A 144,179-nucleotide genomic window follows, 5' to 3' on the forward strand; every position below is an offset into this window, starting at 1 on the left:
AATTCCATTGCAAAAAATGGGAAAAGAACAATGTGAAGAGTACAAAGGTTGAGGAGGTAGAGCTGGAATAGTTTGTGGTAGAAAATGTCCTAGGCTGGGGTTCCTGGGTGGCTCAGTCGGTTAAGTGCCTGCCTTCGGCTCAGGTCATGATCCCAGAGTCCTCGGATGGAGCCCAGTGGTGGGCTCTCTGCTCAGCAGGGAGTCTGCTTCTCCCTCTCCTCCCTGCTAGTGCTCTCTCTAATAAATAAATAAAATCTTAAAAAAAAAGAAAAGAAAAGAAAATGTCCTACGCTGACATGGAGTGAATGAGTGAATGGGAAGGGGGAGTATTTCCCAGGGTGGAAGGGATTTAAAGATGCTGATAGTCCTTGAGAACTTGGAAGGAAATTTGATTGTTGCTTCTTAATTTTCAAAAAGCTAATAAAGATGGCACAAAAAGAAAACCTTTATCTGACAGTGAACATGATGATAGCAAATGAGAGTCAACTGACAAATCAAGAGGCTTTGCCACAGTTATCAATGAGAATGATGTTTCCCATGAAATGGAAAGATTTAAGTGAGGCAGACTTAGCAATGGTAATCAAAACCATAATGTTCTCAGATTGTAATTGCTTTTTATGAAGAGAGACTAATTTGACATTTTTGCCTGGAAAATGAAGCTCAATATTGTTTGCATTGAGAGATCTAAATATATAAAGCCAATCTGGATATTGACATTTTTTTCCCCAGTGTGAAAGAATACCTACATTCTCATGAAAACTGAGTATGATGTATTCATTTTGAAGTAGTATTTGAGGGGAGTTGAGGTTTTTGTGTATCAACAGCACTAGTTACTTCAAACAAATAAAAGTGTTCTATAGTTGCTTCATTTATCACAGATAAAAGAATAATCAATACATTGGTCAACCTTGTTAGTAAATAAAATGCGAACGAAATTAAGTTATTTCATATCTAATGTTAGAAAAAATAATGCTCAACTCTGGAAAGCTTCTAGTGAAAGAGCTACATTTTAATTACTGAAGACAGTACAAATTGATGTAACTCTCATACAAAAAAATTTGGAAATATGTCAGGCCATGAAAATGTATATACCTTTTGACCCAGTAAATCCCACTACTGGAAATTTATACAAAGAAAATCAAAAACAAAAGAAAGAAGGAAAAAAGTCACTGTATATAAATATGTTGCAGGAATAAGCAACAAATTGGAAACAAACTAAATGTCCAATGAGGGGAATGGGGAAGTAAATTATACAACAATACAGAATAGAGGTTTTAAAGTTGACAAATAGACTTTATAGCAGCATTTTTTAAAAAAGGCAAGTTACAACACTGTATTTCTGCAATGATTAAAAATTTAGAGAAATGATGCATTTGGAAAAAGATGAAGTGGACATATAGTTGTTCACAGTGATAACATTAGATGTGAATTCTTTCACACTTTATGTCATGTTTTCATATATATCAAGAAATATATTCATACTATCAGATGCATAAATCTTAAATTCAGAATAATTTGATACAGATGTCCAAAAAAAGTGCTTTATGAAAAAGAACATGTTGGGAAAGGTTCTTATTTTGTGATTCCTTTTGTCTTTTTAAGCACACTACTTAGTTAACAACAGATGAGTGGTAAGTTTGTCAAAAATTTCTAGTCAACCAAATGCCCCATGTGCCCAAGTATCTCTATGCCAGACAAAGCCCAGGAAAGAATAATGATGCTTTTGGCCCAGGCTGAGCAGTTACTCTCTCCTATATACTAAGTATTCATCCACAGAATAGTAAAAAATATATATTATATATATTAGGTGCTAGAGCCTAATCCAAGACAAGAATTCAATCTAAAAACTTCTAGAAAGATAATTAAAATAGTTCTAGATTTAATTGTGTTATTCACAAAACTGATGACACTGGAATATTCTCCTCATGTGAAACAACAATCAGTACCAAATGTTATGCCTGAACAAATGTGTAATCATTTTTATGTCATTATTTGTAAGTGCTCCTATGTTTCAAAACTAATTAAATTTGCCTTCAGCATTTTGTTGCAGAGTTTTGGAACCAGCTCCTTTAGAATGCTCTAACAGCTTGATGGCCTTGTCAGAGTTTTCAATATTTCTAAGCAGAGTCTCTAATCTTCTCTTAATTTTCTTCTGATCTTCAAGAGCACAGCCAATTACTATGGACTGAAACTTCTGGTCAACAGGCCCAGGTGGCACCTCGGATGAACATGCACTGTACAGTGACATCAAGTGACTCTTGGCATTTCCCAAATCATCCAGAAACTTACTGACAACCTCATCAATAATCCTGGTGGCATGCTTTAGGGATTCTTGCTGCTGGGGGTTTCTAATTGTTTCTACTGAAACTTCAACGGTGAGCGTTCGTCCCATCAAACGGTTTGCCGTCAGATTTAATTCTTCTCTTTCACCTAAACGTAGAAAGTTTGAAATATCAATCAATATGAGACATAAACTTACCTATGTTGAGAACACTAAGGCATTCATTTGTGGCTAAAACTATTTTCTGTAAGCACCTTGGCTACGAAATTTTTAAAGGTAAAAGTCAAAACTATAGCACATAAGATTAACTGATGAACTGTATTATAATACAGAGAGAGGTTGCAGAATACCTTTCCCTGAAAGTCTTTATTTTTTATTTTTGAGAGAGAGAGAGAGGGAGGGAGAGTGCACACATGTGCACGCAGGTGGGGGAGGCGAAGGGGGAGAGGGAGAGAGAGAATCTCAAGCAGGCTTCACATTCAGCCTGTGAGCCCCACGTGGGGATTGATCTCACAACCCAGATATCATGACCTGAGCCAAAATCAAGAGTCGGGTGCTTGACCAACTGAGCCACCCAGGCACCCCTCCCTGAAAGTCTTTATGTATGGGATACCAGATGACTTCTCAAGTGGTCATGTTTGAAGATGTTTGGGCAGGTATGCATTTGTAACTGGGATGGAGATCAAGTCTTAACATAGAGTGAATAGTGTGCATAACCAGGGTTTTGTGCTGGGTAGAGCAAGAGATCAGACACAGTGGATCTCTTGATAAGGATGTGCATGTAGGGGAGGAAAAATAATTTTCCCTGTACCTCTCTGAGTTCTTGGTTGAGAAACCCTGTAATAAAAGACAGATTAACAAGAAAAAAAGCAGAAGCTTATGAACATGTATACTTCACATGTACATAGGAGGTTTTCAGGGACACTGAGATGGCCCACCTCCCTGAGATGGATGGTCCAAGCCACCATCTTAAAAACCATGTTCAGCTAAGGACTAAGACTTGGAGGGAGACCTTCCCCTCCTTAGTGAGGTTACCAGGAAAAGCAGGATAAACCAAGGTAAGGTTGTTTTGCAGATTTAGTAGAGGCCTTCTGCATAGATAAGAGTTTCTGTGATTTATAGTCATCCTTCTCTTCCTGGTACACAGAGGGAAGCACCCTTGCAAATGGAAATAGCCTTTATAAATTTAAACTTCCCTTACAAAAGAATGACTTCTACTCTGTTTTCAGAGCTTCTCCTGTGTCTGCAGCTTCTCAAAAATAATCGGCTTGAAATAATTCTTATGCCAAAGAGCCATACTTTGGGGTGGCATATTCTGCATGTGTCTCAGAATACAATGCCCCAGTTTTGGCTGAGCAAACTTAGCCATGATAGTGGAGAAAAAGCTGGCCTCAAAAGCAGGCACTGACTTCATCCTTGCCAGGGAAATTTAAGCAGGCCAGTGGTGTAAGTCTTGGCCAGCACAGGGAGGTAATGGTGGGAAAAGGATCCACATTTCATTATTTATATGAAAAAGTCAGCCAACTCCTCTTTGGCCTGTTCTGTAACTCTCTACCTATTCATCGATCTCTGGCGAGGATGGTGAAGAGACTGGCTGGATCTTGACCCCGCAGTGCGTGTCGAACAGTTTGGGGCCTGGAGTTAGACTGCACACTCCTGGCACCAGCTGCTGGCCCACTGGCTTGTCTCGGGGGCCCCGGAGCAACTGAAGTAGGAAGACAGCTGCCAGTGACAGAAAACCACGAGTGCCCTGTTCCTCCCTAGGCAGTCATGCTTTTCATATAGAAATGATAGCACGTTTTTACGTTAATGGGGTTTTACTGGGCCCATAATTTCTTTCCCCTGCATTTTCTCTCCTTCCTCTCCTTAAATTACACCTCAACCCCTCTCTTTTTGTCTTCTCTGCTTCTACAGCTTCTACAGTCCAGTAACATCTGAGGAACTGAAGTTAGGAGTGTGAACCTGAGGTCAAAGGCATCGCCCCTTACTGCTTGGAGCCACCTCTTCCGGAGCTTGGAGGCCTTTTCTACCATTTCCAGCCACGCCCTTGAGGTAGGGGGCAGGCCAGCAGGGTGACCCCTGGGTAAGAGGCTCCCGTAATAAACTGACAGCTGCAGCTGCAGTCCGCGCTCACGGGAAATGCCAAAGCCAAGTGTACGAATTCCTCAAGTCAAACGAAAATGGACCTAAACCCCATATCTTAAACCCCACAAAGGAGTGAAAAGATGAGCTCCCGTCTGTGGAAACGCTCTCACCGTCGCTGATCTGCCTCATGTCCTGGCTATTTTGGATGCTGTGGATCATTTCCAGGAGGATTTCTTTCTCTTGCTCAACGGCAGTTGCTGCTTCTCTCAAAGCTTCCACCCTATATAAATTGGGGAAACAAAAGTTACCACATGGAAGCTTACTTTTCTTCATCTCTCTCACTTGCTCCAACTCAAGTTTAAAGATCACTAGGAACACTTTTCAAAAATTCTTTATCCCTCTTAGGGGCGCCTGGGTGGCTCAGTTGGTTAAACAACTGCCTTCGACTCGGGTCATGGTCTTGGGGTCCTGGGGTCGAGCCCTGCATCGGGCTCCTTGCTCGGCGGGGAGCCTGCTTCTCCCTCTCCCTCTGCCTGCTACTCCGCCTGTTGGTGCTCTCTCTGTCAAATAAATAAATAAAAAATCTTAAAAAAAAATTCTTTATCCCTCTTTAACATTTAAAAAAAAATCTTCTGTTGTTTTAAATCCACCTACCCCACCCCCATTTTCCTCCCCACTCGTATGGCAATCATTCTATTTTGTATTTGTTCTTAACAAAATCTATATTTGTGTGTTCATCTATTTTCAATTTATATCTCACTGTTTCTTTTTTCACTCAGCATTATTTTGTTAGGAACCATCCAGCTTCCTACGTGAACATCTAATCAGTAGCTTACTGCGTAACGCTCCGTGTATATCCGCCTCCGCCTGATTTTACCTCCGCTCTCCCAGCGGAAATGGCTCACTTTGTCCCCTTACTTCTCATCACCACAAAAAAACAAAACAAAACAAAAACCACGCTTCATTGCATACATGTCCTCTATGGACTTGAATGGGAATCTCCTTAGGATGTATCTCAGGGCAGAACTGGGACACAGGGTATGCGCACCCTCAATTTAACTCAGTATTACCACTGTTTTCCAGAAGGGCCAGACTAGACCATTGTCAGGAAGCAAGCATTCTTACCCCCTCAAAGTCCCCTTAGCTAGACTAAGAATCAAATTGACATGGGACAAATTAACAGGAGAAAATCAAATTTAATAATAGGGTACTTAAGGGGAATCCACACAGACAGGGAAATTCCAGACAGTCAGGCAAAATGAGGTGTGTGTTATTTTGAATGAAGGAGAAGGGGGTAAGGGTCTGGGACTTCAGAGAAAAGGAATACACTTCATAGGGTGATAAGAAGAGCAGATGTTTGTTAATTAGATGTTTGCCCCGCCATACAGATGGGCCACTCAGATAAAATTTATCTCTGCTTATAACCCTTATTCTGGGAAAGACCCCTAATTTAGATTCTTCTGTGTGGTTAAGGGAGGGGCAAAAGTTTCTCATGAGCCTGCAGGCTCTCAAGTGCCTTCAGCTCAAAATAACCGACATGCCAAAGTGGCACATTCTGGAGGGGGCCCTGTCCTGAACCCCTTTGCAATATTCCCAGCAGCAAAGCATAGGAATCCTTGTGTCCCCACAGCCCTACCATTACTCAGCATTTTCCAACTTTCTATTTTTTGCCAGTCTACTAAGTATACAGTGATATGTTCGTACTTAGTTTGCATGTCTTTCATTACTAATAATTTTGGACATCTCTTTGTATTCTTGTTAGCCTGTTCATAGCCTTTGCCTATTTTAGTTTTCCTTTTTTTAATTTTTTAATTTTTTTAAAGATTTAATTTATTTATTTGACAGAGAGAGACACAGCGAGAGCGGGAACACAAGCAGGGGGAGCAGGGGAGGGAGAAGCAGGCTCCCCGCCGAGCAAGAAGCCCGATGTGGGGCTAGATCCCAGGACCCTGGGATCATGACCCGAGCAGAAGGCAGGCGCTTAATGACTGAGCCACCCAGGTGTCCCAGTTTTCCTTTTTTTTAAACAGGGTTATTGTTCTCTTGTTGATATGCATACTCAAGGAATTAATCCCACATTAGTTGCAGACATTATAATCATCTCCTTCCATCCTATCATATATGAATTCTGTCTGGGATATCCTTCACTGAATAGATATCCTTACTTTGAAGTGATCAAATTAATCTTTTCTTGGTTTTATTTTGCCTTATGGTTTATGCTTTTGAAATTTTACTTCAGGTCTTCCCATCCTAGGTCATACGGTATTTTCTTACCTTTCTTCCTATCAACTTTATTGCTTTACCTTTCTCATATTTATGTCTTAGTCCATCTAGAATCCACCTGTATGTGTTTAGGTAAGGATCTTATTTTTCTCCAAATAGTGAACTGTTTTTCCCCAACATTATATGCACCAAAAATCCATCTTTCCTCCAATGATTTATAGCTTGTCTACTCTGAAATCTCTATTCCATCCACTAGTATATTTGACTGTTCTTACACCAACACCTATTTTTAAAAAATAGCAGCAGCCGGTGGCGCCTGGGTGGCTCAGTCGTTAAGCGTCTGCCTTCGGCTCAGGTCATGATCCCGGAGTCCTGGGATCGAGCCCCGCATCGGGCTCCCTGCTCCGCGGGGAGCCTGCTTCTCCCTCTCCCACTCCCCCTGCTTGTGTTCCCTCTCTCGCTGTGTCTCTCTCTGTCAAATAAATAAATAAAATCTTTAAAAAAAAAAAAAAAAATAGCAGCAGCCTTGTAATATACCTTAATATTTGGGAGAACCAGCCCTCTGATCTTCTTTAAAGATAACTTAGCTATTTAGACTTTTAATTCTCCATATTAACTCCTGAGTAAGTTCGTTGGGTTTGTCAAAGAACTGGGGTAAATTTGGCATCTTTAGAATATTGTCATTCTATCCAAGGGCATGATAATGTCTCTCCATATATTCAGATCTTCTATATTCTTTATTATAGAGTTTTGAAGTATTCTTAATGGTAGTCTTTGTGGACTCTTTTGAGTGCTTTGATCCTTTGTGGATATTGTTATTGTGAATAATACATTTTATTTATTATTATTATTTTTAATGTTTTTTTTTAAAGTAATCTCTACACCCGGTGTGGGGCTCAAACTCATGACCCCAAGATCAAAAGTCACATGCTGGGACGCCTGGGTGGCTCAGTCAGTTAAGCGTCTGTCTTTGCTCGGGTCATGATCCCGGAGTCCTGGGATCGAGCCCTACGTAGGGCTCCATGCTCTGTGGGGAGCCAGCTTCTCCCTCTCCCTCTGCTGCTCCCCCTGCTTGTGCTCTCTCTGTGTCAGATAAATAAATAAAATCTTAAAAACAAAACAAAAAAACAAAAGTCATATGCTCTTCAGACTGTCAGCCAGGTGCCCCATGAATAATATATTTTAAATTATAATTTCTCGCTGGTTATTGCTGGTTAGAGAAATGCTGTTTTTGTAAGGTTCATCTTGTAATTGGTAATGGATTTATTTATTAATTTTAATGATTTGTCTTTTGATTCTACCGATTCTTCTAGATTTTTAAAAAGATTTTATTTATTTATTTGTCAGAGAGAGAGAGAGAGAGCACAAGCAGGGGGAGCGGCAGGCAGAGGGAGAAGCAGGCTTCCTGCTGAGCAGGGAGCCTGACGCGGGACTCGATCCCAGGACCCGGGGATCATGACCTGAGCTGAAGGCAGACGCTTAACCGACTGAGCCCCAGGCGTCCCTGATTCTTCTAGATTGACAATCATATCACCTGGACAAAATGAGAGTTTTAATCTCTTCCTTTTTAATCCTATTAGCTTCTATTTTTTTATAGTATTGATTAAAGTCCTCTTACTTTATTAAACTGTGGTGATGAGAGAGAGCATCTTCGTCTTTTCGTGAATTTAAAGGAAACGCCTATGTAGGTTTTTGGTATAAAGCCTGTATTAAACTATAGAAGCACGACTTTGCCTAACTCCCCCAAGTACAAACACACATACATGTACTACACATTCATATGAACACACCCAGTCACTAGAGAGCAAGGCTGTGGAATCGTGAGAGCAAGAGAAAAGAAAATCCTATATATTTAAAGTGCTTTGTTTTCAAGGCACTTCTTGTTATGCATTACTCCATATATAAGTTGCCAGTTTTTGCAAGATGAACAGTGACAGACTTATCCTCAGTATTCAGACGGCCTTAGAAACATGAGATCATGGAAGATCTAATCCTGATTGCTGCCGTAAGTGGGCACAGAAGGAACAACTTCACTAATGTTTGAGCACATGTCCATTCCATTTAAGGCCTCCCCTACCCACCCCAACTGCAACATGTTTCCTCAACAGCCATCCACCTGTTAGAAACCAAAATAGCACTGATAGATCAAAAAGTCACAGGGTCTCTTTGTTCCTCAAGGTACTAAAAATATGTTGAACTTTGTGTTTATAAGAGCCAGTAAAAGCAAAGAGCTGGTAAGAATCTTACATGACAAATGTGGCTGGAAAATACAATAAAAAAACAGTATTATATAAAATGGCAATAATACAACAGCAGGCCCACTTCCAGCACCATCCATTACATGCCTACACATTTTACATTAGCAAACTCTCAGACAGATAAACTAGGGCCCAGTAAATATGAGAGAGATTGAGTTGGCACTAATATGAAATATTTATGCTAAAAACACAAACCACGACTCCAGTGTTTAAATGACACAGATAAATCATGTGATTGGTAAATGAGAAGATGCTGAAAGAAGAGATGAATTTTTCAAGACTCACTGGAATTTGTACTCAAATGTACAATGATAGAGAACTGAATGTTATTCAAAAAAGGAAGGCTTCATTTACACACGTTACAACAGCAAGTTCAGGGAGTTGTTAACAAGAAAATGGTTTAAAAGGAGACACTCTAAAAAAAAAACCTAAGTCGATCATATAAGGAAGATATTTTGCCATTAAATGAGACCAAATACAGAACACATCAGATGGAAATTTTGAGTCTTGTGGTTTTTTGGTTTTTTTGTTTTCCCCCAATGCTAGAAATTGCCAGGGTGTTTTCCCTGTGAAAACCAGATGTCATCTTTTATTGGACTTCTCAAATACGTTTTTATGTATACCTTTTTCATTTCATAGCAAAGATAAAATGCCATTCTTCAGAATGTAAAGATTTCAAGGGTTTGTTTGTTTTTTTGGCACCATTGACATTTGCTGTTCCCTCTAGTTGAACCTAGATCTCTACTTAGTTTAAGTAATATTTGTACTGTTTCTCAGCCACTGAGATCTTTAAATTCATCTCAACATACAAATCTGTCTACAACCTTTCCATTTAGTTCTAGAAAATTGTTAGCCATCGTATCTTCAAATATTCCCTGTCTTCCATTCTTCTGGAACTCTGGTGAGACAAGTGTTGGATCACCTCACCTTATCCTTCATGTTTTTTAACACCTCATTTGACAACACTTCTCTTGGCGGAGAAGGGTGGTTCTGTTTTTACTAACAGATCCTAGAAGAGCTACATTTCCAAAATTGGTTAAGAACTTCTCCTCATACCAAGACTGACCTGAGCTGTACTCCTGGAAAACTCTCTGCATGAAACTGCGATGAAGCTGGCTTTGACAAAAAGAAATTTTAGTCAGAAAATTCTTCTGAGGGCAAAACTGAAGTGTACACATTCTTGGATAGTCTTTGGGTCTCCCACACCTCACAAATCTCTGCAGCCTAGCTATCAAAAGGACACATTGCTGAAAGACTTAGAGGCCCGAGATTTCAGTCACGATGTTCAAACCAGCTCTGCCACTTACTGGCTGTGTATCCTTTGAGTAGTTACTTTTTTTTTTTTTTTTTAAAGATTTTATTTATTTATTTGACAGAGAGAGACACAGCGAGAAAGGGAACACAAGCAGGGGGGAGTGGGAGAGGGAGAAGCAGGCTTCCCGCAGAGCAGGGAGCCCGATGCGGGGCTCGATCCCAGGACCCTGGGATCATGATCTGAGCCGAAGGCAGACGCTTAATGACTGAGCCACCCAGGCGCCCCCCTTGAGCAGTTACTTCTCTTTGCCTCAATTTCCTCACTTATGAAAAAGGGATAATGAGCGGGTGGTTGTGACTGAAGTAAAGCAGGTAAAGAGTTTAACACAATGACTGATAGCACTGACTAAAACAGTTATGAGTTAACACGTGTGGTGTGTCTAAGAATTGGTGCTGGCAAACATTAGCTTCATGGTATTTATGACACACTTACTATTATGAACTCAGGCTTATAAATAACAAGAATTGCTGTTTTCATAAAAAGGAAAGGAACAGGCAAATGCTCCTATCATGAATTTATTTGAAAAAAATAATTTTTCTTTTTTTCTTTTTTTTAAGTAAGCTCCTCACCCAGTGTGGAGCCCAACATGGGGCTTGAACTCATGACCCTGAGATCAACACCTAAGCAGAGATCAAGAGTCAGATGTTTAACCAACTGAGCCACCCAGGCACCCCCCAAAAAATAATTTCTAACACAAGTTTTTAAAATCATAATCCCATTTCGTATTTAATATTCTTGTATCCAAGAAACAAGAGTTGGCGAGGATGAGGAAAAAAAGGAACCCTCATGCTCTGTTGGTGCAAATGCAAACTGGTATAGCTACTGTGGAAAACAGTATGGAGCTTCCTCAAAAAATTAAAAATGGGGGCACGTGGTTGGCTCAGTTGGTGGAGTGTGCAACTCTTGATCTTGGGGTTGTGGGTTTGAGCCCCATGCTGGGTGTAGAGATTACTTAAAAATAAAATCTTTAAGAAAATTAAAAATTGAACTACCCTATGATCCAATAATCACACTACTGGGTAATACCCAAAGAATATGAAAACACAAATTAGAAAGGGTGTATGTACCTTTATGATTATTGCAGAATTATTTACAATAGCCTAGTTATGAAAGTAGCCCAAGTGTCTGTCAATACACAGAGCAGGGAGCCCGACGTGGGACTCGATCCCGGGACTCCAGGATCATGACCTGAGCCGAAGGCAGTCGCTTAACCAACTGAGCCACCCAGGCGCCCAAGAGTACACTTATCTTGATGAGCACTGAACAATGTATAGAATTGTTGAATCACTATATTGTACACCTGAAACTAATATAACACCGTATGTTAACTATATTGGAATTAAAATAAAAAATTGAAAAAAAAAAATACTCTCATGGGGTGCTTAGGTGGCTCAGTTCATTGAGTGCCTCACTCTAGATTTTGGCGCTCAGGTCATGATCTCAGGACCTGGGATCAAGACCCACATCAGGCTCTTGCGCTCAGAGGGGAGTTTGCTTCAGGATTCTCTCTCTCTCCCTCTGCCCCTCCCCCTACTCTTTCTCACTCATAAATAAATAAATCTTTAAAAAAATACTCTTGTATCTAAAGAATGCTACAATGATCACTTATACTCTAGGCAATGTAAGATTTTGAGTAAGTTTTCCTAATCATCACCCAAGTATTAAAATACACTGACCACTGAGACCCTTTAATATAAAAATGGAGCTGGTGTTTAATGGGACTGGTGTTAGGAGCTACTCATCAGTACTGTGGCCTTAGGCAGGCCACTCAATCCCTCTGGACCTCAGTTCCTTCATTTCTAAAAGAGATAACATACATGTGCCCTCCTCTACCTCAAAGGATTTTGTAAGGTTCAAATGACAACGTATATGAGAAATGCTCTTTTAAATTACAGGCTGTTGTTCAATATTAACTATGATGTTACTTGTTTTGTGACTCCTGGGACACTGGCACACCCTAAGAAACTTTAAGCAAACTTTTGGCCAAATGATCCATCTCACTCCCACCCCCAACCCTTCATTCCCTGGCTGCCGAAGAAGTCACTGCAGATGGCTGATAGCAGGGGGAAGGAGCTACAACATGACCAGTTTCGGGAAACTGGTGAACAATCAATCTCCCAGGCCTACCATGTTCCCCTCTGCCATCCTCCACAACCCATATCCCAAACATCTTCCTTACCATCCAGAGCCTTCTAGGAGCCACTCAGTACTTGGCACTCAGTAGGTGTTTGATATTTACTGAATTTGACAACCAACTTTTTTTTTTTTAATATTTTATTTATTTATGTGACAGAGAGAGACACAGCAAGAGAGGGAACACAAGCAGGGGGAATGGGAGAAGGAGAAGCAGGCTTCCCGCGGAGCAGGGAGCCCGATGCGGGGCTCGATCCCAGGACCCTCGGATCATGACCTGAGCCGAAGGCAGACGCCCAACGACTGAGCCACCCAGGCTCCCCTACCTATGTTTCTTTTACGAATAAATCGTCTAGGCATGATGCTAGTTCTTAACAATATGGTGCTCTGTGACACTGCCCATGTGCTTTCAAAGGAACTTTAATGGATCATCATTAGCATTTTTTAAAATTTTTACCATTTTCTAAAACACTTCCTTAGATCAGTATTACTTTTTTTTTTTAAGAAACAAAGCTTACAAAAGTCTAAAATTGCTAGAGAAGTCCTTAAAATCAGTAATTTGCACATTTTAACCAGTCTTTCCTCCTCAGCTCAAGGGCTAATTAAGCAAGTTATGATTTAATCACTCGTATACAGTAATCAATTCACTTCACATTAATCAAACATTAGAATATACAAATACTCAAAACCAGAGGCTTTCTTTTAAAAATGAGTACCTAACATGAGGTGTTAATTCAAGTTTGAGAATGACTCAGCTTGAAGAAGGGAGGGGCAACATCCTCCTATTTCCTTTCAGAAAAAATCTTTTCTGACTAGAGGAGAGAGAGCCCTGAAATGGTTAAGAACACACCCTCAAAGTTCTAAATACCCGGGGAGATATGTGAGTTACTTGGAATACTGCTACATGAAAAGACATATTATTCTCAGAGGGACACTACTGATCTTCAGTCTTGTTGCACTTTCTCTGGGGTGTAAACGCATCAAGCTCAACCATGGGGAAGCATTACTTTTCTCTTGCTCCATTTGTCTCATTCTGAGCAGAACCCCAGAATGTGGTTTTGGCTCAGGTTTCTCTGTCTGTTGTCATCCATGAAATCATTGTGGATGGAGAATTTCTCATTTTCTGACTCTTTTCTCAGGGTAATAATAATAATGAATGCCTCAACTGCTGAGATATACTGTGGTTATTAATGCACTTTCTTGACAAATAAACACCTCTTCTTGTTTTGGTATATAAATTGAGGGAGATAAAGACATACATGCACTGCTTCTTAAAATTTTTGGCTTACATGTTTCTTTGCTCACCCAGAACCTGGTGAAAACTGTGGGGGAGAAAAACTGTGTAGTTTCCAGGAGCTGGGGGGCCTTAATAAGATTTTCATTTAACTACACCTGCACACAATTTACACAGTAACTTTGGAGATATAAACGTTTACAGAAGTACATAAAAGTTTTCATACGCCGTTAAGAGAAACAAGGATTTCCAAAATTTACTATACATTATTTAGAAATTGCATACAAGCACAACACTGTATATTACTTAATAAAATCTTATTCAGTAAAGAGGGGGGAAAAAACCCTATCTTATGCTTTCAGGCCAATGACTGGCACTTTCAAGAAGGTATCTTCTATGGAAGGAGGTACACAATAAATACTGAGAAACTAACGGAATGGCTAAATACAGCATGCCGGGGCTTAGGGGGAAAATGAAAGCTGCAGGGTCTTACTCCACCAAGTACCCAGCCACTGTTCACCCCGCAGTCCCTCACCTGTCCTATTCCTCCCTAATCCTTGCTATCAGACACATTCCTGGATTTTTTCTTTTTTGCTCTGCTGTGTTTTGGAGGAAAGAAACTTACCACTCAACATCGGGGACCACTAAATTGCTGCCGCTCTTAAAAAATGCATAACAGGAAAAGAGTAAGTTAAAAACATTTGGGAAGACCACATACTGGCACTCAGAAAATTCTAGAAGTTCTGCAGACCCGGAGTGTCACAGTCTCTAACCTCAAATAACGTCACCATAACTTTTACCTTCTCTGATTTTTCTCCGTTCCCAAACGCTCAGGTCTGGTAATGAGAATGGGGCCACCAATAATGCGCTCACAGGTTTTTGCTTAAATCGAATGGGTTTTCTCTCGGAGAGGAAAATCCACCAAGCGCCGGACAAAACTGCACCATCTCCATGGAGAACAAATCTCAGGCAAGCAACTTCTCCGGCTGCAGCCCGCCCCGGGGCTGTGCCGGGCCGGCCCGCCGCGCACGGCCTCCGCCCGCGACCCGCTCACCTGAGCTCCAGCTGGTCCAGGCTCTCCAGCAGGCGGCTGGAGCGGTCGGCCATGGAGGAGGAGCGGCAGAAGCGCCCCTCGTTGGCTTTTGCGTTGATCTTCGCCTGAGCCATCCGAGCCTCCGAGGCGGGGCGGCCAAGAGGTCACCGGCCTCTCCGGCGGCGGCGAGTGGAGAGTCCGGCGGCCGCAGGCGTCGCCGTCACCGCGCGGGGCGCCCGCCTCCCTCTGACGCCCGCGGGGGGCGGCCCGGGAGGACGCGCCGACATCGCCGCCGCCGCCGCCGCCGCCGCGTGGCCAGACAAGGGCAGGCGCGCCGCCTGCCGGGCTCGGGGCTGCGGTGCCTGGCAGGGAGCGGCTGCGGCTGACGGAGGGAGCTCGCTGGTCACCGGGCGTCGAGGGTGGGCCGCCAGGGCCCCGGGGCCAGAGGAGCAAAGCCCGGCGGCCTCCGAGGCACGTGGAGGGGCGAACGCAGGAAGGGGAGGGCCTAACGTGATCGTGGATCTTTCTCTCCCAACTCTGGACCAACCCTAAGCCCAAGGGAGACCCCCTAGAACAGCCCCCCTACTCTTGTGCGCCCCCGACACTGCAGCCTGAATGTAGCCAACTGCCCACAAGGCTCTGGGTATTTCTCAGTGACGGCTTCGCTTAGTTTCTCCCAGCGCCCATAATTCACGGCAAAACCAAAACCATTAAAAATCCTTTGATAGGCGGAGAAAAGTTTCCTTTGTGGCACAGGTAGCATTTAAGCGCAGCTCCTTGGCAGTCCGTACTTGCCTGACCCTGTCTTGTTACCAGTCCCTTTGGGAATAAAGAAAGCCTGGACACCACTGAAGCTTACAGGGGGAAAAAAAGCTACCCCATCTTTGTCTTTCACACCCAATTTACTTAAATCTCCTGTTAATTAAAAAAGGTGCGGCAAGTCACTAGGGCAGAACTATAAAGGTCAGTAAAAGCGTAACAGGATTGGTGAGTACAGACTTATGTACTTAAAAACTTGTTCTTTGCTCTCATGTCATTATAGCCATATGCCTCGTATTGCAAGGATGAGAATGTACAGGGCACGTAAAATGATAATAGCAGTATAAGCTGAATCACAACCTTTAATCTGAGATCAAAGCCATTTAAATACTTGAACAGAGATGAGGGCCTTCAGTCTGGATTCCAGTTCTCTCTGAACTTAATCTACATACTAATAAACTATTTTTGTAGGGGATTATTTGACCTCATTAAATATATTTTGCCATTATCACAACATAGACTTGGAATCCAAAGACATGTTGTGAATGGTTTGAAAGTCTATCATGTAATTTTAGAATCATCCTGGACTCTTTTTTTCTCTCCTATCCTATAGATCCATGGAATCCATAAGTAAATCCCCTCAGCTCTCCTTTTAGAATATACTAGGATTCTTCTCCCCATTTCCACGGCTAACACTCTGGTCCCAGCCACCATCAATTTTCACCTGGACTACTGCAACATCTTCCTATCTGGTCTTCCTGCTTCTACTTTTGCCTCTGGTGTGTATATTCTCAATATAATAACTACAGGTAATCCTTCCAAAAAAGCCAGATCACACCACTCAGTCTCAGAAATATAATCTTTCCCTTCTCTATTTGCCTTCATTAGTTACCACCACTGGATATACTTGCTTATGATAATAATGGATAACACTCTATCCAACCCTCTCTCCCCATTATGTGCTCCATAAAGGAGTATGGGCTTTGCTTTGCTCACTGGTATATCCCCAGTGCTTAGAATAGTCACTGGCACATGGTAAGTACACAATACTTTGTGAGGGAGTGAATGAATGAATAAATGAATGAATGATGTAATGAAAAGATACACATCTTTATCAATGTTGGAAACATTTACTTTTGATAATAATCCATTTAACTTTCTGTGATATAATCCACTGATTACCTCTCCTCTTTGTGTCTAAATTAAGTTCAAATTATGAAGTAATCTTAAAATGATTTTTAATTGCTTAACAAATCAAAATACAATCAGTGACAATTATTAATAAAAACACTAAACAACCCATTTCTCTTTTTTTAAGGGTCATGATGAAATATCCCTTCACTGTCATATAAAAAAACTTCATTTACTCTCTACTATCCTACTATACACACCACAAAAGCTTAACAGAACATCAGTGTATATCACATATGTGTGTGGCACCTCTAGCAAAGAGGTGTAGATTTCTCTTCCCCCACATCTGTTTCACCACTCTTCGTTCTGGATCATCCTTTCTCTGCTCCTCACTATTGAGCAAGATTGTGGAGATGTCTTTAAGGTCCAGCTCATGACTACCTCCTAAAACCCTGCTTTGAAGATTTAACATACAAATTAAAAGTATAATGTGGTCATTTTGAAAAAATGGCAAATTCTCAACCTACATGTCTGTCTACTTAAAAAAAAAAATGCAAGCAGGTAGGACAGAACTGACATCGTAAGAAATAAAAACACATACTTGTTTCCAATGTGGACTGGAAAGATTATAGTAATAAAAAAAACAGTAATGCTATTTTACACTAAAATATCAAGTTGCAGAGAAAGAAGAAAATTCTAGCCATGATTTTTTTGTCTTAAAGACAAGTATATATTTATAGAAAATTTTAAGTTTGGTATGTAATTACTACTTAAAATCTTTAGGGAAGACATTTCTGGTCATGAAGCACACGCACAAAGATAGTATGACAAGCCCTTCTTAGTCTTCTAATTATGTAATGTTTTTTATTATTCACAATGGAGCCTGACCATTTAAAAATTAAATGTGTAATACCAAATGTAGGAAACTGACAATTTATTTAATGAATAATTAAAATGAAGACACTTCCAATGAAATAAAAATTTTAAAGGTTAAGGAAGATTACTCCTGAGTAAACCATCAACATTATTTTTTGGAAGAATATTATGTTTACACAAATATATATAAAAAAAGACTAATGTTATTAAAAATACATTTAATTCTATGCAAACATTTTGACATCATTCCCTTTAAACATTAGATAATACAAGTCACACGAAAGCCTAAGCAGGTAAAAGGAATGGAAAAGGTTTCTTTTTAATAATTTCAAAGAAATTAGGGTTTTTTTCCTTTGTTTTTTTTAATTCCAGCAATGTGCTGCTCCAATAAAGCAGGACTATACATCTGAGTGAAACCCACAAAGAACATTGCTGGTAAAAGTTTTTAATCTGTTTCCATGATCAGTTTCCATTACTCTCTTCTAATAATCATAAACAAAGATCTCAAAGGTATTCTATATTAGTGCCACATAAGAAATAGAATTTACAGAAAAACTGAGCTATGACTGCTTTATTTATATTCATTTTCACTCCTAAAAAAATAAACTAGAATCATCTGTACAGTACAAATAAAATTAAACAACTAATGCTATTTGGGAAACATATAAACAATAGTCAAGAGCTTCTCTATTTTTTAGTTTTTTAACCTAAATATATAAATTCAAAGTTAACTGGGAAACTGTGATAACTATATTAGAATACATGATTATATCTGCATGAACATGTATTCTATTCCTCTGTACATTTTTGCAAAATAGCACAAAAATACAAAGCAAATATCAGATGCAAAAGCAAAAAAAGCATGTTTCCAAATACATTTGTACTAACAGATTTCTGGTCTCCTTTAGAAAACAAACTCAAGAATTCATTATCCTGAGTCTCTTCAAGGCCACTTGATGTTGTGTGGTAATATCTTTACAATTACATTTCCTCAAGACTTCTTCTAATAGCTTCTTCTAATTCCACATCTGCATTAACAAAACAGAGAATTTTAATATTTAGGGCAGAAAACTAATAAATGTGCTTTATGTAAATCTCATCAACTACATCTGTCTGTTCAAGAAGGAAAGGAAATACGAAGTTGAGAAAACTAGGATGACTTGGCAGTTTCTTCATAAAACTTGAGTATTTCAAATAATGAATATCTGGATATAACCTCAGATTGAATTAACATATGAGCTTACTAAGGAACTTGCAAGTTATTTCCATTTAGGGACAAAAGTCAACAAACTTCTAGGGGTGCCTGGGTGGCTCAGTCGTTAAGTATTTGCCTTCAGCTCAGGTCATGATGACAGGGTCCTGGGATCGAGCCCCGCATCGGGCTCCCTGCTCAGCGGGAAGCCTGCTTCTCCCTCTCCCACTCCCCCTGCTTGTGTTCCCTCTCTCACTGTGTCTCTTTCTGTCAAATAAATAAATAAATAATAAAATAAAATCTTCAAAAAAAAAGTCAACAAACTTCTAGAATCACTGACAAATAATCAGTTGAGGCAATGCATATAAGACTTAAAATAGAAAGGCAAAACCATGAAATGCCAAAATCTCACAGGCATCAACAATTTCGTTTTAAGCTTTCTAGGATCGCAGGCAAAGAGTGAAACTCATGGCTATATAATGTCTTGAGAAGCATATATTATATATATGTACTCATTTAACAAATATTTATTGCATGCCCACTGTATACCAGGCATAGGAATACAATAGTGAACAAGAAAGACATTCTTGGGTTTACAAGTGTTTCTCCATTTCCTGGCCTTCACCAGCTTCTCACACCAGATTTATTTCATCCCATCCAGTCCAAAGTCTCTCAGAGGTCTCCTTGGTTCATAGGTACCAGTGATCCCTCTAAGATGCAGCTACACCTTCCTCTCAGCTGGAACACTGGTGTTATGTTTCTGTAATTTAAAATACTACAGGCTAGGGGTGCCTGGGTGGTGGAGTTGGGTTAAGCATCCAAATCTTGGTTTCAGCTCAGGTCATGATTTCAGGGCCGTGAGATGGAGCCCCATGTCGAGCTCTGTGCTCAGCATGGAGTCTGCCTGGGACTGTCTCTCCCTCTGTTCCCCGCCGCTCTCCTGGTCTCTCTCAAATAAATCAGTCTTAAAAAAAAAAAAAAAAAAGGCATCCAGACATAAAAGGGTACAGACCATGCTCATGTTGTCTTAATATGATGGGTACTGACTCTATGTGGCTATTTATTTTTATTTTTATTTTTTTATTTTTTTTTTTTTTTTAATTTATTTGAGAGAGAGAGCACATGAGAGGGGGGAGGGTCAGAGGGAGAAGCAGACTCCCTGCTGAGCAGGGAGCCCGATGCGGGACTCGATCCTGGGACTCCAGGATCATGACCTGAGCCGAAGGCAGTCGCTTAACCAACTGAGCCACCCAGGCGCCCCGGCTATTTATTTTTAAATCAATTAAAATTAAATAAGATTCAAGATTCAGTTCCTCAGGTAAGAACATTTCAAGTGCTTAACAGCTACACGTGACTATTAGCAACCATACAGCTTCAGATATAGAGTATTTTCATCATTACAGAAAATTCTACTGGACAGTGATGGTCTGTATGATGCAATTTAAATAAAGCTCAAAATCAAGCACTACTGAACTAGTATTTCAAGACATGATAGTGGCCACTAACATTTGGGAAGGAGTGCAGGGGAAGTAACTGGAAGAGGGAATGAGGGGGATACTTCTAAAGTACTGGTTGTTATGGTTGAATTATGTTCCTCCCAAAACATATGTCCAAATCCCTAGTACCTATGAATGTGACCTAATTTGAAAATAGGGTCTTTGCAAGTGTAATCAATTTAAGATGAGGTGACTAGGTTGAGCCCTAACCCAACACAACTGGTGTCCCTATAAGAAAGAAATGCCATGTAAAGACAGACACATGGGTAGAAGAAGATGGCCACATGATGATGGAGGCAGAGATTGGAGTGATGCATCTATAAACCAAGGAGTGCATATGATTGCCTGTTAATAACTAAAAGCGAGGAGAGGGAAAATGGCTCTACAGACAACTTGATTTTAGTTTTCTAACCTCTAAAACCATGAGACAGTAAATTTCTGTTGTTTTAACCCTTCTAGTTTGTAGTATGTAGTTATGGCAGCCCTAGCAAATTACTGTGCTGGTGATGTTTTATTTTTTTAACCTGACGCATGGTTACCAGCTTTGTGAGATGTTTTGTACAATTTTTGTGTGCATTATACAATACACATATACACACACAGAACTAAACACTGGAGAATACCAGCATATAAATTGGGGGGAAAGGATCAGAACTGAAGTGTTCTAGAGTCCTTTTATTGTTGCATAAAGGCAGACACTTTGTAGGTATACTTTAGTCTTTAAATTATATAAATAAAATGTGGCAAAATGCCAATATAACCACAAAAACTAGAAACTATATAATTTACAAACCAATTAAAAGAAAAAGAAAACTAAAAATAAAATAGCAGAAATGAATAAAAAATATTGTCTATAGTGAACTTTTATGAATTAAATCTGGCAGTTAAAAGATGATAAAAACAAAAACAATTAAATAGTTCCACTTCTAATAATAGTGGTGTAGCTTATGTTGGATTAACCCTCCCATAGACAACAATTATAAACTATTTTAAGGCACTGGAGAGCAACGAAAATTAGGTAGAAACAGGACAGAAGCTGATCACCAAAAGAAGCAAACTGCACAGGGTTCAACGTGCAGCTTCATGGTTTTGTTGTGTCGGGGCATTCATCAATCCTTTTGGGACAAGGTAACAGAACTTAACCCAGAAAGCCAAACTCTGTGGCTTAAGGCATCATAGACAGAGTCTGGGTCAGTCATAGAAGCTAGAAAGTGAAGCTGCAGGGAAGGGAGGTTTTGAAAGAAAGGTATCCCAGAAGAAACAACAAAGCAACAGAAGATAGGATCCTCCAAATCTACAGACTCTTAGTGGACTTCTGAACTGTGCACACAAAGGAGAGGATCTAAGATTCTCAGTGAAAAATAACAGGTGGGAAGTAAAAGAAGTAAGCAATTTTAGCTGTTGCTGATGTGGAGGAGGCAGAGTTTGTGGAGTATAGGTCTAGCAAGGTAACTGCTGGAAAAAAACAAAACAAAACAAAATAACATTCCTCAGATAAAAACAGCAGAATCAAAAGAATCTGTGATGTACATCCACAACATCCATAAACATCAAAAAAGGAAAAAGAAATGTAACTCAACAGTCAAGAGGAAGAGTAGCCAATTAAAACAAATCCCCAAGATAATCAAGCTGTTCGAATTAGCAGAAAAGAATTTTAGAAAAGTTCTATTTTCATGGACTTCAGGATGAATGGATAGGAAATCTCAACAGAGAAATGAATCAGTTTTTAAAAAACCAACTAAATGGAAATTCTAGAACTGAGAAATATAGTATTTGAAATGGAAAATTTACTCAGTGAGCTTACAATGGAGAAGGTAGGAAAAAAAGTATTAATAAACTTGAAGGTTGAACAACAGAAATTATCCAACAAAGGGTTGCCTGGGTGGTTCAGTCGGTTAAGTCTGACTTTCGCTCAAGTTCTGATCTCAGGGTCCTGCGATGGAGCCCTGCATCGGGCTCCATGTTCAGCGGGGAGTCTGCTTGTCCCTCTGCCCCTGCCCAATTTGTGCTCTCTCTCTCAAATAAATAAATCTTTAAAAAAAATAAAATCCAACAGAGAAAAAAGATCGCAAGAAAATGCACACACCTGTGGATAAATTAAAGCCACCTAACATATGTATAACTGGAGTCCAAAAGAAGCAAGACCAAGTGGGGCAGAAAATTATGAAGAAATAATGGGTGGAAATTTCAACCCATTATTTCTAAAATTGGGGGAAACAGGTGCCTGGCTGGCTGAGTCAGTGGAACACATGACTCTTGATTTTGGGGTTGTGAGTTCAAGCCTCACGCTGGGTGTAAAGATTACTTAAAAAAATCCTTAATATTGGGGGAAACATATAATTACTAAGAAAACTCGAAGTAGGATAAATACAAAGATAACCACATCTAGGGGCATTATCAAGAACTACTTAAATCCAAGGACAAAGTAGAAATACTGAAACAGCAACAGTAAAAAAAGGACACATTACATACAGGGAAACAAAAATACAAATTATGGTGACTTGTCATGAGAAATAATGGAGGCTGGAAGACAATAGAAGGACACCTTTAAAGTGCTGAAAGGAAAAAAAATATTTGTCAACTAGAATTCTAAAGCTAGAGAAAACATTCTTCAAAAATCAAGGAAAAATAAAGATATCTCATATAAGCAAAAAAGAATATTCATCACTAGCAAAATGAATATTATAAATTTAAAAAAAAAAATCCTTACGGCTGATGAAAGAAAAATGACACTAGAGGGAAACTCTACTGGAAAGAATGAAGGGTCACTAAAAATGGCAGCTGTGAATAAATGTAAAAGGATACATATTTTTTCTTTTCTTTCTTTAAAATTCACAGCACTGTTTAAAGCAAAAAAATAAGATTTTCTGGTAGAATTTATAATACATGTAGATGTAATACATATGGCAACTACAGCATAGAGACTTGGGGCAGGACATAAACTAACCTATAGTACTGGAAGGTTTCTACATTTTAGATAAAGTGGAGTACAGTAGCACTCAATACACTATAAAAAGCAAAAAATATACATTGTAAATCTTTACAGCAACCATAAAAATTAATACAAAGGGCTAAAAAGCCCATAGACCTATTAAAATAGTAAAAACTAGGGACGCCTGGGTGGCTCAGTCGGTTAAGCATCTGCCTTCAGCTCAGGTCATGATCCCAGGGGTCCTGGGATCAAGCCCCACGTCGGGCTCCTTGCTCAGCAGGGAGTCTGCTTTTCCCTCTCCCCTTGCTGCTCCCCCTGCTTGTGCTCTCTCTCACTCTCAAATAAATAAATAAATAAATAAAATAGTAAAAACTAAATACACACAATACAGTGAAATATAGTATTATAATAATCCAAAAGAAGGTATGAAAGGAGGAACTAAAAGATAAAAGAGGGGACAAAGAGAAAACAAAATGGCAGACAAGAATTCAACCATGTAAGAAATTAAATATTAACAGACTAAATAATCCATTCTTTAAAAGTAGAGACTGTTACAGTAAATCAAAAAGTAAGATTGAACTTCATGGTGTCTATAAGAGATGTACCTCTCCCTCTCCCAGTTCCCCTTACCTCCACCCATATGCTCACTCTCTCTCTCAAAAATAAAATCTTAAAAAAAAAAAAAAAAGATTTCATAATAAAAGGTATTACCAGAGATAAAGAACATTTCATAATGATAAATGGGTCAATTCATTAGGAAGACACATCAGAAATATAACAGAATTTTTCAATTAAAAACTTCAAAATACAAAAGAATGGACAGAACCAAAGAGAAAAATAATACACAATTACTGATGAAGAATTTATTATCCCTTCTGCAATACCTGATAGATCAACTAGATTAAAAAAAAATCAGTAAGGATAAAGATTTGATATCAATCACCTTGACCTAATTGACATTTATAAAGCATTCTACACAATAAACACAGAAAACACATTCTTTTCAAGTGCATATGGAATGTTTACTAAGACAGACCACATGCTGGGCCATAAAAATCTCAATAAATTTAAAAAGATTAAAGTTTTACAGAGTATACTCTCTTACCATAACAAAATTAAATTAGAAATGAATACTAAGGGCGCCTGGGTGGCTCAGTTGGTTAAGCGACTGCCTTCGGCTCAGGTCATGATCCTGGAGTCCCTGGATCGAGTCCCACATCGGGCTCCCTGCTCGGCAGGGAGTCTGCTTCTCCCTCTGACCCTCCCCCCTCTCATGTGCTTGCTCTCTCTCATTCTCTCTCTCTCAAAAAAAAAAAAAAAAAAAAAAAAATCTTTAAAAAAAAAAGAAAGAAATGAATACTAAGACATTCAAATATTTGGAAACTACACGATATACTCCTAAAGAGCCAACAGGTGAAAGAAGAAAATCCAAGGAAAATTAAAATATTTCAAATTGAAATATAGCAAAAATACAAGATATGAAAATTCGTGGAACATGGTAAAAGTAGAGGATTGACAAACTAGTCTGTGGGCCAAACCCAGTCCAAAGGCAATTTTTGTAAATAAAGTTTTATTGGACACATCCATATGCATTTGTTTATGTATTGTATATGGCTGAGTAATTGTAACAGAGACAACAGGAACTACAAAGTCTAAAATATTTACCACTTGGTGTTTTACAGGAAAAGCTTGTTGACCCTGGTTTAGAGGGAAATTTATACCTTTAAATGTTTCTATTAAAAAGAAACATTTTAACTCACTAAGAAGCTAAAAAGACAAGCAAACTGAACCCAAAGTAGAAAAATGGAATAAAGAGCAGAAATCAATGAAATTGAAAGCAGCCTCAAGAGAGAGAAATTATCAACTAAAAAAAGTTCATTCCTTGAAAAGATCAAATAAATTGATAAATTTCTAGTTAGACTGATCAGGAGAGAAAACAAAAATCACCAATATCAGTAACAAAGGAGGAAACAGCACCACAGATCCTATAGAAATAAAAAGTACATTTGATACATTTGACAATCTAGGTAAAATGGACAAATTTCTTGAAAAACACCATTCTCTAAAACTGACACAAAATGAAACAAAATCTGAACACCTTTATACATTAATCTATTATCAAAAAACCTCCCAGAAAGAAAATTCCAGGACTAGATGGTATAAAACATTTAAAGAAGGAATAAAATCAGTCTTGGAGTGAGTTCAACAAAATGATGGAGTAGGCAGCTCTAAACACCAGTCCTTTCACAGAAACAATGAAACACAATTAGAAACCATCTGAAACAACTGTCAAATGTCTGAAAAAACCTCAAAGGTTCAGAGAAACCAAGCAAACACTAAATCAAGAAAAAGACAACATAAACACAGTAGGAAAGTTTTGTTGTATTTTTACTTGCCCTTTCTTCACCAAACCTTGACTTGGCAGCAGCGCATATTCCTAGTATGGGACCCTGGTCCCTGGTTCCATATGGAGCAGAGTAGAAGTTACAAATTACTGTGTTGTCTGTTTTAATCTGTGTGTGGGGGCTACAAGAAGGACTGATACAAAGCACTCATCTCTGTTTTTCCTAGCTCAGAACCCATTCAGGACAGAAAAGCACTGAGCATTGCTTAAAACATTGTAAGAATAAAAAATACCACAGCCTGTGGCTAAAGATTATGGTTGGGACATACAACACACTGCCTGATACCCAGAAGGAAAAGCCACAGAAAATCTCTTTGGGAAATCAGAGCATTCAAAAGCACCTACGTAGGGCGCCTGAGTGGCTCAGCTGGTTAAGCGGCTGCCTTTGGCTCGAGTCATGACCCCAGGGTCCTGGGATCAAGTCCCACATTGGGCTCCCCCTGCTCAGCGGGGAGCCTGCTTCTCCCTCTCCCTCTGCCTGCTGCTCTACCTGCTTGTGCTCACTCGCACTCTCTGTCAAATAATAAAATCTTAAAAAAAATAAAACAAAAAAAATAAAAGCACCTATGTATACTAGGGAATTTAGAAAGCTGGGCAAATGCATAGGACAGGATGCATGCTAAGAAAATACTTGAAAAGACCCTAAGCTTTCACCACTGGGTGATCTGTACATCAGTGTAAGCCTGGCTAAATATTGAAGAGTTCTAGCACAGAGCCAATTTGCAAACACTGGGAAAGGTGTTTTTCTGTTGTTTGTTTTTTTAAGCTTTTGGTATTCAAGGCAACCCCTGGGAAAACACCAGCTGAACACAAACTAAAAGAACAGAAACTTAGGGGCATCTGGCTGGCTTAGTCGAAAGAGCATGTGACTCTTGATCTCAGGGTTGTGAGTTCAAGCCCCACGCTGGGTGTAGAGATTACTAAAAAAATAAATAAAACAAATAAAAAGAATAGATGCTTAGATACTTCAATGATCAGACATGACAAGAAATACAGTTTTTTGCAAAAATATTACTGACCCTGGAACAACATGGGTTTGAACTGTGAGGGTCCACTTATATATGAATTATTTTTTTATAAATACAGTATATTACTGTAATGTATTTTCTCTTCCTTATGGTTTTCTTAATATTTTTATCTGTAGATTATTTTATTGTAAGAATACAGTATATAGTACATATAATATATAAAATATGTATTGACTATTTTTTTTAAAGATTTATTTGAGAGAGTGAGCACATGCACAAGTGGGGGGAGGGGCATAGGAAGAGGGAGAGGCAGACTCCCCACTAAGCAGAAAGCCTGACATGGGGCTCAATCCCAGGGCCTCAAAATCATGACCTGAGACACTTAACTGACTGAGCCACCCAAGCGCCGCTGTGTACTATTTTCTGTAAGACTTATTTATTTTAAGAGAGACAAAGAAAGAGAGGGTGTGAGCCTCTTTTTCTCTCAAATGGACAACTGTAGCCTTCAACAAAACAGCACTCTGGGGAAGAGACAGAATATGATTTCCAGAGGTACTATAGTATTTGCATACCCAGTTTTCAACAACAACAAAAACACAAAGAATACAAAGAAACAGGAAAGTATGGCCCATTTAAAGGGAAAAAAAAATGAGTTAAACTGTCCCTGAGAAAGCCTACACATTGGACTTACTGGACAAAGACTTTAAACCAACTATCTTAAATATGTTCTAAGAGCTAAAGTAAACCATGGACAAAGAACTAAAGGAAACCAGGAAAACAATGTATGAACAAAATGAGAATATCAATAAAGAGATGGAAATTATGAAAAGCCACTAAATAGAAATTCTGGAGCTGAAAAGTACAACTAAAATAAAAAATTCATTACAGGAGTTTAACAAATTTAAGCAAACCGAAAAAAGAAACAGCAAACCTGAAGACAGAACAATTTATCCAGTTTGAAGATAAGAAAGAAAAATGGGGGGCACCTGGGTGGCTCAGTCGTTAAGCATCTGCCTTCAGCTCAGGTCATGATCCCAGGGTCCTGGGATCGAGTCCTGCATTGGGCTTCCTGCTCCATGGGAAGCCTGCTTCTCCCTCTCCCACTCCCCCGCTTGTGTTCCCTCTCTTGCTGTCTCTCTCTCCGTCAAATAAATAAATAAAATCTTAAAAAAAAAAAAAAAAAAAGAAAAATGGAAAAAAGCAAGCAGAGGCTAAGGGACAGGTGGAGTATCATCAAATGCACTAAGATATGCAAGCAACCAATACATGTACTGTTTACCACGTACCAGATTATTCTAGTAAGATAGGTATACTAGTATTCCCATTTTTTAAAATGAAGAAACTGACACACAGTGAAGTTAAATAACTTGCCCAACATAACCTGACTCATAAGTAGCAGAGCTGAGTTTTAACCAAGGCAGTCTGAATTCAAAGTCTGCACTCTATACCACCATATTATGTGGCCTCTATTTCCCCTGTCTGGTATACAAAATAGATTATAGAGGATCTTTATGATTGGCATGGGTAGTCAAGAGTCTGATACTGGTCTACAGAGAATAACAAAGAATGAAACAAATCATGGTGGTGGAAGGAGAGGGTAGATAAGGGAAACTACCATTCCTCAAGGTAAAAGTCACAAGCAGATTTATCAGGCCTTTTGCTACCATTTGTCAGGCATTTAGAGTGTTATGTCGGGAAGGGAAAGAATGAAAAGAGGCTTAAGAAGTAATTTAAACTTTTCTGAGTTTTGCTGTTAGGTCTGGACTAAAATATCACTTTGCTTCCATGGTGTAGGGGCAATACAATCACCCACTCTTCTCCCAACCAAATCGCCTCTATCTTAATTTCCCTTATTCAGCTATAGAGAGATGGGTCCTGGTAGCTCTAACATGTTCTGAGTTTGTTACAAGTTTATTCTTCAACAAACAATTATTTAGTGCCAAACACTAGGTGCTAGGTGCTGTCAAAATAAAAACAACAACAAACATAATCTTACTTCTAAAGAGGATAAGAGAGAAAAATTTTAAATCTACCTGGTATGGTTCAGAGGGAGCCTAGAGAAGGCAGTAGTTCACTCTCTCTAAAGTTGGTAAATCGAGTACTGACCATCCAAAACTGTCTACACAATGTCAGTTCTCTATGGGTTCAACCTAAGAGATGATATTTGAGCTAGTTCTTGTTGGGTGGAAGGGGATAAAGAAGGGCATCAGAGGAAACTGTGGAGGAAACATATCCCTTAACTTAATAGGGAACACTGTGTGTTTCTCAAACTTATTCATAAAAAGCATCAGAAAATAAAGCACATATCTAACACTTTGATTTTTCCAGTTGATTTTTCCTACCTCATAACTACTTAAAAGTTTAGAGAATCTTTTCTTGAATTCTTTAATAGTAATCCTTTTGCCAAACCAAAGAATCACAAAAATGTAAAAACTCTCCTAATCATAAAATAACCATAGATAACAAAATGTTAGAAACTCTGGTACACATTGCATTATACATATCTCAGATTTCCTGGATTAACTAGGAACCATAAAAACCGTGAAGGCTTCCCAAGAGTGGTTATTTAAAAGTTATGATTTTGTGTGGCATCTTCCATGGGATTAGTCATGAGTGGCAAATAAAGGTTGCCAAGTCTAAACTACTTAGATGCTCAATGGTGTTTAACTTTTAGTGGCCTTGATAAACAACTTAGGTGGCAGGTTATTTATTTATTTATATTTTATTTATTTGAGAGAGAGAGCGTGAGCATGAGCAGGGGGAGAGGCAGAAGGAGAAACAGACTCCCTGCTGAGCCGGGAGCCCAATGCGTGACTCAATCCCAGTACCCTGGGATCACGGCCTGAGCTGAAGACATGCTTAGGAAGGCAGACGCTTAACCGACTGAGCCACCCAGGCGCCCCTTGTTTGTTTTTTTAACCCACAAAACTTCTTTCATTTGTTTAACTCATTATGTGGCTGCTAAGCAGTGAGCTAGATCTTGAAAAACCATGTTGGGAAAACAAGTTGGTCAAAAAACTTGCTTCTAATTAGGCTGTAGATTTACTGCCAATTTCGCTTAACCACTGAATTTTGGCTGTAAGAAAGAAAGATTAGAGTTGCTTTTTTTTTTTTTTAAGATTTTATTTATTTATTTGACAGAGACACAGTGAGAGAGGGAACACAAACAGGGGGAGTGGAAGAGGGAGAAGCAGGCTTCTCGCTGAGCAGGGAGCCCGATGCAGGCCTCGATCCCAGGACCCTGGGATCATGACTTGAGCCGAGGGCAGATGCTTAACGACTGAGCCACCCAGGCGCCCCAGATTAGAGTTTTCTACTTCACTGAATGGATGAATAAATTTCACTGCCAGATTCAAATTCCCAAACTCCTAATAGCACAAAGCTCTAGTATACTCTTAATTAAACTAATTGCATTATATGAGAGATCAAGCAAATACACAGAAAACAAATCAGCTGAGCCATTTTGTCTGTGCTTGTTTAGCCATATTTTCCTCCCTACTTTCTAGTCTCCACATTCCCACTCTCAAATCTCCAATAACAAATACTTTATTGGAATATATATTAAGGCTTCTACTGTTGTCCTTTAATGTTAAAGGTGCCAGTATAATGGTTTCAGTTCTTCTGTGAAGCTTAAACTATTCTCTAAAATCACTGTTTTGTTTTTCCCCATGGTTATTAAGAAGCACAGTCTGTTATACAAAAACCAAAGTGAATAAATGGGCATATGCCAACCAAATAGTGGTACAGCCAGGAAATGACTTGATGTGAAGTTAATACAAAAGTTCTTTTTAACCTATGGAAGAATATAGCTTTTCCTTTAAGAAGAAAGAAAATAATTTATAGAAAGTCTATTAATATTCACATGTAAGTGCTTGTTTTCATAATTCTACTGCTTAACATTTAATATTCTTAATTTAATACTACTCAAAATAAAGAAAAATTTGGAAACCAAAACCTTCTCCTAGCCCACTTGCAAACTTTTTCTGCAAGGGGTCAGAAAATATTTTAGGCTTTTGTCCCTAACTCATCTTACATGGGAAAATGCAAACTCTCCTTTAAACAAGGAAAAAATGTTTTTGAAATTCAGGGGTAGGAGGGAGTAGGTGAAGAGCAGGTGAAGAGGCAAGAGAGGGAGCAATTAAAAAACATGCAGATATAGTCAAATAGAAAAAGGATTAACTTCATTAGGTTACCTTCTGTGGATCTCAATTCTTCTTCTGTTGAAGTATTTTTTATACCCAGGTTATCATCACTGTCACATTCTGTAAGGCAGAATCAATAAATGCAAATTTATTTCTGAAAAAGTTACTGTGCCATAACTTATGTATTCTCAAACAATCTTATTTTCGATGACCACTTCCATACCCAAGCTTACTAATTACAATTCATTATTATACCTCTTTCCTTGTAGGTTTGCTTTTTAAAAATGCTTACCAAATACTACTTAAATTAAGGGGGGGGGGGAGCTAATGAAATAGTCAACTCAATTTTAGCTCTGTATTCAAATCATTTGAAAAATTTCTTTTAGCACAACTGTTCATGAAATATAAAATTCTATTATTTAAAAAACTGGAAATTAAGAAAAGCTAGTATGCTTGTTTAAATCTAGCAAATAAATTCCAAAGTTTAATTTGCATGAAATCGTCTTAAAAATTTTTAAGAATGGTAAGATAAAACTCTTATTTTGAAAATCATGCATTCATTGCTACAGAGACCATAGGTTTAAATTAGCAATGCCTCTGCACGGCACAAACTCACTTACCTGACATCTTAAATACTTTCATAATGAAAGACCTAACTCTATAAAAATGACACTGGCTGACCAGGTATTGCCAAAGTCACTTAAAATTTGAACCAGTGACCAAATATTGGATTTATCACTTTAACTACATTTAAGTCAATATATACATCACAGTGACTGAATCAGGGTTTAAATAACTGAATATAAGTCATATGCACATATTTGATTCTGTGGAAAATATGTAAAAATTCAAATATACATTTAAAAGATAAAGATTTTTTAAGTGTTTATAAATGAAAACCACTATATTTCACTTTGCTGCAAAAATTTGTTTAAGTCATCTTTTGCCAGTCTAGCAAAAATATTGTTGTTGTTGTTGTTGTTTTTACAATCTGTTATATACACCTAGGAATTCCAGTATTTCAAGCAATGTTTTAGGGAAATAAAACATTCCATTGACAATCTGAAGAACAATAAATTAAGCCTTAAAACATTAGAAATAAAGAGAAAGTACCCAAGGTTTTTGTTATTACAATTCAAAGTTAATGCCAGTCAAAAGAAGCATGTCTTAACTGGACTAAACAATTCATCATTGCATACAAGGCCTAAGGCAAAACTGTAGGTTTGAATCACAAGGATCAGCATGAGTCTCAGCTGCAAAAATTAAAAGGGTTTCCTTTCCCTTAAACAGCACCCCCTGAAGAGCAGAGAAAATCATGAATATTCTTTCCTATTTTCATTACCTTAAAAAGAATTGTATCATATAGATTTTTAGGATGTTGCCCAAAACAACAACCTATAGTCAGTCTCATTAACAGGCTGAAGAAACAGGCAGACAGACTTAAAATTAAGTTCAACAATTATTTTATGTAATGCCTCCTGGATAGAGCACGATGCTACTTCAATCAGCCACATTTTCACAGCATAGGTGAACTTTTCTGTTCAATATTTAAGATGGTTTTAAAAATCTGTGTAATTGGGGTGCCTGGGTGGCTCAGTCGTTAAGCGTCTGCCTTCGGCTCAGGTCATGATCCCAGGGTCCTAGGATCGAGCCCCGCATCGGGCTCCCTGCTCGGCGGGAAGCCTGCTTCTCCCTCTCCCACTCCCCCTGCTTGTGTTCCCTCTCTCACTGTGTCTCTCTCTGTCAAATAAATAAATAAAATCTTAAAAAAAAAAAAATCTGTGTAATTGATATGGCTCTATAGATACCAACTATACTTAAGGCTTCCTTCCACCCATTCATTCCAAAATGAAAACATAACGTAAACAGATATAACAAAGTCCTAGGTCTTGTGGTGTTAATATTCAAAAAAAATTATCTTAAAGCATAGTAAAATCTGTTTTCAGTGTGAATTCACTAATTCATAATATCTTCTGTTCAAGTTCATCCTTGTAATACCTAAGAAAAAATATCTAGGTAAGTTAATACTTCACATAAAACTGCAAGGAAGATGTTTACTAAAGAACTATAAGCAACTGAACACACAAAACTGTGTTTTTAAAAAGAAAATTTTACATAAATCAAGTCAGTGTTCTTCAACTAAGTTACAAGATCTGGCTAAGTTGTGTTATATTTAAGAGCCCACAGAATTTTTTATATAAGCAATTGTCACCAATGATATAATAAAAAATGGTAATGCAGAAATTCAGTCACAGAAAAGTGGGGCTGAGATAGGGGCTTCTTTGTTTAATTATGAGATAAAAGGGAATTTACTTCATTGTGCTGATCACTTTCCTTAGCTATGTTTAACATATAATCAGAAATATCAGAACCCACAATCAAACCTCTTTATTTTCTGCCCCTCCCATGCATCTTCCTAAATATTAAAAAAAAAACAAAACACAACTCTTATATTTGGTATCTTTACACAAACTCTGCAATGTCATTACACTGCAGCAAAAAGTCTCTCATTATATTTTTCAAGGAAATGGTTAGAGTCAATGATTCACATTGAATTCTCTACATCACAAAATCAGACATTTGTGTCAGTAAAAGCCTCAGCCTTAGCAGGAGATACTGATAAGGAGAAAAATACTTGCAGGTAGCTTATTTTAACCTTTCTGGACCTCTGCTCCCTCATCTATGAAATGGGACAATCTAACACATCCTACCTCAAAGTGTTGCAAAGAGAATTAAATAACATGTGGAAGTTATTCTTTAAACATGTTTTTAAACGTCTTCAAACATTACAAATATAAAAAGTAGCTAGCATTAGTGGCTGGCACATTATAGCCTTCAATAAAGATTAGTTCCCTTTTGGGGAGTCTGGGTGGCTCAGTCAGTTAAGCATCTGACTCTTGATTTTGGCTCAGGTCATGATCTCAGGGTTGTGAGATGGAGTCCTGCCTTGCCTCGGTTCGGCGCTGGGCATGGAGTCTGCTTAAGATTTTCTCTCTCCCTCTGCCCCTCCTCGGAGCCTCCCTCTCTTAAAAAAAAAAAAAAAAGTTCCCTTTCTTTTATTTTTACATTTTTTTTAAAGTAAGTTCCACACCCAAAGTGGAGGCCAACATGGAGCCCAACGCAAGGTCTAAAATCATGACCCGGAGAGCAAGGCCTGAGCTGAAATCAAGTCAGATGCTTAACCAACTGAGCCACCCAGGTGCACCCCCGCCCTTCTCTTCTTTAAAACATTCAAAGATTTTATTTATTTGAGAGAGAGAGGGTGCGAGAGTGTGCGGGGTGGGGTGGGAGGGGGTAGGAACAAAAGGGAAGGAGCAGAGGGGGAGGGAGAGGGACAAGCAGATTCTGCACTTAGTACAGAACCAACTTGGGGCTGGATCCCATGATCCTGAGATTATGACCTGAGCCAAAACCAGGGGTTAGCAGCTCAACCAACTGAGCCACTCGGGTGCCCCTCTTCTTTAAAACACTTAAGTGACAAGTTATAACCGCATTTTTGGAATATGACTCAAGTTAGAATCAACATATATTTGTGAATAAAATGTAAAAGGTCCAAAAGAAGAGAAAGTCTACCTGGCTCCTCTGATTAGAATTACTAGAAAGGATCCATGCATCTTGGCAAGTTTTAAAACAGTGAGGAGTACACTATAAAACAGAACTGATAAAGGATAAGGGGGCCAAAGGTGTCAATTAAGGACAAATTAGTAAATGTTTTAAAATATCTCTACAGGGATTTATATTTATACATTTATCCTGTGCTGGAATCCTGATGCTTAGAAGGAGAGAGATTTTTATAGGGCAAAAGCCATGACATTTTCAAATCTCAAACTTAAGTCTATAGGCTTACTTTGCTGCAAAAAGTAAATGACTTACCCTAAGTCAGAGATCTAAAAAAGTACCAGTAGTAAAGCTACTTAGCTGTTCCCTCCATGCCAAGCTAAAAAGTAATACCTTATGGCCAACTGGCTGGACATTCATATCATTCATATCAGCCACTCTGAATACCTTTATTTTTACTGAGATAAACACCACCTGAAAAAAACCTTCCATTAACTGAAAAACTGGCAAAGACTAAAAATAAGATATCACATAATCACTGATTCTCATGACACTATTCAACAGATTCTTCCTTGTTTATACAGGAAGCTCCAGTCTAATATCACTTTCTGGTCCTACTAATGGAAAATTTCTGAAAAGTTAGAAAGAAATAAGAGGTTCAAACTTTTACCATTTGTCTATGCTATGATGGAGACTTAAAAAAACTGAAAAATCAGCAGACTGTCTCTAAATCAATGATTAATATGAGAACTTCTCACTGGATGTTACTTACAGTATGAACTGCTGTCATATCCTAAGGAGACTTTTGTGGTATGGTTGGTAACTAGGAGCCTTGAGACCACAAATCCCCTGAAGTTGCATGTGATATTATATATACATGTTCATTTTTGAGGAAAGAAGCATTGAAAGCTTTTGTCAGATTCTCAAAAAGGTCCACTGATTCCCACCCCAAAACCACACTGCCTTAAGAAACTGTCTAGCTGTCAAATCTGAAGATAGGAACACTGTGCTAATAAGCTAGAAGGAAGGAGTTATCCTGGCATTCTTAGAGTAACCAAAAGTACCTAAAGGCCCAAGAAGAATTATAGTATTTGTGGACATTGAGAAATCTTCTAAGTCCCAACATGTATCAAATATCATTTTTAAACAAATACTATTATTCTACTATTTACAAAGCCATTTGTTAGGAAAGGTGATAGAATAAAGTTATCCAAGGACTGTTCTTTGATTTTCTCATTACAAAGTTCACTACTAGGCAATCTGATGTCTTTAAGTCTTCCATAAAAAAAAAAAATTGTCTTAAACTGAATCTGAACATACTGTGATTCAGTATAACTTATTTTTTTGAATTTTAGAATTAAGTTACAAAAGCATCTTCAAATCTAGGTCTAACTGAAACATCATGATTTAAGGACTATACATATCTCTGGCCACTTAGTTTTAATAATTCTCATTGCTTTTAAAATGTAGTGGCTAGGGGCGCCTGGGTGGCTCAGTCGTTAAGCGTCTGCCTTTGGCTCAGGTCATGATCCCAGGGTCCTGGGATCGAGCCCCGCATCGAGCTCCCTGCTCCGCGGGAAGCCTGCTTCTCCCTCTCCCACTCCCCCTGCTTGTGTTCCCTCTCTCGCTGTCTCTGTCAAATAAATAAATAAAATCTTTAAAAAAAATAAAAAATTAAAAAATTAAAAAATAAAATGTAGTGGCTATAGCACATAAAAGATGCTCAACATCACTAATCATTAGGGAAATGGAAATGAAAACCACAATGAGATACCACTTCACACCCATTAGGATGGCTATCAACAAAAACAAACAAACAAAACCTAGAAAATAAATGTTAACAAAGATGTAGAAAAACTGGAACCCTTGTATACTCTTGGTAGGGATGTAAAATGATATAGTTGCTATGGAAAACAGTACAGAAATATCTCAAAAAATTAAAAACAGAACTAGCTTATGATCCAGCTATTCCACTTCTGGGTACATACTCAAAAGAAATAAAAGCAAGGTCTTGAAGAGATATTTATACATCTGTGTTCATAGCAGCATTACTCACAATAGTTAAAAACATGGATTCAATGCAAGTATCCATTGATGGATAAATGGATAAGCAAAATAAAGTCTACACATACAATGGAATATTGTTCAGCCTTAAAAAGGAAGGGAATTCTGACCTTTGCTATAACCCAGATGAAACTTGAGGACATTATGCTAAGTGAAACAGGCGAGGCACAAAAAGACAAATGCTGTATGATTTCACTTATATGAAGTATTTAGTCAAAATACTATAGAATGGTGTTTTCCAGGGGTTGGGAAGTTTTCACAGTGACAATTACAAAAGAGATGTTCCCCAAAGCAGCAGCATAGGAAAAGGAGAAAAAGGGTCGGCCTTGGGTGGCAAAGATAAAAATTTAAGTACTTTACAGGATATTAAGTAGATGTTGTTAAGGACTGGGGACAGGATGGCAAAAGAATAAAAGAAAAAGATTAAAAAAAAAAAAGCAGCAACTAAAGATAAGAAAAGCAAATGGATGAAAACAAAAATTACAGAATAGGAAGATAAAATTCAGTACTAAGGCATGACATAAATATGTAAAACAGAGTCGATTTTCCTTTAAAGAGCAGTTGGGCTAGTAGATTAATGATTCCTAACTTTGCAGAAGTAAATTCATCCACTGTAATTCAGTGATGAGAGCAAAATTCTTCAGAATGGGTTTTCAATCAAGATGTGGCTCCAAACACGCTGAAAGAAAAAAATAGCTAGGAGGAGAGTTGGAAAACTTAGGGCATATAGTAAAAATGCCAAAAATAGTTTTTCATTGAGGTCATACATCAGTATCTTCAAATCTTAGTCATGGCTGCAAACCATTAGGATATTTAAAAATTTGTTCTTTTCTTCTACCATATTTCAGAAATTACGAAAAAAAACTCATCTGAATCCCTAGAATTGCATCCTTTCTTAAATACTTCTTAGTGAAACTGAACATCAGCACACCCTTTCACTGAACAATATCAGAAAGTCAGAGAAAACGTGTAAATCCTGGGAATAGGACAGGAGGTACCGACCTCTTCCAAGTAATTAAAGATCTCTCAGGGCTTCATTTTTGTCCCTGTCAACCTCTTAAAATTGTCTTTTTTTTTTTTTTTCCATATTATTTATTGCTTTCTGGTTTAACCTATAAGCAATTAGCTTTCTGAAAAAGTGAAGATAAATTTGGTATTTTAGAAACAGTGAAAATCTGGATTCTGAGCTTTGCAAAATTGCACTAACATATTTCAAATCATGAATATATATTTTATATACATGAATACAGATTTTATCTAATAGATCAGAAAAGGCTCCAGAAAATTCTAAAACACTAAAGAATGAGAGAAAAGTAAAAAATAAGAAATATAGAAGTATGAGAACACGATGCTCTAGTGAGCAGCCAACAGTTCACTAGTGGACAGCAGTTTATTGGTTTCTCTCAGCAGTGAAGTCTCCTCCTCTTGGGCGGTTTGCACTGTGACTGCAGCTGCGTACCTTTGGTGGTATCAGATATGCTATTTAACAAGGCACACATCATATCTCCCTCTAAATGGTGAGGGTTTAGTATATGTGCTGGCCTCTGAGTCTTCTTAAATTGATTCTCTAGCTCCAGAAAACCTTGATCTCCTGAGAGGATGGTGAAAGGAATTTGCTTGGGTAGTTGTTCATCTAGACGGCCAGCCTAAGTTGGAACAAAATGCATATGTTGATAGAAATCAGTACTTGAGGTTTAAATTAAGTTACATCTATTTCAGAATGAACACATACCTAGAAAGGTGTATTTATTTAAGATTTTATTACTTTTAATTTTTTAAAAAGATTTTATTTATTTATTTGACAGAGAGAGACAGCGAGAGAGGGAACACAAGCAGGGGGAGTGGGAGAGGGAGAAGCAGGCTTCCCGCCGAGCAGGGAGCCCGATGCGGGGCTCGATCCCACATGACCTGAGCCGAAGGCGGCCGCTTAACCGACTGAACCACCCAAGCGCCCCATGATTTTATTACTTTTTAAAATGAATCTCTATACCCAACGTGGGGCTTGAACTCAACCTTGAGATCAAGAGTTGCATGCTCCACTGACCGAGCCAGCCAAGCACCCCTAGAAAGATATATTTAGCTTGTTTTCTAGCTCCCACCAAAGTATGATATAAAGATCTCCTTCAGAAATAAAATATACCATATTTAATCAGATGTAAAATGCCATCAATTATCAGATATTTTATGTGCCACCAAGAAAGAAAAAAAAAAAAAGCCAAAAGAAGTACATAAAGCTGGAATGCTATAAGGGCTACATACTTAATCTAAGGGTAATACGTAAGAAATAAATCTGCCATAGAGAGAGCGTAAGCAAGGTAATTTGCATAACTCAATCTTAGCACTGAATAAATGGAAAAGGAAATGTCTTATGGTTTAAAATGTAAGCAGCAGCCAACAAGTTTGCAGAGAGGGACAGTACCTGGCTGGCTTAGTCGGTAGAGCATGTGACTCTTGGTCTTGGGAGTCATGGGTTCGAGCCCCATGCTGGGTGCAGAGATTACTTAAATAAATAAAAAACTTAAGGGGTGCCTCGGTGGCTCAGTTGGTTAAGGGTCCAACTCTTAATTTTGGCTCAGGTCATGACCTCAGGGTTGTGAGATGGAGCCCTGTGTCAGGCTTCACACTGGGCATGGAGCCTGCTTAAGATTCTCTCTCCTGCCCTCTCCCCCTTGCCCCTCCCCTCTTTCTAAATAAATAAATAAATAAATAAACTTTAAAAAAACACACACAGAAATACCTAAAAAACAAATTTGCAGAGTAAATTCATGCTATCAGTGTGATACATAAATCCTTAAGCAGAGAATTTAATTTAAAATGGGTCTCAAGATTGGTAGCTTCTCTAGGTGACTGGCAGAGAAGCAAATGCAAATCCCATCTAGACCAATGGTGATTGTTAAGGTGCCCCCCAATTTCAGAGGTGTTAAAATGTCAAAGTATCTTAGCATACATCAAGTACAATGTCATCTCTTGACCGTTATTCTATAAATAGTTAAGGGTCTACAATGAGTAGCTGACAGTCTGCTAGGATTTGGGGAAAAAGGCAGTAAATAAGTATGATATGGGCCCTTGCCCTCATTAGTCATAAGTAGAACCCAATGCAGAAGGTTTTATACAAAAATACAGCACTGAAGCATGCTCTATAGGTGTCATTATGATCCAAGTGGAAAGGAAATTGCAAATGGGTCCTAGATTCATGTTAGATTTTTAATAAAACACTCACTCACATGCATACATATGGCAAAATCAGCAGCATCTTTCCTTTTACTACAACGAGGATGAAGGAAGAAGCATCCAATCCTATTCAGGTAATTATAGATCTTACAGTTGAGTGGAGGCTTCCAATTGGTGTTTCCTCCTATTATTTTTAGAAAAGGCATAAATGATAGTCAAACAGAAAAAAAAAAAAAAGAAAAGAACACTAGATACAACTGAAAGCTCAAACATGAAAAAACACTATTAGAGAAAAATTTTTCTAGAGGGTAGGTACTAGATTAGAATGCAGAATTCAATTCTAGTATGGGTATCACCATTTTGTTGCTTTACAAAATCTTGGCAAAATAGGCCGACTTCCTTCAATCTGCCTATTCATCTGGAAACACAGAGGTATGTTAGTGAGAATCAAAAGTAATGTGTGTGATAAGACTCTGAATGGTATACTTCTATAAAACCATATTAGTGGTTTTTTTCACAAATATGTCAAGGCTACTCAGTGGATAGAAATTACGGGCAATCAGCAAAGCTAAATTTACTAAAAGACTGTACTGGATAACTTTATCCAGGTCAGTACATTTCTATCTTAAATCCAATCCTCCTCTTTTTATGTTGTTCCCTATCAAACATGAAGTTTATTGGATGTTCACTATACTAACCTTCTGTAAATCAAAGAAGTCTCTCTCCCTGTTTGGTCAATGGTTTGTAAAGAGATATTTAGATGAATACAGTAAGGATGAACTGAAGAGGCAGTTGTGGCATGTTGAAAATCATACTAGTTCTGTAGCCATGAGGCCCAACCAAGTTCAAAAGCTAACTCTACTATTTATTAGTTTTATACTTTGGAAAAAAAATAAACTCAGCATACTTTCTTATATTTTAAAAAGGAGATAAATATAATAATCAGTAAACATGAATTAATACCAAGCATAGTACCTGGCAAACTGCAGGTGTTGAATAAAGGTTTTTTCAATATGTATCTAAAGATCCACAAACTTTAGGTCACCAAAGAGAGTTAATATTTACCACACAGAAATGTAAAGAGAAAAATATTCTAGCAGAGTAGCTATAATGCAAAGTGACAATATTCTAATTATGTTTGTATGTTCTAATCAAGAAGGTTCAAGAGCAGTCCTTTTAACGTGACACATATTCTAATGGAAAAAAGAGGAGAGGGTATCATTTCAAATGTTTTCCTTATCAACCATACCTTGAAAACCCCAAATAAATGTTCCTTGGTTAAGATGCCCTGGCAGATGACCAAAAAAGTTTGACCAGTTATCAAAGTCTACAAAGACTATATGAGTCATGGTTCGCAGATAATCCAAATCTGGAAGCTCAACAACTTCTTCATCTGAGAAGAGAGAAACATTAACCTGAATTTGGTTAAGAATTAGCTAAAAACATTTTAATTGCTCAAGTTTAAAAGATATTAGAGACTATACAAAAATGTTAATTTTAAATATTATTAATTTCTAAACCTTTTCATGAAGTCCAAACTTGTACATGACACGGTATACTAACACCAAATAAAAAATATTCTGAACATTTCAAAAATTTCATTATTCTTTCTATATATACATGCCACTGACCCTAAAGCCTGCCTTTCTTTTTCTAATTTTTTTTTTAAAAGACATATTTATTCAGCATCATGATGAGGGTATCACATTTAGCAATCAACAGCATAGGTGTTAAAAAAAAATCTGTATTAAAATCCTTTGTTGGAATGCTTTTTTCCATAGAAGAGAAACTAAAACAATCTGTTATATTAGTCACAAATACAGTGCTCGAGATTTTTTGCCCATACACATGAGTATTGTCTCAAACATGTCTTCTTTGTAGCAGCTAGGCCCTGCCACCACTGTTTGGTTGAGTTCACAAATCCGTTGTAACATGCAGCTTCCCTGTCACTTCTCTGGCTCTTCTCTCCTGCTAAACTTCGTTTCCTGGCAGTAATTAAAACTTTCTGCCACCGCTATGCCACTGCTGCTGCTGGAACTGCCATAGCCATGTTGGTTTTGTGGTTTGGAAAAGTACTGGCCTCCACCACCACAGGGGCCAGAGAGTCTGCCTCCAAAATTTCCTTCTTTCATGGGTCCAGAATTTCAAGATTGATTGGTTGTAATTGCCAAAATCATTACAGCTTCCACTACCTCCAAAACTGCTCCCATCATTACCAAATCCATTATAGCTAAGGATTTCTTTAAAAGTAATTTATACAAGGAATTTTTTAAAAAATAATGTACTGGAGGGATGCCTGGGCGGCTCAGTGGGTTAAGCGTCTGCCTTCGGCTCAGGTCATGATCCTGAGTCCTGGGGTAGAGTCCCTCATTGGGCTCCTTGCTCGGAAGGGAGCCTGCTTCTCCCTCTGCCTGCAGCTTCCCCTGCTTGTGCTGCTCACTCTCTGTCTCTCTGACAAATAAATAAAATCTTTAAAAAGAAATAATGTACTGGAGAAACTAGAAGACCAAATTTTGAGGCTAAATAACCAAAATCTTGTACCATCCATCAAAATAAAATTTCAAGGTTATCTGTTAAGAACTTCTCCCACCAGAAGTTTCTTTTCCCAATCTAGACTGATTTATTAGTAACCTGTCAGCTATGTTAAAAACCCTAGAGAGCATGGGCGCCTGGGTGGCTCAGTTGGTTAAGCAACTGCCTTCGGCTCAGGTCATGATCCTGGAGTCCCGGGATCGAGTCCCACATCGGGCTCCCTGCTCGGCAGGGAGTCTGCTTCTCCCTCTGACCCTCCTCCCTCTCATGCTCTCTGTCTCTCATTCTCTCTCTCTCAAATAAATAAATAAAATCTTAAAAAAAAACAAAAAAACCCTAGAGAGCAGAAATGAAATAACCTACAACCCTGCTACCATAAAGTGGTGCATAAGAGGTCCTGGTAGCACACCAGCACCTCCCACCATAAACACATCTTTTCTTGGTTCTCTTAGATTCTTTCCTCTTCCACCATTTTCCAACTCTTGTTCTCCATCCCTCTCATTTCTTTCATACTTTTCTATAATGATAAGGCCTTGAAGTTTCTAGTGGTTAGCAATGTAAACCTTAATATTTTAAACTATTTTTAAAATGACTAGGTTTTACTCTACCTAATAGAGACTCCTTCAAATATACTACTGTCATCTCCTCCCCATTTCCAAGCCACCCATCTTCTTTTATCTTTTCTTAAAATTCTTAGTAATTGTAGGGGTCCCTGGCTAGCTCAGTCGGTGGAGTATGTGACTTGATCTCCGGGTCGTGAGTTTGAGCCCCATGTTAGGTGTAGAAATTACTTAAAAAATTTTTTTTTTAATTCTTAGTTAACTGTAGATTTAGATACTACAATCATCTACCAAACACAGACCAACATAAATTCCCAAAAACTAATCGGAAAAACAAAAGAAAAGCACAAGAGAATATAAAAACAGTGTGATCACTGCTTTACTGTTTGAAGTAGAGCTGAATGGGTCAGTAGCAGGTCATGTAATCATTTCTTACATAAAACACGCCATGACTAAAGATGATACTGAGATCTACACATGCTATAGAGCAAGGCTGCATAAACTCAATAGTTCACAAAAATAGTTTATAAAAAAATTTTAGGGGCACCTGCGTGGCACAGTTCATTAAACGTCCAACTCTTGGCTTCGGCTCAGGTCATGATCTCAGGGTCATGAGATCAAGCCCTGAGTCGGGCTCTGTGTTCAGTGTGGAGTTTGCTTGAGTTTCTCTTTCTCTCTCTCCCTGTGCCCCTCCCGCTCATGCGTAAGCTTTCTCTCTAAAACAAATAAATCTTTAAAAAAACATTTTAGCCAAAATTTTCATATATCCTCCCTGTCCCCACTATATATTGTATAATTTACCAAAATCTAATATTTATTTAAAAGAATATACACTTAAAATTATACTTCTAAATGAAATAAAAACATTGTACCCTTCTAGACTTACTCAGTCTTATCACATGGTGCAAGAAGTCAAGTCTAGAGTAATTACAAAGGAATCTATACCTCAGTTTTCTCCCTGGTTTCTTGCTACCACTTGTAACTTCTTTTTTTTTTTTTAAAGATTTCATTTATTTGAGAGAGAGAGACAGAACACAAGCAGGGGGAGTGGCAGGCAGAGGGAAAGGGAGAAGCAGGCTCCTCACTGAGCAGTGAGCCCGATGCAAAGCCTGATCCCAGTCCACTGGGATCATGACCTGAGCCAAAGGCAGACACCCAACCCACTGAGCCACCCAGGAGCCCCTGTAACTCTACTTCTAATTGCCATTTTAACTCTAAGTAATAGTTTTGCTTCCAAGAAAATCATAACAAAAATATACAAATTCTGAAGTGATCTTTAAGACTTCTCATACTTATAAAATTAGGCCAAAATATGAGGATGTGGAGGAAAAGGAACCCTTCCTTATACACTGCTGGTGGGAATGCAAACTGGTACAGCCACTGTGGAAAACAATATGGAGGTTCCTTGAAAAATTAAAAAGAGAATTACCATATAATCCAGTAATTCTACTCCTGGATAGTTACCCAAAGAATATGAAAATACTAATTCAAAAAGATATACGCATCCCTTTGTTAAATGCAGCATTATTTACAATAGTCAAATTATGGACACAACCCAAGTGTCCACTGATAAATGGATAAAGATGACATGGCATGTATGTGCATTTTATATATTTATATATATATATATATATAAACAAAATATTACTCAGCCATAAAAAGGAATGAAATCTTGCCATTTGCAACAACATGGATGGATCTAGAGGGTATAATGCCAGAAAGACAAATACCATAGGATTTCACTCATGTGGAATTTAATAAATAAAGGGAAAAAAAGACAAAAAACCAGATTCTTAAATATAGAGAACTGGTGATTACCAGATGGAAGTTGGATGGGGGGATGGATGAAATAGGTGAAGGGCTTAAGAGTACACTTTATCATAACGAGCACTGACTACTATATAGAATTGGTGAATCACTAATATTGTACACCTGAAAACTAATACGTTAACTACACTGGAACAAAAAAAAAATTTTTTTTTTTTTTAAAGATTTTATTTATTTATTTGATAGAGATAGAGAGAGGGAGAGCACAAGCAGGGGGAATGGCAGGCAGAGGGAGAGGAAGAGGCAGGCTCCCCACTGAGGAAGGAGCCCGACGTGGGGCTCGATCCCAGGACTCTGGGATCATGACCTGAGCCGAAGGCAGCCGCTTAACTGACTGAGCCACCCAGGCGCCCCTAAAAAAAATTTTTTTAATAAAAAAAGATTCAGCCAACAACAACAAAAGAATAAAGTCAAAATAGAAACAAAAAGAGTTCACTTGATTTATCTTTTTAATGAACCTAAATCTAAATGATAAGAATCTAAATGTTCAGGATAACTTTCAAATCTGACTTTCAGAAAGACTATCAATTTCCATCATCTCTCAAAATTCCCATGCTTTCTGTAAAAGAAAATGTTATCTTAAACACATTGTTAAAAGCTAATATAGACTCGGGGCACCTGGGTGGCTCAGTTGTTAAGCGTCTGCCTTTGGCTAGGGTAATGGTCCCAGGGTCCTCAGATCTAGCCCCGCATCGGGCTCCCTGGTCAGCAGGAAGCCTGCTTCTCCCTCTCCCACTCCCCACTGCTTGTGTTCCCTCTCTCGCTGTCTCTCTGTCAAATAAATAAAATCTTAAAAAAAAAAAGCTAATATATACTCTTCGTCCCCTTAAGTTTAGAGTAGTTGAATATTTAAATATTAATATTTATTAGTGTTTAGGAATATACATCCCTAAAAAGTGTACACACTAATTAACTGATCATCCTACCATGTTTCTTACTTCAAAACTGAGTCATTATTAGCTTTCACAAAAATGTCTACAATACACGTATGTTTCTCTATCAGCATATGAAATTTGCACAGACATTAGAATTGAAAAGCCATACCTATATTCTGACAGCCTTGGTCATTCTCAGCTCCTTTCTCCACGTCTGAATTTTTTGGATGGCTTACTGTCTGTTTCAGTTTTCTCTCCGTACGTGAGGCACTGGCAGCAAACTTGTATAGGCTTGTTTTCTCAGATCCAAAATGAGCCACACTGGGTTTCCGTAAAAAGCAATGTTTCCTATGGAAGTGCTGCTGAGCACTCTCAGGATCATGAAATGCTTTAGTGCAGGTGCCACACTTGATCACATACTGTTGCTCCTCTTCCTCCTCACTGTTTTCTTCTCTGTGCACTTGATGGATATGAGTGTTAATGTCGGTTACGCTCTGTGCTGTTGCTGAACACAAGCTGCAGCGAAACCACAGTTTACCTTTATCCAACATGGTGTGGAGACATCTACTATAATCTTCCTTTCTGTTGACTTTACAGATGTAACTCTCACGGCAACCACAGGTTAACAAGTTACTAGTCTCTATTACTGGAAAATCATTCTCAGTTTTAATTGAAGTTTCAGTTTTTTCAGGCACAAACACATAATCTATGCTGTGGTGCTCCTTATAATGACTTAAAAATGCTTCTTCCACATTAAAGATAAGATCACAAAGCCCACAGAAGTACTTAACCTTTATTTCATTGTTATGCTCATCTTGGCAATGGCGGTATAGTGTTTCTACCTTGTGAAAAGTCTTTTTGCAATGAGCACAGCTGTATCTATGAAACTGGTGACTTGCTAAAGACATGCAATGCTGTTTTACACATTCTTGGGAATCAAACATATCTTCACAAATTCGGCATTGCCATTTACCCCTTGGAGGACTGTTTGCTGGAGAATGATCAATAATAGTAATAGTTGAAGAAGGAGTCTCAGCAGTCACATTACTCACCAGTGTTGTAGAAGATGAAGGCAAAGTTTCACCTTCTACCTCATCTGTCTCATAAAAATATCTGTGTCCATTATGAAATTCAGTCACGTGTGCCATGATAGTCTCTTTTCTCGTTAACTCCTTTTTGCATGTCCGACACCAGAAAAGAAAGTTATTTAAATGTGCTCCTCCATGAATTCGGCTCATGTGTAAACGGATGACCCCTGAATCTTCACACACCTTTCCACAGACCACACACTTATAACACATTGTGTTTGCTGAGAAAACATGCTTTTCCACTGCGTCTTCACTTGGGAATCGTTGATGACATTCACAAAACCAAGTTTTTACAACTGACTTTTCTTTCTGAACACAAACTATACCTTCATGGCTTCTACCTTCTAAATTCATCTTCTTTTTTGGAACAGTGGTGCAATCTTGTGAGCTAGATTCTCGAACAGACATAGTTCTTTTAAGTGATGAAAATTTTGATTGATCTAGTAATAGATGCAAGTCAGAAGGAGGTTTGTTCCCTTCACTGCTGTGGCAATAAAGTAAGACTGATTCTTCCATTGAGGTAATGACTCGGACTTTGTGCCCTGAATTCTGCTTGTGATTTCGGGTACTGGTTTCATCCATAAAGACTTGCTTGCAATTTGGACAATAACCTCTTAATACGAATTTTTCTGCAACTTGGGCAATGCTCTTCTCAGCTATAGCTACAGGACCAGCATTTCGACAACGAACTCTAAATTGGATAAAAAAAAATAAACTCTTTCGTAAGTACTTTCTAAATACAGTAACTCTGCTTTTTCATAGGAATTATAAACAATGTACACATAAAATACTGAAAGATATTTTTCAATAAAAATGCAGATAATAGAATAATTTCATCTCAAAATACCTGAGTATTACCTACATTTTGTCTGTTTCTAATCCATATGCAGAATAGTAAAACTAAAATCAAGATTAAAAAATTCATACAAGTATTTGGAAAATGAATCCCTAACTCTTTAGAAGTTAAACAACAAATTTCTAATAAATCTATGGGTCAAAGAACAAATTAAAAGGGAAAAGGTAAAATATTTTTAAATGAATGAAAATGAAAACAGCTTATCAAAATCTGAAGGTAAAGCCATGCTTAGAGGAAAATTTATAACTTTAAATGTTTATATAGAAAAAGAAGCTCCAAAGGCAATTTAAGCTGCTACCTTAAGCTAGAAAAGGATAAGCAAATTAAATCCAAAGTTTAAAGAGCAGAAATCAACAAAGTAAAAAATGGGCAAACAATAGAGAATCATCAGTAAAGTCAAATTCTGGTTGTTTTTAAAGATGAACAAAAATCTATTTGAGACAGATTGTAAAAATAAATATAAAAGCTAAAAATAAACTTAAAAAAAAAAAGCTGAATTTCATAAAAAATGAAGTAAACAAAATATATTCCTGAAGCAAGAATAAGCAAAGGATTCTCAGACAGGACAGAGAAAACAACCATGAAAAGAAAACTACTAAATTACACTTAAGGAGATTAAAAGCTTCGGCTCATCAAAAGACATAATATGAATATATAAAGTCTAGACTGGGAGAGAATTATATTCATATTTCTGACAAAATATTTGTATCTAGAATACATCAAGTACCCCAACTCACTATGAAAAAAAAGCAAACAATCCAATTTTTAAACTAGGCAAAAGACTTAGATATTTCACAAAGATAAATGAATGACCCATAAACCCAAGAAAAAGTGCCCAACATCATTGTTCATCAGGAAAATGCAGATTAAAACCATAAAGAGACACTCAAAAGAACAGCTAAAATGAAACAGACTGGCAATACCAAACCTTTGCAATGATGCAAAATAACTGGAATTCTCATACCTTGTTGGTACAAACACTGGGAAAATATTTAGTAGTTTCTTATAAAATTAAATATACACCTACTCTTTGATCCCAGCAATTCCACTCCTAGATATTAGTCCAAGATGAATGAAAACCTATGTCCATAAGACTTGTACAAAATATATACAGCTTCATTCACAATAGCTAAAAACTTTAATCCAAACGTCCATCAACATGAGAATGAATAAACAAATTGTGCTGAGTTCATGTAACAGACTACTACTAACCAATAAAAAGGAACAATGTCTTAAACAATATAGATGAATCTCACAGATAAAATGACAAATACAAAAGAGTACATACTATATGATTCCATTTACATGATGTTCTAAAGATGAAGCCAATGCAAGGTGGAAAAAATATCAGAATAGAGACTAGAGGGGTGAGAGGGTGGGTAACGACTGGGAAGGGACACTTCCCACATTCCCGACTGGAATGGAACTTTCCCGACTGGAATGGAACTTTCCACAGAGAGTAATTATTATGATAAAAGTGTAGGTTAACAGATGTAGCCATCTGTCAAACTCACAAAAGTTAAGGTGTGTACACTGCAATGAATTTAATTTGTATCTCAAAAACAGAACTTCCAAAATAATGAAGGGAAATAAGGAGCATACAGATGTATACATAAAACAAGAATGACAGGGAGGAAATATGGTGGAGGAGTAGGGGACCCTATTTGAACTGGTCCCCGGAATTGAGCTGGGTATCTACCAGACCACTCTGAGCACCCACGAAACCAGCCTGAAATGTAAGAAGATCTGGATCTCTACAAACAGAATATCACAGGCGGTTGGTTTCGAGGTACGAAGGTACGAAGCGGGGAGCCGTGGGACCGCGGGCAGATATCGGACGATAAACAGCAGCGGGAGGGTGCCTGGCCGTGGGGATCCTACACCACCGGTGAGCGACAGCCTCGCACGCTGGGGACGCGGCACAGACTCGGAGACTGGTAGCGGCAGGGAAAGGACTTTAGGGCAGCCCCTGGGGCGGAAACCCGGAGCAGTGGGGTCGCGTGCGTGTGAACTGGGAGCGGCTGGCGGTTTTAGAAGCAAAAAGGACAGAGACGTGCTCCGACCTGGAGGCAGGACTGGGAGCACTGCGGAGGGGCGCACAACCGAGGCCGCTGTAGTTTATAGCAGCAGGGACAGAAACGGAGACAGTGTGGCCTGCAGAGCTCACTGAAGAACAGACTGTGATCTCTCTGCTCTGAGGCAGAGGGTTGGAAATGATCTCTTCCACTCTGACTGGCGGAGGAGACGCAGAAAGCTGCCAGGGAAAGGCGCCAGAGAACAAAAGCCCCAAAAACTGATTCCCGCTGAGCCCATCCCCCGCCACAGGGGGGCAGGGCAACTCCGCCCAAACAGGGTTGCCCGAGTAACAGTCCGGCAGGCCCCTCCCCCAGAAGACAGGCTGGGAAAACAACAGGCCAGCAACCCTAAGGTCCCAAGAAAACAGGTGCATCTTGCTTGGGTTCTGGTCAATAATTTGGACTCTATACATTCTCTCAAACACCCATCAACAGAATGACTAGGAGGAGGAGTCCCCAAAATAGAAAAGACTCAGAGATTATGACTTATGCTGCAGATTTACAAATGGATGCAGATATAACCAAGATGTCGGAGATGGAATTCAGGCTAGCAATTGTAAAGACAATGGCTAGAATGGAGAAATCAATTAATGACAACACAGAGTCTCTAAGGGCAGAAATGAAAGCTGAATTGGCAGAACTTAAAAATGCTATCAATGAGATCCAATCCAATCTAGATAATCTAACAGCTAGGGTAACTGAGGCAGAAGAGAGAATAAGCGAAAAGAGGAGGCCAGGGAAAAACAACTCAGTATCCATGAAAATAGAATCAGAGAAATAAGTGACACCATGAAGCGTTCCAATGTCAGAATAATTGGAATCCTGGAGGGAGTGGAGAGAGAGAGAGGGCTAGAAGATGTATTTGAGCAAATCGTAGCTGAGAACTTCCCTAATCTGGGGAATGAAACAAACATTCGCGTCCTAGAGGCAGAGAGGACCCCTCCCAAGATCAAGGAAAACAGGCCAACACCCCGGCATGTAATAGTAAAATTTGCAAATCTTAGAACCAAGGAAACCATCTTAAGGGCAGTTAGGGGGAAGAGATTCCTTACGTATAGAGGGAGAAACATCAGAATAACGTCAGACCTATCCACGGAGACCTGGCAAGCCAGAAAGGCCTGGCAAGACATATTCAGGGTACTAAATGAGAAGAACATGCAGCCAAGAATACTTTATCCGGCAAGGCTTTCATTTAGAATGGATGGAGAGATGCAGAGCTTCCATGACCAGCAGAAACTGAAAGAATATGTGACCACTAAGCCGGCCCTGCAAGAAATATTAAGGGGGGTTCTATAAAAGGAGAAAGACCCCAAGAGTGATATACAACAGAAATTTACAGGGACAATCTATAAAAACAACATCTTCACAGGCAACATGATGACAATTAATTCATATCTTTCAATAATCACTCTCAACGGGAATGGCCTAAATGCTCCCATAAAACGGCACAGGGTTGCAGATTGGATAAAAAGACAGGACCCATCCATATGCTGCCTACAAGAGACTCATTTTGAACCTAAAGATACATCCAGACTGAAAGTGAAGGGATGGAGATCCATCTTCCATGCCAGCCGACCTCAAAAGAAAGCTGGGGTAGCAATTCTTATATCAGACAAATTAGATTTTAAACTAAAGTCTGTAATTAGAGACACAGAAGGACACTATATCATTCTTGAAGGATCTATCCAACAAGAAGATCTAACAATTGTAAATATCTACGCCCCCAACATGGGAGCAGACATCTACATAAGCCAACTGTTAACCAAAATAAAGTCATACCGATAACAATACGTTAACTGTAGGAGACCTCAATACCACTCTCAGCAATGGACAGATCATCTAAGCAGAAAATCAACAAGGAAACAAGAGCTTTGAATGATACATTGGACCAGATGGACCTCATAGATATTTACAGAACATTCCACCCTAAAACAACAGAATACTCATTCTTCTTGAGCGCACATGGAACTTTCTCCAGAACAGACCACATACTGGGTCACAAATCAGGTCTCGACCAATACCAAAAGATTGAGATTATTCCCTGCATATTCTTAGACCACAATGCTTTAAAACTGGAACTCAATCACAAGAAAAAATTTGGCAGAAATTCAAACACTTGGAAGCTAAAGACCACTCTGCTCAAGAATGGGTCAACCAGGAAATCAAAGAACTTAAACAATTCATGGAAATCAATGAGAACGAAAACACACTGGTCCAAAACCTATGGGATACTGCAAAGGCAGTCCTAAGGGGGAAATACATAGCCATCCAAGCCTCACTCAAAAAAATAGAAAAATCCCGAATTCACCAACTAACTCTACACCTTAAAGAACTAGAGAAAAAGCAACAAACGATGCCTAAGCCAAGCATTAGAAGGGAAATAATTAAAACTAAAGCAGAGGGGCGCCTGGGTGGCTCAGTCATTAAATGTCTGCCTTCGGCTCAGGTCATGATTCCAGGGTCCTGGGATCGAGCCCCGCGTCGGGCTCCCTGCTCGGCGGGAAGTCTGCTTCTCCCTCTCCCACTCCCCCTGCTTGTGTTCCCTCTCTTGCTGTGTCTCTCTCTGTCAAATAAATAAAATGTTAAAAAAAAAAAAAAAAAACTAAAGCAGAGATCAATGAATTAGAAACCAGAAACACAGTAGATCAGATCAACGAAACTAGAAATTGGTTCTTTGAAAGAATTAATAATATCAATAAACCACTGGCCAGACTTATCCAAAAGAGAAGAGAAAGGACCCAAATTAATAAAATTATGAATGAAAGGGGAGAGATCACGACTAACACCAAGGAAATAGAAACAATTATTAGAAATTATTATCATCATTTATATGCCAATAAACTGAGCAATCTAAATGAAATGGAGGCCTTCCTGGAAACCTATAAGCTGCCAAGACTGAAACAGGAAGAAATGGACAACCTGAATAGGCCAATAACCAGTAACGAGACTGAAGCAGTGATCAAAAACCTCCCAAAAAACAAGAGTCCAGGGCCTGATGGATTCCCTGGGGAATTCTACCAAACATTCGAAGAAGAAATAATACCTATTCTACTGAAGCTGTTTCAAAAAATAGAAACAGAAGGAAAACTTCCAAACCCATTCTATGAGGCCAGCATTACCTTAATCCCCAAACCAGGCAAAGACCCCAACAAAAAGGAGAATTTCACACCGATATCCCTGATGAATATGGATTCCAAAATCCTCAACAAAATCCTAGCTAATAGGATCCAACAATACATTAAAAGGATCGTCCACCACGACCAAGTGGGATTTATCCCCGGGATGCAAGGGTGGTTCAACACTCGCAAATCAATCAATGTGATAGAACACAGTAAGAGGAGGGAGAAGAACCATATGGTCCTCTCAACTGATGCAGAAAAAGCATTTGACAAAATACAACATCCTTTCCTGATTAAAACTCTCCAGAGCATAAGGATAGAGGGAACATTCCTCAAGTTCATAAAATCCATCTATGAAAAACCCACAGCGAATATCATCCTCAATGGGGAAAAGCTGAGAGCCTTTCCCTTAAGATCAGGAACACGTCAAGGATGCCCATTCTCGCCACTATTGTTCAACATAGTATTAGAAGTCCTAGCAACAACAATCAGACAACAAAAGGAAATAAAAGGTATTCAAATTGGCAAAGAAGAAGTCAAACTCTCTCTTTTGAAACGACATGATACTTTATATGGAAAACCCAAAAGACTCCACCCCCAAATTACTAGAACTCATCCAGCAATTCAGTAATGTGGCAGGATACAAAATCAATGTACAGAAATCAGTTGCTTTCTTATACACTAACAACGCAACTGTAGAAAGAGAAATTAGAGAAACGATTCCATTGACAATAGCACCAAAAACCGTAAGATTCCTCGGAATAAACCTAACCAAAGAGGTAAAGGATCTATACTCTAGGAACTACAAAACACTCATGAAAGAAATTGAAGAAGACACAAAAAGATGGAAAAATATTCCATGCTCATGGATCGGAAGAACAAACATTGTTAAAATGTCTATGCTACCCAGAGCAATCTATACCTTCAATGCCATCCTGATCAAAATTCCAATAACATTTTTCAAAGTGCTGGAACAAACAATCCTAAAATTTGTATGGAATCTGAAAAGACCCCGAATTGCCAAGGAAATGTTGAAAAAGAAAAACAAAGCTGGCGGCATCACGTTGCCCAATTTCAAGCTATATTACAAAGCTGTGATCGCCAAGACAGCATGGTACTGGCACAAAAACAGACATATAGACCAATGGAACAGAATAGAGAACCCAGATATGAACCCTCAACTCTATGGTCAAATAATCTTTGACAAAGCAGGAAAAAACATGCAATGGAAAAAAGACAGCCTCTTCAATAAATGGTGCTGGGAAAACTGGACAGCCACATGCAGAAGAATGAAACTCGACCATTCTCTAACACCATTCACAAAGATAAACTCAAAGTGGATGAAAGACCTCAATGTGAGACAGGAATCCATCAAAATCCTAGAGGAGAACATAGGCAGTAACCTCTTTGACATCACCCACAGCAACTTCTTTCAAGATACATCTCCAAAAGCTAGTGAAACAAAAGCAAATATGAACTTTTGGGACTTCATCAAGATAAAAAGCTTCTGCACAACAAAGGAAACAGTCAACAAAACAAAGAGGCATCCCACAGAATGGGAGAAGGTATTTGCAAATGACACTACAGATAAAGGGCTGGTATCCAAGATCTATAAAGAACTTCTCAAACTCAACACCCAAAAAAACAAATAATCAAGTCAAAAAGTGGGCAGAAGATATGAAAAGACACTTCTCTGAAGAAGACATACAAATGGCTAACAGACACATGAAAAAATGCTCATCATCATTAGCCATCAAGGAAATTCAAATCAAAACCATATTGAGATACCACCTTACACCAGTTAGAATGGCAAAAATGGACAGGGAAAGAAACAACAAATGTTGGAGAGGTTGTGGAGAAAGGGGAACCCTCTTACACTGTTGGTGGGAATGCAAGTTGGTACAGCCACTTTGGAAAACAGTGTGGAGGTGCCTCAAAAAGTTAAAAATAGAGCTACCCTATGACCCAGCAATTGCACTCCTGGGTATTTAGCCCAAAGACACAGATGTAGTGAAAAGAAGGGCCATATGCACCCCAACGTTCATAGCAGCAATGTCCGCAATAGCCAAACTGTGGAAAGAGCCGAGATGCCCTTCAACAGATGAATGGATAAAGAAGATGTGGTCCATATATACAATGGAATATTACTCAGCCATCAGAAAGGATTAATATCCAACTTTTACATCAACATGGATGGGACTGGAAGAGATTATGCTAAGTGAAATAAGTCAAGCAGAGAAAGTCAATTATCATATGGTTTCACTTATTTGTGGAACATAAGGAATAGCATGGAGGACATTAGGAGAAGGAAGGGAAAAATGAGGGGGGGGGAATTGGAGGGAGACATGAATCATGAGAAACTATGGACTCTGAGAGACAAACAGGGTTTTGGGGGGGGGGGAGGGGGGATTGGTTAGCCCCGTGATTATTAAGGAGGGCACGTACTGCATGGGGCACTGGGTGTTATACGAAAACAATGGATCATGGATCACCACATCAAAAACTAATGATGTATTGTATGGTGACTAACATAATAAAATTTAAAAAAATAATAATAAAATAAATAAATTTATGCAAAAAAAACCCCCCCAAGAATGACAGTGTTGATTATTATTAAAGCTGGGGTAATGGGTAAATGGAAGTTCAGCATACTATTAACTTCATTTCTGTTGAAATTTTACATAATAAAAAATTAAGAATAAAAATAACAGGCAGAACCAGGATTTCAACTCATGAAATATAAGTCAGAACCAGGACTGTTAAACTTAGTAGTTACAGAGTATATACAGAGAATTTTATTCTACTGCCTCAAGTTTATTGAGAACGTATTTTACTTCAAGGTTTGTGAAAATAATTGTTTTATTTAAACAAATGTTTTATTTAAACTTTAACAATTGTCATTTAGTAGATATAAACTTTTAATACATTTTAATGGTATAACAGGAAAAACAGACTAAAAGACACAGCATCTAAACAGAAAATACGTACAGACTTTGTTTAGATCATGATTCCAACAAACCAAATGTAAAATAAAAAACTTCATGAGATAATCAGGGAAATTTGATAACTGACTAGTTTTTGATGCTATTAAAAAATACCAGTTTTTAAAGGTGTGATAACAGTATTACAGAATTAAAAAAAAAAAAGTCCTTACCATTTATAGCTACATACTGAAGTATTTATAGATAGAATGACATGATTTACTTTGAAATAATAATTTGCAGGGGGTGACAACAGAAATGAAACATGACTGCCCTGTGTTGATAATTACTGAAGCTGGGTGAAAGGTACACTGCTTGATAATTTCCATTGTAAAGCCAATGATTATTTGATAAATTTGGCCTTTCACAGAAATTTAATCTTTCATATGTATATGATACTTTTCATTCTGGCTGACTTAAAGCCAAGGTTCTATTTTAACCTGCTCCTCCCCTATATACATACTACTCACATAACACACAGAGAAAAATACACATAGAGCTGTTCATTTTACATTCACAGCAATATCAATATATCCACGTTCTCCACACCTTTAACTTCTCTTATTATGCTAAATTTGATTAATTTCCAGACTAATGTACATTCTCATTTTAAAAGCAGAGAAACATAAAATAGAAAAGTATTTGTTGAATCCTCCCTCTGGTAAAGAGCTACTAGGGAGGGGCGCCTGGGTGGCTCAGTTGGTTAAGCAACTGCCTTCGGCTCGGGTCGTGATCCTGGAGTCCCGGGATCGAGTCCCGCATCGGGCTCCTTGCTCGGCGGGGAGTCTGCTTCTCCCTCTCCCGCTTCCCACCTCTTGTGCTCTCTCTCTCAATAAAATAAATAAAATCTTTAAAAAAAAAAAAAAAAAAAAAAAAAGAGCTACTAGGGTAGGATTCCCTTAAGCCCGACTAATCCTGTACAAACCTGAAATGGGCAGTGAGCTCCATGTGGGAACGTAGTGTCTGGTGGCAGGCCACACACTTAACTTGAAATGGGACATCTTTGCACAGAGAGATCAGAAGTTTCTTTGCAAAAGACGGAAATGATATTGGATGTGCTATCCCCTGGTCATCTGAAAGACAAAATAAACTATAACTTGCAAAGATTTGAGTAGATAGCAACCTAACCTTCCTCCCCTTTGCCTTTCTCAACACTGGCTGGCATAAGTAAAAGATTGTTATTTACGTGATAAAAATCTAAGGAAAGTAATTTTCTAGCTTTAAGTGCAAAAGTTGCTGAACTCATGCTCAAAATCTGAGTCTTAAATGCAGAGTAACATCCAACTTCCCAGATATTATGGATATATAAAAACATCATCCTAAATAAATATTTTCTTCCCAAGTTTCTTCATTCCTCAAAGTAAGTAAACCTGTTAGGTGCAGATCAATATTGAGAAATCTTTTTAGAAAAATAAAAATGAGGACCATCTTTCACTTTTATGTCTTCAATCTAATGTGAGGATAAGTTTTCTCAAGAATTATCTGAGAAGTATGGTAAATCAGCAAAGATTAAAGTAGTTCAATAATTTTCAGAAGAGAGTATTAACATACCACCCAGTTTAAAATTCTGACGGAAATGATTCTTTCCAGACATATGCTTCAAACACTCATCCTTGCTGCTAAAAAGAAGGAAGCAATTTGGACACGCAAAACACTGAATAATCTGAGGAAGAAGGTTGTTTTTATGTTCATCATCTGCAGCTTCCTAAAATACAAGGCAAAGCTGTATTACAGACAACTAAAATCAATATTCAATCTTTTAAAATCAATTTTCAAAATTTATTTATTTGGAATATTCTGTATCAGGTTTTAACATGAAAACTTTTCTTCCCTGAGTGTGAACTATGGAATTTTTATCATAAATGAGGTTCCATATGTGAATTAAAAATTTTTTTCTTAAAAACAAAACTTGACCATCTTTCTGTGACAATAAATATACATTTACTTTTATGTTTTTCCTTTTTTTATATACATCTATGTTAATGGATAAATGTTTTCATATCACATACACTTTTTCTTCCATTTTTCCTTCTTCACTCTACTCTGCAATATAACCTACGTTTATGTGTTCTTCCATAAATGTCTCCATGCTTAATAATTTACAAAAATATATAGAAATAAACATACAGGGGACTGCCATTGTTTGACCAAATACTGTCATCTTACAGACTCTTCTGCCGCTTAGTTTCTCTTATTCCACAATACCTAACGGAAATCCCCCCAAATCAACCGGCATATCTCTAATTCATTCTTCTCAATGGTGGCAAACTATTCCAGTTACTAAGACTTAGTCAACTATTCATTTCCAGGCTTTTCTTCTCTTGCTACTATAAACAATGGTACTGTAACCAACCTTAAACACATATCCTTATTTATAGGTGTGTTTTCTCATTATTCCAAGTGGCACCATTGGGTTAAAAGGTTTAGTACTTGAATATTAAAGGATACGATACGATAGATTTTCAAAGAGGCTCTATCAATTTACATATTCCCTAGGAGTGACTGAACCTGGCACAATAGCTCCTATAGATCATTTTTTCATTTTTGCAGTCTGACAGATATTGTGATACTCATTGTTACCTTAATTAGTATTTCCTACTAGTGAGTCTGAGCACTTAATTCATACAATTCTATAGATATTCCATATTCCGTGGATTGTTTATTCATATCCTTTGTTTCAATCATTTTTGTTTTCTCCTCTTCTGGTCAACTTGTATCTTTTCTTCATTATCAAAACTAACTGTGCCATGCTCCATTTTGCAAATACTTTTCAAACATCTATTAATTTTATATGTGGTCATTTAAAAATTTTGACGTAGTCAAACAGGTATGTCTTTTCTAGTGTCCAGAAAGTGTCCAAACTTGGTTAAGAGGCTCCTCTATCTCAAAACTAAAAATAATAAAAAAAAAATTTTAAGTAAATTCTGTCCCCAATGTGGGGCTCGAATTCATGACCCCAAGATCAAGAGTCATGTGTTCTACAGACTGAGCCAACCAGCTGACCCAAAACTGAAAATATTTTAAAGTGTATATTTATATGTATGTGTGCTTGTATATATATATAATTTAACATCTTGTTAATGGTCTTTAGAATAATAGCCTTAAAAGTTGTACTGTGTCTTCTTAAATTTACTATCATTAACATTAGGGATATAGAAATAGTATATGTGGGATGCCTGGTGGCTCAGCTGGTTAAGCGTCTGCCTTCAGCTCAGGACATGATTCCAGGGTCCTGGGATGGAGTCCCACACTGGGTTCCTTGCTCAGCAGGGAGCCTGCTTCTCCCCCCTGCCTGCCACTCCCCCTGCTTGTGCTCTCTCTCCGACAAATAAATAAATCTTAAAAAAAAAAAAAAAGAAAGAAATACTATATGTAGTGTTTATGAGATGCAACAGAAGGAATAAGAAATTCACATCTGTATTGAGCACATGTAAAACATCACATTAGGGTTTAAAATCTAATAATCTCACGAATACTATTTTCATTATTTACAAATGAGAAAACTAAAATGTAGTTTTCCTCCAATCAAATAGTACCCTGGGAAGAGAGAAAACTACCATTCAAACATAGCCTTATATGTTGGTTATAAATTCCTTGCTCTTTCCACTACTCCCCACCCCATTTTAATGTTGTGAGTGCCACACAGAAGATAATATCCAAGAAGATACTTTGCATTCCAATGAGAAGGTTCTAAATGAGAGCAATAAAGGCATTTCCTAAACACAAATTTATAGAAATGTCCCTTACTTGAAGAACGCTAACAAAATAACTTTTAGTTCAATTGTGAGTCATAAATGGATTCAATATAAAGCTTGTTTAAAGTGTTTGCTCAGTAGAACAAGAATGTGATTCTATATAAAATTTTATTGAAATATACCTACTGCAAAAGTATAGCATATTTCCTTGTACAAAGAAGGGGAAGGAGTGGGAAATAGGATGTCTCATAAGTTAAAGTACTCAATTCCTTTCTACAATTATATTTCTGATTACATTAAAATAAAATACATCATATACATTTGTATACATAAAAAAAGTTAAACCACAGCATTATTTCATACCCACTAGGATGGCTGTTTTAAAAGGCACACAATAAGTGTTGTTAATAATGTGGAGAAATTGGAACCTGCATATATTGCTGTTAAGAAAATAAAATGGTAGTGTGTTGTTGGGTAACAATTTGGCAGTTCTTCAAACAATTAAACATAATTATCATATGACCCCAAAATTTAACTTAAGAAGACATACGTCCACATGAGGGTTTGTACATTTACATTATTCACAATAGCCCAAAAGTAGAAATAACCCAAGTATCCAACAACTGATGAGTTGATAAACAAAAGGTGGTATATTTCCAAATGGAACATTACTTGGCAATAAAAAGGAATGAAGTATTGATATATGTTACAGCATGGATGAACCTTGGGGTGCCTGGGTGGCTCAACTGGTTAAGCGTCTGCCTTCGGCTCAGGTCATGATCCCAGGGTCCTGGGATCGAGCCCTGCATTGGGCTCCCTGCTCCGTGGGGAGTCAGCTTCTCCCTCTGCCCCTCCCCCTGCTCGTGCTCTTTCTCCAATAAATAAATAAAATATCAAAAAAAGACCCATGGATGAACCTTGACAAAATTATGGTAAATGAAAGAATCCTGTCACAAAAGGCCACATATTATAGGATTCCATTTATACGAAATGCCCAGAAAAGGCAAAACCATAGAGACAGAAAGTAGTTTACAGATTGCCTAGGGTAGGGAAGATGGGCTAACAAGAGGGAGAAATCACTTTCAATGATAGAATGGCCCTATTGACCCACAAATGACACTGAGGTACACTGGAGCTTACAATATGTTCTCCACCACCTCCACACCTCCCTCCACCACGACCAAAAAGGGAGAAAAGCAGGAAGCTATCTAGTGGTATACCCAATGAATGGCTTTAATGTCAAAACCAACTAGACGCTTGTTACTCAAAGTGTGACCTAAGGACCAGCAGCACTGGCATCAACTACAAGCTTGTTAGGAATCTTGAATCTAAGGCCCACCTCAGATCTAGTATAAGAACTTATATTTTAACAAGATACCCAAGCGATGAGTGTGTAAAGTTTAAGAAGCACTGGCTCAGACAGAAGAAATTGGAGATGAAAGGGAAAGAGGAGGGAAGCAAGGCAAAAATGCAAATTGTGATCATTTCATGCTCTTTCATTGAAGAATGCCAGCCTTACAAAATAGAATTCATAGGCATACAATCTTCTAGTGACCTCTTCTGGCTGATTTAAGATAGGCAATTATAATCTAATGCATACCAGTTTCCTTTAGAGTTCTTGTGATGGACTCTCCAAAGAATAATAAGGAGAATTATTTTTTTAAAAGATTTTATTTATTTGACAGAGAGAGAGAGAGGGAACACAAGCAGGGAGAGTGGGAGAGGGAGAAGCAGGCTCCCCATTGAGCAGGGAGCCCGATGCGGGGCCCGATCCCAGGACACTGGGATCATGACCTAAGCCAAAGGCAGATACTTAACAACTGAGCCACCCAGGTGCCCTTAATAAGGAGAATTCAATGAGAGCTATGTTAGGTCCTAAGTGCTTTATATAATAGTATTATACTTTCATCAATCTTGCATGTAAGTATAACAATTCCATTTTAGAGACGAAGAATAAAGCTCACAGATGTTCAGTAACTTCTGAGTACATATAGCTAATAAAAGTGACAGTAGAATCCAGGTCTGTGTGACACCAAAGCCTTTGTTCTATTTTACCATAATCCTTCCCAGAAAGCTAAACATCATAAATTTACTTCCTGGAGACAAGGTAAAACAGCATGAAATGAGTGATTCCCAGAAAAAAAAAAGAAACAAATTAATGATATTTGGGAAAACACAAATGAGAAAATTAATTTTAAGGTTAAAATACCTATTCAGATTTACCAAAGAAAAAAAGATAAATATGCTCATTAAAATAAACAACACACTAATGGCCTGGAATAGGAAAACATGCCCTGAAAAGACTCTAGTTTTGAAAAAGGCAGAATATTAGTGACCACCTGAAAACCCCCCAAAAATTACATAATAGAGTCCTCTTGTATCCTTTTTCTTTTCTCTCCTCAAACCTTTGTCACAACAACAGAAAGCCCTATCATTTCTTTTAGATTAACTTTAAGGTCTTTATGCTAAATGCCATTACCTAAGCAGAGCCTTTTTTCATCTCAAATTACTATAAAGTCACCTAAACTGGTCACCTTTCTGCACCTATGAATCCACCCTGAACACTGCTACCATTCTAAATCACTCCGTCTCTTTGGTCTCCCTAAAAAGGGAAGTAATTGGGTTCTAGAATTAAGAGTCCTAGCTCTAAAAGTCTAAAGCATTATTTTCATCATATCATTGTCCTACAACAGTAACCTCTTAGCAATATTAAGGTTACCACATGTGTTGGTAGTCCCCAAGACTATCCCCAGGTTTGATGGCTTGCAAGGATTCAGAGCACTCAGCATATAGCTGTACTCAAAGCTGTGATTTATTACAGGTTTTTAGCTACCAAGATATTTAAAGTGGTATTGTTTTTAATAACAGAAAAATTGAAACAACTGATACATATAATAGGAAATTAGATGAACTATAATATATTCATACAGTAGAATGTTATTCATTGATTTAAAATTTATGCATTTATTCAACAAATATTTAAGAATTCATGTTTACAACACACTGCTTTTCTTATATAACAATTCAGACACTTATATAAAAATATTTATAAATGTTTTTGGTACAGTTATAAATCAGATGGTTTTCTTAATTTTACTTTCTGCTGCTTCATTATTAGTGTATAGAAATGCAACTGACTTCTGTACATTGATTTTGTATCTTGCTACTTTACTGAATTCATTGATCAGTTCTAGCAGTTTTTGGTAGTCTTTAGAGTTTTCTATATTAAAGTATCATGTGATCTGCAAATAGTGAAAGTTTTATTTCTTCCTTACCAATTTGGATCCTTCTTATTTATTTTTGTTGTTGTTACCTAATTGCTGTGGCTAGGACTTCCAGTACCATGCTGAATAAAAGTGGTTAGAGTGGACATTCTTGTCTTGTTCCTCTTTTTTTTTTTTTTTTAAAGATTTTATTTATTTGACAGAGAGAGACACAGCGAGAGAGGGAACACAAGCAGGGGGAGTGGGAGAGGGAGAAGCAGGTTTCCCGCCGAGCAGGGAGCCCGATGCGGGGCTCGATCCCAGGACTCTGAGATCATGACCTGAGCCAAAGGCAGATGCTTAACGACTGAGCCACCCAGGCACCCCTCTTGTCTTGTTCCTGACCTTAGGGGAAAAGCTCTCAGTTTTTCACCACTGAATAGATGTCAGCTGTGGGTTTCTCATATATGCCATTTATTATGTTGAGGTTATGCTCCCTCTAGACCCACAGTGTTGAGGGTTTTTATCATGAATGGATGTTGTACTGTCAAATGCTTTTTCTTCATCTACTGAAATGATCATGTTTTTTATACTTTCTCTTACTGACCAATGCTTTTTCTGCATCTACTGAAATGATGTTTTTTATACTTTCTCTTATTGTGAATATTGAACCAACTGCAGGAAAAACAATAAAATATCTAGGGCACCTGGGTGGCTCAGTCATTAAGCATCTGCCTTTGGCTCAGGTCATGATCCTGGAGGCCCAGGATCAAGTCCCACATCGGGCTCCCTGCTCAGTGGGAAGCTTGCTTCTCCTTCCCCCACACCCCCTGCTTGTGTTCCCTTTCTCACTGTCTCTCTCTGTCAAATAAATAAATAAAATCTAAAAAAAATAAAAATAAAAATAAAATATCTAGGAATAAACTTAACCGAAGAGTTGAAAGACCTGTACTCTGAGAACTATAAAACACCTGAAAGAAATTCAAGATGATACAAAGAAATGAAAAGACATTACATGCTTAGGGACTGGAAGAACAAAAATTATTAGAATGTCGATAACTATCCAAAGCAATCGACAAATTTAATGCAATTCTTATGAAAGTAACAATAGCATTTTTCGCAGAACTCGAAAAAAAAATCCTAAAATTTGTATGGAATCATAAATGACTCTGAATAGTCAAAGCAATCTTGAAAAAGAAAAGCAAAACTGGAGTTATCACAATTCCAGACTTGAAGTTATATTACAAAGGTATAGTAATCAAAACAGTGTGGTACTGGCATAAAACCAGACACATCGATCAATGGAACAGAACAAAAAACCCAGAAATAAACCCACAATTATATGGCCTTCAACAAAGGAGAAATTAATATCCAGTGGGAAAAAGACAGTTTCAACAAATGGTGTGGGAAAACTGGACAGCTACATGCAAAAGAATGAAACTGGACCACTTTCTTTCACCATACACACAAATAAATTCAAAATGGATTGAAGACCTAAATGTGAGACCTGAAACCATAAAAATCCTTGAAGAGAGCACAGGCAGTCTCTCTGACATTGGCCATAGCAACATTTTTCTAGATGTGTCTCCTGAGGCAATGGAAATAAAAGCAGAAATAAACTAGTGTTTATTTTATTTTATATTTTATATTATATTTATATTATATATTTTATATTATATTTATTTTATACTATTTCATCAAAATAAAAAGTTTCTGCACAGTGAAGGAAACAATCAACAAAACTAAAAGGCAACCTACTAAATGGGAGAAGACATTTGCAAAGGACATATCTGATAGGGGTTAGTATCCAAAATATATAAAGAATTTATACAACTCAATGGCCAAAAAAGAAATCATCCAATTAAAAAATGGGCAGAAAACATGAACGGATATTTCTCCAAAGAAGGCATCCAGATGTCCAACAGACACATGAAAAGATGCTCAACATCACTCATCATCAGGGAAATGCAAATCAAAACTACAATGAGATATCACCTTACATCTGACAGAATGGCTAAAATCAAAAACAAAAGAAACAACAGGTATTGGAGCGGATGTGGAAAAAAAGGAACCCTGGTGCACTGTTGGTAGAAATGCAAACTGGTGCAGCCACTGTGGAAAACAGCATGGAGGTTTCTAAAAAAGTTAAAAATAGAACTACCCTTTGACCTAGTAACTGCACTACTGGGTATTTACCCAAAGAATACAAAACACTAATTTAAAGGGATACTGCACCCCTATATTTACAGCAGCATTTATTGTAAGAGCCCAAGTATCCACTGACTGATGAATAAAGAAGTGGTATATATATATACAACAGAATATTACTTAGCCATCAGAAAGGATGAAATCTTGTCATTTGCAACAACATGGATGGAGCTAGAGAGTAGAATGATAAGTGAAAAGTCAGTCAGAGAAAGACAAATACCAAATGATTTCACTCATATGTGGAATTTAAGAAACAAAACAAAAGAGCAAAGGAAAAGAGAGAGTGAGAGAGCATGAAACCAAGAGAGAAAAAAACTGACGAATACCAGAGGGGAGGTGGGTATGGAGATGGATGAAATAGGTGATGAGGATTAAAGAGTGGACTTGTCATGATGAGCACTGAGTGTTTAAAATAAAAACTTAAAAAAATTTTTTTCCACAGTGAACATATTGTACAATTAACATTCTGTAATGTTAATAAGTCATTAAAGATATGTAATTTCAAATATGGTAAACAGTTATTACAGAACTGTATATTATACAGATTTGAATATGCCATGAATCAACTTGTATCCCTTGAGATTTAATGCTTAATGAGAGTTACATAAAATAGCCTTTTAAATACTAGATTTCTTAATACTACCATTAATAAAGGAATCATTATTTACTACATGCTCCAACATTTCAACAGGCAGTGAAAGGCAGTGGACTTAAGATCCAGGTTCTAGTTCTCAAGATGAGCATCTTGAACAAGGTTAATTCCACAGAGCAACTCCATCAAGGGAAGGGTTTCTTTGATAATCTTTAGGACTGCTGGCTTTCAGTAATCAAGTTTACCTGTCCACAAAAATTTAACATTCCAAATAATTTTATTCTCCATAAACAATCACAATTTTGATCCTTATGTGTATCTTTGGTGATCGGTGATTGTAGGTGACTGTAGGTGATTAAAAGCAGCAAGAAAACACCTATATCGAATTCCATGGTTCTCTAGAAAAAAATACCTACTTAACTTAGGACATGCTCTTCTTACCTTAGCAAAAAGGTGATCCCTATATTGCTGTTGAGTAACAAAATTTTTGTAACATACTACACAAGCAAAGGAATTGATGAATGGTCCATGCAGTGTAATTGTTGGATCACATGGAGAGTGATCAAACCTACTCAGCAAAAGAGAGGTAACATTAGAAAAGTCCACATTTTAGGAGCCACACTATGTTGCTTCATTTGTTAAGCATTTGTTCATTTGTTTACACACACACACACACACTCTCAGAAATTTATACTTTTCTATTGAAATATCAAATAATGTTTTTCATCTTCAAGAAATATCAAAATGGCTCCTTGATGCCATGTAATCCCTTCAAACAGTGATCAATAGTTAGCTCAAGATTTCATAAAAGTACAAGATCCAATAAAATGGATAAAATAAATAAAATGTACCCAAGATCCAATAAAATGGTGAAATTCCAATTTGAAAATTATAGAGCCATCATCTTTTCCTTTTTGCCTTATTTACCACAAAATTCACAAATAGTTGCGAATGAACCATGGAATAATAATCTCATGTCAAGATTCTGGCACACACCTGTTTCTTAAAAATGGCTTTTAATCCCTTTAATGTTCATTTTCATCATTTAGTAAGTATGTGCCATTTTACAATTGAAGACTTTTAATAAAAATACTTTAGATATGGTATGCTACCCAATTATTTGTAGAATGCTGAAGCTCCCTCTAGGAGCCTTTATACATAGGTTAATGCATAAGTAGGGTGAGATATCTGGAAATGATAATGGCTAAGAGCCCCCAAACTCTCAACTCCCATCTTTAAACTATTAGAAGGAGAAACTATGAAGGTAAGAATGCTTAATGCCTTTAATATTGCCTTCCCTTGATATTTATTTTTTCAAGCTCTACTATTCGAAAATTCAGTAAATTAATAAGGTGGGTTTCATAAATAGAATATTTATTATGAATTTTGCTACATTTGGCTTGCCTTTAACATTTGTTTTGTAATACCATATTAGCTTTCTTTAGGCTAGACCAAATATCTTTAAGTGCTTTGTGTCTCTTGAAATTTGTATTTATGGGCTGGATTTCTCTAAAACTGATTCAACTGCATATCAGTGTAAAAAATCTGTTCAGAATTTTATGAGACATATTAAAAATAAATGCATACTTAAAGGCTATATGCCTTGAAAGAATATAACTAGAAAAAAATCTGACTTTAAGCCTTGTAGGAAACCTAAGAAATGTAAATTTAAAATAACTATCATAACAGCACAAAACAATTTGAGTTTGGAATATAAAGTTATGATTATAATGGCACAGGTGTATCATGCTTTCATTTTATGCAATCACATTGTAACTCATTTGCTCTTTAGCAACCATTATTCTATCATACTCACCTTTTTAAATGTCCTAAGAGAAGGTGCCCATTATCAAATTCCTTGTTACAGTGCATTATGGGACATAAAATTGGTTTTCCAGACACCCGCATTTGGCCTCCTCTTCGGAATGAACTTTTTGTTCCAGAATTAATTGTTCCTGTTTTGAGTCCTGTATCATTGGAATACAAATTCTTATGTTCCTACTTCAGATACTTGTCCTTGGACTGGTAATCAAAATTATGACAAAATGAGGGGTGCCTGGGTGGCTCAGTCGTTGGGCGTCTGCCTTCGGCTCGGGTCATGATCCCGGGGTCTTGGGATCGAGCCCCACATTGGGCTCTCTGCTCGGCGGGAAGCCTGCTTCTCCCTCTCCTACTCCCCCTGCTTGTGTTCCCTCTCTTGCTGTCTCTCTCTGTGCCAAATAAATAAAATCTTCAAAAAAAAAAAATTATGACAAAATGATAAAAATTATGATACAGCATCAACTGGGTGATCCTAATTGTAATTAAATGTTTACTGTCTTTCTTATAAAAGATATGATCACTAAAAATAAACAGGTGTTTGGGACAAGTAAAGCTGTTAACACTTTTTAAGATTTTTTTTTTTTTTTTTGAGAGGGAGAGAGAGAGAGAGGACAGAGAACTCCAGTGAGCTGGGACGGGGGAGAGGAGGGACTGGTTGGAGAGGGAGAGCAAGAATCAAGCAGGCTCCATGCCCAGTGTGGAGCCCGATGCGGGCTTGTTCTTGCAACCCTGAGATCATGACCTGAGCTGAAGTCAAGAGTCAGACACTTAACCGACTGAGCTACCCAGGTGCCCCTAAAAGATTTTATTTTTAAAGTAATCTCTACACTCAATATGGGGCTCGAACTCACAACCCCAAGATCAAGAGTTGCATGTTCTACCTACTGAGCCAGCCAGGAGCTCCTTTCTTTCTTTCTTTCTTTCTTTCTTTCTTTTTTTTTTAAAATAGGTGAGGAGACAGGATGCCTGGGTGGCTCAGTTGGTTAAGCGTCTACCTTCGGCTCAGGTTATGGTCCCAGGGTCCTGGGATCAAGTCCCGCATCTTGCTCCTTATTCAGTGGGAAGCCTGCTTCTCCCTATGCCTGCTGCTCCCCCTGCTCGTGCTCGCTCTCTCTCTGAGAAATAAAATCTTAAAAAAAAAAAATAGGTGATGTGGATTAAGTTTATTTAATTAATTTTTTTTTAAGTAACCTCTACACCCAATGTGGGGCTTGAACTCATAGCCCTGAGATCAAGAGTCACACACTCTACCTACAGAGCCAGCCAGGTGCCCTGAAAGCTGTTAACATCTTTAAATTAACATTCTCTTGAGGAAAAAAAATGTGTTTAAGTTCAATAGCCAACAAATGTCAAAGATCAAATACTGGTTAGAAAATCAGTTGCTCTACAGAACCACTACCTCCCTTTTCATTTATATAAACTGGCAAAGATCTTCTCATTCTTTTTTCTCTTTTATCTATCTTAAACATATTAGACAGTTTAGCTATATCATAAAGGACCTGAGTTCTCTGAAAATTATGTTAAAGAATGCAACTGGGAGAGTGGGGAAGAGTGGAGAGTTCAGGGAGGCAAGGGGAATAAGAGTGGTACTTTCTGGGGAAGCCAGGTGTTGATCAATTAGTTCCAACCTGGATATCAAGTAATACAGGTCTCATTAATAAATTCACAGAACACAAACCAGAGATTTACTTATTGTTATTATCTTTCTCTTTTCTATTTATTCTATTTTATCCCTTTTCTTTTTCTCCTTTCAAAGTCTGTCCATCATTACTTTCTCTTTTTTTTCTTTTTCCTTTCTCCTTTCTCTTGGTTAAAAAAGTAAACTCTGCACCTACCATAGGGCTGTACAACCCTAAGATCAAGAGTCACATGCTCTACGGAATGAGCCAGCCAGGCACCCCTCTCACTAGTTTTTCTTAATCTCCCTTTATCCTGGTCCATTCTTCATTCCCTTTCTTTCTTTATAGTTTTCATCTTACAGTCACACACTCTTATAGACTAATACCCCCGGCCAATTTTGTTCCAGGGAAATTCCCAATGCTTGATATATGATGGAAAATTTAGAGTTACATTATATAAACCATGAAATGTAAAACTGCTAGGATTCTGACCATATATCAGGCAGTTATATACAGATGATTTGATTATGGACTCCCTTGTATTATTATTTCTTGTGGATTGTTTCAATGCCTTGAATATTTCATACAACAGAAAACTGGGTATTTATCTTTATGGCAGTTTCTACAAAGCCCCTAAGGATTTAAATAGAATGGATCATTATTCTTTTATCATCACCTAATTTTAAGATCTTCAAATGGTTATTATATAAATTTAAGGTTTCAATTGTTTTCCTGCCGTTTGAGTCCTTATGGGGGGGAGGGGGAAGGCTTCCATTAAAAGCTGCCAAAATGCTTATAAATGTGTTCTGCCAACAAACAATGAACAGTATAGCATTAATCATATTTTAATCTTAAAGAGGCATTAAATGACAATATACTTTTTTATCCTTAATTTTTTTATGTAGTCAGAATTAAGACAATTTTTATTTATTGTCCATCCACATTCTAGATATTGCCAATTAAGACCTTTATTTAGGGGCGCCTGGGTGGCTCAGTCGTTAAGTGTCTGCCTTCGGCTCGGGTCATGGTTCCAGGTCCTGGGATCGAGCCCCGCATCGGGCTCCCTGCTTGGCAGGAAGCCTGCTTCTCCCTCTCCCACTCTCCCTGCTTGTATTCCCTCTCTCGCTGTGTCTCTCTCTGTCAAATAAATAAATAAAATCTTAAAAAAAAAAAAAAAAGACCTTTATTTAGCCAAATAGAGGCTCTGGATTAAAATAAAATTGGAGAAAACAATCAATTGAAAGAAAATAAGCTTTGCCCATGGAAAGGCAAAATACAGAAATTTAAATAGCTTTTTTCTTTAAATAGAATAGAGAGTACTGTTTTAAAGTTACTAAGTATTCAAATGTATGCAAACTGGCCTAATTATAAAAGTCTATAAAAGATGAATTTCAGTAGAGTAATTATAAATAAAGTGCTTCTAATCAAAGAGCTGAATTACAATAGCTGGATACTTTGGAATAGATTAAACAAGTCCCTTAATGCTACTCAGAAGTAGAACCTCACTTTTTACAATTAAAGAGAACAATGACTCATTTCTGTTTCCCCAACTATACCCTACTCAAACATCTCAGCACTCTCCAAAGCTAATTTACGGAATAGCACCATATCAAATATAGCTCAATGCTAAAGCAGCTGTCCTAGCAATAGATCCTAAACTTCAGTGTTACAAGTGTTGTTGCAGGGAGCAGCAAAAAAATAAAACCACCACATAAAAAGAGCATAACTAAAGACCTTAACTCAAGCTTATCAGCCACCAATGAATCAGGTGTGTCCTGAAGATATAGAAAATACTAAGTTCTGTCAAGAATCATAAAGACAGGGGCACCTGGGTGGCTCAGTTGGTTATATCTGCCTTCAGCTCAGGTCATGATATCAGAGTCCTGGGATTGAGCCCTGCATGGCGCTCCCTGCTCAGCAGGGAGTCTGCTTCTCCCTCTGTGCTCTTGCCCTCTCTCTCAAATAAATAAAATCTTTAAAAAAAAAGAATCATAAAGACACAGCTAAATGAGTCATTTGTTCTGACTTGACCAGACAAATCATAAACAGATGCTCATGAATTCATTTTACAGTGAATTAAAATATTCTGCCAATCTGGAGGCCAAGGATCAGACCTAAAGGGTCTACACAGGACTTCAAGGTGTTATGAGATAAACTACTTTTAGAAGAGATCTTAAGAGATCATAAAGCCTTATAGTTCTACTCCATTTTCCTATCAAAATTACCTAGGAATCTTCCCCAAACTACAGATACCCTAGCATTATCTCTGGAGATGAGCCCCAGGTATATATTTAAAAGCTCCCAGGTGATTCTGATATAGCTAAATTAAGTCATTAACTTCTACTGAGAACAGAAGCCATCTCAAGAGGGATTTTTTTTTTTTTTTAAATACGAGCCTTAACAAGAACACCCGAAGAGGCAAAACCATTTACCATAATTTCTAAGTATCTTTTGCTAAAGTAGGTCTCGAATGCCAAGCAGCTCTTTTATTTAGTTGAATGACAGTCACATTTGGAGCCCAAGTTCTACTAGGCTTCTTTTCTGTGTTCATATGCAAATGTTTATAGCCTACCTTGGATAATATTCAAACAACATTGAGTATCTCTAAGCTGAGCACTCTTCTTAGGTACGCACACAAAAAAGGATTAATAAACCTTGGTCTCTGTCCCCACAGAGGATGGAGTCTGATGGAAGAGACAGGCATACAAACCTCTTAATCCAACGTAACAGGGGAAAAACTGTGTCAGAGAACTTTGGAATTATCAGTGGTAATTTGATTCAAAGAAAAGCCCTCTGAAAACTTTATTTATATTTAAAGATTTAAATTTTTATATTTGAAATTTGTATTTAAAGATTATTCATTTGGGGTGCCTGGGTGGCTCAGATGGTTAAGCGTCTGCCTTCGGCTCAGGTCATGATCTCAGGGTCCTGGGATCGAGCCCCACATCGGGCTCCCTGCTTGGCGGGGAGCCTGCTTCTCCCTCTCCCTCTACTGTTCTCCCTGCTTGTGCTCTCTCACTCTCTCTGTCAAATAAATAAATAAAATCTTTAAAAAAAAAAAATAATAAAGATTATTCATTTGAGAGAGAGAGAGAATGCGAGTAGGGGGGAGGGGTAGAGGGAGAGAGAATCCTCAAGTAGACTTCCCGTTGAGCATGGAGCCTGATGCAGAGCTCAATCTCAGAACCCCAAGACCATGACCTGAACCAAAATCAAGAGTCAGATGCTTTTTTTATTTTTATTTTTTTATTTATTTGCGAGAGAGAGAATGAGAGAGAGCACGAGAGGGAGCAGGGTCAGAGAGAGAAGCAGACTCCCTGCTGAGCAGGGAGCCCGATGTGGGACTCGATCCCAGGACTCCAGGATCATGACCTGAGCCGAAGGCAGTCGCTTAACCAACTGAGCCACCCAGGCGCCCCATCAAGAGTCAGATGCTTTAACCGACTGAGCCACCCAGGTGCCCCTGAAAACTAGCTTTAGAACAACAAGATATCTAGGTTCAAATTGAGCAATGCATGCTCATTCTCATGACTTTTTGCAATTAAATGTTCTGCTGGATTAAATCCACAGCCAAGGTTTCTGTGGATATCCCAAGCCTTTTAAATGCTCAGTGTTTCTTCTACAAACAGGCTAGAAAAGTTGCCGTGGTAGAAGTGAAAACAAACAAACAAAAAACAAAACAAAACAAAAACAACTCCACCAAATTATCTGGTGGGGGGAAAGTGTTCCATAGTGACTCTTTTGGGAATCTCAGGTCTGCAGAATTAGTGAAGAAGCTACCCAATGCTTTAGATGCCTCCCATGTGGACATGTCCTTATAAAATATCTACACAGGCTGTACTGATGAATGAATAAGTAAACACTAATCCTTTAGATCTCAGCTTAAATTCTATTTCATTAAAGAAGTTTTCCTGACTTCAAATAACCTATTAAAACCCCTCCCATAGACACATGCACTATTTCACATAACTATGAAATAACATGAATAAATAAATGAGCAATATCTAATGAGGTCAAGGATGACCTATTATATTCAAAACCTACTTCTGTCAATGTTGGAAGACAACTGATAAAGTAAACCATTATTAAGTATCACTGAAACTGGGTGCCTGGGTGGCTCAGTTGGTTGAGCGACTGCCTTCGGCTCAGGTCATGATCCTGGAGTCCCGGGATCGAGTCCCACATCGGGCTCCCTGCTCAGCAGGGAGTCTGCTTCTCCCTCTGACCCTCCCCCCTCTCATGTGCTCTCTCTCTCTCTCATTCTCTCTCAAATAAATCAATCTTTAAAAAAAAAAGTATCACTGAAACTAAATTTTAATACTTTATATACTTATTAGCAACTGAATAATACAGATATAACCCCTTAAAGCTTTAGGGAAGCTCAGTAACCTCAGTGTTCCACTCTGATTTCTAAAGAGTACCTGGCATTTTTAGCCACTGGTCCACACACAGTCTTGCTGCTTCTGTATCAGAATGTCCTCGAATAAATTCCAATTCTTGTAACCCGTGAGCATGCTGAAAATCGATTTTTTCCTAAAGGTATTAAGAGGAAAATCAATTAACCTATAATTACTAATCTGATTTCCTTGAGAAAAGGATTTTAACACATCAGTGATCAGAAAATATTGATTATCCTTTATCCCTGTAACTCCACATCTAGACATCCCAAAAAGATAAGTGAAAACAAAGGTTCATGCTCTGAAATGTTGATCCCAATGTCATTTATATTTGCACAAAGTTTGCTATAACCTACATCTCCAACAATAGGGTACTGTTTAATTATGGTATATACATTTCATGAAAGTCAATTAGAAACACTAACCAAACCTTCAGTGAAGCAGAAATATATTTTTTATATCAAGTAGGTCACCAAATAGTATTAAATAAATGAGACCAAATATAAATAAAGATTAATTTCAAGCTATATGTAACTGTATCTGCAGAGGGGGAACAAAGGTTGAAAATACATAAAACGTTACTATCTCTGGGAATGGAAATATGAATGATTATTTTCATTTTTAAACTTTTATACATTCTTTTCAAAGTTTCCACATACAGCCTGAAGTATACTGAAGCCTATTAAATATTTGTTCAGTGAACAGTATTAGTAAGAGCAGATTTCATTAGTACTTAGCATGTGCCAGTATAAAGCATTTATCAGCATCTAGATCTAGGGTTGGCAAACTTCTTCCATAAAGGGCCAGACAGTAAATACTTTAGGTTTTGCAGCTCAACTCTGCATGAAAGCAGCCATAGACAACAGGTAAACAAATGGGCATTGCTATGTTCCAATAAAATTTTATTTACAAAAACAGGCAGTAGGCCAGTGCCAACCATGAAACTAGACTTACGCTTTAGACTGTTAAAGTCTCTAAATCCTCCTATATATTATTTATAAATCTATTTGCATAATCTCTAATCATGCTGTATCTAACAATACTTATTCACCACTTACCATGTGCCAGGCATGATTCTAAAAGCATAACAGATTTCATTCTCACAATAACTCTGTGAAATAGGTACTATTATTGTTTGCATTTTAGGATGGGAAAACTGAGGTACAGAAGGGTCAATAAATTGCCTAAGGATAAATAACAATGCCAGATTTAGACTCTCACAATTTGATTCTAGAATCCATGCTCTTAACCAGTACACCATATTGCATCTCAACAAGGTTTTGTTCTTAAAAAGAAATCAGTCACAAATGTTAGATTTGTAAGATATAGGCCAGAATAATGAATGGCCTAGTAAGCAATGCAACAGGATACTCTATCAGAAATGGCAAGGAGGGGAACAGGGAGATTCAAGATTTCAATCGGAAATAAATCTTCTACACAACACTGTTCAAACTACAGCCATAGAATACTAATTTTCAAAAATGTTAACAAGCATTAAAAAAATTCTCTATAACCAAATTAAGTATATAAACACTGATTTTAATACAAAATTTAAAAAGTTCCTTTAGGGCAGGACTTCCAAAGCCTTGAAGTGTTAATGTGCATGTAATATGCAGTATCTCAACAAATCAACAAATACTTTTTTTTTCAAAGCGCATCCTATAGTAGTATTCCAAATAACATGTTTGGAGAACAAAGCTAGTTTATCCAAAGAAAGCAATATGACAAGCCTCTGGCAGACTCTAAAGACATTTTCTAATGTACAAAATTAAACCACTTATCAAAGCTCCTTACAAAATCTATCACAAAACTCTTAATATAAATAAGATCAAATACTACTAGATGCCAGCTAATAGCCATTTATTTTAAAGAACTGCCAAAAATTAAAAATAAACAGGTTTTTAAAGATGTTCTCTGCCGTTTTTTACAATAGAATTTGAACTCTGTGGCCATACATAGTCAATGCTCAAAAAACATTTATTGGCTTAAGTCATCCTCTAATTAGCCACACTTTTCCTTTGTTACAAAGCTTCTTCCACAAACCTGAGGGTTATATCCCTTCTTGCAAGTCATCTTAACTCCTAGAGTATCAATGAGCAAAGCTGGTAGCTGTTCAACTAGTCAAGACAACATTATCTCTGAAAGTGATTTATCCAGTGAAGAGGGTTTTTGTTCTTGTTTGTTTGTTTGTTTTAATTTTAAATAGGCACCGTACCCAACATGGGGCTTGAACTCATGACCCTGAGGTCAAGAGTTGCATGCTCTACTGATTAAGCCAGCCAGGTGCCCCATATCCAGTGAAGATTTTAATGAATTTTCTTTCTTTCATTAAAACCACTCCATCACAAAAGAAAAAATTCACCATAATAGTAATACATCAATAATTCACAAAGGCCTAAGAATAGTTGGAAGTTATTTTCTACTACTACCTAGTTTTAGTGAGAGTTATCAGCCACTAGAATTCCTCAAGAATCTTTTTATTTTAGTTTGATTATCTTCCTTTCTGGATAGTTCCGTTTTTCTTTCCTGTCATCGAGTTTTAAAAAACAAGTTATCCATACAGGAAACCAAATTTAAAAAAATCATAAATGGATAGCAAGCAATGAACTAAGATATCTGTTAGTTGGTTTTTCCCTTAGAAAAGAATGAAATCTAAATATATATATTTATTCTTTAAAATTGGTTAAACAAGAATTTCAGAATTTCAGAAAACTTTCTTCAATGCTGAGATAAAGTCTTTAATAGAATGAATGAGGGGCGCCTGGGTGGCTCAGTCGTTAAGCGTCTGCCTTCGGCTCAGGTCATGATCCCAGGGTCCTGGGATAGAGCCCCACATTGGGCTCCCTGCTCAGCGGGAAGCCTGCTTCTCCCTCTCCCACTCCCCACTGCTTGTGTTCCCTCTCTAGCTGTCTCTCTGTCAAATAAATAAATAAATAAAACTTAAAAAAAAAAAAAAGAATGAACACTTAACATGAGTGGAAGCTGAAACTACCCTTGAGAAAAGCCTCAGTTACCATAGTGCCTGTAAGATTCTGAACTCATTACAGACACTTTATTATCTATGTGGGAACACTTCCTGGAAAAAGAAGCTAGCATCATTCAGGAAATATGTGGAAAAGGACAGCTTGCAAATCATCCCTCTGTCAAAGAGATTTTCCCCATAAACAATACACTTAACATAGTTTTGGGAAAGAATCTTCCTTAAAATTGAATAGTATTTCTGCCAGGAGAGAAACAAACCTATTTTTTATATCTCTATGCACTAAGCATTTTACTTACTTATGTATGTATGTATTTAGTTATTTATTTGCAGTAAGCATTTTAAACATACAGCTAGAATATTATGCTCTAATTTAATTGGTATTACATTATAAAGTCTCCAAACAAATCTACTTCTAAATGTAAAGAATATTAATTTATTCTATACCAGATTAGGAGATACTAAACAGAGGCTATAGAAATATATAAATTCCTCTATGATAACCAATGGACAAGGAATCAAAACACAGATCTTAAAATTAAAAAATCATAGTGCTTATCTTAACTTGGAAGATCATCTCCAACTCCATCCCTTTACAGATTAAATAAAGCCCAAAGTCTGCAAAAGCTAAGTGACCGGCTGGAATCCAAACAGCTGCTGGCAGAGCCATGATTTCAATTTCCTTTTTTTTTTTTTTTAAGTAAGCTTTACACCCAATGTTGGGCTTGAACTCAGGACCCTAAGATCGACAGTGGCATGCTCTACTGACTGAGCCAGACAGGCACCCCTCAATTTCCATTTTTAAACTCCTAGGATGAAGCTTTATTTACCCAACTCATCAACTTTCTACTCCTAATAAACATCTGTCAGTACTGAGGGATTTTTTATTCAAAAAAAATTTTTTAAGTAAACTCTACTCCCAATGTGGGGCTCAAATTCACGACCTCCAGGTCAAGAGACACGTGCTCCACCTACTGAGCCAGCCAGGTGCCCCAGTATTGAGAGAATCTTTAGGTAATTCATCCGGGGCCTTCTAAAGCAAGTGAAGAAAAAGATTTATATCATTAGAGATTCTAAATTAGGCTTCATTTTCCACATAGCAGCTCTTCTACAAACCTGATTAAAATTTCTTCCTTTTAGTAATAGATTTAATCTGAACGGGCAGGCTGAAGTTTGAGAAAGTGGTCTGATTCTATTTAGTAGAAAATAACCTTTTAACACCTTATGTCTACAAAAGCACCAATAAACTCTTTTTCACTCTTGTGATATAGAAACCAGAAACCCATAATTGTTCACCTGCTATAAAGAAATCCCATGATTTTTAATTCCCCAAAATAAAGTCCACTCAATTCTATTCTTTCTCCTATATACATATATGATCAGAATCTATCAAACTAAAGACAGAGATAATGAAAGCTATCATGAAGTACTGAAGTGATGAGCTATCTAGAGTCCATGCTGAACTTGGATTCAGTTATACATTTTTTGAAGACAAATTTCTGTTACTGTTTTATTATAAACAATTCCATGATTTGGTAAAACACCACTTAAAATAGTCACATACCCTGAATGCTCTATTCTTCTCTTCCTTCTGCTGTTTCTCCACTTCAACATGGCGGGCTAGACGAGCCAGAGTTAAAGCAACTTTATCCTTCTGATGGTCAATATAGTCTTTATGCTTAACATTATCCTATAATTGAAAAAACAATTTTCATTTCTTTTAAATAACAAAATTAGCTTTGGGATAATGATTTCATTTACTAAAGAGTTATTGTGCTAAAGAACCATTTACCTTTTTTTTTTTTTTTTAAGTTTACTTATTTAAGTAACCTCTACCCCCAACGTGTGGCTCAAAATCAGGACCCTGCGATCAAGAGTCACATGCTCTTCCGATTAAGCCAGCCAGATGTGCCAGGAACCATTTATTTTTATCATCAGCAAATTTCTAAGAAGGTGTCTTATGTATTTTATACTTTATATGGTATTTTGTAGGTCAGCCAACTTTCCACCAGCATCTGTGGTTTTCAAAATGTTAGATACACTAACTGCTAAGACAATTTATCATCTTTATTTACTTTATAATCATCTGGATACTGAAGGGTTTGGTGTTGCTTTGCTCTGAGTCTATAAGGTAATGCCATTAAGCCATTAGTCCCCCCCTAAAAGGTCTAACAGTACAAACATCCTTGGTTTTGGTTTTTCAGTAATGCCAGAACAATATTTATTTAAGAGAAAATGATTTAAAGAAATAGATCTAACTTCCAGTTTCTGGTCCACCATCTCTCTACTCTATCCTGACAAGTAAAAAGCTGAACAAACCAAGAAGTCAACAGCTCTTCTTAGATCTCTTTCTTAGACTGGAAAAGTGAGGTTACAGTGTAAACCGGTGCTCCAAAAAAGAGAGACAGAGGGGAAGAGGCAGAGGATCACAAGTTAATGGAGCAGAAACCCATGAGTGGAAACCTCAGCAGAAACCAGTATTGAGGAAGAACCTGAACTATAACTGATGAATTGCTGGACACTCAATGGGATAAGTCTAAGAGTTAAAAACCACAAGATGACCCAGTCACGGAGAGCCCTCACACTTCTGTGAGTTTATCTCCCAGAGTTCTACCAGGTTCTCACAGTAAAAACTGGAGAAACATCCCCTCACGCTTCCAGCCGGGGGAGAGGAAAAGTAAGCATTTTTAAATATGCCAGAGCATTCTGTTCTTCTTAACAAGACATGCCCTCAACAAAAACTATTTTACCAGAATGTACCCCGGTTGTAGGAATTTTATTGGAGCCTAACTAACCTGGGAGAATGGAAATTCACAATTCCAGGCCACTCTAGCCATCCTTCCCGCTTAAAAGAAGGGATTGAGAATCAGTGCTGAAGGTCACAGTCCAGGGGCATAAGCTCAACAAGACTGAGGCTTAATCACAGGACTACAGAGTGCTACCACTTCCCTGTACCTTACCACTACTTTGTAAAGGCCCATTTACCACAGCCCCTTTTACCTAATACATCATGTCTACCTTTCAACCAAAACATACAAGGAATACTAAAAGGCAGAAAAACAGTATGAAGAGTCAGAGCAAGCATAGAAAGGCAGACATGACAGGGATGTTGGAATGATCAAGATAAGGAATTCAAAACAACTGATTAATGTGCTAAGGGCTCTAATGGAAAAAGTAGACAACGTGAAAGAACAGATGTGTAATAGAAGTAAGAGAGATAGAAATCCAAAGAAAGAACCAAAAAGAAATGCTAGAAATCAAAAACACTGTAACAGAAATTAAGAATGCCTGTGATAGCCCCATCAGTAGACTGCACACTGCTGAAGAAACACTCCCTGTGCCTGAGGGTATGTCAACAGAAACTTCCCAAACTGAAAAACAAAACAAAAGGATTGAAAAAACACAAAATGGAATATCTAGGAACTGTTACAAAAAATGTTATATATGCATAATGAAAACACCAGGAGAAAGAGAGAAAGTAACAGAATATTTGAAGCAATAATGGCTGAGAATTTCCCCCAATCAATGTGAGACACCAAAATGCAAATCAAGGAAGAAATAAAACCCTCTTTGTTCACAGATGACATGACATTTCTAAGAAAACAACATGCAAATAAACAGTAGTTAGGGGTGAAATAACCTATGTAATTAGATATTTATAGCAGCTTTATTCATAATGGCCAAAACTTGGAAGCAACCAAGATGTTTTTTAGTAGATGAATGGATAAACTGTGGTACATCCAGATGATGGAATATTATTCAGTGCTAAAAAGAAATGAGCCATCAACGGGCACCCGGGTGGCTCAGTTGGTTAAGCGTCCGACTCCTAATTCTGGCTCAGGTTATAATCTCAGGGTTGTGAAATCCAGCCCAGCCTTGGGCTCCATGCTGGGCATGGAGCCTGCTTAAGATTCTCTCTCCCTCTGCCCTTCTCCCTCCCACCACCACCCAAATGAGCCATCAAGCTATGAAAAGACACGGAGGAAACTTAAATACATATTACTAAATGAAAGAAGTCGATCTGAAAAGTCCACATACTGCATGATTCCAACTATATGACATTCTGGAAAAGGCAAAACTATGGTTACAGTAAAAAAGATCAGTGGTTGCCTAGGGTTGGGGGGAGGAAGGGATGAGTGGCAGAGTACAGAGGATTTTTAGTGCAGTAAAATTATTCTGTATGATATATGTCCACTATAAAGGTGGATACCTGGGGTGCCTGGGTGGCTCAGTTGGTTAAGCATATGCCTTCGACTCAGGTCATGACTCCAGGGTCCTGGGATGGAGTCCCACATCAGGCTCCCTGCTCAACGGGGAGCCTGCTTCTCCCTCTGCCTCTGCCTGCTGCCCTGCCTACTTGTGCGTTCTCTCTCTGTCAAATAAATAAATAAAATCTTAAAAAAAAAAAACATCATAAATTTGTCCAAACCTACATAATGTACAACACATCAACAGTGAACCCTTAGGGTGATAATGATGTATCACTGTAGGCTCATTGATTAAAACAAACATTACTTTGGGGGACGTTGATAAGGAAGGAAGCTATGCATGTGTAGAGGCAGGAGGTATATTGGAAATCTCTATACCTTCCTCTCAGTTTTAATGTAAACCTAAAACTTCTCTAAACAATAGTCTATTAAAATCTTTTTCAACTAGAAAGACTGGGTTACTACCTAAAATACACTCTTTAGGCAAATCAGTCATGTATGTACAACCCAAATTTTATCTACAGTGGGACAGAATTGCAGAAACCATGTCAAACAACAGGTGTGATTTTCCAAGTACACAAAACTTACACAGAAGTGAGTATACATATAAAAAGGCCAAAATGGTATTTTCAGTATGAGGCTACATCTTTGCAATAAGAAATACTCACAGAATTACTCTGGGTGCAAGTAGTTCCAACTCACTTTCCCACTACTTGGTCAGCCTACACCCTTGTACCAGGTTAATAGATGACATTCTCCTAACTTCAAAATATTCTTTTACAAGTCACAGGACAATGCAGCTTACTAGAAATGAGTCACAAAAAGCTATTTATCTGAGCTCCAATCCTTTAGTAAAGGTACATTTACCTGTTTTAAAAGCAAATTAAATGTACTCTTTGGGAAGACAAAAATATTATCTACTTCAAACGTTGATGCTACCTTGAGAAGAAAATTTAGAGTAGATCCTAAAAGAATCTTTTAATTTAAGGAAGTTAATAATATTTAAACATGGGCCTAGAGTATGTTATTTTTCCTGACACAGATACATTTTTAGGTTTTTTTTTTTATTAAAAGATTTTATTTATTTAATTGACAGAGAGAGACACAGCAAGAGAGGGAACACAAGCAGGGGGAGTGGGAGAGGGAGAAGCAGGCTTCCCGTTGAGCAGGGAGCCGGATGCGGGGCTTGATCCCAGAACCCTGGGATCATGACCTGAGCCGAAGGCAGATGCCTAATGACTGAGCCACCCAGGCGCCCCCATTCTTTAGGTTTTAAACTCTAGCAAAAGTCATGCTTGGTCATAATAACGCATGAGGTAGACAAAAGTATAAATTAGGGTTTACCTATAAAAATACATTGTTGGATCACAATATTCTGGGGATAGAAAGGCGGCCATGTTTTGGATTAACTAAAGTAATCCTAATCCAGGAAGAGCTACCTTTGAATTTATGGTTCTACTATCATTTTACTTTTTCCTAGGCCACCACAAAACAACCATTCTGAAATATTTTTTTTTTTAAGGTTTTATTTATTTGACAAAGAGAGACACAGTGAGAGAGGGAACACAAGCAGGGGGAGTGGGAGAGGGAGAAGCAGACTCCCCGCTGAGCAGAGAGCCCAATGCGGGGCTCGATCCCAGAACTCTGGGATCATGACCTGAGCACGACTGAGCCACCCAGGCGCCCCTGAAATACTTCTGGAGTTATACTCATTCAGGAAGACTTTACATAATATTTATTCTTTTTAAAGTTTCCTTTAAAACACAATTAATGATTCTCTGCTTTACATTATAAATTATAAATATACTCTGGACACAAAACTAAATGAAAACTAAAAGTTTGAAACACAGAGATTACATATATCCAAAGGGAAAAATTTTTAGTAATTCACTTGTCACAAAATTTTTTTTTTTAAAGATTTTATTTATTTATTTGACAGAGAGAGAGAGACAGCGAGAGAGAGAAGGGAACACAAGCAGGGGAAGTGGGAGAGGGAGAAGCAGGCTTCCCGCTGAGCAGGGAGCCCGATGTGGGGCTCGATCCCAGGACCCTGGGATCATGACCTGAGCCGAAGGCAGACGCTTAACGACTGAGCCACCCAGGCGCCCCAACTTGTCACAAAATTTAAGTATGAACTTTTTTTTTTGAAGATTTTATGGATTGGGGGGGGGGGGGGGGGGAGGGGGCATGGGGGTAAGGGCAGAGGGAGAAGCAGACTCCCTGCTAAGCAGAGAGCCTGATGTGGGGCTAGATCCCAGGACCCTGGGATCATGACCTGAGCCAAAGGCAGACGCTTAACCGAATGAGCCACCCAGCCGCCCCTTAGATAAGAACTTTACTCCCTTCAAACTGTACTCATAGACTTGGAAGATAAATTATTTAGCCCTTTAATCAACATTAAAACATTTGTTTAAATCTCTTCAACTTCATTCTAAAATTAATCTCTGGCCCTAGAACATTACTCTTTGGCGGTCAAATAAGCAAAACCTGCTGGTATTACTGTTTGCTAAAATTATTTTCCTCATATTTAGCTATCAGTAGCCTACGTTATCTTTTAATTAACTATCTGGTTATGTTAATAAAAAAGATTACTTCTGTGATTCCCAACTAATTCTGATCTATTTATCATCTTTCACGACTTTGAAGGGCTCAAAAGACCTAACAGCTCTGATACTGAATTCAAAAAGACATTTAAAACTGAGTTTGGTTTCCTTCTCTTCTTCCTCCATGGGGAAAGTTTCTATTTTCTTCTTAAATACAAAAACGAAAATAAAACAGAACAAAAATCCTCTGGCTACCTATATGGAAAGCATGTAATTAGAAAGACAATTTACTAGGAGTAGATAAAAAGGAATGAATGGTAGAGCTAGAGAAAGAATGAACTTCAACCTTGAAACGCCACCATTTATGAGAAAAATGAAGTACTTAATATAAATGTTTTCTCCTAAAATGGGGAAAAATTATTATATGAGGCAGGGGATGATACTCATATGATTATTTTTCCATCACAACTTAGGTTTTGGAATCAAGGTTGCTGGTTAAAGCCAGGTACAAGTAATGGGTTATTTATGAACACTCACTCTCTCCAGAAAGCTAAATCCCTTGGATTTCCACTGTTAGTGATCCAAGATGAGGGGAAGCCTCTAGATCTTACTAAATTATATAGTTCTGTGGTTCTGAGAGAACATATACACATTGGAAAAACAGAGATCATGGATATTGAAATATATCCTAGGGATTTTACCTATTAGGTCACAGAAGGCCTTATTTTGCATAGAAGTATAATAGGTAATTCAAGGAATCAGTATGTTCAGAAACAAATTTTAACTTATCAGAAGGCAAGGGGGAAAACACTGCAGGCCACCTTGTTACTAATTCAACTGCAGAACCAAAGCTATACTATTATTTGTCAGGAATATGGGCAGAAAGTGAACTCGTTTCAGCCTAGATGAAAGTGTCTTAAATGTTTCCTGTAGAATTAAGATGAAAAGGGGACACCATAGTCTTAGGTTTGGGAGTTTTCCACTATTCCATTAGTGTCAAAATACTGAACTGTAATTTAATGTGAAATTACAAAATTCTAGGACTGTTCTTCTTAGATTTGCCAATCTTCCCCAAAGCCTGTTGTATTAATAAGCATTTAGGTCCTTAGAGCTTTTCTAAGGTCAGACTTTCAGACTGTAAATTCTCAAGCTAGAAATGGAATTGGCTCTCAATGTAAGAATGGTAAAAATAAAATGTTAGCAGCTATAGGATTTTCAGTCATTCTTCTTGAAACACATGCTGTGGTCACCCTGTATTAACTTCCATATTAGATACTATTAAAGAATACTATTGAGTCCACAGTGATAGCAAATGAGCTGTAAGAAAATGCTATTCACTCAGTTATTTTTGGGGAGAAGGATAGGAAAGTCTTAAGAAACATACTGGGGAGGAGAGAGTCTATTTGCCTCTATTTTAGATCACTCCCTGCATCAATTTTTCTTCCATAACCTCTCCCCTCCCATTGGGGAAGTTGTGTGGGATCCTCACAGAATTAAGGAGAAAGTTGTGAAGTCAGAAAACATTAAAAGGCAAATTCTAATTCAGTAACTATGAAAAAATTTTAAAAAATAACGGTTTTAATAAAAAAAAATGATATGATTAAAATAATAGTCTGACACAAAAAAATCTGTGGATGATCAGGAGTTGGAAGGTTACAAAATGAGGGTCACATGGGGTACAGAAAGAAAAGCTGTTCCAGAACCTCAGAAGCCAGGCTAATATGGCCTCTATGATCCTGTCTGTGCTCACCTTGGACATTATGACTTCTTATATCCTCCAGTATATTCTTTACATTTTTTAAAAAAGATTTTATTTATTTATCTGAGAGAGAGAAAAAGAGAGAGAGTGGGAGCACAAGTAGAGAGGGAGAGGGAGAAGCAGACTCGCCACTGAGCAGGGAGCCCAATGTGGGGCTGGATCCCAGGACTCTGAGATCATGACCTGAGCCGAAGGCAGATGCTTAACCGATTGAGCCACCCAAGCACCCCTATTCTTTACATTCTTTAAATCTAAAACTCGGGTTGTAGAAAGCAAATCTGGGTTGTGTCCTTCAAATGGCAGTCAGATTAAGAATACTGGTTAAATCTGAGTACACATATCCATGAAAGTTAAGCATGTACAGGCGTACCTCATTTTTTTTTTTTTTAATTTATTCATGAGAGTCAGAGAGAGAGAGAGAGGCAGAGGCAGAGGGAGAAGCAGGCTTCCCGCCTAGCAGGGAGCCCGATGCGGGACTCGATCCCAGGACCCTGGGATCATGACCTGAGCCAAAGGCAGACATTCAACCATCTGAGCCACCCAGGCGCCCCGGCATACCTCATTTTATTGCACTTTGCAGATACTGCATTTTTTACAAATTGAAGGTCTGTGGCAACCCTGCATCCAGCAAGTCTGTTGGCACGATTTTTCCAACAGCATTTGCTCACTTCATGCCTGTGTCACATTTTGGTAATTAAGATATTTCAAAAATTTTCATTATTATATTTGTTATAACGATCTGTGATCTTTGATGTTAGTATTGTAATTGTTTTGGGGTGCCATGAATTGCACCCATGTAAGACTGCATAAACATTGTGTGTGTTCTGATGGCTCCACTGACTCGCCATTCCCTTGTCTCACTCCCCTGCCTTAGGCCTCCCTATTTCCTGAGATATAAATATTGAAATTAGGGCAATCAATAACCTGATGATGGCCTCTAAGTGTTCAGGTGAAAGGAAGAGTTGCACACACATTTATCACTTTAAAAGCTAGAAATGATTAAGCTTAGTGGGAAAAGCATATTGAAAACCACGACAGGCTGGAAGCTAGGCCCCTTGCACCAGTCAAATTGTGAATGCAAAGGAAAAGTTTTTGAAGGAAATTACAAGTGCTATTCTAGTGAACACATGAATGATAAGAAAGCAAAACAGCCTTACTGCTGATATAAGACCGTTTTAGTGGTTTGGACAGATCAAACCAGCTACAACATTCCCTTAAGCCAAAATCCAATCCAGAACAAAGCCCTAACTCTTCAATTCTGTGATGGCTGAGAGAGGTAAGGAAAAAGGCAAGTTTGAAGCTAGCAGAAGTTGATTCATGAGGCTTAGGAAAAGTTGTCTCATAATATCAAAGTACAAGATGAAGCAGCAGGTGCTGAGGTAGAAGCTACAGCAGGTTACCCAGAAGCTCTAGCCAAGAGAATTAATGAAGGTGGCTGCACTAAGCCACAGAATTTCAATATGGATGGAACAGCCTTCTATTGGAAAGGAGATGCTATCTAGGACTTTCATAGCTAGAGAAGTCAATGCCTGGCTTCAAAACTTACAAGGACAGGGGCACCTGGGTGGCTCAGGCGTTAAGCGTCTGCCTTTGGCTCAGGTCATGATCCCAGGGTCCTGGGATCGAGCCTCACATCGGACTCCCTGCTCAGCGGAAAGCCTGCTTCTCCCTCTCCCACTCCTCCTGCTTGTGTTCCCTCTCTCGCTGCGTCTCTGTCAAATAAATAAATAAAATCTTAAAAACAAAACAAAACAAAAAAACCAACTTACAAGGACAGGCTGACTCTCTTGTTAGGGGCCAATGCAGCTGGTGACTTTTTTTTAAGTTGGAACCAATGCTCATTGACCATTCTGAAAATCCTAGGGCCCTTAAGAATTATGCTAAGTCTACTCTGCCTCTGCTCTATAAATGGAATAAGGCCAGGATGAGAGCACATCTGTTTACATGATGGTTCACTGAATATTTTAAGCCCACTGTTGAGACCTACTGCTTAGAACAAACATTCCTTCAAAATTTGACAGCTCATTGACAATGGACTGGTCACCCAAGAGCTCTGATGGAGATGTACAGTGAGAGAATGTTGTTTTCATGCCTGCTAACACAACATTCTGCAGGCCATGGATCAAGGAACAACTTTAATTCTCAAGTCTTATTATTATTATAATATATTATTATATATATCTTATTATTAAGTCTTATTATTTCTCTGTAAGAATGTAAGCTGCCACAGATAGTGATTGCTCTGAAAGACCTGGGCAAAGAAAAATGAAAACCTTCCAGAAAGGATTTACCATTCTAGATGCCATTAAGAACATTCATGATTCATGGGAAGAGGTTAAAGTATCAACATTAATAGAGTTTGGAAAAAGTTGATTCCAACCTCATGGATGACTTTGAGGGGTTCAAGACTTCCATGGAGGAAGTAACTGTAGATGTGGTAGAAATAGCAATTGCTGAGAAATGGAATTAGAAGTAAAGCCTGAGATGTGACCGAGTTGCTGAAAGCTCATAATAAAATTTGAACAGATGAGGAAATGCTTCTTATGGATGAGCAAAGAGGTTTCTTGAGATAGAATCTACTCCCTGTGAGGATGCTGTGAAGATTGTTGAAGTGACAATAAAGGATGTAGAACACTACTATGCTAGAGAAATCATTCCTGAAAGGTAGAGTTAATCGATGTGGCAAACTTCACTATTGTTTTATATTAAGAAATTGCCACAGCCACCCCAACTTTCAGCAACCACCAACCTGGTCAGTCAGAAGCCATCAACATCAAGGCAAGACCTTCCACTAGCAAAAAGATTAAGACTCACCAAAAACTCAGATGGTTAGCATTTTTTAGCAATAAAGTATTTGTGGTCTGGAACCAAACCCGTAGTATCTCCAAGGTATGCCTATACAGGTGAAAGTAAGCAAGAATTCTTTTCTTCTTTTTTTTTTTTTTTTTAAAGATTTTATTTATTTATTTGAGAGAGAGAGAATGAGAGACAGAGAGCATGAGAGGGAGGAGGGTCAGAGGGAGAAGCAGACTCCCCGCTGAGCAGGGAGCCCGATGTGGGACTCGATCCCGGGACTCCAGGATCATGACCTGAGCCGAAGGCAGTCGCTTAACCAACTGAGCCACCCAGGCGCCCGAATTCTTTTCTTCTTGAGGACAAAATGTTTAAGGTTTAATGTGGTGTGGTAGAGTCACAGCAAAAATTCCAAGTCTAGAAGCAGGTATAACTTGGGAAGGAAAGGAAGAGGGCTTTCCTATGGATCTAATCTGGAATGATGGGATTCAATGGGTCAACCTAACTGGGGGCAAAAGGAAAAGGAAAGCCTGGCATAGGATTCCCTTATTTTGTCAAGTAAGGGCATTTTTTTTTTTTTTTAAAGATTTTACTTATTTATTTGAGAGAGAGAGCACAAGCAGGTGGCCTGGCAGGCAGAGGGAGAGGGAGAAGCAGACTCCCCACTGAGCAGGGAGCCCTACATGGGGCTCGATCCCAGGACCCTGGGATCGTGACCCCAGCTGAAGGCAGACCCTTAACCAACTGAGCCACCCAGGCCACCCATGTAAGGGCATTTTTTAAGGAACTAGTATCAATGGTCACCATGATTTCTAAAGAGTAAGCTACAACACCTCAAACTAATACTTTAAAATTTCCCTTAGTAGTCTCATACTAAACAAATTTATCTTATAAAAAACTAGCTGCACCACCCTGATTTTTCTTTTTGCTACAGACCAATAACACCTCAAACTTGAAATCAGTTCAGTTGAACTTAAAATTGGTTCTGACCATGAACTCAAAATCCTGATCATAACAGGAGTCACATTCAATGCAAATTCCATATTTAGACAAAATTTTCACCAAAGTAATTAATACTTTCACTTACTAATCAAGTTTAAGGAGCTAACAAATATTTCCTGGAAACTATTAAAATTTTTAACATTAATGTGAAACTGATCTACTTGCTATGTGAACTGTAAAATAAATCATACAGTATCAACAGACTAATGACAAAACAGCACAAAATACCACTAATCAATGAACCTATAATCTGTATATATTTCAATGTTTTCTTTCCCTCACTTATATTTAAGTGAAAATAATCTTGTCTTTTATTAAAATACGTAAGTAAAATCTAGAAGGCTAGAAATCAAAATGTTAACAGTAGTTTTTCTGTCTGGAGAATTTTTCTTTTTTTCATTTTCTAGTATTTCTACAATCAGCACATGTAATAAAACTAACAAATTCAATTTGTAACCAACAAGATGGAATAATGACAAAAAGTACTGAGGATCTCACTCTTTTGTTTGGGAATAATGGATTTGATTTAAATTAATCCCTTACAAAAATATAAGTTTAACATTTATCCTTCATAAAGGTAGATGGAAATTTTATATCTAGAAGGAAAATAATCTGTTAGTAAATTGTATTTAACTTTTTTTCCCTCTCCAGCTTTTTCTCTCTAGAAATCCAATGACTAGGCTACATTATTTTCCAAACCTAACAGAAAGAGATATTAATCATAACCAAGGCAAGTCACATTCAATTCAACAGCCTTAATGACTATTGGGAAAATATATTTTACATAGTTTTGATGTCAAACACCATGACTATTTTAAACCAAAAGCACTTAGCTAAAACATACTTAAAATTTTGTATTTTTCTTTAAATACATATATGCTTAAAACAAACTGCAAAGTACACATACTCATTTGTATTTTTAAGTGTACTTAAATTATTAAAAAGTACAATTAGGCAAATTAAAAATTGAAACTTAAAAATATTAGCTTATTCTGCTATACCTGACCTTTCTCTTTTCCTGTTTGGGATATAAGACTAAAAGACTCTTAACTTTTCCAATGACCAAGGTAATTTCTCATTGTTTAATATACTTATTTGCATGGAAGCTAATAATGTCTCAAAAGTAATTTTTACTAGAACTAGAATTTCACAGGTGGGCTTTCTTCTGGAATTCATCTACAAATGCCTGTTTCTTGAACCATTCACTCTCAATCCTTCAGAGTATTATGGTTTAAGAAGCCAAGTGCCATATACTTGCCAACTCCCCTGTGGTAGTAAAGAACTGGGCTTGGTACTGAATGCTGAGAAAATGGGCTATAATCTGTTTAATAAACTTTTTTAAGGTCTCATGAATAAATATTTTTCAAATATTAAATACCAGGCATACCTTTCATTTTAATTTTACCCTTCATCTGCTCAGCCAAAAGTTGAGCTTCTAAGTCACTTCTTAACTGCCATAAACTAGCTAAACCAGTTTTCTAAAAATATTTGCCAAGATCAAGTCAAAGGAAATGCAAAATTAAAGGAGTAATTCTGCTTTTGTAAAGCAATTTCTAGATGCACAATACTGAAAAAAAGCAGGGTTTCACAGAGGAAATTATCATTTTACAATAGTTTGTGGCATTATATCATTTTGAGCCTTTTTTTTTTTTTTAAATATTTTATTTATTTATCTGACAGAGAGAGACACAGCAAGAGAGGGAACACAAGCAGGGGGAGTGGGAGAGGGAGAAGCAGGGTTCCTGCCGAGCAGGGAGCCTGATGCGGGGCTCGATCCCAGGACCTGGGACCATGACCTGAGCTGAAGGCAGCCGCTTAACTGACTGAGCCACCCAGGTGCCCCATTTTGAGCCTTTTTTATAACGAGCAACTTTTTATTTTAAAATCACTGCTTATCTCTAAAAAGCACTTTAGCTTTTGAGTAACTATCAAATTTGGCATTATACAACATTACTTTTTAAATGGAAATACGAATATAGTCAAAGGATCTTCCCTTTGAAATGGACTTTCACTTCTGTACAGGGTGATATAAGCTAGGAGAAAATACTCTATAAAAAGAGTTATCCAGAGAAGTGATCACAACAACCCAGTTCCCTATCTGACTCACCAAAAGCACTTTTCTGGCTACAGAATAGCCAGTAATAAGTTAAGATGAATTTTGTAGGAGGTATGGGGGAGGGACAGGGAGAGGGGATATAGAGAATAATCCAAGGCAGAGGTTTATTTGTTGTTGTTATAGTATCTCCCCGAATGTCAGCTGACACAAACTAGTCAGCGGGGCATCCAATGGAGAATGATTATTCTAGCCATTATCCTTATCTTCTGTGTAAAGAAGGGATCCCAAGTTTAAAGAAAGCTCAAAGGAGCAACCTACTGCACAAGTGGAATGAATTAACTTTGTAAATCATTAATTATAGCTATCCATCTGACCAGTGCACTTGGGTTTGAATAGAATTCCTGAAACAACTGCTTTATTCCATACAAACTCAAATTTAAAAGCCTGCTTATTATTGCCCATCCTAAAGCTGTGGTCCATAGTTTGCATTCCCAGAAGTTCTGTTTACCAGAAGCCCCTTTTGCCCAACTTATGGCTCAAACCACCCCCAAAAATAACATTTTGAAAAGCAACAATTTTTCTCAAGTATTTTATATTCAAATACAGAGAGAGCAGAAGGGATAAACACAGCAAAGCAGTACAATATTTATTTACCATCTCCAGCAGCAAAGCTTTGGAACCAGGAAACAACCCTTTTGTACAAAGCAATCATCTTCCCACCCCAACTGGTTATTGTTTACAAATACAAAGTACACAGAACATCTGCTTTATACGGCAAACTTAAAAAAACATACATACAGATATCCCCCGTTCTGTAAAGTACTTTACTCAGTTAAGAAGGCTAGTACCACCAAACCTATTAAATAAGATTCTTCCTCCTGTATTGTCTTTTGGGTAAATTGCCAATATCTATACTTACAAAAATCCCCTCCTAGGAAGAATGACTTTGATTCTCCTTCAGTACAGGACCATAAAAAACAAAAACAAAAACACAACAAAACAAAAACATTTGGAAGTTGAGAATTTTTAAGTATCTCTGAAGTTGCAAAGGGGAATATAACTTTAACCCTGAGTGCCACTGCTATAACTCTGGCACAGAAAGAAAAAGGATGAATTATGAAGAGAAAAGGTGAAAGTGGCAACAAAAGCAAGAAAAGAAACTCAAATCACAGAAAAAACAAACAGGAAGTTGACAAAATGTGTTTTGGGTGCTGCTGGAGATACCACTGGCACAAGGTTCACGGGTCTGTCTTCAATACAACACCTCCAAACTCCAATGAAGCAACATTTTTAGAAATACCTTAATTTTCCCCAAGTCTACCCTCAAATTATCTGTAAGCCAACGTACAGGGAAATGAGCCACATTTAGCTACACTGAGGACAGAATGCCAATAGGAGGTCCTGAAGTATGCAACTGTATACCCATAATGGTCTGTCACATTCCACTTCAGTGTCATCATCCCGTTCATCTTCAAAGTTGTTCTCTACCAGTGTCTCAGTTCTTTTTCACTGCTTGAGTTGTCCCTGGGACTAGAGGTGCACTGACTGAAAGCCTTCCTTTGTCTCAGTTCAGAGAAGAAAAAGAATTGCTCTAGATGGTCACAGGGGATTTTGGTACAAAGCGAACTCTAGACAGACGACTTCTATAACCTTACAAATAATAGCCACACAAACTTGGTACACTTTGAATAGCTAGGAACCAATACATTTTCGTGGGTAATTTATCCTTTCTTCAACTTAATCTTCACCAACTGTCCCCCATAAAGGCTGTTCCTTACAGTTCTGAAACCAGACACAACGTTCCACATGCCTTTGCATGCACTGATTCATCTCAATGCCTGGCTACTGATTCTCCACTGGTCCAACTATCTCTTCTCCAATCATGCTGCAGACCTCAGCTTAAGTATCTGCTAAGTAAAAAAAGCTTCTCTGATCCCTCTAGATGGCCCTCTTTTGTTCAACTTCATTGCACGCATGCCTCTAAACAGGACAGTTACATTGTATTGTTATTTCTTTCTCTAAAGAGAATATACCATCTCTTATTAACTCCAGGTTCCCCCAGAGCTTCCTCAGTGTCTGCTTGCACAAAGGTATTGAAAACTATGATAGAAGATTGTTGCCAACAGACACAGTGACAAAACACCATCCATCAAAAATCATATACACATACCTACATAACCTAGCTCTTCATTCTACATTCTCTTTATTTCCTTATTGTTTATAATGAGCATTTCTTAGCCTGCACTTGAGAAAAGAGACTATTTTACTTTAAATATGCCTTTCAACGACTTAGTCCATTGATGGGCTTGTAATACAGCTTAATGGTTGAGCCTTAAAAACTGTAAACGAGGGGAACAAAATCTGATGACATGAACAATTACATGCTATTAAATATACATCTTAAAATGTATCTGTATTTATATCCAATACCATCCCACAGTTATATCTACGTGTAGAAACAGCACACCTATGAAAGAAATCTATACTGGGCTTTTGAAATTTCAAAGTACTTCCAGGCATTACCTCATTTGAGAGTAGGAAAACTGAGGCTCAGAAAATAAGTGACTTGCTAATACTCAGATCAAGGTCTTAGAATTTAAATACCATGTGCTTTGCACCATTCCACCTTCCTTTCTAGCCAATATCCTAAAGATGCCAGAAAAAAACGCCAAAAAAACAAACTTTGTGTATCTGAAACAAAACGGTTTAACAAAAAAGGCAGAAGAAAAAAAAAAAACCACCAAAAAAGACCCTTGACTAAAATGATCAGTGCAGAAAATGAATGGAATATGTGAAACAAGCCAATGACCATACATCAAGACAATCTTAGTCCCACACAGTGAAATCTCAATGGGAAAATGAAGAGGTTAGAGTTTCTGATCTGACAAGTGAAATGACCAGGAATTAGATAATAGAAGACATCAAGTACTAAGGGATGAGAGTACAGCCATAAACACAAAATTTAGGGAAGAAAAAGATTAGTATAGGTCAAATTAGCTTATCAGAGAGGTTAAGACTTGAGTTGAGCCATGAAAAATACAAAGAGGCAGCCTAGTATAATGCTAAACTGAGACTGTGGAGGAATAGAGTCAATATTCAAAAGCTAGGCTCCACCACTTGAGCAACGTGCTTAATGATGTTTCATTTCCTCATCTGCAAAGTAACGGTGAATTTCTTCCTCAAGAACGCCTTGTAACTTTTGGCACACAGCGCAGTAAATGTGAGCTGTATAAATGAAAATTCTCTCCTCTACTTGCTTCCCAGGCAGGAAGACAACCGTCAGGCCCAAGGCTATCAAGGTGCTTCCAAGATCTCAAAAGGTATTTTTGCTAAAAGTAAACATGAGTTGTTATAAGCCATTAGACAAAGACCAACCTGCATGCAACTCTTGCTAAGAATCTAAATGAGGCTAATTAAACACTGACTATACTCGAACCAAGGCAGAAAGGAAGGGCTGCACACCTAACAGCAGGATGTTTAATGTAATTAAATATGTTCAAAAAAATGGAACTGAAAATTTGAGACTGTTTAGTGACTTGGAAAATGCTCCCCCCAATCACCCAGATCATGTTGCCCTAGTAATTAAAAGTGGTACAGATAAAGGGACCACAAACATGATAGTTATTATAGCATATTAGTATTAAATGCACACTAAGTAGTGTGAAACAGCCATCACAGATAAAAGTGGGAGTTGACAAGAGGTCTAACTGTAGCCCTCAAAACTGAATGATGTGATAGAGCTACTCTTATGGGCAATGACAGAAAAGAGAAGGCGTATGATAGATAGCTGACGGGAAAAAATAGCACATGAAAATAGGTCTTATAAAGAGACTACTAACAGAACTCATTAATAACACTTGAAGCATTTAAGATCAAAGAAGAGTTTAAAATACAACTAGATATAAACCATTTACTTTCACTGCTACCAAGGAATAGACTTAGGAATATTAGAAAACTCAATACAACTTGAGAGATCTCCAAAGTCCTAAAAGAAAGTACAGACAACCTGAGAATTCTTGCTGAATTCTTGACAAGGCATTAGAAAATCCAAGAGATCATTTGAAATAGTTATCTCAATAAAATACATAAAGCCCTTAAGACCTAGAGAAAACTGGTTAATTTTAAGATACAGTTTATGTCAGAGCTGTTCTATAACTTCATGGTGATGGGCTTAGAATTTTTGTAAGATGCAATTAACCATAAACCATATGTAGTAATACATTTGTGTGAAAACTATGCAAAATGAGAAAAATAAGACTACCATTAAATAAGAAGGCATTAAAAACTGACTGAAGTTCAATAGCCAGGAAATAATAGTTCCAGAGACTGGACTGGCTGCTTTTTTAAAAAAGGACAAAAGAGAAAACTAGAAAATCTCTTACAATAATGCTGAAGGCATTGTATTTAAGTACACAAATACAAAGCCACATCAAATCCTGGCTAGTATTTACTGGTAGAATAAAAAATATAATCTACATCAAAGAGATTAAGGGAAGATCAGACATCCTTCTAGAAAGAGGTGTTACATAAAGGGGAAGAAAAGATCAATATAAAGAATGAAACAATTAATACGATAACATCAAAAGGACACAGTTGGACTGTGATCACTTCCAGATATACCCCACTGGAAGCAAACATATAATTTCCAGTAATAAGAAATCTCAATGGTACCAAACACTACTATAAAAAAGTTTTCATTACTATAAAGTCAGGCAAACAAAAACACAAAGTAGTACAAAAATATTATCCCACTAATCAACAGGAGAAAAAAAATTTAATAAAACAATATTCTTATCATTCATCCAGGAAGGGAAATTCCATAAAAGAATATTTTAATGGCTTACAAAACTCATTATTTCTGGAAAAATAACTAAAAGATTTGCATTCAACAGTGATCATCATCAGTTAAATAAAACTTCCGCCTGTATATTTTCTTAAGTGAAAAATGGAAGAATTGATTGGTTTCTGTATCCACAAATGGAAACTATATAGAATGGACCTGGCCAACTGATTGACATGCATAAGATGCACACAGATATCACAATCAATTATTGGACTAGCCACTAACATTAAGAATGGTAAATTTCAAAAGACAAGGAAACCTAAAACAGTGCAAGTCTGGGGCAAAATATGCCTCACGTAAAAAAAAAAGTTTTCAGTTATTGCAATCTTTAAACTATTTCTACAAAGTTCTAGTCCATAATTTCTAACCTTCATCAGAATCCCACTAAATTATATCCTCAAGAATAGTGAATGTGTCATTTAACTCTGTATCCAATTTTATAACTAGAAGGGATTCTGGATTGTGTCTATTCCAACCTCCTCATTTTTAGTACCTGAGAGGTTATCCTGATGTATTGGGCCCTTAAGGACATTATCAGTCAGGTCACTTAGGTATCATTCAGTAAATTGTTAGTATAGTACTAATGTAATATACCAAATAGTATCCAAGTATCCTGAAAGAGTTTATGTTCCCCTCAAAATGTTATCTTGAGGGCTAAGTAAATAAATGGAATTATAAAGAAGCTGCCACGCAGTTAAAAAAAAAAAAAAGTTTAAATGCAATTACACTGATAAGGAAACTGTCACACTGTCTAAAAAGAAAGGATAAAGTGTCAGCAAATTTACTGCTTTTCCTAATATTCTTGTTTCTTCTTACCAAGTAAACACATCCACTTATCAAATATAAGTTGTGTTACCATGGCTTAGAACAAGGTTAGTTATGAGACAAATGACTCAAATCGAAAACCTAGAACGTGCAGATAGAAAACAAAGCTGCCTTAATGCTCAGAAAACTGAGCCAATCACTAATAACTAAAAAGAACTACTCTGACGTTATTTAAATAAAGGGGGAGGGGCATACTCTACAACCTTCTGAAATGGATTAACAGTGCTATAAAGAAAACAAATTAACATTCAGAAGGAGAGTACATTTAGTGCAATTGTACAGATAATGAAAAAACTACAAGATTAAAAAAAATCACTGTACAGAACTCACATAAATATCACCAGCAACATATGCAATACATCAAAATGTTAAGTTTTAAACAATAGGGTGAAATTTAAAAAGGCACTTCATATAACAATGGAAACAGTTTCTCTGTACACAATAACTGCAAGAAATCATATTGTCTTCACATACATTTTATGTCTAGTGGAGAAATAACATTTTGAAGAAAAATGATTAGACGCATCCCCATTGAGAATACCAAATCATTAAATTTGCAATTATCCCAAAGCTTCCTAGAAAATCTAGAGATATTTAAACATCCAAGGTTTACCTAATGGAGCATCCTATGGCAGGCACAGTATGAAAACTTAATATCTAATTTTGAATTCCATATGCTTTAGGGGCTGTCTCCCTAGATCAAGTCCCCTTTTTATTTTATAACACCATCATCATCCAAGTATGCCAGAGAATGATTTTAAAATAAACAGATTAAGGATATTGTTTCTTCTGCAATCAAGAGACCAACTCATCTATAGCTAAAAGCTGTTCCCATTCTACTGCATTCTGAGACAGTCCCCACTCAACTAACAAATCCCTTTCAGAAGTTATCTACTTGATCAACAATTCGATGATTCCGCAATACCTTTCCACTTTTAGGAAAATTTTCTGGAGATATTTGCGCTTATCAGAGAGTGGTAAAGCAATGTTACTTTAATACTGAGCAACATAAATAACACAAGAGGAAGAGAATAGCAATGCTGTTTTATAAATATTTAAGGAGGAGCTACACAATGTAAATACAGCAAACACTAGTGTACTGTGCACTTAAAAATGGTTAAGGTGGTGAATTTTATGTTGTCTTTTTTCTGACCACAATTCAAAACAAAAAATTTAAAAGGAGCATGTTAAGTGGAAATGCCATTGCAGTTTCAGAGAATCACATCTTCAAGCATCGTTTACTTTGGTTTAGATTTTGGAAAATAAGAGTACCTCAAAAATCAACACATTTGTAACCCAGTATCTAATTCAGGGAAAGAAAGGGGAGAAATGGAAAAGTGGGAACAGACTGAAGTAGCCTTGGCTAATTGGGAACAACTGTGCAGCCACATAGACCAGTTCCAAGGTCTCCTCTCTCCAGTAAGTTCACCTGTGACTATTCCTTTCATAAAAAACCTACAGTGCCATGTCAAGGGCACATGAGACTGCTTGACTGATGTGATGTATATTGTAAACTATAAAAATCTATGATTTTTTTAGGCCCTTGTTAAAGGTAGTTCATCAATGCTCTTCTAGAGTTTAATTTGGAAGAGTTTCTACATCAATGACATGGACCTAAAAAAGGCGTAAGTAAAACACGGTGGAAAATATACAAAAATAAAGGTAAATGCTAACTCTAAATATGACTTGACCAAATTTGCTTGCAAGACGATTTCCTATATCAAGCCTGTTGTTTAGGCTTAATCTAAAAATAGGACCAATATAGTACTCTGAAATTATCTGACAAAATAAAATAGCTTCTTCTAAGTAGGGATGTTTGCGTCTTCAACCTCTAGCACAAATAGGGAGAGGAAGAAAAGTAGTAAAAAGGGTGAAGATAGTTACAATGGAGGGGGAATGAGCTTCAACCATCAAAAAGTGGGGCACTAGGGAAAATGTCAATTACCATTGTGCAAGAACTATGGCAAGAAACAGAAACCACACGAACCCTAAAACAGTGTTATATTCCACTAACAGTAGACCCAAAATATTTTGATCAAGCAGATGAAATAAATGAAGATGTTTGACAAATCAAGTTACAAAATTTTAAGTCTGTTGATAAAAAAACCTTTTTTTGGCTGCCAAGCAAAATAATATTAGGTGATGTATTCAGACCCCTCAAACTTGACACTTTCTCCATTTTTGAAGTCATGCTGCGAAAACGAGGATCTAAGGGCTGGTATACTGTACAGCCACTGCCTTGAGATTAAAAAGATACTGTGGGATATACAATTGAGGTATCTGCTGCCAGTTCCAGAATTGTGAAGAACTATTAATGGAACCAACTGGGAGCAAAAAGATAAGTCGTCTCTCGTGGTAAGAGTCTGACTAGATTAAGGGACCAGTAAACCAAGAACATGTTGAAGTCTTGATTTCAGACTTTTAAGAAATCTCTAATGGATATCATCATTTACATAGATATCCAGAAACAGAGCTGTGTGAGATGTTCTCTTTATGACATCCACAGTAATACTCTTAACACTTAAGGATTCTCAGTATCATCTAGTTTGATGGCATCCCTCTTTATTTCAATAAGAGGACCAGATTGTCAGGCATGTTTGGAATTCTCTTATAGAGTTCAGATTTGCATGCCTGGATGGTATAACATCCTTTATATCCAGGGCACTAATGTACATATCTTTTTTGTGTTTAGAGTGATGAATTATCAAGCTCAAAAAAGTTAATTGTTTAGAAGGTAGGTTTGTTTAAGGAGGTCATCTTGGTGAAAGGCCCAGAATATCCTGAGAGAACACCATGACTGGGTCTCACAGCTTCTTTACATCTGAGAGCTTGATAGGATGGAGACTTAGGCGTGATGGTAACAAAGAATTCTCTCACATGTAGCTCTGAGTGGTAATGACACGGTAGCCATCAGTCTCGATAGATAGTTACTGTGAAAATTTCTAGAGATGTTACAGGTAGGAAAGTCTTTTTCCAGCTGGTGTCCACAGTAGACCTGTAACATCTAGCCATCCCACTGGAAGCAAACTGGATTTGGCAAAATTTTATTTGTATTCCAGTTCTTGACATACAGCTTCATGGTTGATTCTGAAGTCTGAGAGAGCTTGAGAGTAGGATGGACTCTTGATAAGTTGATCATCCTGACATAAACAGAGTACAACAGACTTGTCATTTTGTGAAGATCTGACAAGCTGACGCCTGAACAAGGAAGCACTGATGACCTAAAAACGAAGGATCTGCCTCTGGTATTAGTAAACAAAGATCTAATAGTAGGTTATTTCCAGACCCCAAATCGGCCAGTCCTCAGTTTACCAGTAAGATTTTCCTGAGGAACAAATCTTTATATTTTTCTTTAATCACAAGAGGATTCAGATTCCTGAGTACCCTCCTCTGAACTTATTCTGGACCAGAAATAAGGGGTAAACCTTTGTCCAACCCAACTTAGATGAAAGTCTCTACTGCTCACTTGGCCAATAAAACATGAGTCTCTTTATTATATACTTCATTTGAAAAGTCTAGAATTTAAATGTTAGCTGTGATAATTCCAGACATGCATCAGTTTCTGAGGTGACCTCCTACCTGTAGATCCTGTTTGAGTGGGGAATAGCAAGTAAAATAGTTAGGATCTTGGATGACTATGCTGCTGAACGCAAACAGGCTATTAATTCTTGTACCCATGGCGTTCGGGGGATTCTCCCTTTTTTCTGTATCTATAGGGGTGGTTTCGAGGTTTGTACCAATCTCCTTTGGAATATCCTCTATTGTGATAATGTGCTTTCTGATCATGACTATAAAAGTATCGATGTTGGTTATAGTATTTGTTGTGGTCTCTATAGTCATTTTCTTTAATACTGTTTTCTTCTGCAACAACAGCATTCACATCTTGTCCAAAGAGGGAAGTACCATCAAAGGGCAAGTGTGAGATCTTCTCCTGGGTTTTCTTAGTGAGAGATGTAAGTCGGAGCCAGGCTTGTCTTCTGTAGTCTATTGCCATTGCCATAACTCTGACTACAGAATCCATTATGTCCCTAGTAGTACAAAGCTGCCAAAGGCCTGCATCCATACCATCAGATATTATACATCTTGCTTTTCCACGATCAAACTCTGGGTCATGAACCAGATCCTCCATATCTTCCCAGAGTTTACGCTGATATTGAGTCATATAGGCCATGTAGCTAGCAGCTCGGGCTGCAATGGAAGCAGCATGGTAGAATCTACAACCCATGACCTCCATTTCTTTTGAGGTAGAATCTAGAGGAGATGTTGTGCTTCCTCTTTTGCTGTGCTCTAATGCTTCTACAATAGGGCCCTCAGCTGGTGGATTTGGTTGGAAAGGAGAGGTATCCTTGGCCACAGGATATACCCTGTGCCCCATGAAGGAAGAAGGATGGCAATCAGCAGGGTCTTTAAAAACCTCAGTGGTGGCAATTCTCAGAAGAGGATGCAATGGAGGAACCAAACGTTTCTTAGAGGTCACATAATCAGGCTTCCCTTCACATGATTCTGCTTCAGACTGTAACGTTACTCTCTTTATAACACCTCTCTGTTCCATTCTTTTCAAAAGACCTGTGAAACTAGACTGACTGGGGTCAGTTGGCTGCCCTCTGTCATCAGCTGAGGGGGATTTGCAGTCAGCTTCTTCATCAACTGTGGATAAATTTTCATCCTTGGAGGTGGAGATGTCCCATGGCACTGAGGAGTTCTCACTTGGCCTAGAATGATGAAATCTAAAACAGCTCCTAGACTGCAGATCACGGATCACTCGGGACATCTCAGCCACTTGTGTCTGAAGATAAAGGATGGCATCCTGTCCATGCTGTGAAACTGAAGAAGACTCTACAGGTAAATCCTCCTTGACCTCTGAAGAGGCCAAAGATTCTTGGGGGACCAGAACTGGAGATGAAGGCTGAGTCTGATAATTTTGTGATGGTTTAAGTGTCTCTGTCTCAGAGATCTTAATATCTGAATTATTTTGATCATTTTTCTGGTTCTCCAATGGGTTCTCAACAGAAGAAGGTTGAGAAACTATCCTTTGTGGACTGCTGGTGCAACTCCCAGAGGAGGAGCTGCTGTCTCCAATGGGAAGAGGAACACTGCAGCTAGAGCACATTTCTGGGCGATGATTCTCAGAGGATGGCACCTTAGACTCAGGCATTCTCTGGGTTATCCACATGAACAAGAAAACCAAGGAAGAAAAAAAAATGCTTTTAATATGTTAACTTTCAAGTGCAGAGATGCATGTCCAGTAAGTAGAACTCAATTTTTTAAATTATTATAACAACAATGAAAGATGCAATCCACTACAGATCAGCAAGGGGATCACAGAAGTCAAATCCACAAGCTTCACTACCCAAAAACCCAATACCAACTACGGCCATTAATGTGGCACTCTGTCTATGAAAAAAGAGAGTGAAAACAAGCCCAGTTCAAGTGCTGCCATCCTGGCCTGCTGCTTGGTCCCATGCTGGGATAAGAAGAGGTGGTGAGACTACTGGTGATTAAAAAAATCCCATTCAATGTATGTAAGTCAACAAGTAGAAGCTAAAAATGGTACAGAGAACTTGGGAAAAGTTCCACTGAGAACAAAAAATATTTCTAAAAGTCCCCACTGCAGAGTCACTTTTAAGCCCCTTTAAAATTTTCTCCTGTTCAGTCTCCATGCATAACAAAACCTTCCAGTTGCATAGTCCTACTTTATTGTTTGTAGTTTCCAAGGAGCTTACATTATGTATTTTTTACCTCATTTTGTCCTCACAACAACCCTGTGAGGTAGGTATTACTCTTATTTGATAAAGAAACTAAGGTTAAAGGCTTCCTAATTTATCCGAAGTCACAGAATTAATAAGGAGTAAAGCTCAGACTAAAACCTACGTATACTGATTCCAAGTCCAAGTCTCAATCCCCTGTATCATAGAGAAAGAAGTTTTCTGGCCACCTTGAACAAGAGCCAGGAGTTCTCAACCCATCAAGAAAATAGCCCATTAATAGAAATTTGGGCTAAGACAAATGAAAGACAAGATTGCTACAAAGGGCTCAGCTAGTTTGATTCTCAGAGTAAGGGAAGTATTAGTTTAAGGGTCAAACCCACAACTAAAAAAATCACAGGTAAGAGAAAAAAAACTTTAAATATGTGAGGGATAAACAAGGTTAAAAGGAGTGATGACTGAAATACTACGCCACCTAAACCCTTTCCCACATTCCATTTCCTAAAAGATCTTCACATATCCTTCCTTCCAAGGTAAAACAAACTTTCTGTGGCCAGGTGGTTCTGGAAGAAAAGGATCCAGTTATACGTGGCACCTGAGGAGAGACAGGAAAGGAGAAGGGGAGAAGGGCACAAGGAGCCAAGAAGCTTGCAGTTTTTATTCCATTTTCCTTTTATCAGATACCATCTTCAAGGCTTAGAACTTTCCTGTGTTGTGTTATCCTTTCACATCCTCACCGAAAGTAACGAAACAAAACTGGAAGTAGGAGATATTTTGGGCCAGGACTCACTGGACACCTTTGTGGTTCATTCTACAGAAACAGGCCATTCTCTAAAATACTATAGCTCCTAAAAACAGCGATCATTGACTTGATAACTCTCTTTAGGCAATGTCTTTTAAATCACAGAAGTGAAAGAAACGCAAATCAAATATAATGTACTTACATCACTATGAGAGGTGCTAGGTTCTTCATCATCACTGCTGACCAGATCAATGTATTCAAGAACAGGTCTTAATGGTCCTTCCTATGAAAGAATTGAGCAAATTAACAAATCATTTATAGTTATTCAAACTAAACTAGTCATTTAAAACATCCCATTTTTGGTTGGGATTGGCAAAAATTCCTCTAAAGAAGAAGCCTATGGGTGGCAGAAAGTAATGAGAACAAACAGAAAAATATTCAGATACATGCATAAGAAACGATAAGATCTAAGAGTTTAAACCTCGGTAGAATATTACGACAATGTTCATTTTTTGAGGAAAAGATTATTAATAATAAAGGAACACTGCTACAAGGACACAGATAGCAGATCGTATGATTCAATGCTTTTTAGATGGGATGAGTATTAATTATGTTAGATAACCAAGCTCAAAAACATGCAGTTCTTTGACTAACAGCTCAGCTTTATCTCCCACTCCTATAGTCAAACATCAAACCTGATTCTTCATCCTCTTTGGAACCATTCTGACTGCATCATAGACCAGGCCTTGAATGCTAGGCCTAAATGCCTAGATTTGATTCTACAGGCAAAAGGGAATCAATAAATACAAAGATAGGAAAAACATGAGAGCTGTGCTTTAAATAGATTAATCACACAGACAAGTAAGGAAAGTGGGGAAAGCAGGATAATCAGTCCAATAATACAAAACTAAAATAATGGCAAAGAGAATATGTTGTGGTACACATACAAGAGAATACATGGGTAGAATGAGAAAAAAAAGGTTGGCTATAAAAAAACACAAACCCCCCCTCCCAAACAAAACAAAACCCCAACAATAAGAAGGAATCAAAAAAGTCCTTAAAGTTTCAAGCTTGGGCAACTGGAAGGATACTAATGCCATTTAGTATAAATCTGGAATACAGAAACAGGAAGCTGACATTCTTTTAGACATAATGGGTTGATGTACCAGTGGTACCCAAAAGTAACTGGCAGATAGCTGGAAATCCAGGGCTGTAATCTGGATGTATGAACATAGCTAGATAAACAGATTTGGGAGTTGCTCCCCTAAAAGACTAAACTGAAACTGTGACAGAGCCAACAAAGAAAGCAAAGAGGAGAAAGAAGAGATTTAAGAAGGTTCTCGAGAAAATGCCGGAATTTTAGGACTCAGGAAGAACTGCTAAGCAGGTAATCAGGGACTGGAGAAGAATCAGGAATGCATAAATTCAAAGAAGCTAGAGAAAACCTCAACAAAAAGTTGTCAATGCTAATGTGGCCCAAAATGCTGACAACCAAAAAAACTGCCACTGAATTTGGCAACAAGATTTTTAAAATGCCTGAGAGCAACTTTTAATAAAGTAGCAAGCATACAGAAGCTACGCTCTAAAAAAATTAAGTAGAAAATGAAGCAGTAGGGGCACCTGGCTGGCTCAGTCAGCAGAGCATGCAACCTCATCTTGGGGTTGTGAGTTCGGGCCCACACTGCATGTAGAGATTATTTAAAAATAAAATCTGAAAAAAGAAAAAGAGGCAGTAAAAGCCATGAGTAAAGAATATTATTTTTAAAAATCTAGTATGTTGAGAACAAGAGTAAGGAACATAGGAGGCGAATTCAGCTGAGGGAAAGATTTCTTAAGATGCAGAAAGCTGACTGTTGGCAAACCAAAGTGATATATTTAGTGTAAAAACTAACAGAAAAAGAATAGAGTCAGGAGACAGAAGCTAAGATCCAGTTAAAGATCCTCTTCCTGAGAAGAGGCATCCAGTCTCAAACATAACTTGTTTCTCTCTTAGGCTACAACTTCTCCCCAAGCAGAAAACTGCTATCCTTTCAGATAGGTTTTATCTAGCCACTAAAATAAAACCAGAGAGCAGAACTTCTGGGCAGGGATCATGTAATAAATAATTAAGATTTTTGCATGAGCTGTAAAAGTGGAGGTTTAAAAAAGAGGAAAAGAGGGAAAGAGTAGTTTCCAATTACGATCAACAGAGATGAATCACCTACCTTAAGACTAAAATCTACCACTGCTATGGGCAATATCATACATTCAATCCAAAAAGAAAGTAGAGGAGTGTCTGGGTGGCTCAGATGTTAAGCATCTGCCTTTGGCTCAGGTCATGATCCCGGGGTCCTGGGATCGAGCCCTGCATCGGATCGAGCCCTGCATCGGGCTCCCTGCTCAGCCAGGAGCCTGCTTCTCCCTCCCCCACTCCCCCTGCTTGTGTTCCTTCTCTAGCTGTCTCTCTCTCTCTGTGTCAATTAAATAAATAAGAATTAAAACAAACAAACAAAAAACACAAAAAGAAAGTAGAAGTAAAAATATGATAGCTTCTCCTGTTCATATAATCATGTTACATTTCGTCTCTTCAAGAAATGTACGTCCATAGAAATAGCACACCAAGAAAGTCTCAGGTTATCAGAAATACACAGAGGTGGGGCAGAGAAAGCTTCCATGAACAGATAGGGAAAAAAGGGAGATGAAAGAAGGTAATAGAATATAAAGCAAAAAGTAGAATGGAGAAAAACAAACAAACAAGAAAACCCCCCAAAAACAAAAAACCAGAATAAGGAAAATGGTCACAGATGGGATTTAAAAATAGCTGCAGAAATAGTAGAAAGGACAAGAGCAGGGAATGATGAGAGAAGACTATTAGAAATTTACTACTGGGGTCAACCATTAGACTAATATGCAACCATTTCTGAACTACTGAAGAAAAGTAACTTCATGATTCACACTAATTAAAAGAATAAAAAGAACCAAGATAGAAAAACCAAAAATGAGAAAAAGCAAGAGTCATTTAAAATACTTATTCATTCACTCAACAAATAATTGTGTACTTATAAGTGAAAGAGTGGTAGAAGATGAAAACACATATTTGAGACCACCAAAAAGGCAGAGGCTGGGTTAAAAAGAGAAGTATCCCAAAGGAAAATATTACTCAGAAGCAAACACTCTACACTTTAGCTAATTTTCACACTGGATACGGGAAAAGTTTTACCATAATGACTTAAAGAATCAAAACATTTTAGTATTCCATTTATTTTACTACTAATCAATAACATTTGTCATTGCTGTATGGGCTCTATACAGGCACTGTGCTGAACTTTTCATATACATTATTTCATTTAATCCCTAATTACTTTACAAGGTGAAATAGTGAATTATTACTATTATTCCATTTAACAAATGAGAAAACTAAGTGAGCTACACCTGGTTCTCTAAATATGTAACTGGCTGTGTGGTCATTATAATTCTGAGGCTAAGTTCAAAGTATACATACTACTATTGGGGGGGGAGGGGCGCGCCTGGGTGGCTCAGTGGGTTAAGTGTCTGCCTTCAGCTCAGATCATGATCCCAGGATCCTGCCCAGCCCCACATCACATCGGGCTCTGCAGGGAGCCTGCTTCTCCCACTCCATCTACCTGCCGCTCCCCCTACTTGTGCACTCTGTCAAATAAATAAATAAAATCTTAAAAAAACAATTTTTTAAAGAATTTTATTTTTAAGTAATCCCTATATCCAACATGGGGCTTGAACTCACACCCCCAAGATCAAGAGTCGCATGCTCTACTAATTGAGCCAGCCAGGAAACCCTACATACTATTTTTATTTTTTTTTAAAGATTTTATTTATTTGACAGAGAGAGACAGTGAGAGCAGGAACACAAGCAGGGGGAGTGGGAGAGGGAGAAGCAGGCTTCCCGTGGAGCAGGGAGCCCAATGCAGGGCTCGATCCCAGGATCCTGAGATCATGACCTGAGCTGAAGGCAGATGCTTAACGAATGAGCCACTCAGGCGCCCCCCTACATACTATTTTTAAGTCAATGCCTTATTACCTAAGTTTTTGAGATAGTTTGTATTCCTTCAATAAGAGAAAATGGACTTACTGCTATTGTCCCCAACTCTGAATAACTCATAACACTAACCAAAAAGTAAGTTATTAATTCCCCCCAAAAATGTTTATTATATAAATGTCAAACATGGTTTCTTAGAATGTTTATAATGACTGCTTATGTTAACAAGTATAAATCCATGTAGTCCTCCAACTAAAGGTATTTTATTTGAATTTGCTCCATCCATCAACCAGTAAACCATCATTCTTCTCATCCCTTTTGTACCAATAACAAAATCAAGGGATTCTACTCCCCAAGGCCACATAATTAGGGCTAGGAGCACAGGCACAAGCAAAATAGTTTAGGAACACAGCTGAATTAATATTCTAAGTTAAAAAAAATTTTTTTCTAATGACACAAAAAGCTTTCACTCCTGTCAGAAAAATGATTCTCATACAAAGCCACACACCAATTACCTACTACTACAGTTGACCTTTGAAGAACATGAGGGTTATGGGCTCTGACTCTCCCTCCCACCACACAGAATTGAAAATCTACATGTAACTTTTGACTCCCCGAAAATGTAACTACTAAAAGCCTACTCTTGACTGGAAGTCTCACCAGTAACAGTTACTACATATTTTGTACGTTGTATATATTATATACTGTATTCTTACAATAAAGCTAAACAAAGTATTATGGAAATCATAAGGGAAATACATTTAAAGTACTGTAAAAAATCTTATCTGCATACAAGTGGACCCATGTAATTCAAACCCATGTTGCTCGACGGTCAAGTGTAAGTGGATGTCAATACACTAAGATATGGTCTACAAGAAATGGTAGTTTACCCCAGTCTAAAACAAAGAATATGGATTTGAGCATAGATGCACAACTCTAATCTAAGACCTTAAATATAGGGGCGCCTGGGTGGCTCAGTCGTTAAGCGTCTGCCTTCTGCTCAGGTCATGATCCCAGGGTCCTGGGGTCGAGTCCCACATGGGGCTACCTGCTCAGCGGGAAGCCTACTTCTCCCTTTCCCACTCCCCTGCTTGTGTTCCCTCTCTCACTGTCAAATAAATAAACAAAATCTTAAAAAAAAATAAATTAAATAAATAAAACCTTATATATAATACATACTTTTTTTGATATATTTCCATATATAGAAGTTAGGGATATAGTTTACTTCTGTAGTCCTACCCAGTTCAAAAATTTCGAATGGTTCCCAACTGACTACTTTAAGTTCAAATTTAGGCCACAATTCAAGATCTACACTATCCGGCCCACCCTTTCTCTCCTATTTAAAAAATTTTTATCCTCCAGAACTACACATAATCGTCTCTGCTTTTCCCATTTTGATGCTTTCCTTATTTCTTTTCAAAATGCGCTTTTAAATACAAATACTAAATGTTATTTATGCCAAAAAGTCTGCCTTTTTTAAAAATAGCACCATGTACTTTTTATAAAAGAACTACTTTCTACTAGAACTTTTTTTTTTTAAGATTTTATTTATTTATTTGTCAGAGAGAGAGAGCACGCGCGCAAGCAGGGGGAGCAGCAGGGGGAGAAGCAGGCTCCCCCCCAAGCAAGGAGCCTGATGCAGGACTCGATCCCAGGACTCTGGGATCACGACCTGAGCCAAAGGCAGTTGATTAACCGACTGAGCCACCCAGGCGTCCCTCTACTAGAACTATTTACACAGTTCTCATCACCTATTTTATCTCCCACATTGAAATATGGACACTTATAGGCAGGATATATTTCCAATTAATCTTTGTAGTTCTAGAGTACCTCCTTCAGGACTTTGCATATCATGAGCTCCAACATTATTTTTATTTATTGACCTAATTACAGGCCCAAGACACCCAGCCAAAAGATACCTTGATATTTTTGCCCATGACCCCTTTCTACTGTAGTTAAAGTATTATCCTTTCACCTGCGTGCTTCTGAAGTTATTTATGAAATTACACCTTGATTTTCTTCACTATTTCTACATGCTCAATGATTTCACATAATACCAATAACCTTGGCTGAAACCTAAATCTCACGTGCTATTACTGAGATTACAATACGTTGTCTCAGCAGTTTTTATATCTTTGTATCTAAAGCAGCACTGTGAAAATGTCATCAGCTCTTAGCTAAAATAAGTTTTCTGGGAGTAAATTAACTAAAATATCTGCAGTTTCAAAGACAGAAAGATGGTGGCTGAATAAGGGATCAGAGAGGTATTCTCACTCTTGGAAAGCTTGCATTCACATCACTTCACTTTAACAAAAAACCTACATTAGTACCCATTTTCACTAACTGAAGGAAATCTGAAGAGGATTTTAGCTTATACCAAAAAAAAAAAAAATTTAAAAAGCCAAACTACTGTACAGTGTTTGTCTTGTTGCAAGCCATTATAGAAGCAGCATGCACCCCAAGCAGCGAGAGTAGCGCAGCCAAGCAAGCTCCTTCCCTGGGAACTAAACTCAGCCTCTCACTGCCACAGCTTTGAATTATCTGCAAGCACCTGTCCGTATCTTGATTTATTTTGTGCATCCGTTAGCAAGATGTGTCCTCCTTAGGAGGACAAAAAAGCCTAAAAGGGGTTATTTTTTTGGTCTGGAAATGCTAAAAAATTTTCCATATAAATTAATGGTAACTGCTTCTTCACTTTATGCCATCTTAGTTTAAGGAAGTTTTCAGAGGTTTCAAAGATTTCTACTTTCCAATAGTGGGGTGCGGGGCAGGGAGTGGGTGGAGACACACCTATACTACTTAACAGAAAATGAGAGCAAAATCTTGAAGTTTTTGTTATGGTAACATTCTCATTTGAGATCACAAAGTTACTGACTTTGCAAAATCAAACAGTACACTTACAAATAGTGCAGTTCTCTGTATGTACATTTCAAAAAAAAAAAAAAATTTTAAATGAAAGAACTCATTTTTGCACCTCCACATCCTTATTATTTCTTCCCTTCAGCATGCTGTTTGGTTCCAGATACTATATATTTTGCAAACCACATAAAGACTGCTGTGCCACCATGTGGATTAAAGATGGGAAAATTAGATTAATGAGAGTGAACTAAGAAATTCAAACCAGAGTAAATCAAGAAGCAACACCATAATGTCCTTTTTGTATCTGTAGGAATCTTAAGCAGAGAACAGTCTGTTACCTTTACTGCATAAGCATTACCTGAAGGAGTCAAGTATAAGATTAGTTTACAGAAAGAAGTAGAAGGTCTGTCTCTGAATTTATTTTGAAATAGAATTAAGGTTTCATTAATTATCATTTAAGTGTTATCACTAAAAATGTAGAAGAAATGTTTTTAATAGGTTTCTTCTACTATTGTAATTGCACTTATTACATATAATTCTTCATTTGCACTATCAGAACTTTGAACCTTTCTTTGCCAAGCCCTAGGGATAAACAGAAGATGTTGGATCGAGATGAATACACAATGCACTGATTGTATATTTTTTATTCTTCAGGCAAAGATATACAGATTCTCTACATTTAAAATTTAAAAGACTATTTAAAACTTAAGAATATTTTAAACTTCAGCTTAATACCTTATTAAGCTTGTTAATCCAAGTTATACTATAATTTTTCACTCCGCAAGTACCAAAAAAAGGTTTCAAATCTTTTTATTAATTCCATCTGTGATTCTCAAAGCAAGGCCCATAGTTTATAAAGTATGTCATTCCTTTATTTGCACAAAACATCAAGATAAATATTCTCCAAATATACCAATATTCAGAAACCTGAAATATTTGTCCTAAGGAACATGGAATCCCATTACCAACATACTTTAGTCCACCGTGAAGAAGGGGTAGGATACAATTCGATTCACCCCGATCCCGGAAATTCTTCTAAGTTAAAATGAGGACAGAGAACACCTGAAGCTAATTTAACAGTGTATGTTAACTATACCGGAATTGAAATAAAAGGACAAAGCACAATACGCACTGGCAATGGTGAAGAAAGCTCCCACACACACACACACAAAATCTTGTGAAAGACTCCTAAATAAACCCATTAAACCACAAAACAACAACAGATCACCACAACGGCCCCTTGTTGGGGTATGTAAAGGATATCATTTAATAACCAGCTTAACAAAGTGCCCCAAATCAATGAACACAAATACACATCCGACAATCTATTAAAGAAAAATTATACATCTTTAACAGCAAACCTCAACTAATCACTGGTTTGGAGAAGTTTTTAGCTGGCTAAGATACCACTTTAAACAGAACCTTTGTTTTGGGTGAAAACCATCCGAAAATACATCATAACCCCCTCCCCGCTAAACCAAGGCTTTACAAAGCATGGTTCACAGATTCATATTTCCTTTCATTTGTTCCACAGTGAAGATTCCTGGGTCCCACCTGCAGATTCTGATTCAGTCGGTGTGGAGTGAGGCCCAGGAATCTGCACATTTACACTTCCTAATGCTGAGAGACCACTGTCCCAAAGGGAAGGAAGTCTGAAAACCATGTGTGTTCCTGGTGATGCAGGGATCTTCATTATGAACACCAACTCTTGCACTATGCTGTAACATGATGATCTCAGACGTTGGTGAAGTCTTCAAGCTATTTGCCTTCATGTTATGAAGCTACAGAACACTCAGATTTTGAGTTCTTGCAACCCTTCTTGTTTTCTACCTCCTTCCTCATCATCAGCCGACCCTTCCCTCTAACCTGCAGGTCATCTCTGAAAGGACGCTCTTGCCCTGCTTCCACACACACTCTAAAAGACCAGAACTTTGCCTAGATGAAGTATAAAATGGCGCTCAGGAAGGCACGAGAAGCGTGATTCAATGCGCAACATGTCCTTTCGGGCACAGTCTTTGCGGTGGCCACTGTAGGTGCTCAGAGACCCCCCCCCTTCGGGAAATGTCCTAATCCTATGCCACGCTCCCCAGTGTCTAGTACCTGCGAGACATTCATACCTCGCTGCTGAACGATGAACGGGACAGGTGAGGTATCATCACATAATGGCTTACCACGCATAGGTTTGGGATTCTGGGAAAAACCCGAATATCGTTGCTACTTACACTGACAAACTGAATGTCATCTTCGTTTTCATCCGTTGTTGCCTCAGATGCCTCAGGCCCGGCTGGAGGGACAGACTCTATTATCTATAAAGATAAGGCAGAACATGCTTATCTATATACAGCCACATACTTGCAGGAAGAGATTTGTCCCAAAAGCAACGAAAAAGGAAGAGCTCTGTAACACAGCAAGCTCTTGAGAAAACCGAACTGAGCACAACTGCATGCAAATCCGACCAAGAACAGGACTCGATGGAGTCGGCTTATGGCTCTGCAGACGTGGAGCCAGAGGGAGCCGACGCCGAAAACGACTTACCTGCCCCTGCGAATTCCCCAATCTCCTCCAGGAGGAGGGATGCACGCACACCGCCGAAGAGCGAGCCTGTCTCAAAATGTCGCTCTCACGGCCAGAGCAGCCGCAACAGCGACCTCCGGGGCCGGCGCAGGGGGCCGGGGGCGGCCGGGCGGCCATTGTTACCGCTGGTTCCTCGTTCAGACCCGCACCAGGCCCGAACGCTGGGCTCGGCCCGAGACGCGGAGGCTATCGCCCCGCCGCTGCGGCTCCGCCGCGCACCAGGCCTCACACTCGACAAAACACAAAGCCCTTCCCGGCTCGGCTGAGAATGCCGCGGCCCAACGCTCGACCACTCACCTCCGACCCCGGGTCTCCCATTTCTCCGACGGCCTAACTGACAGCACCACCGCTCCTGCGGCCCCCGCCGCCGCCGCCGCCGTCGCTGCTGCCCCCGCTGCAGCCGCCTCCACCGCCGCCGCCGCCACGACTTCCCTTCCCGCCCAGCACCGCTTCGCGCCGCCGTGACCCGCCCCTGCGTGAGCGCCGACGCCGCCGACGCCACCGACGCCGCGGGCGGAAAGAGGTGTGAAACCGCTTCAAAAGGAGAAGCCGGCTCTGGCCCGCTATCCCCCGGAGCTTCTTTCTCACAGTCCCGGCCTGCCTTCCCCGGGCCGCGCAGGATGCTGGGAGTTGTAGTTCTGCTCGTTCCTGAGCCGGTCCGGCTTCGGCGGAAAAGAGAGGAAAAGGACTCCAAGGTGTGGCGCATGCGTTTTGCCACGCTGACGTCAGCTGCAGCTTTGCAGAGCCGTGGGCCCGCTAGGGTCTGTTTCACAGTGAAGGGCCGTAACGAGGTTGTGGTGGGGGGTTTGGAATTGGATATTGTATGGGTGTGGAAGCGAAGCTCACCGGCATCGGTTTTGGCCGTAAATACGGATGATGGGGGCTAAATTCTCATCTTCCTTTTCCTTTCCTTTCCTTTTCTTTTTTTCTTTTTTTTTGCAATGGGCCTGGAATGTGGAGGCTTAGTTGAATTTTGTGATAAGGAAAGAAATCCAAGGTGTCCTTATGTTACTCACCTAGCTTCATTCTCTGAGCCACAGCATATATTAATACACCTGAGAAGGAAAATTGAGGACCAGAGTTCCGCTCACCAGGTTGCCCTGAAGAAAACTGGCGAAGCAACAGAGTCTGGGGCCCAAGATGACAGGGGGCCAAGGCCTAGCTAACTATCACTAAGCCCTAGACCAGTGATAATAACGTGCTGTTTAAGGATATTCTCAGATACTACCTTACTAAAATAGCTTACCTTTTTTCAGTGTTCACAGTCAAAAAGCACTCTATAAAATAGTTCACTCATGTTCACCTGTGTGGTTTTTCTCACTTTATTATCTTACAAAAAAATCCGGCTTTTTTTTCACACCGACAATTTTGAAAAGGATCTTTTAAGCCGGAAAATTCTTTTACATCTTAGATGCCTGTTTTTGCCTGTCTATATGCAAATCTACCATCTGAGTATTTATGTCTATAGTAATTATCCTTAATATTTGGTATTTCCTGCATTTCCAGCAAGTGCTTTATGATTTCATTTGCTTTTCTACCTAAGTTTGAGAATTCTAGAAGCAAACTGAGAATGAGAGACCAGTTACAGGTAGGAATTAATGGGTAAAACTCCTGGAAAACAAGCTTTATATGGCTAGAGCCCCCAAATGCTCACACTCTTCAATTCAGTTGTCATTGCAAGGCTTTATCCTGAGGACATTTTAATCTGTAGGAAAATCTTTATGCAAAATATTATTTATCATAGACGTGTCTGTAATAGAAAAATTGGAAAACATTTAAATGTCTAGTGATTGGGAAATGAAATGGTTAAGCTTTGGCATGTACTCTATACTATAGAGTGTTTTTATCTCCACTGAAAATGTTTAGCCAAAATTTCTAAATTCCTATTTTTCAAAAATGCAAGATATATAATATTGGAACCATGTCAAACCACCAAGCCATGCCTGAAATAGGAAAACTACCTATACATTAAAAGTAATTTTTTTCTGGGTAGGGGGACTATGTGTTCATAAGAAAATCCTGTGAAACCCACTAATAGAATATTAGAGACATGCCTATATTTACCACAAAGCCAGGTTTATTTAGCTTGGTGTAGCAAAGAAGAAGAAACCATAGACAAAGCTTAGGAGTCTCTCAATCTGAGGAAATTAAGAAGAGACTGGGATGGGTGATATTAAGGCCAGTGTGTATAGTAGGAAACTGGTTAGATTTGGAAGAAGTAGAGTTGTTTGCTTCTTGGTTCAGGGTTCAAAATGGAGACTTTTTAACTATGGGGAAATGTTTTTTTGTGTGACGAGGAAAATTTTTTTTTAGGGCCATGGATCCATTATTTTGCTTTATGAGTTAAGATTGTGAAGAGAGTCCATCACTGGCTTGATATCTCCTCAAATTTAGTTCTTAGACTTTGTCCTAAGCAACATCATAATAGATTTCTAGATCTACATCAGTGACATTATGTTGATATTATTCTTTCAACTCACCATGTAACAGAGAAGTATAGGCTTTGACTTTAGTTTTGTTTTCATCAGTTTTCTATTGACTTGCTTTTTGTGTTGAATGGTTATTTACAGAACCATCTGTCTGAACATTGGCTGCATAGCAGCATTTAAGATTCTGGAGACCTGGTTCTTGACTAAGAGAATGCCACCAAGAGGCAAATTAAATGCATCAGAAAGGCTCAAACCCTCAATGAGAATTATTATCCAATATTTTCATAAATCTGAAAAAAGGGAAAGTAGCATGAACCTGTAATTTACTTAAGGGGCATTCAGCTTGGGCAAAAGAATTCATATACACACAGCACCAAATCTTAGTACGCTTTAGTAAAAGCACAAATACATCCCATGCAATTCTGTTATTAAGAACCATATTTGGTTTGGATTAAATGCTCTGGTTTTAAGACCTGGCAACTGGAATAGCCTCTTCAACAATTTCTAATAAAGAAATGGATTTATAGGCATTTATTCCAAAACAGAATATTCTTCAGGGAAGAAGATGGATCTTAGGATAATATGGAACCAGTTGACATAATCATTTTCTGGGAGTTATGGGAGCAGAACAAAAAGAATTCGGTTCTGAAAGAGTATAAATGACGAGCCCATAGATCTCTAAGTACATTTTCTTTGTTCCTCTCGGGTCTGGAATTCTGTACAAGTGTTTCACATAAGGAAAAGAAGCCTGTTGGAGGGGACAAATGAGGGTGGTTCATTTCTATGGTTAGTTCAGAAGTACGAGCCACTTTTTTTATTAGAGCAAGCTGTAATAATTACTTCTTTAGAATATGGACATTTTCCCCCTTCAGGCAATGATATATTTGCCTGTATGAGTAAAATGGGGAGAGTAGTTTTTGGTGCCATTATTACACATTTTGAGTAATTTGCAAAACTTACTACCCCCTTTCTAGAAATACTTGGAGGATCATCATTCACTGTACTTGCACCGTAGTAACATTATTTCTCCATGTAAAGCCACTGAACAAAACTTTTGAGGTTCAGCTTGTCGGGTGTCATAAGAGGTTGTTTTTTTAAAAGATTATTTATTTAGGGGCACCTGGGTGGCTCAGTTGGTTAAGCGTCTGCCTTCGGCTCAGGTCATGATCCCAGGGTCCTGGGATGGAGCCCCATGTTGAGCTTCCTGCTCAGCGGGGAGTCTGCTTCTCCCTCTCCTCCTTCTCCCTCCCCTCCTCCTCCCTCTCCTCCCCACTCGTGCTCTCTCTCTCTCTCAAATAAATAAATAAAATGTTTTAAAAAACAGATCATTTATTTGAGAGAGAGAGCAGTGCGAAGGAGAGAGAAAACAAGGGGAGGAGGGGCAGAGGGAGAGGGAGAAGCAGGCTCTCCTCTCAGGAGCCTGATGCGGGGGGGGATGGATCCCAGGACCCTGGGATCATGACCTGAGGCCAAAGGCAGACACCTAAACGGACAGACACTTAACTGACTGAGCCACTCAGGCATCCCAAGTTTTGAAAACACCATAGACAACAAAAGTATTAAAACTGCTTTATATTCATTAAAGGAATTGGTCTTGTTGCAATAGTATATGTATAGATGTAATTGTAACAGTCTTGCTGGCCAACCATAAGTATTAAGATCTCTCTAACTTCCTCTGTGATAATGTACATGTTAGAATAATTGTCAAAGTCCATTTATTGAAGAGCAACTGTGAAGGAATTTAAATCATTTTTAATATGTCTCTTCACACAAGCTAAAGGAGAATGAAAAATCCTAAGCAGAAGCAAAACATCTCTGTATGGTTTCACACTTAAAGAAAAATTTCACAAAAAACATTTGTTTTATCATATTCTCTATACTAACAGAGAGACATAAGGATACATATATATTTTTCTAAATCATCAGAGAGTAGGTTGCATTTATCATGCCTCCTTACACCTTAATGTTTTCAGTGTGTATTTCCTAAGAATCAGAATTTTCTTTTACATAACCATAGTACTTGTTTTAGTCTGCTTGGGCTGCTATAACAATTTACTATAGAATAGGTGGCTTAAACAACAAACATTTATTACTCGCAGTCAGGAGGCTGGGAAGTCCAATATCAAGATGCTAGCAGACTTGGTTCTCAGTGAGGGCAGTCTTCCTGGTTTGCAGTCTTCTTTTATCTTCGCATGATGGCGAGCAGAAAGAAAAGCAAGCCTTCTTGTGTCTTTCTTATAAGGACACAAATCCCATCATGAGGGCTCCACCTTCATGACCTATTACCTCCCAAAGGTCCCATTTCCAAATACCATCCCATTGGGAATCAGGGTTTCAACATATGAATTTTGGGGGACACAAAAACATGCAGTCCAAAGAATTAGTATTATTAAAATCTGGAGATTTAACATTTATATGATACTTTCCCCCCCTATCTACAGTCCTTATCACATTTTATCAGTTGTCTAGTCCAGGATCACATAATGCATTGAGTTGTCATAGCTCTAATTTTCTTTAATTTGGAGTTTTTCAGCCTTTATCTTTCATGATAATATTTTTGAAGTACAACGACCAATTATTTTATAAAATGTTCTTCAATTTTGGTTTGTCAGAGGTTTCCTTACAGTTAGATTCAAGTTTTGCATTACCAGACAAAACACTGTAAATGATGTTGAAGTGTTTTAGATTATTGCATCTAGAAGCACATGATGGTTAACTGCCCCTCATTAAGGATTTTAATTTTAATCATCTGCTCTAGGTGTTATCCAGTATCACCACCATGTAGTTTTCCCCCTTACAACTAAGAAGTAATCTGTGGGGGTATACTTTCAGACCATGCAAACATTACGCTCTTCATGAAACTTATTCCTCTATAGCGAGTATAATCTGATGATACCAATTTTTACTATGATGGTTACAAAATGGTAATATTCCAACTCTACTGTGTCTCAACTTTTTTCAGTTGGCATTTTTCTATAAGGAAGAGTCTTGCCTCCTCTCTTTTTAAAAATTTTAATTACGAACTCATTCACTTCCTTTTTAAAAATTCCATTCATTGCATGATTTCTTGATGTTTGTACAGAGAATACAGATACTCAGAATCATGTCAAGAGCCTTCCTTGCATGTTACCTGGTAATCACTTTGTAGATATTAGGGGTTAGAATATCAAAGATAATTGATTAACTGCTTTTCTTGTGGGTCTACTTTTACTACCAAGAGACCTATAATACTTGTCTTAGATGTAGTTTAGCCATACTATATATTTATGTTGTGATTAGTTTCCTTTTTTTTTTTTTTTTAAGGTTTTATTTATTTATTTGACAGAGAAAGAGAGAGAGCACAGGCAGGGGGAGCGGCAGGCAGAGGGAGAAGGAGAAGCAGGCCCCCTGCTGAGCAGGGAACCTGCCATGGGGCTGGATTCCAGGACCCTGGGATCATGACCCAAGCTGAAGGCAGATGCTTAAGTGACTGAGCCACCCAGGTGCCCCTAGTTTATTTTCTTTTTTCTTTTTTTCTTTTTTTTAAAGATTTTATTTATTCATTTGACAGAGAGAGACAGCGAGAGAAGGAACACAAGCAGGGGGAGTGGGAGAGGGAGAAGCAGGCTTCCCGCCAAGCAGGGAGCCCAATGCGGGGCTCGATCCCAGGACCCTGGGATCACGACCCGAGCAGAAGGCAGATGCCCAACGACTGAGCCACCCAGGTGCCCCAGTTTATTTTCTTTTGAGATAAGTTTACATTCACATACGCTTTTAAAAAATAATTCATAGTATTTCTGGCATGATAGTGTAAGGAGCTATGTTGACCTGTTCCCAAGTGAAACTGGTGAGGATTGTATCTAAAAAACCATTTAAAGCCTATGGAAGCGGTCCTAAGGATAAATAGCAAATGAAGAAACGTCTATTAAAGAAAATCTATGAAAATTCTGTTAACAAAGGGAAGAGTCTGTGGTATTCCAACCAAGATCACTCCCTACCACTCCCCTCCCACCTCAGTGAGACAGAGACTCCATTCCAGACTGGTGCAGCCAGGAACAAAGGGTTTTCCCTCTACTCCCTAACCCCTAGCTCTCAGTTAGAGAGAGCTCTTTTCCTGGAAGGAGCAGGATATCTACATTTGTCATCTTGTTCCCAGCTACCTGTTGCTGAGGTTAAATCTCAGGTGAGTGCTGCTGAGAGGTAGCAATTCTCCTTCTCCATGCAACTGACACTAATGGATCAGAAGTTCTACCTTGAACACAGCACACTGAGAAGACTGAGCCCCTTACCACCCTTGACTCACCTGGTAAGACAATGATCTATTCCAGGAGAGGGAAGACTAGAGAACCTCAGGCTGATGCCTCCACTCCTCCACCAACTGTTCAGCTCCTAGAATGGAATGTCACTAAAAGAGAAGCTTGCCATTGCCCAGAGCCCTAGTTTAGAAATTTTGCCTTGGAGGAAAAGCAGGCTGTGAGATAGCTCCCAATCTACTCACACAGAAGCTGACTTCATTTGCAAAAGGTGGTGGAGAAGTTCAACCCTGTAGATACTTTCAAGAACAGTGCAAATTGTGGTGAAAGGCAATTGGGAGGACATTCAAAATACAGGATAAACCGGAGGCTGCCTAGTTTTCATGAGAACCATGGAATAAGATACCTAAGAGAACAAAATAAATATCAGTGATCTCAGAAACTATTCCTTCACAGGAGAGAGAATTTGATTGGATTACTTTGTAGAGCAATTTATCTTCCAGGGCATTGTTGAAAACAGTAGAAAGACCAGTGGGAAGTAATGCATTTTATCTGTTGGGTATGATCAGGGAAGGAGTGAGAGAGCCCAAGCAAAACCAATGTCATCCCATGGTGACTGTGGGACGTTGCACATTCCTTGAGAAGCAACATAGAGGCTTTACCCTGGGCGGGGGACATAGACTTCACTGAAATAATCCAGCCAGTCACTAAATAAATGAGCAAATAATAAGTCCTAGAGGGAGGGGGGACACCAGTACACAGAGCTGCTACAATATATTATCTAAAATGTCCAGTTTCCTACAAAATAAAGGCAAGCAAAGAAACAAGTATAATCCATACACTATTAAAAAAAAAAAAGAACAGGCAACAGAAATTTTCTATGAGAACAGATTTGTAAGACTTCAAATCAGCCATTATGCACATTCACAAAACTACAGGAAAACATGATTAAGACATAAAAGAAGATATGACAATGTCATATCTTATACAGAATACCAATAACGAGATAGAAATTATAAGAAAAAAACCCAATGGAAATTCTGGAGTTGGAAAGTGTAATAACTGAAATTTTAAAAACTCACTAGATAAATTAAACTTCATCAAAATTAAAAACCTTTGTGCTTCAAAGGACACCATCAAGAAAGTAAAAAGACAACCCAATGAATGGGAGAAAATATTTGTAAATCATTTATGTGGTAAGAGACTTGCATCCAGAATATAAAGATATACAAAGGTATATAAAGATATACAATGACCAGTAAGCACATGAAAATATGCTCAACATCACTAGTCATCGGTAAAGTGCAAAACAAAACCATGATGAGATACTACTTCACTAGGATGGCTAAGATCAAAAGTCAGATAATAACAAGAGCTGACAAGGATGTGGAAAATTAGTAACACTCATACATGACTAGTGGGAATGTAAAAATTTGCAGTTACTTTGGAAAGTAGTATGGCAGTTTCTCAAATGATTAAACATAAACGTTACCATATAGGCCAGCAATTCTACTACTAGATTTATATCCAGGGGAAGTGAAAACATATGTCCATGCAAAAACTTGTCCAAGAATGTTTGCAGAAGCACTATTCATAATAGCCAAGAGGTGGAAACAACCCAAATACTCAACAGTTGATAAATGGATAAATAAAATGTAGTATATTCATACACAGTGAAATATTATTCATCCATAAAAAGAATGAAGTACTGATACATACTACATCATGGATGAACCTTCAAAACATTATGCTAAGTGAAAGACTGTCACAAAATACCACATATTATATGATTCTATTCATATTAAGTGTCCATAACAGGGAAATCTACAGAGAAATAAATTAGTGGTTGTTTAGGGCTGGGGAAGGGGATATATGGATAAAATTTTACAGTCTAAAATTGTAGTGATAGTTGTACCTATCTGTGAATATATTAAAAAACATTATACACTTTAGTTTGTTGTTTTGTATGTAAATTTTATCTCAGTAAAGCTGTTTAAAACAAAACAAAAAGAATATAGAGAGATACTATGTATCCTTTTCCCAGTTTCCTCTGAAGGTAACATTATTCATTACTCAAAACTGTAGGAAGGGGGCATCTGGCTGGCTTAATTGGTGGAATGTGCAACTCTTGGTCTTGGGGTTGTGAGTCGGAGCCCCACATTGTGTGTAGAGATTACTTAAAAATAAAAGCTTTAAAAGACAAACAAAAAGGGGCACCCGGGTGGCTCGACTAGTCGTTAAGCGTCTGCCTTCGGTTCAGGTCATGATCCCAGGGTCCTGGGATCGAGCCCCGCAATGGGGCTCCCTGCTCAGCAGGAAGCCTGCTTCTCCCTCTCCCACTCCCCCTGCTTGTGTTCCTGCTCTCGCTATCTCTCTGTCAAATAAATAAATAAAATCTTAAAAAAAAAAAGACAAAAAAACTGTAGTACAGTATCACAACCAGGATATTGACAGTGATATAGCCAAGATACAAAATAATGTCTATTACCAGAAGGATTCCTCGTTGCCCCCTTCTAGCCAGACCCTTTTTCCTCCCTACTCCAACTCCTCCTTAACCCCTGGCAACCATTAATCTGTTCTCCACTTCTATAATTTTATCATTTCAAGAATGCTATATAAATGGAATCACATAGTTTATAACTTTTGGAATTGGCTTTTTTTTTTTCCACTCAGAATAATTTTCTGGAGATTCGTCCAGGTCCTTTCATGTTCCTTTTTTATTGCTGGGTAGTATTCCATGGTATGGATGTAACACAGGTTTAACCATTCACATGTTGAAAGACATACGGGTGGTTTCCAGCTTTTGGCTGTCACAAATAAAGCTGCTATGAACATTTCTGTAAAGGTTTTTTATGTGAACATAAGTTTTCATTTCTCTGGGATAAATACCCAAAAGTGCAATTACCGAGTCATATGGTTTTAGCAAGTTTACTTTTTTTTCCTTTTTTTTTAAAGAAATTGCCAAACTTTTCCAGAGTTGCTGTAACATTTTACATTCCCACCAGCAATATATGAGTGATGTTTCTCCACATTCTTGCTGGTATCTGGTATTGTCACTATTTTTTATTTTAGCCGTTCTAAGTGTGTAGTACTGTCACATTACAGTTTTAATTTGTATTTTACTAATGGTAAATGATATTGATCATCTTTTCGTGTGCTTGCCGTCTGTATATTCTGTGTGTCCAAATGTCTCTTCAAGTCTTTTGCCCATTTTCTAATTGGATTTTTTTTTTTTTACTATTGTGTTTGAGACCTCTTTATGTATTCTAGATACTAGTCTTTCATTGTATATGTGGTCTCTAAATATTTTTTCACACTCTATAGCTTGTCTTTCATCCTCTTGACAGTGTATTTCACAGAGCAAAACTTTTAATTCTGATGAAGCCCATTTTATCAATTTTTCGTTTATGGATCATGGTGTTAACTCCAAGAACACTTTGTGTTCTTAGATCCCAAAGATTTTATCCTGTTTTTTTTTTTTTTCTAAAAGATTTATAGTTTACATTTTACATTTTAGTTCATGATTCGAGTTAATTTTTTATAAGGTATGAAGTTTAGGTTGAGGTTCGTTTTTTTGGACTATCATGTCCACTTGCTTCAGCAATAGTTGTTGAAAAAGCTATAGTTCCTCTTTTTGTACCTTTATCAAAAATTAGCTGGAGGGCACCTGGATGGCTCAGTCGTTAAGTGTCTGCCTTCGGCTCAGGTCATGATCCCAGGGTCCTGGGATCAAGCCCCGCATCAGGCTCCATGCTCAGTGGGAAGCCTGCTTCTCCCTCTCCCACTCCCCTCTGCTTGTGTTCCCTCTCTCGCTGTGTCTCTCTCTGTCAAATAAATAAATAAAATCTTTAAAAAAAAAATTAGCTGGAGATGTTTGCGTGGGTCTATTTCTAAGTTTTCCATTCTGTTCCATTGAACTATGTCTATCCCTCTACCAATATCACGCAATCTTGATTACTGTAGCTATATAGTAAGTCTCGAAATCAAGTAGACTGATTACTTCCACTTTATTCTTCTTTTCCAAAATTGTTTTAGCTATTCTAGTTCCTTTGCCTTTCCATATGAATTTTAGAATAATCTTGTGTAAGTCTACAAAAGTCTTGCTGGGATTTTGATTGGAATTGCATTAAAGCTGTATATAAGTTTTATGGGAATTGACATTTTTACTATATTGAGTACTCCAGTCCATGAACACAGCACATTTCTCCATCTATTTAGGTCTTCTAGGATTTCTTTCATTAGCATTGTGTAGTTTTTAGCATATACTCCTATACTTAAGGTTCTGTTCTGTTTTGTTTTGATTTTTTTGAGTGATGGTAAATAGTGTATTTTTAACTTTGGTGTCTATATGATCATTGCTAGTATACAGAAATACAGTTGTTTTGTATATTGATCTAGTGTTTGTGACCTTGCTGAACTCACTCATTTGGTTTTAGCAAGTTTTTTTTTTTTTTTTTTTGAGACTCCTTGAGATTATCTCTATAGTCAGTTATCTGCAAATAGGGACAGTTTTGATTTCTTTCTTTACAATCTGTATGCCTTTTATTTCCTTTTCTTGCCTCCATGTACTGGCTAGAATGTCTAGCACTATGTTAAAGAAGAGTGGTGAAAATATCTTCATCTTGTTCCTGATCTCAGGGGGAAAACATTTACTCTTATACCTTAAGTATAACGTTAACTATAGGGCTTTTGTGGTTTTTTGAAAGTTTTTTTTTTTAATCACAAATAAGCACTGAATTTTGTTAAATGCCTTTTCTGTGTCAATTGATAGTACAATGTGACTTTTCTTCTTTAGCCCAGTGGGGGAGGGATGGAGATGAGTACACCCCCTTACAGGCTGATGAGGGTGGAAATCTAGGACACCCCCCCCCCCCCCAGTCAACCTTTGCTGGCATGGATGATGTTTGGATGGAGTTCTTTGGACCTCAGAAACATTTAGATCCTTTTTTTGGTTTTCCTATGTCCATCTTTTCTAACAAGGCCTTAATTGCTTAGGGACATACTAATAAAAATGCTATTTGGTATAATTCAGGGAAACCAAGATTTAAATTCTCTAAATTAATTCAAAATTTATCATCTCTGATATGCCCCCCTGAAATGTCCAATCTTTCTCATAATTAAAGTTCCCCAAAGTGCCTACTGTAGTTCTCAATTACCCTTGGTAAAATTGTGCCACTTGGAAAGGTAGGAGCATTAGTTAGGACAGTAATGAGAAAATATGTAAGAAACAAGTGTCCATCCTAGTGGAGAGTAGATTAACCCATGAAAACTGAAAGAGATAGTGTTGTTTTTGCACCTTTTGTCTCCATATACTAACTAATGGCTGACTATCGTTAAGGCCTGTGGGCCTGCCAACTTGCCGTCCTAGTTTCGAACAGGTGAAGATAATCAAGTCAGTTCTAAGAGGTACAAAAACCAATACTGAGAAGAATTTTTATAAGCTTCTGAAAGATGACCCAAGACAAAATTTGTTGAAAGGATGACATTCTTTTTTTTTAAAGATTTTATTTTTAAGTAATCTCTACACCCAACATGGGACTCGAACCTACAATCCCAAGATCAAGAGTCGCACACTCTACCAAGCCAGCCAGGCACCCCCAAAAGGATGACATTCTAACAAGACTTTCTGTTCTTTAGTCTTCAGGACTAACTCAAATGATAGGCTCATCAGCCCGATGCTTGCCCTCTCCTCAAAGACTTTTCCTTTACAGAGAAACAACATAGAAGACATCAAAATGAAAGGTAAAAAGGAACAGGAGACAATGATACAAGCCAAATCTAACCAAAAGACAAAATAATGCAAATTGATCAGAATCTAACATTTTATTCTTAATTCTAGGAGTAAAAAGAATAAATAAATAAACTTATGCTGAAAGTCACCATGAAAGTTTAAAGCTCAGATTCAGTTATGAAAGTACCACATCATTATGGGCAAGGTAGACTTAAGCAGTCTCAGATATGCACATAGTTACCATGTTGAGGATCCTGGTCCATGATAATAGGGATCTCAACAGAGTCTCTGTGGGACTTCTAAATTGCCAAAGCCCACCAATGGAAGATCAACAGTGACATGCCTAAGTCACAATAAGCCAAGTATGTTTAGCTTGCTACATCAAGGGAGAACCCCCTTTCCCCCTACACACACACACCAGGGCAAAGCTTAGGAGAATCATAATCTAAGGAAGTTAGGAAGGGCTTTTGAATGGGTATTAGTATTTCTATTGAATGGTTTTAATATAGGTCCTGTAATGTGGATAACTGACTGGAATAGGTAGGGTTGGAGAAGTGAGGTTATTTACTGATGGGTTCAGGGTCGAAGCAAGATTTTTCTTTTCTGTGTTAGAGTATTTATTTTATTTTTTTGGAAGTTTTTATTTAAATTCCAGTTAGTTAACATACAGTGTAATATTAGTTTAAGGTATACAATGTAGTGATTTAACACTTTCATACAGCAACTGGTACTCATCACAGTCAAAGCAAGATTTTTGATTATTGATTTTTTAAATTATTTTTTTAAGATTTTTTTTTTTAAGTAATCTCTACACCCAGTGTGGGGTTTGAACTCATAACCCCGAGATCGAGAGTTGCATGCTCCACTGACTGAGCCAGCCAGGTGCTCCAAAGCAAGATTTTTTTAACTGGAGGGAGATGTTTCTTATGGCTTTACTTGGACCTTGGGTCTATTATTGTGGCTTGAGTTAAGAACTCTGAGGGAATACTTGGGTCTTGGGTCTGTTATTGTAGTTCATAAGATCTTCATTGAGTACATCAGCTTATTTCTCAATCCCCTAATTTATCTTTTGCCCCATTTTGAGTTTTCATGTATAGTTACATCTCATTTACCTAGAGGTAATGATTCTGGTAGCCATTAATATCTGAAATACAATAATATTGAACCATAACTTTGCTTGGATTAATTTCCACATTTTAAAAATGAAGGCATGGAGGGGCATTTGGCTGGCTCAGTTGGAGAGCATGCAACTCTTGATCTCAGGGATGTGGACTGGAGCCCCACATTGGGTAGAGAGATTACATAAAAAATAAAATCTTTAAAAAATAAAATAAAATGAAAATGAAGACATGGATTCCTTTCTATTCTTAACATCCTATGACTTCAAGTAAGTTAAAAAGTAAAGGACATGAACAGACTGCTCATAAGTAATAAAATACCTCCTAAATATATATGAAAATGCTTACACTTATCCATAAAATGTAATCTAAAAGTATAGAGGTACTATACATATTGTAAATATATATTTATACCTATACATATTGTAAAAATAAAAAAAATTGTTTAAAGATTTTATTTATTTATTTGAGAGAGTGTAGGTGAGAGGGAGAGGGAGAGAGAATCTGAACCAGACTCCGCACTGTGCACAGAACCCAAAACAGAGCTCAATCCCACCACTAGGAGATCATGACCAAGCTGAAACCAAGAGTAGGATGCTTAACTGACTGAACCACACAGGCACCCCATAAAAATAAAAAAATTTTTAATATGCTGTATAAGCAAATATGTGGGGAAAGAGGCATCTTAAAGGATTGCTAGAATTATAAATTTGTACATTAATGAAATGCAATTCAGTAGTATCTGTCAAAATGTATAATACTCGTTTCTAGGAATTTATCCTTCAGATGTACTCAAGTATTTGAAATGGCCCATGCACAGGGATATTCCTAGCAGCATTGTTTGTAACAATAAAAAATCAGAAACAACCTAAATGTCCATCTTAAAGTGATTTCAAATAAAGTAGGATATATCCAAACAGTGGAAACATTAGCAACCATACAAAATTGGCTATTAGAAATTAGGATTGGGGTACCTGAGTTCTAGCCCCAGATTGGGTGTAGAGATTACTTAAAAAAAAAAAATTAGGATAGTGGTTATGATTGGGAAACAGTGAGTGTACAGTTCTGTAAGTGGCACAAATGATCTTCTGGGATGCTGGTAATGTTCACTGCTCTGATCTGTGTTCTGGTTACATAGGTATGTTCAATTTGTGGAAGATCACACTGGACACTTACAACTCATGCATTGTTTTATATATATGTTATGCTTCAAGAAAAAAAACTTAAATGAATACAGCAGTTTTATGTATTTATGTGCAATTATCCTAAAGATACATTGTTAACTGGGCTTCCTGCTCAGCGGGGAGTCTGCTTCTCTCTCTCTCTCCCTCTCTCTGCCCATCCCCCCCACTCGGTGTGTGTGTCTCTCTCTCAAATAAATAAATAAAATCTTTTAAAAATTATTTAAATTAATAAATTATACTAATTTTGAATGAGTAATACATGCATATAGTGAAATATTTATTTTAAAGATCCAAATGCTTACATATTTTTTTTTTTAAGATTTTATTTATTTGACAGAGAGAGACACACCGAGAGAGGGAACACAAGCAGGGGGAGTGGGAGAGAGAGAAGCAGGCCTCCCGCGGAGCGGGGAGCCCGATGCAGGGCTCGATCCCAGGACCCTGGGATCACGACCTGAGCCGAAGGCAGATGCCCAACGACTGAGCCACCCAGGCGCCCCAAATGTTTACATATTGAAAAATGTCTTCTACCAAACACATGGCCCAGAGGTAACCACTCCTACCACTTTCCTATCTACATTTCCAAATTGTCCATGTGTGTATAACCATGCACATATATTTTTTACAAATTGTAGGATTTTACATACACTATTCTGATCTTTGATATTTCTTTAAATTAAGAGTATCTTTTTTTTTTTTTTAAAGATTTTATTTATTTATGTGACAGAGAGAGACACAGTGAGAGAGGGAACACAAGCAGGGGGAGTGGGAGAGGGAGAAGCAGACTCCCCGCTGAGCAGGGAGCCTGATGTGGGACTCGATCCCAGGACTCTGGGATCATGACCTGAGCCGAAGGCAGACGCTTAACGACTGAGCCACCCAGGCGCCCCAAGAGTATCTTTTTTTTTAAAGATTGCATTTATTTATTTGACAGAGAGCACAAGCAGGGGGAGCTGCAGAGGGAGAGAGAGAAGCAGGTTCCCCATTAAGCAGGGAGCCCAACACAGGGCTTGATCCCAGGACCCCGAGATCATGACCTGGGCCGAAAGCAGACACTCAACGGACTGAGGCAGCCAGGCACCCCTAAATAATTTTTGTTAGCTCTCTAGAACCCAAAATAAATGTTATCACATAAAAATTATTCTACTAACTATGGGTGGTACCCTCAGACCCTAAGTCATAGCATATTTACTCTTTAATTACATTAAGTGGGTTTAGTGCTTTTTTTTTTTTTTAAGATTTTATTTATTTGACAGAGAGAGACACAGCGAGAGAGGGAACACAGCAGGGGGAGTGGGAGAGGGAGAAGCAGGCTTCCCACTGAGCAAGGAGCCCAATGCAGGGCTCGATCCCAGGACCCTGGGATCATGACCTGAGCCGAAGGCAGACGCTTAACGACTGAGCCACCCAGGCGCCCCCCCGCCCTTTTTTTTCCTTAAGATTTATTTGAGAGAAAGAGAGAGTGCAGGTGGGGGGAGGAGCAAAGGGAGAGGGACAAGCAGACCCTGCACTGAGCGCAGAGCCCAATGCAGGGCTTGATCTCATGACCGTGAGATCATGACCTGAGCTGAAACCAAGTGTTTGATGCTCAACCGACTGAGCCACCCAGACACCCTGGTTTAGTGCATTCTTTTTTTTTTTTTTTTAAGATTTTATTTATTTGACAGAGAGAGAGATAGCGAGAGCAGGAACACAAGCAGGGGGAGTGGGAGAGGGAGAAGTAGGCTTATGTGGCAGGTATCTCCAAGGAGCTAGACAGAGCCCCTTTCTTTTCCTTTTCCCTCTTTTTTGCCTCTGGATCCTGCCACTCTCAAATACAAAATGGCCTACTTTTTTCCTCTGAGGATAGAGCTTGATTATCTGCCACAACGGTCCCAGATTTTAGAATCCCAAATAATTGTTTTCCTTTAATGAGAATATGCGTGAGATGTGTGCGTGTGCATGTATGTGTGTGTGTGTATGTGTAAACTTTTTTTGCTTAAAGAGCAAAAGCAAAATACAAATCAGTTGGACGCTTGTTAAAAGAATGTCTTATCTCGGGATGCCTGGGTGGCTCATTCAGACCTGCCTTTGGCTCAGGTCATTATCCTGGAGTCCTAGAATTGAGCCCTGTGTCTGGCTCCTTGCTTAGTGGGGAGCCTGCTTCTCCCTCTCCCTCTGCCCCCCTGCTTGTGCTCTCTCTACCTCAAATTAATAAATGGAATCTTAAAAAAAAAAAAAAAAAAAGAATGTCTTATCTCCAACCAAACCAAGTAATCAGCCATAACACTAAAGACATTCCTATGTAAGTGAGGGAGAAAATAAACTTGCCTGTTACTGCTACTCTAATGTCTCTAAGTCATAAGCAATGCTCTAAGATAAAGAAAAGAATGGAGCAAAATGTATTAGAAAGAGGAGGTAAATGACCATTATTTGAGGAAGAAACCTTTTCCCCTTCTTGTAAAACTGATTTGAATCAAAAGAGTAATGTGGAGACTTAAAAGGAAAACATACAAATATCACTATTTTTCTATATAGCAATGACCAATTATAAAAATAAAAATAATGTCCCATTTGGAGTAGCAACATATAATATAAAAATATGAAATGCATAGGAATTAAATTCATAAGTATATAGGATCTATATTTTCAAAATGCAAATATTTACTGAGGAAAAGAAAAACTAAGTTGAAACACCTTGTACTTGAATTGGAAGAATCAGTTTTGTAAAGATATAACTTCTTTCCAGATTTGAAAATTACTTAAGTATAATTCCAATAAAAATTTCAAGGGTATTTTGGGGGAGAATAGGGTGGGGGAAGACCAGTCAAATGATTATAAAACTCATCTGGATTAATAAATTAATGAAAATAGTAATAATACTTTTTTTTTTTTTTTTTTAAAGAAAAGAGAGAGTGCAGGAGAGCACAAACAGGGAGGAGGAGCAGGCTTCCCGCGGAGCAGGGAGCCCGATGCCGGGCTTGATCCCAGGACCCTAGATCATGACCTGAGCCGAAGGCAGATGCTTAACTGACTGAGCCACCCAGGCACCCCAATAGTAATAATAATCTTAAAGAATATTGAGTTAAAGGGGTTCCTGGGTGGCTCAGTCGGTTAAGCGGCCAACACTTGATTTTGGCATGGGTTGTGATCTCAGGGTCCTGGAATTGGTCTCCACCAGGCTCTGTGCTCAGAGGGGAGTCTGCTCCCTCTCACTCTGCCGACCCCGACCCTGCGCTTGTGCTCACGGGATCTCTCTCTCACAAATAAATAAATCTTTTAGAAAATAGTTATTAACTATCAGATGCTATAATTTATAAATATCTAGTAATTAAGACATTGAAATGGCAGAATTAAAGAATGAATTTATTTCATTTCCCAATTTTTTTTCTAAGATGAAATTTCTATAGAAATTAATAAATCCACAAAGACAGCAACAGAGATTTTTTGGGGGGCACCATCATCTAGAGAATTAATATGAACAGGAGTGTCTGGGATTTTGAGAGGTTATATAACACTAATAACTACCATTTGTAGAATGATTACTTCAAGCTAGGTGCTGTTATGCATATTACATACGTAAAACTTTATTTGATTCATACAACCTTATGAGATATCATCTGGCATTGTTTCCATTAGACAGTTGAGAAAACTTAGGGAGACAGAAAACAGAGTAGTAACTGATTTCACAGGGAAGAGGAAGCAAACCAGTTTGCCCCAGAAAACCCAAGAGGGACTCAGAACTGACTCAGAACTGTAAGATACAAAGGATGGTGTAGATTAAGGTTCCACATAACATAGAGAGGCTGAGAGACTGTAAACCCCTCCTACTGAACATCTCCACATACCTATTCACAAGACATTCTTTGCATTTAGTCAAAAGGAGACATACAGGGCCCAAGGCACAAGGTATAGTTGTGGGCATGAGTGGGAGCTGAAAAGGGAATTCAGTGGAAGTCTGTTTTTGAAACATTGTCACTTTCAGTCCCTTTTCCCTGTCCTATATGCAAAATATTATCAGCCAGGAGAACCAAAAGATTTGGAGAGCAATTCAGCACCAAGCACAAGGCTCAATATCAGACTGATATGAAGGATGCCCCCCAAAATAGATGGCTTTCTAACCAGTGACTCACAAGTAAAGCTCCACAGGTAACATTAAATATGAAAGAATATCCAGGAATCAAATCGAAAGGCCTCGGAAAGGAAAAGTAAATTTAAGATAATAAGAAAAAGGGATCTTGGGTGAAACAAATAATGCCTAGAAAATAATATTTAAAAAATTTTTTCAGTGGGATAAAGGGAATCCAGAAATAAGCATAGTATTTTAATAAAAAAAAAGAAACAACAGAGAACAAGACACAGGTCTTGGGAATTAGAATTTTGACAGCTGAAATAAAAAATTCAATAGATGGCTGGAAGTTATATAACTAAGGAAACCTCCCAGAAACAGAAAAAAGAAGCCAAGACTTAAAAAACTGTAAGAAATGATAGGAGACTTAGAGATTCAGTCCATAATAATTGAATTCCAAGGGTAATTGGAATTCCAGAAAGAGGCAAAATGAAAAATGGGGAGGAGTACATTAAATAAAAATTATATAAGAAGTAATAAAATAAATTTTCCCAGAATTGAAGGATGCAAGTATTCAGATTGAAAGGGTCCATCATGTACCCCAAACAATAAGAAAAGATACACAACAGGCACATTTTCATCCAATTCTAGCATATTAGAGAAGATAAAAAGAGTCTCAAGGAGAATGAGGAGACAGGTTCTGAATAAAATGAGAATCAGAGTTGCATTAGGCTCCTAAATAGCAACAGTGGATGTAACTCCGGTATGAACACATTGGTAACCTTACTATCTTTCTCCTCCCCTGAGAAATCAAACAAAGCAACAAGAAAAAGTTAGAAACAACGAAAAGAAATAAAGATAAAAAAAAATATTGCCCTGTTTTTTAGCAAATAGGTGTCAGACAAAATCTGTAGAGCCCTAAAGAAAACCAATCACAATTAAACAGAAAATGCAGAGAAAACAGCAAGGGGCCTCATGGTAAAACTCAGAAAGTGCCAGCAAAAGTATACTTCCTGAAAAGGAGAAACTCATCCAGAAATGCAAATTCTTTAACCTGTAAATCTAACAACTGAGGGGTGAGCTTCAGCAGAAGTCATGAGGTTGGGACACAGAGAAAATGCACAGAGTATCTAAGAGGGCTCTTAGCAGCAGATCTCAGAAAGATCCAGCAGAATCTTACTCTATGAAGGTCAAGGGCTCATTGGTAAATGCAAGGGCCCTGTACTATTTGCTGCTGCTGGTGAAGGGTCTGGGAATGCAGGGCTGGTGACAGAAATCCTTCCAGACTCAGCTTGGGTCAGAGGACCAAAGGGAACAGGGCTACACAAAATATTTCTCAGGGGAGTCATCGTGGCTGCAATCAGTCCGTGGTCTCTATGACAGTGAAGAGAGAGCCTTAGAAAGGTCTGAAGCCTGGCAGGGAGCCCTGGCCCCTCTCACCAACCATAAACTCAAATGCAAAAGCTGGACGAGGAAAAACCATGTCATTATAAAGTAAATGTTGAAGAAAAGCTCTGGCACAATATTAGCACAAAAATTTTGTAAGGAAAAATGTGAAAAAGAGCTGCAAAAATGACAAATGCATTAAAGACATTCACAGAAAAAAGATATCATAGAACAGACGAAAATATTGACCACACTTAACACCACAAAGTAAAAATCTTTTTTTTTTTTTAAGGTTTTATTTATTTGGCAGAGAGAGACACAGCGAGAGAGGGAACACAAGCAGGGGGAGTGGGAGAGGGAGAAGCAGGCTTCCCGTGGAGCAGGGAGCCCGATGTGGGGCTCGATCCCAGGACCCTGGGATCATGACCTTAGCCCAAGGCAGATGCTTAACCATGGAGTCACCCAGGCGCCCCCAAAGTAAAAATCTTAATGAAACTATCATCTCCATGTAGCAAGTCCACAAAATACACATGCGGGAACTCATACATTAGTTTTTTGTTTGGCACTTTTGCTGTAATACTTTTATATTGAGAATGTCTTTTCCCTTTAAAGAACATAAAAATATTCATCAATGTTTATTTTTCTTGTATAGCTTCAATTTTAACTCTTTACTCCATCTTTAATTTTTTTTCCTGGAATTTGGTTTGAGGTAGGAATATAACTTAAAATTTTTTTCATATACCAATTTTATTTTGGGATGGGGAAATGCATATTTCCAAAGTAAACATAATTCATGCTTATTTGGCTACTAGAAATTCTCTGGTTTGATGCATCTCTGATAATTAGGGTGGAATCTACATACAGCTTCTTCAGCAAGCATTTTGCTCCGTCAAGAGAACCAGTGATGTTATAGATGTCTCTATGCTCACAGCCGGGTTGCAGATTCTCCAACAAAATCCAATGTTAGATTTAGAACTGGACATGTTTTCTCAGGTACTTATAATACCTATAAAAAGTAAAATTTTAAAAATAGGGCAAACTTATGATATTGTTTTGTAATACTTCCAATAGTTGTATGTTATTTTTGTATCTACAAGTTTTTTGCTTAAAAATATAAATTGTTAGTAACAATTATTCATGAGGTAAGTTAGGAATTATATAATTAGAATTTCAACATAGAAAATAGTTAAAACATTTTACATTTAATCTTGTGACTTGAAAAAAATTTCAATAGGGAAGTTTAAAAACAAAAAGGAAAATGAACCCCCTCCCCCAACACACAGACTCAACATCTTAAAAAAATTATCAACAATTCTATCTGTCATTCTTCAGGTAACATTTATTGACTGCTTGTTAAGTGTCTGGAAATTTCCCAAGCCTGCCTTACCTCATTCAAAACTCAAAAAAACCCAATGAACTAGGTCAGCGGCAGAATTAGTACAAACCTAATAGTTTCCTTCATGGAAGGGGCCCCAGTAATATCTTCATGTTTATATGTTTTTGTAAAATTTGCAAAAATGTCTATTTCTGCCATAGTCAGTTAAGACCACTGTTTCTTTCCATTTTAGCTGCCCCTTGTTTGCATTTTCCCCTCCAGTTTTAACCCTGGGATGGCAGTAGGCATTTCTGAGATTTTAAGGATTAGAAATATTTTTGTGCTTTGCAATCTCTTCCATATATAATTACATTATTGCTGGCCATCTCAGTTTGGGATATCTTCTAGGAATACTCTGAATGTGGTCAATTCAAAGAATATTTAAGAGCACTTACTCTATAGATTTGAATTCTTATAGCTCAGATATCAAAGAAACTCAATAGAGGTTTCCCCAAATTTGACAACAATCCTAAAAATTACATTGCATTACTAACAGACTTGAGAATTTGAAAGAAACCTCTGTAAGCTGTCAAAAATAAATACTTTGAATTATATATAACAGGGTAGTCATAATTTTGTGGTGTTTTTTCTTAAATAGCATTTGCCAAATTTAGTATGCAGTGAGCCCTATAAAACCTAGAACCATTCATGAGGTTATCATTTTTGTTGAAAGGTGAGTATATTAAAGTTAGATATCAGTCAAGAGGCACCTGGGTGGCTCATTCTGTTGAGTGGCCAGCTCTTGGTTTCAGCCCAGGTCATGATCTCAGGGTCCTGGGATCACCCCATATTGAGCTCTGTGCTCAGCTGGGAGTCTGCTTAGGATTTCTCTCCCTCTCCTCCTGCCCTCCCCCTGCTCACTCTAAAATAAATAAATCTTTTAAAAAAAGAAATATCAATCAACTCTCCAAAGTCATGCAAATATTAAAAGGTGAAATATATAAAATCACATTTTCACTCCCCAAAATATTGGATAGTAAATACAGAGAACCGTAAAATAGTGTTGGTTATCTGTTCATGACAACCCTGTGGCCATGGCAATTTTGTTACCCTCTTAAAACTTCAGTTTCATTGTGTACCAAAAAAAAAAAAGAGAGAGAGAGAGAGAGAGAGATCCCACTAGATCTTTATTTTTTTAAAGATTTTATGTATTTAAGAGTGTGCAAGAGAAAGCACAAGAGAGAGCACAAGCAGTGGAGAGAGGCAGAAGGAGAGGGAGAAGCAGACTATCCTCTGAGGAGCATGGAGACCAATGCAGGGCTTGATCTCAGGACCCAGAGATCATGACCCAAGCCGAAGTCATACCCTTAACCGACTGAGCCAACCAGGTGCCCCTAGTGTTGCTAACTATTGATTTTTGTGTGTGTGTTCCTGGTTCTTGGAATGACATGTGATCTTTATTGAAACCTAGACATATGGGTTTTTATGTTATGAGACTCTAGATTATAAACTTTCTACTTAGTTGTTCTTGGACACCACTTTAGGAGCAGAAAGGGGATGTTGCTGCCTTGTTACTCCCAGGTGGTGAAGAAGTCCAGGCTCTGTAGTTAGCTTCTGTTAACACCTGAGGTGGTGAGGGAAGGGTTTCTTAATGCTGGGCAAAGGTAAAAGTCATGACTCGCCATTAGGTCTCCTCTGACAGAGCATCTCAGTGGAGTGGGTTTCAGGGTTAGGGGTACTTTATCATAAGTTGGCAAGGATAGAAGTCCAGGCACCCCACTTGGCCTTGGCTGCCTTGAGTGGGGGTGGGGCCACTATTTTTCCATAGTATTTGCCTGAAGTAGAGAAATTACTGTGTAAAATAATGTTTTTTCCCAATATTTTAAAAATTCTAATTATTTTTTAAATTCAATTAACATATAACATATTATTTGTTTCATGGGTACAGGTCTGTGATTCATCAGTCTTATATAATACCCAGTGCTCATTACAACACATACCCTCCCCAATGTCCATCACACAGTTACCCAATCCCCTCCCCCCTCCCCCCCAGCAACCCTCAGTTTGTTTCCTAAGATTAAGAGTCTCTTATGGTTTGTCTCCCTCTCTGGTTTCGTCTTGTTTCATAAAATAATATGTTTTGTCTCCCTAGCCTGCCCTTTCCTGATCCTTTGACTATGAGAGGGCAGGCATTTATTTTTCTGTCTGTGTCCATTGGCATTTCCAGGTTGCCAGTTTCTTCTGCTCCAAGCCTGAGATATATGAGGCAAATAGAAAAATCAGGGAACTCACCACTGTATGGTTCCAAGTTCTAAGACCCTTACCTGGTTTGCCTTCTCTCCATCTTTCAGTCTTATGTGTGGTTTTTTTGTTGTTATTTCTTTTAAAGATTTTCTTTTCTTTTTCTTTCTTTCTTTGAGAGAGCAAGTGCAAGCAGGGGAGGAGCAGAGGGGAGAGGGACAAGCAGACTCACAAAGAGCGGAGCCCAAAGTGGGCCAATCCCACGACCCCAAGATCACAACCGGAGCAGAAACTGAGAGTTGGACGTTCAAGGGACTGAGCCACCCAGGCACCCCTATGTTATATATATATATGAGCCGAAGGCAGACGCTTAACAACTGAGCCACCCAGGTGCCCCACTATGGCTATATTTAAATCTGCAATTGTATTTTGTTTGTCTTGTTTTTTGTTCTTCTGTACCTTTTCCTGCCCTTTTTTCTGAGTATTTGAACATTTAACAAAATTCCATTGATCTGTTTTTTAATTGTAACTCTTTGAATTCTTTTTTAAATAGTTCTTCTAAGAATTAGAACATACAGGGGCACCTGGGTGGCTCAGTTGGTTGGGTGGCTGCCTTCGACTCGGGTCATGATCCCAGGGTCCTGGAATCGAGCCCTGCATCAGGCTCCCTGCTCGGCGGGAAGCCTGCTTCTCCCTCTCCCACTCTCCCTGCTTGTGTTCCTTCTCTGTCTCTCTCTCTTTCTGTTAAATAAATAAATAAAATCTTAAAAAAAAAAAAAAAAAGAATTAGAACATACATTCTTGGGGCGCCTGGGTGGCTCAGTTGGTTAAGCACGTGCCTTCGGCTCAGGTCATGATCTCAGGGTCCTGGGATTGAGCCCTGAGTCAGGCTCCCTGCTCACCGGGGAGCCTGCTTCTCCCTCTTCCTCTGCTGCTCCCCCTGCTTGCGCATGCTCTGTCAAATAAGTAAATAAAATCTTTAAAAAAAAATACATTCTTAAACTTTGTTTCTACTTAGTTAATATTGTACCAGCTCATGTAATACACAGAAATCTTGCAACTATATACTTCCCTATTTTACCACCTCTACTTTTTTATGCTCTAGTACATCTGAAACAATGATATAACTTTTGCTATATTTTATTCTTTAAAATATTTGAAGTAATTGTGACACCCAATGTGGGGCTCAAGCGTATAACCCCAAGATCAAGAGTTGCATGGCATGCTCTACTGACTGAGCCACCAGGCGCCCCACTTTTGCTATATTTTAAAGAAATTAACAAGAAAATGGTCTTTTATATTTGCCTATTTACCATTTCTCATGCTTTTTGGCCAAATCTGCACCACTTCTCAAAACTACTTGAACTTAAAGACTACCAAAGTACACCATTGCCCCGTTTTGTGAATGAACACATAAATTACATATTAAGACTGTTCCTGACCTTTTTCATTAACTCATGACAAATAAAGAAATATCATTTGGAACCAATGTGCTTGGAAACTAAAACACAAATTTAAGTAATGAAACTGGGTGGCATGGGGCGCCTGGGTAGCTCAGATGGTTGGGCGTCTGCCTTCGGCAAGTCATGATCCCAGGGTGCTGGGATCGAGCCCCGCATCAGGCCCCCTGCTTCTCCCTCTCCTTCTGCTCCCCCTGCTTGTGCTTTCTCGCTCTGTCAAATGAATAAATAAAATCTTAAAGAAAAAAAAAAGAAACTGGGTAGCAGTACTGATGTTTGTTTTTGTTTTCACATTATCAGTTGCAATTTCTAAAAAATGCTACATATTCAACAAATTCTTGTTGAAATTCTCTGTCTAGGGGTACCTGGGTGGCTCAGTTATTTAAGCCTTTTTTTTTTTTTTTTTAAGATTTTATTTATTTACTTGAGAGAGAGAAAGGGAGAGAGAGAGAAACAGCATGAGAGGGGAGTGGGTCAGAGGGAGAAGCAAGGCTCCTTGCTGAGCCGGGAGCCTGATGTGGAACTCAATCTGAGGACTCCGGGATCATGACCTGAGCCGAAGGCAGTCACTTAACCAACTGAGCCACCCAGGCGCCAGCCTCTGACTCTTGATTTCAGCTTGGGTCATGATCTCAGGGTCATGCATTGGGCTTCACACTCAGCGTGGAGTCTACTTGAGATGCCCTTTCCCTCTCCCCTCCCCCCACTTGAGCGAGCACGCGAGCTCTCTCTCTCTCTCTAAGAGAAATAAATAAATAAATAAATGAAAATTCTCGGTCCAAACTATTAACACATCTACAATATTAAATAAAACAAGCAATATTTTCAATTCATTTTAAAGAATACCTCAGCATGTCTTCAAAGTAAATGTGAAAAGTTAATTAAGGCATACCAATATGTTTGAAATTAAAAGCTGTAGAGTATCTTATCTCTCTTAGAAGTCCACTGGGAAATAGAAATATTTGAAGATGTAAACAATTCATAAAAATTAACTGACATGTAGGAAACCTCACATACTAAGAAAACATTCACTGAGCTTCTCCTATGTGCTTGACATTAATAATCAGGGTTATAGACTCCTTTCAAGAAACTCACTATCTAGTAGGGGCATGCCTCCTTATAAGGGAATCAGAAAGGTTGAACTTTACTATCTTTAAGAAACTGAGAAACCAGTGAAGGATTTTCAGTAGTAGAGAAATATGGTAAATTTCATAGACTGGCTAACCCACTATCCATTCCCCTTTCTCTGTTGTCTACATTTACTGAAGAAACTAGGAAAGGTAAAGGTTCACATTCCAAGCCTCTCTTGCAGTGAGAGATGGTCATGTTAACAAAATTCTGGTCAGTAAAATATAAATCTACTTGCAAAGGTTTCTGGCAAAGCTTCTGATTTCCTGATGACTATCCACGGTTTGCTCCACCCCCTGCCTTCTTGACTTAACTCCGGTTATATCTAAAACTTGCCAGACATCCTGTAACCCTAAGGGCAAGACCAAAAGTGTCCCAGATAACACAGCAATGATGCCATTGAACTACTTAAGCAAAGCCTGCAGCCATCTCCAGATTTCTTATTCAAAATTATAAATCTATTTAAGTAATTTAAATTGGGCTTTCTGTTATCCGAGTCTAAATGTCTTTCTAACTAATAAAAATTGTAAAAATGTGTATTTTAGAATGCCATTCCTGAGTTAGTGTGGAGGATGGATTAAGAAGAGGGCAAGTATGAAGGTAGTGAGATGTGTTAGGAAGTTAAGGTACGCTAAGGAAGAAAAACAAGGGCCTGCCTGAACTAAGATAACTGCAGTGGGGATAATGAGGAAAATATGGATTACAGAGATATTGAAAAGATGGAAGAGACAGGGCAAAATGAAGAAACTCAAATGTCTTCTAAATTTCTAATTTGAGCAAATAGATGGATGGCTGTGCTGTTCTGAGACAAATATAGTGAGGGACTGATAAGTTCAGCTTTGGACATACTCAGTTTGATACCTATGGGATAATGTGAAAATGATGAGAAGGCAGTTGACTATGGTTCTTGAAGTCAAGAGTAAGGTCTGGATTGGAGAAATCCAGATTTGACAGTAACCATCATATAGGGTAGTACTGTCCAACAGAACTAATAATGTAAGCCACATATGTAATTCTAAAGTAAAAATAAATAGATATTAATTTTACTTTATTTAACTCAAAATAATCAAAATATTATTTCAACGTATTATCAATAATTAATGTGATAATGTACATGCTAAGTCTTTAAAATCTGATGTGTATTTTACACATAAAGCACATCTGTTAATCTGAATGCCTTTTTTCATCACAAGTACTTGATTTATATATAAATTTCATAAAATTTACAGTTGAAAAGTAGATTCATATACCCAAATTGTTCCAAACAGTTAAGTTTTCCAATAACTGAAAGAAAATAATTTTCCTTTATTATTTACATCCACATCGAAAAAATCCTGTTCATCCTTTTTAAAAAGAATTGATTTACTTTCAAAACAAAAGCGTATCAATTTGAAGACTGTATTTGTCTAAGTAAATCCAATAAATTTTGGGTCAGCTCAGTATTGTTAACATTGAATTCCAAATTAATGAGTAAATTTAAAAGCAAATTAATAAAACATTTTTCATATAATTTTATAGTAAATTTACATAACAATGTCAAATACAGTTAAAATCTTGTGCATGCTGATTCATATTAGAAAAATGTGTAAAATTATTATTTATTTTTTTAAGTTTCTATTTCAAAATAAATTCTAGTGCTTGTCTAAATAGGGCACAAAGCTTTTCCTTTTCCTTGGAGCTTCAAATTTAGGTCATTCATATGCCATATATTGGGGAGAAAACCACTATTTTTTTATTATTATGTTAATCATCATACATTACATCATTAGTTTTTGATGTAGTGTTCCATGATTCATTGTTTGCGTATAACACCCAGTGCTCCATTCAGTACATGCGCTCTTTAATACCCATCACCAGGCTAACCCATCCTCCCGCCCCCCTTCCCCTCTAGAACCCTCAGTTTGTTTTTCAGAGTCCATAATCTCTCATGGTTCATCTCCCCCCCCCGCTTTTTTTTTTAAAGTAAGCTCTACACCTAATATGGGGCTCGAACCCACAACCCTGAGATCAAGAGTCACATGCTCCACCAACTGAGCCAGCCGTGTGCCCCCACCATTTTCTCCTTGATTATTAAGTATTTGGCTAGCATTTCTGTTGCTGCAAGAAAATCTTGAACTAGTGTTTACAGTAAGTTTTTTAGAATTCTTCCACAATTCAACCAACTAGCAAAGTACGTAAGATCACTAAACTGTCTTTAATTCTTTCAGCAATCCTATTAGCTGATGTTGATTCATAGCGTTTGCACTCATATGAACATTTAACTGTACCCAAGACACCTGTCATAGAGACCATTTCAAAAAATTGACAACTATCTTCAAAATGTATCATACAGGGAGCGCCTGGGTGGCTCGGTCGTGAAGCGTCTACCTTTGGCTCAGTCACGATCCCAGGGTCCTGGGATCAAGCCCTGCGTCGGGCTCCCCGCTCAGCGGGAGGCCTGCTTCTCCCTCTCCCATTCCCCCTGCTTGTGTTCCTGTTCTCGCTACCTCTCTGTCAAATAAATAAAATCTTAAAAAGAAAAAAATGTACCATACAGGTAGAATGAATAAGGGGAATGTCTCGTTTAAAAATTTCAGTAAGATCTGACATTTTACCTAACCTACCTAGAATGCCATTTATTGTGTGAGAAGTAATTTTTTTTCTCATCTATCTGAAACTCCTCTAACAAATGTAAGAGATTAAAAAACAGCTACAGAGGGGTGCCTGGGTGGCTCAGATGGTTGGGTGTCTGCCTTTGGCTCAGGTCATGATCTCTGGGTCCTGGGATCAAGCCCCGCGTGGGCTCCCTGCTCAGCGGGGAGTCTGCTTCTCCCTATCCCTCTGCCTCTCCCCACTGCTCCTGCTCTATCTGTCTCAAATGAATAAATAAAAAGTTCTTTAAAAAAATAAAAAAATAGCTACACAGGGGCACCTGGCTGGCTCAGTTGGTAGAGGAAACAACTCTTGATCTTGGGGTCATGAATTCAAGCCCCACTGTGGACACACAGCTTACTTTAAAAAAAAAAAAAAAAAAGCTACACAAGTTTGATTTTTTTTAGGCCATGAATTCAAATTATTGCTTCATAAATGTTTAAGTCCTATGAGACAAAATGTACTCCAAGTTTTGATCTGCAGCTCTTATATTACATAACTCATCCAAAGAAAAATACTTATTTTTCAGATTTTGAATCAATTAATCTTTGATGGTTAGGAAGGTCCTGGATTCTACAATGTTTGGTTATTTAACTAAGGACTTCGTACTACTTCTTTTCTTTTTTTAAAGATTTTATTTGACAGAGAGAGAGAGAGAGACAGCGAGAGAGGGAACACAAGCAGGGGGAGTGGGAGAGGGAGAAACAGGCTTCCTGCTGAGCAGGGAGCCCAATGCAGGGCTGGATCCCAGGACCCTGGGACCATAACCTGAGCCGAAGGCAGATGCTTAACCGACTGAGCCACCCAGGTGCCCCAGGACTTTGTACTTTCTTAATAAACATTTTTAAGGCTTTAATTCATAATTTTCTAACAATTTCTATTACTGAAATACTTTATTATCTATTCAAAACCAGTTTTTTCATGTGAAAATCCAAGCTGTTTTATAGCTGGCTAAACTTATAATCAACCCTTTAAAAATTATTTAAAAATTTTTTTGTTCAACATTTAATTCTGATTTCAAGTGACTAAATTTAATTTTTTTTACTTTGAAAGATTTCATTCATTATGCATTTGCTGAAACCGTGTCAGAATTATCCACTTTACTGTCTTTGTTAAATAAGTCTTTCTCAGCCACAGCCAACTGCAATTAACCATTCATCATGAAATGCATAACATACCTTCTTCCACTGTTTATTGTTCCAGTTGTAGTACTAGTTTCTGCATCTCTACTTCTTTTTCAGTATGCCTTCATTTTAAATAAAAAAATGTGCATATTCATGTCTGAACTAGAAAAATATTTAAAATAAATATTTCAATTTAATTATCAATTATGATTTACATTAAGTTATCACTGTAATTCCTATTGTCTATATAAAATACTCAGGTAAAGATGCTATGTTACATCCAATTCATAGAAAAAAATAATGTGCACTGAATCCATCTGTTGACACCAATTCACTGATATGTTTTTAAGTAATATTACACATGACACAGGAGTTTGACAGGCACACTGCAAGAATCATGAGCAAGGTAACAAGTTAAATGTATTTCTAAAAAAAAAAAGTTGAGTTAAAAATATTTTACACTGCATTTTTATAATTAAAATTAAATAAAAAATTAACTTAGTCCTACTGAGCTCATTTCAAGTGCGTAATAGCCACACATAGCTAGAGATTACTGTATTAGCACATACAGAAGTTATTATTAACAGCCAAAAGGTTTGCAGTTTTTATTCCATTTCTCATTTATTTCATATAATTTCCAGGGCTTTGAACTTTTGCATCCTTACTAAAAGGCAACAGAAATGGAAATGGTTGGATGTTCTATACAGGACTCCTTGTAATATGCACCATGGGCTACTCTAGGAGACATGGGCCAATCTCTAAAAAACTATATAGCTCCTAAAAACAATCAACTTTATCTCTTTGGAGAATGCCTTTGAAACGTGTTAATAAAAGTTTAACAATGGGCTTTCAAAAAAAAAGTTTTATATATAAGATGTACAGCACACAATTTACAAATGGTAACATATATAATACCCTTTATTGTAAATTCCATATAGCCAACTGATTCCCAAAGAAGGCTTTTGTTGATTTTTGCCTAACTCTTGTATCTGTAGCCAACCTATGGTTACAATTTGACCAGGACTTTACAAATGGAGTTGCATCCCAATCTGCTAACTCCTTCCCCAATAAATTTATTGTCATTAGATCTGATATGTGATTGATTGTTAAACTATTTCTCACCCTTGTACAAATTATGTTCATTAAATTGAAACCTCTTTCAGCTTCAGCATTATTGATTGCAATAGTGTTAACTATCTTTTTAGCTTTTTGTATAGTTGTAGGAATCGAAACATTGTTTGATTTTATATTATTATTTACAAATTCCCGAAAATCATTCAAATCAATTTTGTATTTTAAAATTTCACATAGATGAAATAATTTTTTTTCACCAGCTATCCATGGTGAAGTTATTTCTTCATAAGGCCATGTAGAAGGTTCTAGCAAGTCAAAATAATTAAAAATACTTTCATCATGGTTTCTGTCAGATACAAGACGTAAATGCATGTGTTCAATTATATTTTCTATTAACATACTCCTAGGAAGAGCATTATATTTATTATTTTTATTAAATGGAATATCTTTAAACTTATCTGACTTAATCAAACCTTCAATTTGAGACTCATGCTTTCCAGTACCAATTTTTAAATTTTCCAAAGCTCTTATGGTACGTTTGATCAATTTTTGTGCTTTCTGAATGTTAGTTGATCTGGACTGTAATGCAGTTGAAAGTAGTGAAAATTCTTCAAGAATGTCAATCATTAAAGCAAGGTCTTGCAAAAAATGAATGTTAGCTAATCTCTTTGCCAAACCAGAGTAAGAATCAGAGAAATGCATATATAGTACAGGATATGCATGCCATACAGCAGTAGCAGCTTGTAAACTACATGCCGCCCATCTTGGTCCCATTACCCGCCCAATTTTAATAATTTCAATTTCAAGATCTTTAGCTACAGTTTCTAAAAGCCTGTTTTGATTTTTATTAGACTGGTGATAAATGGAATAAATTTTATCAAGAAATAGTTTAAAATGATTAACTTGTTTTATTTCAGATATTGAATCATCAAGTGACAATTGCAATCGATAGTTTAAACAGTTCCAAATAATGATTTTAGGAAAATTTTCTAACAACTTTGTAGCTACTCCAGACTTTTTCCCCAGGATTGTATTAGCACCATCAGAACAAAATGCAATTAAATTTGCTTTCAAATATTCATTAGTAAAGCCACAATCATTTAAAGAACTCAGTATTGTATTGAAAATACACTCTGCTGAAGTTGACACCAATTCTTTTAAAGCAACAAATAACATAACTGGTGCAGGAGCCGACTGAACTGTGCACTGGAGATAAATCACTAGAGTGCTTTTCTTCGAAACTGTAGATGCCTCATCAATTATGATGCAGATTTTGGCATTCTCTTCTATAATATTCTTAAATATCTTCATTTTCATTTCTTTTGCAATATGTTCTGCTATTCTTGTTGCACTGTATCGTGTATTTAAACAGTTGACCTCTCCATTTTTCTCTTGTAATTCTATTGCCCCCTCAATATCAGATAAAGGTCTATTATGTTTTACTAAACTGTAAACAGTATTGAAAACTTTTACTGTAGCATCAACATTTTTA

At 37.9% G+C, this 144,179-nt stretch overlaps 3 protein-coding genes across 10 annotated transcripts in view; all 3 read right to left on the bottom strand.

The window, feature by feature from the left end:
• Positions 1-407: 407 nt before the first annotated feature.
• BAG2 (BAG cochaperone 2) lies at positions 408-14,836 on the bottom strand. Its single transcript, XM_032409580.1, has 3 exons — positions 14,584-14,836; positions 4,537-4,646; positions 408-2,430 (listed from the first exon to the last, which is right to left on the bottom strand). The coding sequence occupies exons 1-3, from the start codon at positions 14,694-14,696 to the stop codon at positions 2,018-2,020; spliced, it is 636 nt and encodes a 211-aa protein (XP_032265471.1). The 5' UTR covers positions 14,697-14,836; the 3' UTR covers positions 408-2,017.
• A 1,602-nt stretch (positions 14,837-16,438) lies between these two features.
• On the bottom strand, positions 16,439-112,202 carry ZNF451 (zinc finger protein 451). Of its 3 annotated transcripts, none has more exons than XM_032409582.1 (15): positions 111,884-112,181; positions 111,235-111,318; positions 102,362-102,442; positions 77,248-77,373; positions 72,728-72,839; positions 66,683-66,833; positions 65,308-65,434; positions 56,720-56,873; positions 56,094-56,241; positions 45,219-46,828; positions 40,505-40,648; positions 39,309-39,439; positions 37,544-37,730; positions 30,514-30,582; positions 16,439-18,356 (listed from the first exon to the last, which is right to left on the bottom strand). In XM_032409582.1, exons 1-15 carry the CDS (start codon positions 111,902-111,904, stop codon positions 18,310-18,312), a joined length of 3,192 nt encoding a protein of 1,063 aa, XP_032265473.1. In that variant the 5' UTR covers positions 111,905-112,181; the 3' UTR covers positions 16,439-18,309. The 3 variants fall into 3 exon arrangements, with proteins under 3 accessions (XP_032265473.1, XP_032265472.1, XP_032265474.1); XM_032409581.1 differs by lacking the exon at positions 111,884-112,181 and adding an exon at positions 111,548-111,852; XM_032409583.1 differs by lacking the exons at positions 16,439-18,356; positions 30,514-30,582; positions 37,544-37,730; ... (7 more) ...; positions 72,728-72,839; positions 77,248-77,373 and adding an exon at positions 96,712-100,870 and having other exon boundaries at positions 111,884-112,202.
• A 19,938-nt stretch (positions 112,203-132,140) lies between these two features.
• KIAA1586 (KIAA1586 ortholog) overlaps positions 132,141-144,179 on the bottom strand; it is an 18,809-nt gene continuing 6,770 nt past the window's right edge. For 2 of the 6 annotated variants that reach the window (XM_032409586.1, XM_032409587.1), the window contains one exon: positions 141,823-144,179. This exon is cut by the window's right edge and continues 527 nt beyond it. In XM_032409586.1, the coding sequence (XP_032265477.1) occupies positions 142,532-144,179 (1,648 nt within the window). In that variant the 3' untranslated portion in view covers positions 141,823-142,531. Of the gene's footprint in view, positions 132,721-141,667; positions 141,776-141,822 lie in introns of those variants that run through there. The other 4 variants (XM_032409585.1, XM_032409584.1, XM_032409588.1 and 1 more) reach the window with 3 other exon arrangements.

The sequence above is a fragment of the Phoca vitulina genome, unplaced genomic scaffold (assembly GCF_004348235.1).
Source record: "Phoca vitulina isolate PV1807 unplaced genomic scaffold, GSC_HSeal_1.0 scaffold11, whole genome shotgun sequence".
In the NCBI taxonomy this organism is placed as follows: Eukaryota; Metazoa; Chordata; class Mammalia; order Carnivora; family Phocidae; genus Phoca; species Phoca vitulina.

Excerpts from the sequence above, each read along its gene's own strand:
- ZNF451 (XM_032409581.1), bottom strand. The coding sequence starts at position 111,703 with ATGGCCGCCCGGCCGCCCCCGGCCCCCTGCGCCGGCCCCGGAGGTCGC. Across the intron at positions 56,874-65,307 it reads GGGATCACCTTTTTGCTAAG|GAAGCTGCAGATGATGAACA; the intron begins GTAAGAAGAGCA and ends CTTGTATTTTAG. Across the intron at positions 37,731-39,308 it reads ATTTTGCCATATGTATGCAT|GCTGGCCGTCTAGATGAACA; the intron begins GTGAGTGAGTGT and ends GTTCCAACTTAG.
- BAG2 (XM_032409580.1), bottom strand. The coding sequence starts at position 14,696 with ATGGCTCAGGCGAAGATCAACGCAAAAGCCAACGAGGGGCGCTTCTGC. Across the intron at positions 4,647-14,583 it reads CTGGACCAGCTGGAGCTCAG|GGTGGAAGCTTTGAGAGAAG; the intron begins GTGAGCGGGTCG and ends CAATTTATATAG. Across the intron at positions 2,431-4,536 it reads CATGAGGCAGATCAGCGACG|GTGAAAGAGAAGAATTAAAT; the intron begins GTGAGAGCGTTT and ends TTCTACGTTTAG.